This window comes from Polypterus senegalus, chromosome 14 (genome assembly GCF_016835505.1).
Source record: "Polypterus senegalus isolate Bchr_013 chromosome 14, ASM1683550v1, whole genome shotgun sequence".
Taxonomy (NCBI): Eukaryota; Metazoa; Chordata; class Cladistia; order Polypteriformes; family Polypteridae; genus Polypterus; species Polypterus senegalus.
In genome coordinates this window covers 141,264,441-141,400,104 of record NC_053167.1, presented here as the reverse complement: position 1 = coordinate 141,400,104, position 135,664 = coordinate 141,264,441, and the positions used below count along the sequence as shown (strand labels likewise).

At 45.2% G+C, this 135,664-nt stretch overlaps 2 protein-coding genes across 2 annotated transcripts; both read right to left on the bottom strand.

Moving 5' to 3' along the window:
• Positions 1-15,430: 15,430 nt before the first annotated feature.
• On the bottom strand, positions 15,431-48,989 carry LOC120514266 (cytochrome P450 2J2-like). Its single transcript, XM_039734556.1, has 10 exons — positions 48,927-48,989; positions 40,686-40,936; positions 26,911-27,073; positions 26,688-26,837; positions 23,846-24,006; positions 20,681-20,857; positions 20,438-20,579; positions 19,983-20,170; positions 17,969-18,110; positions 15,431-17,170 (listed from the first exon to the last, which is right to left on the bottom strand). The coding sequence occupies exons 2-10, from the start codon at positions 40,890-40,892 to the stop codon at positions 16,995-16,997; spliced, it is 1,506 nt and encodes a 501-aa protein (XP_039590490.1). The 5' UTR covers positions 40,893-40,936; positions 48,927-48,989; the 3' UTR covers positions 15,431-16,994.
• Positions 48,990-61,275: 12,286 nt separating this feature from the next.
• LOC120514265 (cytochrome P450 2J6-like) lies at positions 61,276-111,641 on the bottom strand. Its single transcript, XM_039734555.1, has 9 exons — positions 111,263-111,641; positions 74,385-74,547; positions 69,581-69,730; positions 69,333-69,493; positions 69,006-69,182; positions 66,697-66,838; positions 66,336-66,523; positions 66,099-66,240; positions 61,276-61,723 (listed from the first exon to the last, which is right to left on the bottom strand). The coding sequence occupies exons 1-9, from the start codon at positions 111,467-111,469 to the stop codon at positions 61,548-61,550; spliced, it is 1,506 nt and encodes a 501-aa protein (XP_039590489.1). The 5' UTR covers positions 111,470-111,641; the 3' UTR covers positions 61,276-61,547.
• Positions 111,642-135,664: the final 24,023 nt, after the last annotated feature.

Genomic DNA, 135,664 nt, shown 5'->3' with positions numbered 1-135,664 from the left:
TATTTCAGAGAGAGAATTGAAGATTTATCGGAAGAAATTACAATGTTGGCGGCCCTTTTAGAACTGAGTATTTGACCCTTGTTTTACGAGTAGAAAGTCAGTTGCATATTCGCAACTACTTTTTCAAACAACTGTACAGCTCTGATCAGTGGTAAAGTTGTTCAGTTCAAAATATTAGTTCCATGTCAAAGTACCTAAACTAATACAGCCGTTGCAGCTTACCGTATATCAAACTGGCTCATTCGCCTTGTGATCGCCTTCTCCTAAACATCATACAGATCTGCAATCTGTCGTACTTTTAAACCGCATAACAGAAGGTGTTCTATTGACTCAGCTGGAATGTCAAAGGATGGACGTCCAGAGCAGGGTACTGCATCACCTGAACTGGAGTGTAGTAGAGTCTGTTCCACATGTTGTTCGATAATTTCAAAAACAGTTTCATCTATATCGGAGTCTAAAAGGACCGCCAACATTGTAATTTCTTCCGATAAATCTTCAATTCTCTCTCTGAAATACGTAATATCTTCAGCAGAATCCATTTCATCGGCAGTAGTAAGCATTTTTCTAATTAACGCTTGTGCTATCGATTCACCAATCAGTAACTAGAGGGCGTGTTAGAGCCCACCCTCTCAACTTTGACGAGTGAAAGTGACAGTTTTATTTCAAGCCGTATTTCATGACGGTTTGCAGGAATGTTACGGACAAAATGAAATAAATAAATAAGCAACGAAAAACATATTTCATGACACATTTATTTATTTATGCTCTCATTTCACAGTACTTTTATTTATTTACGCATTTATTTATTTATTTCATTTTGCCCGAAATATTCCTCCATAAGAATGTGCTGCTCAACAAAACCTTTACCGTATGGACAGAAATATCACCAGGGAGTAACGTTTCAGTTCATTTCTCAGGTGTCTGCGTGTTGTTGACAATTATTCAGCTGCCACTTTGCACAGGAGAAATCCGTTCTGAAAATAAAACGGCGCTGATCGAGAGACTGGCGGTCATCATGCAGCGTATTGTGGCTGACCAATCAGTTCTGCTTTAAAAAAAGTCGTTTAACAACAAAGAAACACAAACCTCCTGAGCTGACAACGTCTCTACTGAACTGCAGGTAGGTAGGCGAAGAGAGGCTGCCAACTGGTGGAAAACCAAACCTACTAATGTGTTCTTCTATGGTTATTCATTTATCTTTTTTTGGTTTACATTGAAAGCTTAAAATACCTGATTTTGTGAAAATAATCCGGTAGCAGAATTATGTTTTAAAATATTTCTCCCCTTTGTTCAATTTTTGTCTCTCACTCTTTCAAAATAGATCATTGAAATATCATATTCTTTTTGTTCTTTACATCAGCCATCTCTCTCTTACATAAAAAAAAATATCCTGGGACGAGGCGAGACTTTTTCAGAGAGATAATTTCAAGTCCCGCGAGACGAGACTTTGTGCTAAGAGATTTAACCACACCCGAGGCTGGAAATAAAAGACAAAGAGTAACAGACAAAGTAGAAAGTTTTTAAAGAACTCGTAAACGTTGGTGTGATACACATGCAGAGCAGGTTAGAGATTATGAATGTACTAAAAGTCAAAGGTCTGAATAAAATGATAGTAAAGATCCCATTAGCACAAACAAACGGAAATTATTACTCGGTGAAATAACAGAACAGCGAAAATAGATTGAATATATTGTTCAGATTTAAACTTGAAGACGGACACTTGTAGATCATCTAATTCGTGTTCCCATCAGGGAAAAAAAAAAGTAGTGTTTCTTCTCAATGAAGACGCGTATCCGTGAGAATTAAAAGCAAGGCCTACAATAGCAGGCTTGAAGTGGTGGAGCAAAGAAGGAGGGAGCAGTGAGCACGAAGAACAGCTGAGGAAAGTAAGGAGGCGAGTGAGGAGGCACCTGAGCGTGGGATGTCGTTAATGTATACAGGCAGGGAGCCAACGGGTGCGCGGACAGGTAGGGGGACCGCGGGCGGCCCTTGTGTGTCTCTGCCATGAAATAAATCATCTGTTAAGGGAAATAAGGAATGAATCCGCCAAACGGAGAGGTCAGCTCCGATAGTTCCTTACAGCAAAATAGTGATAACCGCCAAAAAGAAGTCGTTACTTTTGAAAGTTCGTTACGGGACACTGGCGCGAAATGAAACTTACTTAACATTTGTAAGTACAAGTGTAAAGGATGAGCAAGGGAAATTTGGGCTTCCTACATATATTGGAAGTCGCAGAAATAGTCAGGAGGGGTTTCCCCCATCTATATATACAGTTTAGGGGGTACACCCGTTTCACCTCCTTGGGTGTTGCAATAGGACATGAAACATACCTGACTTTTGTAAGTACACTGCAAGGAATGAGCACGCGAAATTTCAGTGTCCCACCAATATGGAAAGTGGGAGAATTAGTGAGGAGTCAGGGAGAGCTTTGCCTTTTAAATGTAGAGATTAATAACTTAATGCACAGTTCACTGCGTTAGTAATTCACAGTTTCGGTGGCACCATCATCAGGCAAGTGCAATCAAATCCATGAAGATGTTTCGTATTCGGTCGGCTTACAGTTTACATAAATTTAAATTTGGGGAGTTCGGTGGCTCGGAGCCTAAATGGAGGCACAACACATCCATTCGCCTCACAGAGACGGGCACATTCCCATATCTGGAGACCTTTGACGTGGCATAGCGGACGTGAACGGAAGAAGTTTTGAAGGACGTGACATGAATAGTGTAAATCTCTTATGTATATATATATATATTTCTCAACTGGTTCGTCCTGCTTTCTCTTTAAACCTGGTCCCGCCCACACGCCATTTCTCGATTCCTATTCGTCCTCTTCCAAACCCTTTCCCATGCTGCCTGCGACCTCACATACGCCCCCACGGCGCTTTTCCTGATTCCTATTCCTCCTTTGGACTACTGCGTCCTCTCTCATGACCCCATTGGTGTCACGTCACCGCCCCATATCTAGCCTGACCGCGTGACCTTTCACTTCGGCCATGTGTAGCCTGCTACAGGAAGGTACTCTCTTGATCATTGGCATTGGTTTCGCTCCTTGCTATTTTCGTTATACTGAGACGGTTGTTTCCTAAGCCTTGGTTATAAAATGAACGACAGTATCTACTCTGTCGACAGGTTTTTGTATTACGTCATCTCTATTCTGGGATCCGGCAACTGCCTGTTCCTATCGGTGGGTCATTTCTTGACACAAATCGTCTCCAGCAAAACACCTATTCATTACTGCGTCTTTCAAGAAGTATTTCTTTCTTCTTGATTTCTGAATTCCTTTCTCGCCGTTTTCCGTTCCTATTCTTACACCGCCGTATGCTAGCATACATTATTATCATAAATAATTGTTACTTTTTGTATTTTGGTTTGATGTCAATGGTTTTTGAAATCCAAACTCGTAAATGTTATATCATAGTGATTCTATTGTTAAGTTATGGTCCCGTTAGTCAGCAAATAACGAACATTTGACGCATTTCATACTCTCGCCATTCAACACCATGTCAGCCAATAGCAGTGGATCCGGCAAACATTATAAGAGCGGCGCAGCTAAACGTAAGAAACGCCTGCAATGGGAATTAAAAAACGCTAAGCTGGTGAATCGTCACAACGGCCACAAGCAGGTCATGCAGACAGTGCAGCGAGTGAAATGGTGGCAGCTCTGGAAGTAACGATACAACGGCTTCAGATCAGGTGCTGTCTGCTCAAACTGTTACAGATGGAGAAACTGCTGAAGGCAAGCAAGCAATACACGGATTTGACAAAACCATTTCCTACCCACAAGGCGAATTTCTTGGAACCGTTGACACCTCACTTTATGACGTCCATTTTCTCAGAACTTGTGTAAAACGGGTCGATTGTGTCGTAGTATACTGTCAGCCAGTGCTGTCGCTTTCGTTTGTTACAAATTGAAATGGCTTTGTTTTACAGCACAGAACAGTTTCTGCTTTTTAGCTTACAGTACATTTTAATCTTCTTCGTTCACAAAGTTGTCTTGGAAAAGTAAGCAGGCCCACATCTCTCTATTATAAAAGAACATCTTGAGACGAGACAAGACTTTGGCCAAGTCCCGCCCTCCTCTCAAACCACGCCCTCTCTCGGTCCTCTCACCTCTCATTGGTGTGAATGCTTTTGTCAGACTCGGCTCCTGCGCTCTCAGCTCTTATAAATTGTAATGTTTTCCTCACTTTAAGTACCCAATAAAAGAAGACGGATTCTGTCCAACTCTTACTGAAGAATTTCATCCTGAAGGGTTATCAGGGGAGTAAATGCGAACATTAATTTTATTTTAATTCTTTTCATTTTTATTACTATTTAATTTAATATTGTTTCTTTGTATCAGTATACTGCTGCTGGATTATGTGAATTTCCCCTTGGGATTAATAAAGTATCTATCTATCAACACAAGAAATGAGTACACGGGCAATCCTAGCACGAGAAACGATGAAGTCAAACAAATTAATAATAAAATGTCGATTGGTTACACGGCAAATTGGTTTAAATGCGTATCACTAGACTCTGCTGAAACAGTTGATGGTGACGGTGAGGAAGATGAAAACATCAACTTACAATATCACGAAGAATATCTGCAACCTTAACACCGTCTGGTCCTCCACCGGCTGGATTACTGTTGAGAGGAGGACGTATCGTAATGTTACTGCGTAAGTTATGTCTGAGTGATCGGCTGGGCAGAGGGTGCAGACCTATAAATACCTGGGAGTGCAGCTGGATGATAAACTGGACTGGACTGCCAACACTGATGATCTGTGCAAGAGAGGACAGACACGACTATACTTCATTAGAAGACTGACATCCTTCAACATCTGCAATAAGATGCTGCAGATGTTCTATCAGACGGTTGTGGCGCCCTCTTCTACCCGGTGATGTGCTGGGGAGGGAGCATAAAGAAGAGGGACGCCTCATGCCTGGACAAACTGGTGAGTTAGGCAGGCTCTATTGTAGGCACGGAGCTGGACAGTTTGACATCCGTGGCAGAGCGACGGGCGCTGAGCAGACTCCTGTCAATCATGGAGAATCCACTGCATCCACTGAACAGGATCATCTCCAGACAGAGGAGCAGCTTCAGCGACAGACTGCTGTCACCATCCTGCTCCACTGACAGACTGAGGAGACCCCACACTATGCGACTCTTCAATTCAACCTGGGTGGTAAACGTTAACATTACACAATGATATTGTCTGTTATACCTGCATTGTTATCACTCTTTAATTTAATATTGTTCTTTATCAGTAAGCTGCTGCTGGAGTATGGAAATATCATCTTGGGGATTAAGAAAGTATCTATCTATCTATCTATAATTATATAGCATCTATCTATCTATCTATCTATTATATAGTACCTTTCACATCTATCTATCTATCTATCTATCTATCTATCTATCTATCTATCTATCTATCTATCTATCTATCTATCTAGTTGTGTTCACAATTGGTTTAACAATTCTGACCTGTAAAATGTTAACAGGCGATAAGGAAGGTCATGTAGTCCATCTTAACAATCCGACACCAAAGGAGATCTCGATATGCCATTTGTATTAAAACGTTTAAAGTTTCCCGTTAGAACAGCTTTTGCTATGACAATTAACAAATCACAGGGACAAACATTTGAAAAAGTCATTTTATTTATTAGAGAGAAAAGAAACGAAATTCACTCGCGGGCAGTTATACGTTGCGTCGTCACGATGAAAGTCCAAACACGGAATCAAAATTCATGTGATCTTAATGAAAAGTTAATTCCAAATATTATTCCAAAACCTGCAGCCACTGCGGCACTCCAGGCCAGGAGCTCGACACCGCTGATCTACGAAGAGCCGCCAATAACTTAGCAATATCAGGTAGTCAAGTGCACTGCAGCGGGCCGTTCGGCTTTATTTTTTGTTCCAACTGACTGCCAAAATGGAAGATTAAGATTTTCAAAACTAAAGGAAAATAAGGAGGACTTTTACAAGAAAGTGACGGAGATTTTCGTGGAGAAGGAGAGGCGCATGGACTTCATTGACAAATAAAGATAAGAACACAAATGGTTTTCAGTTTTATAAAAAAAATAGAATCGGACTAAGAAAAAAAATCCAAACTAAATTTTGACCTTAAATATAATATTGTTTTGTTTTTCTTGTTATCCTTTTGTTGAACAGTCTGTATTAAAATTGATTAAAGCTTTAGGATTAAAAGCTTTTAAGAACAATTAAATATTTTAATTAAGGTCAAAATTGAAATCCGTTTTAATTTTTGTACACCACTCTGTACTTTAATTTGTACTGAATGAGTAAGAATTGTGGAATTGCAACGGGAAATCAGAACACATGGAGGGGGAGGAGCAAATTCTCTCTCCTCCGTTCCTCTCTCTCTCTCTCTCTCTCTCTCTCACTCCGTTCTCTCTCTCTCTCTTTTCTCTCTCCATTCTCTCTCTCTCTCTTTTCTCTCCCCGTTCTCTCTCTCCGTTCTCTCTCTCTCTCTCTCTCTCTCTCCTCTCTCTCTCTCTCTCTCTCTCTCTTTTTCTCTCCCTTCTCGTTCTCTCTCTCTCTCTCTCTCCGTTCTCTCTCCCTCTCTTTTCTCTCTCTCTCTCTCTCTCCCTCTCTCCCTCTCTTTTCTCTCTCTCTCTCTCTCTCTTTTCTCTCTCTCTCTCTCTCTCTCTCTCTCTCTCTTTCTCTCTCTCGTCTCTCTCTCTCTCTCTCTCTCTCTCTCTCTCTTTTTCTCTCTCTCTCTCTCTCTCTCCGTTCTCTCTCTCTCTCTTTTCTCTCTTTCTCTCTTCTCTCTCTCTCTCTCCTCTCCTCGTTCTCTCTCTCTCTCTCTCTCTCTCTCTCCATTCTCTCTCTCCTCTCTCTCTCTCTCTCTTTTCTCTCTCTCTCTCTCTCTCTCTCTTCCTCTCTCTCTTCTCTCTCTCCTCTCTCTCTCTCTCTCTCTCTCTTTCTCTCTTCTCTCTCCGTTCTCTCTCTCTCTCTCACTCCGTTCTCTCTCTCTCTCTTTCTCTCTTTTCTCTCTCCGTTCTCTCTCTCTCACTCCGTTCTCTCTTTCTCTCTTTCTCACTCCGTTCTCTCTCTCTCTCTCTTTCTCTCTTTCTCACTCCGTTCTCTCTCTCTCCCCGTTCTCTCTCTCTCTCTCTTTCTCTCTCCCCGTTCTCTCTCTCTCTCTCTCTTTCTCTATCTCTCTCACTCCGTTCTCTCTCCCTCTCTTTTCTCTCTCCCTCTCTTTTCTCTCTCTCGCTCTCTCTCTCTGGTCTTTCTTAGCCACATATGCACCTCACCTTTGTGTGTCCAGAATGAAATATGAAACGTAACCAGTAGTCAATATGCCAACTGAATAGTCAATCAGCTCCTCTTTGGGTTTCCTATATTTGTAAATCGGACTCTGAAGGAGTCCGCGCCTCACCAGCTATGAACCCCACCACACCGCGTCTTGAATAGTCCTTGGCACGGTGCTGTAGTGCCCGGTGCTCATCTGAGAGGAACGCATTCAGAAAGGCAGCGTGAAACTCCGCCCAGTTATTGCGTTTGTGCCACTCAGCAAAGCGCCAACGCGAGCCGAGCCTCTGAGTGCCGTACTCAGCAATCGCCGCAGCTCCACGAACGGGTCGACCCCCTCCTGTCCCCAGTCGTTCCCCACCCCTGACTGCCTTAGTGGGCTGCGAGATGGGATGCCAGCTCTCCTGCACCGTCCTCCTGGTCTCGTCTCTCATACTCGTGTCCAGTCGCTGTTGTAAGAAAAGCCATCGTGGAGTCTCATGGACTTTGTCTTTGAATTCCATACGTTGTGCCTGAAGTGGCGATCTGACATGAGCGAGGAAGAGAGACTACGACGTGTCCATGATGCATGTGACCCTCGGGTGGCAGCTACTCTGATGGGGGTCGTGAAGTCGGCGGACAAATTGGTGAAGTGAACGTCCCATCTGGTTGGTGGGATCTTGGAAGGCCTCGAGAAGTCCCCTGTCCCAAACCAGGAGGGAAAGTCCCAGCAGACCCCCATGCCGATCTCACCATGGTGTAAGCCACCTTGCCCCCCTTAGTGGTGCCCATAAAAGATTGAGGGGTCACGGGAGAGGCCGTTGTTGGTACCAGTAGCCCTTGTAAATACACAAAGCTGTTTTTTATAAAAGTGCCTCATAAACAGTTAAGGGAAAGTGCAAAAGTAAAATTCTTTCTCGGGCGCATGGCACAAAGGGCAAGGCTCCTATGAGGCTCTGCTTGCATGAGACGCACTGCGAGAAAAAAAGCATTAAAACCAGAATCAGATATAAAAACGAGAAGGCAAACAAACAGGAAACACAAAAGACTTCTGTCCCGCTGTAGGCCTGGCCTCCTTTTAAATGTCACGCTGGCCTGCTTGTCCCCAGCAGTCCCTGCACCCTCAGCAGATGACCAATCAGAGCCACTGCAGAGACTTCTGGGAGTTGAAGTTTCTTTACCCAGTAGCGCCGCTACAACCTAGTGGACACTAAAGGGAAGTGCATTAAAAATGGATACCCTTCACGCATTGGGCCACTAGAATCTGGAAGAACATCGTAATAAACACAGAAAAAGAAAGACATATCGGCACTAGAGGCTTTGAAGAATGACTGCGTTTATTCACGGACTTCACCTGGAACAGCGGAGATGGCTTAGGGACAAGTCCAGGTCTTCAGGACCCTCAGTGGTGTTGAGCCGGCTGAGCTCTTCTACCTAAATAAAGAGCTGTATGCTTGAGGACATCTAGTGGACACTAAAAGGAAGTGCATGCAAGATGGAGACTCTTCACCACACTGCAAAAATGAGACCTGTCAGCACCTGAAGCTGTGAAAGGCAACCAAGTTCATCCACCACATTAAACTGGTACAGAGAAGACATCATGGTGACAAGTCCGGGAATTCACAGTCCCCAAGGTACTGAGCTGGCTGAGTATAGAGAATAGAGAATTAGAAACTTGAGGACACCTAGTGGCCAATACTGAAAATGCGGCCATAGTAGGAGGGTTGCTGGGATCTGAAATAAAATAAAAAAGACATAAGAGAAGGAGAAGTTGTGAAGAGTGACCAGGTTCATCCAGAGACTAAGGATGCGTCCAACTGGGACGGTGAGGATGATTTAAGGACCAAGCCGAGGTCTTCACTGTCCTCAGAGCCATTTGGTGCTTTTCCACTGCATAGTACGGCACGACACGGTTCAGTTCAGCTCACTTTTGGGGGGTTTTCCACTGGGAACAGTACCTGGTCCTTTTTTTAGTACCACCTCAGCCGAGGTTCCAAGCGCGCCGAACCGTTACCAAAACGTGACGTGAAAACTCTGCTGGTCACTGATAGGCCAGAGAAAATCGTCATTACTGCGTCACTGAACTTGCGACACGAGACACAACAGACCCGCTGGATTTTTAGCACAGCCAGCGAAGGGTCGGACGCACCATTTTTGTTTCGTGGTCTATTGAGGAAGTACAGACGTTCCTCTCGTTGGTAGCCGAGGAGCAGATCCAGCGAGAGCTGGATGGGGCGACGCGGAATGAAAACGTTTTTCAGGAGGTCGCTTGTGGCGCGTTTACGATGATGTCACGGCAGTAGAGGCGGCACAACTATAACGACACGTGAATAATCCCGCCCACTCTAAAGCGGTACTAAACTGCAGTCGAAACGCAAAACCGAGGCGAACTGAGCCGAACCAAGGTGAGCTGTACTGAACCGTGCTGTGCCGTACTATGCAGTGGAAAAGCGCCTGTTGGTACAGCTGAGCTGGTAGAGTCCTTGCATTTAATAGTCAATTTTATACTTGAGGGCCAAAAGTGGGCAGCAAGTGGAAGTGCAGCAAAGATGAAAGCCTGTCACATACAGTAAGAGGTCATTCGAATGTGGGGACACCACATTTAAAACACATCAAACAAGACGTATCGGCTGTGAAAAGTAACCAAGTTCACCCAGAGAGGAAGGTCATGTCCAACTGGGACGGCCACAACACCCCAAGGAGCAGCTCCACAACCAAGGTGGGCACAGCACAAGGTGGGCACAAGGTGAGCAAGTGAAGATTCCTACTGGGCAGGAAGTGGAAATGACTCCAAAATGGAAAAGTTTCCCACAATGGATCACTAGAAGGTGGAGCACCATATTAAAAAAAAAAAAAAAATCAGCACTTAATCAGCACTCGAAGCAATGCGGAGTGACCAAGTCCATTCACAGACTGAGGACACGTCCAACTCGAAACGGCTGAGATTGTGTGGGGCCAAGTTGAGGTCTTCAGAGTCCTCAGGGTGGCTGAGCTCTTCTCTCTAAGTAATGAATTGTAGACTTGAGGACGCCTAGAGGACACTAAAGGGAAGTGCATTGAAGATGGAGACCCCTTCACACAATGAATGGGGTCACCAGAAGGTGGAACGCCATCTTTACAACATAAAAAACAAGACCTGCCACACGCAAAGCCAACTCTTCGCTCCACAGCCTCCAAGTCCACCACGTTTGAGCGAAGTCATCTGTAATCTGTCACTGGAGACCAGGAGGTCTGCTGCCACCGCAGCCCACACCAAGAAAAGATGGGTGAGACCAGATAACTGAGGACACGTAGTGCCACCGCAGGGAATTCTCAACAGGCGCTTTCCCAACATAGGAACTTTTCAGGAAACCAGGGACTGTCTAGAAACTCAGGAACTTGAGCCACTTGTAGCTCCTCCTCCTCCAGGTTAGCTGGCATGGATTGGGTGCCGGTGATGAATTGTGCCAATATAGGGTGGTCCAGATCTAATTATGCAATTTTCATTACGCTATAACTAATTACGTTTATTACACAGAAAATCACACGAAAAATCTCGGACCATCGAGAAGTGTGTGAACTGGCGACATGAAGAATCGTCTTCGCGCCGAACTGGAATCGTCACCACATTCATCCAAGTCATCCAGACGATCTGGATCTGCATAATTAGGTCTGGACCCCCTTGTAGATTGAAATCAAGCACTGGCGCCATCTTACATATGTGTTAGTTGATTGGACTTTTTGGAGAGACATCGCACTTCACACCTCGTCGCTCTCCATCGCCTCCTCCCTGATGCGTATTTTCCATAAAGGATACACTCCCTCTTGTCTGATGGGAAGTCATCACAAACAGGGACCACAAGTGACCCCAAGCCCACATCCTGCAGGAACTCATTGGTTCCTGAAAGCAAAGTTGCTGTTTTGGGAAAACACCTTAGAGGCGGAGTTTGCTGAATTGATTGACGTAAGCAGTGAATGATTTGCTTGAGGACCCCTAGTGGACAATCAGACGTAGTGCACCCAAGACAGAACCCAAATGGTTGTGTTACCCTTATTGTCCATTAGGTGACCTCAAGTATATCATGGACTATTAAGTGAAGGCACTCGGCCCACTCAGTAGAATCTGGAAGGCCCTGTTAAAAAGTAATAAGACCGATCACCACTAGGGGGCCCTCGGGCAGCGACATGACTGATGACGTTTGTTTTTCACCTTGGCTAAATAATAAATGACACCCAGTGGACACTAAAGGAAGTGCCTTCTTGAAGAATCGAATAAGCGACTTTCCACACAAAGAGAGTCATGTCGTTTGAAGTGGAGACTTTAATGTTTTCAGATTTTTTTGCGAAGCTGACATACGTTTGAGGCATTGGCTCATTTGGCCACCCGCTCGTCAGGCGAGCTTACTGGACTGGACCGTCGCCTCTTCTTCATTGAGACGCCATCTCACCAGTCGGGCACTCAGACTTTACATTCAAAAGGCTCTTCATAACACAATGCAATAATTCAGGTGTCAATGCTAAATTAGAACTTTTATTTTATATAGCGCCTTTCACAGGACTCATTTAACAATGCAGTACTGAGTGAAAAGGAATAAGCAGAAGTCACAGCGAGGGGGTCTTCAACACAGAGGACTACCCAGTCCTACCTTCAAGGTGGTCTTCTTTCCCAGATTAGTGAGGTCCCGGCCATCGGCCCACACGTCACTGAGTGACTTGGGTTTCATTAAGGGAGTCCTCGCTAACTGGAGGTGTGGCGCCCCCTGTGGTCTCTTTATGAATTGCAGCACTTAAGAGGTTTGCCGCCTCAGATGCCAAATTCAGGAAGCGGGAAGTAAGGGGGCAAAAGCTGGTTAGTGAAAGAGACCCTCACTTAAAGTGACACCTGCCTGTGACACAAAATGGAACGGAGAGACAAAATGACAAATGGGAACTGTGATGCTGCCCAGCCGGATTAGCACTAATAATGCAAGGCGCTATATGGGGGGGAGAGATGAGCTGGCAAAGCAAAACGGAGAGGCAGAAGATCAGTCAGTTCTCCCAGCTGTACAAACCCTCTTCTAAGGACACGTCCAGCTAGGACAGCAAATGTGACTTGGGGACCAAATTGAGGTCCTCACTGTCCTGTCGAGCTGGCGGAGTTCATGAAATACTTGAGGGCATCTAGCGGACAGCAGGTGGAAGAAAATCCAAAATTGGGACCCTATCAATATAGTCTGTGGGCACCACATTAAAAAAAAAAAAAGAGAGACATACTGGCAGTAGAAGCTGTGAAGAGCAAGCAACTGGCATAGAGGAGACATCATGGGAAGCAGTTGTAGATCTTCACAGTCCTCAGAACTGTCGATAAAGCCAAGAAGGTTGAATTATTTCACTTAATGCCATACCATACCACTTTCTGTGCCTGCTTAATCCCGGGTAAAGCCTGCTTAGGGGGGGCTGGAGCCAATCCCAGCATGCATTGCGCACAAGACAGGGACAATCACCTGGGCAGGACTCACCTGGGGCCTCATGTATAACGCCGCGTGTAGAACTCGCACTATTACATGGCGTCAGCACAAAAGCCCAAATATGCTCCGTAAATCCCGATCAGCGTGAAAACTAACGCTCGTGCACGCGCATTATGTAACGCCTCAACTCCTCCCAGAATTACGCCTATTTGAATATGCAAATCAGTATAAATCGCCCTTAAGCGCAGCCTTCTGTGAAAAGACAATGGGAAAAGCACGGGGAAAATATACGAATTTCAGCGAATACCAAGTGGAGGCAAAGGAAAAACATACAATTTGTTCAAATAAACCGTGATATAATCAACAAAAGGAAGTTGATCGAGTGACATAGCGTGTTGGAGAAACTTGAAAGCTCACATTCACAAAATCGCACAGTGCCGGAAATAAAAAAGAAGTCACATATCAAAGTCGCCGTGAAAAGCCGAGTTGTAGCCCACTCCTCTGAGTGTCATATGAAAACTTATTAGGGTACAGAGAAAAAAGGCACACGGTGGGGAAAAAGCACGAAATGTCAACTTCAATCTCGACATTTCCACTTTAATCACGTAGTTTATTTTGTCATTTAGTAGAACATTATAAACTTCATCTTAAAATCGTTTAATTAACCAGTTTCTCAAATCACATCGTAATTAAAGTAGCACGTTAAATGCTTTGTTTTGTATTTGATCTTCTACTCGTATGTGATCTGTGTGTGTGAATCACTACTTGCTTCTTAAACTGGCTCTCTTCCTCCAACTGGACACAGAGTCCATTACATTTGTGATATTACAGCTCTCTGAATAACTAAAATACTGAGATGTATACGTGATGTCATTTTCATGATGATAGGAGCTAAAGCACGTTATTAAACATGTGTTTCATGAGCCTCGTGCTCATGACACAAGCATTTATTTTTTGTCGAAATTTGTAGCTGCGTTTTTAGCTGTGTTGTTATTTTCTCTTTCTGTTTTATATTCAATATATTTTGGCGTAGCCGTCACTGCAATCCTTGCTTTTCTTTCCCCAAGTAACCGATCGCCATACAATCAGCTCTGTAATAGACGTTAAGCCATCTGTAAGCTTAGCGCCGATTCTTCAAAACGTTTAAAGAACATTGAAATATCTTCGTAGTACATGTTTAATTATTCTATCCTTAACGACACTCCCAGTGAAGAATATAGATTATTTAAATGAAGTTAAAGTTTTATCTGTATAATTTAACAAACATATTTTGCTGCATTTCACCTTAAAAATGATATCGTCATCATATGTAAATACGCGCTTTATAAAGTGGCTCAGGTTGTGAGATATTATAACTGTAGTGCAAGTTTACAGTGAGGTGATTGTACTTATAAGTCCTAACAGTTCTACAAGGAGCAATTGATTGAGTGCATTTAAAGTTCTTGGGATTAAACTGTTTCTGAACCGCGAGGTCCGTACAGGAAAGGCTTTAAAACGTTTTGCAGTGGCTGAGACAGCGTGTCCTTAATGCCGTATACCGATAATTCTCTTACCGATCAGCTGCTGCTGTGATTCACACTCAGATACAGTGATATAAATACTCCGAGTCGTGCAGTGACAGTAATATGGAAAAAGATGATCCGCTGTGGCAACTCCTAACAGGAGGAGCTGAAAGAAGAAGAAGAAGAAGAAGAAGAAGAAGGTGCAGTGAGAGTAACAACGCTAAAGCAGTTCTGGTATTTGGAATACTATGGCTGTTCCCTGGACCATTATATTGTTACGAGTTAATTACAATCAGATGCATTACACTAATAAACAATATGCGGTTAGTTTCTGTGTATTTATAAAGCCGCGTCATATAAATAATGAGTAATCACACAAGAACAGTAGCACTGCTTTGACGCTGGGTGCCACCAGTCTGCAAAACCGAGCGGAGAACTTGCGTACGACAAGACATGAGGTACCGTGGAAAAGTGCGTGGCTTTACGCCAAGTGTAGGTTTTCTACATCGCGATTTGAACGTGGAAAAGTTCTTACGCAACATTTCTGTGTGTACGCACCGTTTATACATGAGGCCCCTGGTCTGGTCCAGTGAATTGTAAATGTGAGGACACCTAGTGGACAAGAAAGGGAATGGAGCCAAGATGGGTAACCTTCACACAAACAGTCCTGAGGGTCTGGAACACCACATTAGAAGCAGTAGAAGCTCTGAAGAGTGACCAGGGTCATCCACAGGCTAAGGACAGATCCAGTTGTGACAGTAAAGGTGACAAGAGGGTCAAGTCCAGGCCTTCACAGCCACTGATAACAGTTGAGCTGGCTGAGATATGTCACTTAATGGCAGGGTAGAGTGGGTGGAGTGATTTTTGACAGACGGGTATCAACAAGAGTGACAGTGAAGGTCTACAGGACGGTAGTGAGACCAGCTATGTTATATGGGCTGGAGACGGTGGCACAGGAGACAGAGCTGGAGGTGACAGAGTTAAAGATGCTAAGATGTGCATTGGGGGTGACGAGGATGGACAGGATTAGAAATGAGGACATTAGAGGGTCAGCTCAGGTGCGACAGTTGGGAGACAAAGTCAGAGAGACAAGATTGCATTGGTTTGGACATGTGCAGTGGAGAGATGCTGGGTATACTAGGAGAAGGATGCTAAGGATAGAGCTGCCAGGGAAGAGGAGAAGAGGAAGGCCTAAGAGAAGGTTTATGGATGTGGTGAGAGAGGACATGTAGGTGATGGGTGTCGCAGAACAAGATACAGAGGACAGAAAGATATTGAAGAAGATGATCCACTGTGGTGACTCCTAATGGAAGCTGCCAAAAGAAGAAGAATAAATGATGTATTTGACGACACCTAGTGAACGGCAAGTGGAAGAACATCCAAGATGGAAAGCCTTCATGTAGAAGACACTAGAATCTGGGAACACAGAACAGATTGACACTAAAAGCTGCAAGAAGCAACCCAATTCACCCAATGGTATAGAGAAGACATCATGGGGGCCAAGTCCAGGAATTCACTGTCCACAAAGCCCTTGATAAAGTGGAGTATGCAGAGTCTCCTCACTTAAGAGTGAATTATAAACTTGAGGACCCCTAGTGGACAGTAAAGAGAATGGAGCCAAGATGGGTAACCTTCACACTAAGGGTCACGAGGATCTGGAACACCAGCTCAGAAGAGAGACCAGGGTCATCCACAGGCTAAGGACATGGCCAGCTGTTCCAGCAAAGTTGACATTAGGACCACGTGCAGGTCCTCACAGTTCTTAAAGCCATTGGCACAGTTAAGCTTGGATGAGTTTTCTTACTTAATGAAATGTTTGAAGACAACTACTGGATAGCAAGTGGAAGAAAATCTAAGAAACGCTTTACCTAGAAGGTCACTACAATCTAGGGACACAAGACATAGTGACACCAGACCCTGTGAAAAGCAACCAGGTTCACCCACATGTCCATGTGGCACAGAGAAGACATCAGAGGAGCCAGTTCCAGATCTTCAGAATCCTCAAAGGCTGAGCCGGCCGAGTTCTCTCACTTAGTAGTCAATTAGAAATGTGAGGACACCTACTGGACAATTAAGGAAACGCAGCTAAGATGGTTAACCTTCACACAAAGGCTCACTAAGATCTGGGACAGCACAGTATAAAAAAACAAGAACTAGTAGAAGTAGAAGGTGTGAAGGGTGACCAACTGGAACAGCAAAGGTGACTTGGGGACCAACTGGAACAGCAAAGGTGACTTGGGGACCAACTGGAACAGCAAAGGTGACTTGGGGACCAAGTGCAGGTCTGCACAGCCCACTAAGCCATTGACAGCACTGAGGTGGCCAAGTTGTCTCACTGAGTAGGCAATGACCTACTTGAGGACATCTAGTGGACAGTAAGTGGAGGTTCATTCACATAGAAGGTCACTAGAATCAAGGGGCACCAAATTAAAAAAAAACCCTTGTCATTATCCTTGAGGGGCTCCGAGTGGATTTAACTTTTGGACAATGCTGTCCAGGTCCACACTGCCATGGAGTGTAAGGGGGACTGGAAGAGATGAAAGGGTAGGAACAGGGACAAAGGGTAAGGGGCGATGGCTCGTGGAATTATTTGGAAAGCGTGTTCCCAAGGTGTATTATGTGACGCTTGGGACGACAGAGTGATTTAGTGAAGCGGAGCCATTATGGGGGCCACTGGTGGCGAGTGGGTTCTGATGCCAGCCCCTCAGTAGGCAGGCAGGTGGCCATTTTAAAGCTTTCGGAAAGGACGGGGCAGCATGGAGTGCAGTGATTAGCCAAGCGATTTCTGGACCTCGGGATCATCTTGTGTCCGTCAGATGTAAGGCTAGCACACGCTGGCGCTGATCTGGAAGGGCAGTGGGGACAGCGTGAGTCCCACTTGAAAGCCAAAGCTGGGCTCTACGCCGGCTGGTGAGTGGAAGGTGAACTTCTGAAGGAGGGAAGTGAAGAACAGGAAGAGCTCCATCTTGGCCAGGTTCTCTCCAAGGCAAATCCTCTGACCTGAAGAAGGAAGACAGCAAGAGGTGACCTCACCCTAAGGGACAATGACACTGAACTTCATGTTTTGGACCTGCTGGTACTGCATGGGACTCAGAATCCATTTCCAGTACCATTGACATACCAGGACCCTCAACTCCATCCATCCATCCATTTTCCAACCCACTGATTCCGAACACAGGGTCATGGGGGTCTGCTGGAGCCAATCCCAGCCAACACAGGGCACAAGGCAGGAACCAATCCCTGGCAGGGCGCCAACCCACCGCAGGACCCTCAACTCGTGAGGTGCTATATAAAGGCAGATTACTGTACCTGCCATGGAGGTTCTTCATCCTGCCTTTAGCAGTTCCACACCAGATGGGCATCTGCGCTCGGGTGCTGCTCGACTATCATGAGCTCTGCAGCAGGCTGCCACCCTCAACAAAAGGATCCAGCAGCCGGATTTTCCGATTTTCATTATAATTGGCAATTCTACAGATCTCAGATGGATTTTCTATAAGGCTGTGCCATTACTGTCCTAAGTTTTCTAGTTTTGATAGACTAAACAGGTAAATTTTAGCCAAAACTGAAGCAAAAGCCCAAATGATGTAAAAAGGCACGGATTGGAGTATTGGAGTCTCCTCAAGAGCGCCCTCTAGTGGCAGACTCCGCTTTTACGGCACAAGAAGTGTTACCAGTTGCCGCTGTTTCTCGAGGCTACGAGCGCCTTCCTTGTGAAAAGGTGGTCGCCAGGGTTGGGGGTTCAGAGATTCAGGGTCAGTTAGTCGGGTGCCGGTGGTTCATTCAATGGGGCTTCATTACCTGCTGAAAATGGCATGAAAGCTTCCTTTCTGACAAACGCCCCGCTGGCATCCAGAAAGTGGCGTGGGTTGAACGAGTCGGGCGTTTCCCATTCATTCTTGTCAAATAACACGGAGGTCAGGTTTGGGATGATCTGCGTGCCCTGCAACAGAAACAAAGCAGACGGTTCTTATGTCGCTCCTGTCTGAAGAAGACACTTTGCAGGTAAGGTGTGTCCACCCTATGAGATAAGTTGGCATGTGACTCGCTGCAAGTGAGGTGGATCGTTCAGTTGTGTATAGCGCCTTTCACTAATATGCATTTTCAAAGTTCAGTGCAAGTATGTTTTTTTCTATATCTCAACACTGTGAACACCAGCATGAAAAGTGACCAACACGGGGGACAAAGAACGAATCGGTGGTCCGGACTGATCAGGTGGTCTTTCTTTCTTTCTTTCTTTCTTTCTTTCTTTCTTTCTTTCTTTCTTTCTTTCTGTGCTGTTAGCTCCTCTTATCGGGCTCCCGGAAGGACTCCAGAAGTCCAACGACCTTCTTCCGGCAGCACTTCCAAGGTGTGGCGGAAGTGCTGACACACATTGCTCAACAGTATCCTACAGCTCCCCCTAGCGGTGCCCAAAGATCCCAACAGGACTTCACCAAACTCCAACTCCCATTGAGCCATGTGGGGCTGCCATCTATCACTCTTGGGGGTGGGGGTTTACGACTCTGGATATGTTTTCTCCCCCAGTCCTTCCAGTATAGCGGTGTCCCGGCCTGGCAAAAAGTACAGTGCAACTCTTTCTATATTTCTACTATGTGAGCAGTGACATATCTTGGAGGGGCATGTTTTATATAGCGCCTCTCCATAAGTTCCACCATGTAAAGTAGCCCATTTGGGGACAGCATTTTAAAAATGATAATTTCATTATATACAGCACATCCAGGCACTGTGGTACATTCCACGCTTTTCAATGTTGCTACTGTGTGAGCTCCACCATGCAAAGTGACCCATTTGGGGACAGCAGTTTTATATAGCGCCTTATCGCAGTACAGTCCAGAAGAACTCTCTTTTCATAACGAACTTTCTAGACATTTTAGACATAGTTTTTCTATATTTCTACCAAATAAAAAAAATAAAAATTCCACCATGTGAGGACCACCATGTAAAATGACCCACTTGGTGGCACATTTTATATAGCGCCTTTTCATGGTACAGAACAGAAGAATGATTTCCCTTCATAAAGAACAACACTTCTAGGCCTTTCAGAAGTACATTGTAAGTTTACCAATATGTCCAATATGTGTGAGCTCCACTGTGCAAAGTGACCCATTTGGGGGCAGCATGTTGTATAGCGCCTTTTCAGTTTTTTATTTTTGTATTTGTATTGTGTTCGCATCACCCTGTAAAGTGATCCTTTAAATTGCGCCTTTTCATGGTACTGTTTCTATAATTCTACTAGCTGGTGAAGTGGCTCACCAGAGGTCACACTGGGATGCTGGCAGAAGTCCCATGTGACAATCCTGCTACTGGTGCAGTCATTTCATTAGAGTTCATTGTCTTCACCACTAGGGGGCCACGGTGCCCACACAGGTCAGCCAACACGCCACACACCCAGCCGGCCTGAACGTCTTAGTCAGCCTAATCAACTGTGCATTGTACCAGCTGATGATGAAAGGCGCTATATGCAGATTCATCTCCAGAACAGCACGGCCCTTGTGCTCACGGTGAGGGAGCTCAGGGTCTTTGGTGATTCACATGTTGGAGTAAATAAAAATGTAAGGATGTATGGTAGAGGTGGGCATCATTGTCACTTGGCCCTGGGGACATTGGGACAGAGAGGACTGGTGGCATTGCTGTGACTCTGTCAATCTCATGGTGTCACTTCGGCAAGTGCAGCGTGTCATGTTGTATTTCTGTGATCCTCTGCAGTACTCTTAGGGTCCACCAGCACTTGAACCGCAGCCCCACCAGTGAACGCTCTCAACTCTAAGGCACTATATTATATACAGTGATTGTGCAATTGATCTTTGGTCACCTCTGGAATGAAGTAGCCTCCGAGGGTCGTGTCTTTGGTGGTCAGTCTGGGCAGGTTCAAGGGGACGATGTTTGAGATCCTCTGCACTTCGTGAATGACGGCGTCAGTGTAGGGCATATTGGGACGATCGTCCATTGAAGGCTGGCGTGCCTGTCCAATCACCCGGTCTATCTCCTCGTGGACCTTCTCTGTAGAGACAGGAAGGGGCTTTAAGGTCAGTGCCACCCAGCCCACCACCACCCTAACACATCAGTATTAGCTGATTAGGAGGGCGGGGGCATAACTGATGTCCATCAATGTTTTAGACAACACAGAGGTCACCTATGGTGTTCTGTCCAGGAGCCACAGCTCTATGCCACCCCTTGAGGTTGAAGCTTCACCCTGGATTTGAGGTTTTGTTCCCCAATTAAGACCTCATACTGTATGTACAGAAATGGTGACCTTCATCCACTCACCCTGGACCTGCTGGTGCTTCATCATGTAGAGCAGCGCCCAGCGCAGGGTGGTCGAGGAGGTCTCTGTGCCAGCGATGATCAGGTCTAGAGTGCAGTAGCACAAGTTCTCATCATCAAACTGGGCCTCAGGGTCATCCTGGCGCTAGGGGATGGAAGAAGAAGAAGAAGAAGTAGTAAGAATTGGAAAGATGAAGATGATGGTGGAGAAGAGCTTCCTGCTTACTCAGGGCGGTGCATTTGTACCTTAATGATCTCGGCAAAGTAGCTGTCCATGTAGTCCCGTGGCTCTGATGGCTCCCAGTTGTCTCTGTGCGTCTGAATCTGCTGCCTCAGGAAGGCCACCACTTTCTTGTAGTTTCTGAAGATGTCGTTATGGCGCCCAGGCAGCCGCTTCATCACAGTGGGGAAGGCGTTGTAGAGCTGCAGAAATTGTTAATGGAAGAGAGTGAGAAATTAAAGTGGGGGTGTAAGGTCTACCTTGTGGTGGGTGCAGCAACACGCTGTACCAGTGCATGCTCCCCAACCTCACCTGACCAGAGGTCTGCAGAGCAATGTGGTGGGAGGACGGATGGCCAAATTGTCAAATCATGGAAAGATGGGTGACAAAGGTAGTAGGACATTCATCAAAGTGAACATGCAGGATGGGGAACAAGGGTAGCATGTGAAGATCTGCTTGGAGAGGGGGAAATGGATGAATCGGCCCATAAAAGTAACGACGTTCGGTCAGAGGAGGAGATTATGGAGCCTGTCTGAGACCCTGCCTGTTTAGAAGGCTGTGAGATCCTGCACTGTCCCCACTCTAGGCTGTCAGACATTCAGTCCTCTGATGGTGTCGCCACCTTGTGGTATCCAGTGAGAGTGTAGATGACGGCACTATTAAGTATGGCCAGCTATGAAGGTGAAGTTTAGAAAGTCTTTCGGGAATGGGCTCATGGGCATGCACCTCTCGAGCCACTTACTGGCATGTGCCACCTAACTCTACAGAAGTCCTGGTAGCATCACCCCCTGGTGGCTCCCAGTCTTAGTGCAGATGAAGTTGTTAATTCAGAAGATCCTTTTGGGTTGTTTTTTTAGAAGGACTTCTTGAAACGTTGGAGTTCCTGCTTTGCTTCAGTTACCAATCTACCACTGACTGCAGTTCTGCTTTTAGCCTTCTCAAAAGTTCACCATCTACAGGTGATTGTGCAGATGACATCGTTAATCCACCATGGTTGTCTATCTACCACTCTAACAGATGTTTCAGATCTTACTCGGTTTCTTTTATCTGCTGATAAACCTTGACAGGAGTCTGGTGCTGGGACTCCTCTTGTTGAACCAGTCAGTATAAAGTCTCGATAATCGTCACATCGTGCAGAGTCTCCAGCTGTTGGCTGCTATAATGCTGATGAAGTTGCCATGTCTGGGGAGCTCTTTAGAAGGACCTTTTAGGACACGGTGAGCTCCTGAACTACTTCTGCTGTGAGATGAACAGACCTTCTGCTGTGCTGATTACTGCACTGTCTCCTGACATTCCTCTTGTTGGTCACCTCATGTCACACTATTGACAGTGTCTCCATCTACAGGTGAGGGTACAGATGACATTATTAATCCACCATGGCTGCCTGTCTACTACTCTAGCAGATCTTTTTAGATCTTTCCAGGCTTGAGGCTTTTATCTCTACTGGACCCTGGTGCTGGGACTCCTCTTGTTGAACCAGTCAGCACAAAGTAGATGTGCCTCACATTGTGCAGCACCTCCAGCTGTTGGCTGATATGACGCTGATCAAGTTGTTACTTCACGGGCTCCTGAGAAGGACCTTTCAGGAAACGGTGAGCTCCTGCATTGCTTCAGTTGTAGGATGAGCAGACCTTAAGCTCTACCATTGACTGCACTGACTGGAATTCTCCTTTTGGTCACCTCAAAGGTTTTGCCATCTACAGGTGGCAGTGCAGATGACATTATAATCCATCATAGTTGTCCATCTACCACCCTACTGTAGAAGATGTTTCAGATCTTACCTTTTATACGCTGGTAAACCTGAAGCTCTAACCTGTACTGAAGCCTGGTGCTGGGGGTCCTCTTGTTGATCGAGTCAGTATAAAGTGTTGATGATCGTCACATGGTGCAGAACCTCCAGCTGTTGGCTGATATGACGCTGATGAAGTTGTTACTTCAGGGGCTCCTTAGCAGCACCTTTTAGGACACGGTGAGCTCCTGCATCGCTTCTGCTAACAGATGAGCAGACCTTCTGCTGTGCTGATTACTGCACTGTCTCCTGACATTCCTCTTGTTGGTCATCTCATGTCACACTATTGACAGTGTCTCTATCTACAGGTGACAGTGCAGATGACAGTTGTAAGCCCTCATGGCTGGTCGTCTACCACTCCAGTAGAATATTTAGATCTTTCTGTGCTTCTTCTACAGGTTTGCAGATTTACTTTTACTGGAGCCTTGTGCTGGGACTCCTCTTGTTGAACCAGTCAGTATAAAGTCTCGATAATCGTCACATCGTGCAGCGTCTCCAGCTATTGGCTGATATAACGCTGGTGAAGTCGGTACCTCAGGGGATCTTCTGAAGGACCTTTTAGGACACGGTGCGCTCCTGCATTGCTTCTGCTATCGGGTGAGCAGACCTTCAGCTCTACCAGTGACTGCACTCCTGACATTCCTCTTTTTGGTCACCTCATTTCACACTGTTGACACTGTCTCTATCTACAGATGACATTATTAATCCACCACGGCTGGCCTTCTACCATTTTAGCAGATTTCTTTTTTAGATCTCACCAGGTTCCTTTTGCGAGTTTGTTGTGGAGGCCCCTCCTGGGCCAGGGTTCCTCTTGTTGGACCATTCAGCACACGGCATTAAAAATCCTCATCTTGTACAGCATTTCAAAGTCTGATGAAGTCATCCCATCTTCAATTTCATTTTATCCTATCCAGATATTAATTATCTAGTGGGCTGTAAGTGTTGTAGGAAGCCCAGGGTGGGCTTACTGGTCATTTGACTTTGGAGCCCCTTTTGCTCCCCTCCCTGCCCTTGACCACAGCAGACAGACGTCTGTATGAGAAAGTGATTGTTGAGAACCTGCTGCTAGTGTAAAAGGCGAGGATTGGGGTTGGGGTCTCCATCTGCTGGCTTTTTGTGATATTTCCAGTGAACTCTCCACAGCTCTCCTTAAGATCAGAGATACTCTGTGGCCTAAAACACTTTGGGACCCGATTCTTCTCCCCTTAAGCCCCTCGGAGACTTCTGAGCATTAGTGGGAATAAAACCACCTGGAGCTCCATTTCAGACTTCAAAGTAAAAAGATGGCTGACGAGGAACGGGTGCCAGCCACAGGGGTCCGCTGTGGTGTGGAGGTGCAACAGCAGATATATCACATTCACACTTTCCCCCCCAAGAAGAATAAATGCTTTGTGCTGCCTACCTGACCCCACACGCTGCCATCCAGGTAGAGGGCTTCAAAGATCTCGTCCAGCAGCTTCTGGAATCGAGTGTCGCTGTACTCGAACCTCCGTCCGAATATCACCGAGCTGATTATGTTGGCGACGGCGTTGTTGAGCAGCAGGTGAGGATCGAAGGGCAGCCCTGAAAGTAAAGAAGATGAAGGGAAGAAGCAAAAGTAAACCACAGAGGAGACCAACAACAGTAGGTGAAGGTGAAGGTGGGGGGCCACCTTTGGGTTTGTGACCCTCAGCTGTCAAAATGTCAACTGCCATATCCATGGGCACTACTGCTATTGTTCAGCCAGGGACTGGAAACGTGGCAGGCCACTAGGACCAGGAGATGACAGTGTAGGACAGACTGGCACTACCCACTTTGCTTTGCATTGGTACACTTTTGTTTAAAGAGTGTCTGCCAGGTCCTCTTAACTTCAGGTGAAGTGTCCGTGTTCCTCATGGGGTGGTCTCTCTTTGGATTGCAGATTTTGGGTGTCATCTGATAGGACTGGCAAAGTGACACGCAGAGATGGATGTCTGCGTGATGCACCTTGTAAACATTTGGTCGGTGAACCAACGGCTGTAACTCAACAATTGGCACCTTTGATGGACAAAAACTCGTCACCCAAAAGGCAAAACACTAAACCACTAATGGCGAAAAATCCACTTCTCCCTTTTTAACCCATTGCTAGCTTTAGGTGTGCGTTCTCTTTATGTGCTCCATGGTCTCGGCCCGACCAGAACTTCTACCCAGCTGGACCCCTGTTACCTAGGATGTGGCCCCCGACAAAGGCTGGAGTGATCCCTTCTACTCTGAAGGGCAAACTGCTGGGAAGGTCATCTGTAATGGAGGATGACAAGAGGGCCACAAGTCCAAGCCTTGCTAAATTTAAAGAAGATTCACGAGAAAAACAGAGAGAAGAGCGTAGGTAACACCAAGCGTTCATCTAGCTAAAGATGGAGATGGCAGATCACCAACCCTTCAGCAGACCCTAACAAGGACCAGTGGGCGAGAAACCTTGGAAAAAGTGCAGTACTGCTTGGAGCCTAAGGATGGGACCAAAGAGGAAGAGGAGGAGGAGAAGAAGGAGAGGAAGAAGAACAAGAAGAGATCCTCAACAATGAAAAAGCAAGTGAGCTGAACATCCATCCTGACAATTAAAGGAATCAGGACAAAGCATCACCACCACAGCTGGGGCTCAACAAGAGCCAAACCATACGTGGTGTGGTGTAACTGAGCAGCTCCGGCTCTCGGTGTTTGAGTACTACTGACAGGGTCACAACGCCGCATCTCCAAGGTGACCTCGTGATGGTGTGAATTCTCCAAACAAACGCTTAAGTATACCTTAGCAAGCCCACTTTCAAAATGGTGAGGGTCTTCAAAATGATTGTCATGAATTTCTCAAAACGAGAGTGAGCTAACTTTATTAGTAGCAAAAGAATGGAGAAGCGTGAATTTAAAACCAAATTCTCCATATTTCAAAGGTCCCATGAAAATGTAATAAAGCCCAGCAAATGAGTTCATCACAGCAGTAAGGATGAAGAACCTCGGGGCTGGAGAGCCGTCAGGAGAGCGGAAGTCAAAAAACACTCCAGGCACGTGAAGCAGCTCCTGTTTAAAGGGTTTGAAATGAGGAAAAAGGAAGGAGCAGTCGAGAGGTGAGGTCAATAAACATTCGATCTTCACAGCCCAAAACACAAATCAAAAATTAAAGTTTAAAGACAAAAGCAGAAACCAAAAAATCTGTGAAACCAAACCAAACCAAACCAAAACAAAACAGGGGCTCCTCACCGGGTTCAGGCAGAGAGGACCCTGTTAGCTGGTGGACCCTCCAGGGTGAGGCTCACTTTTCACTTTCTCTCCCTTCATCATGTGACTGCAACTTAAATCAGTAGGAATGAGGTCATTAGCATAAGGTAGGAGGGGCTTGAAGGCATCAGCATTAATACTAGATTGGTATTTGGGGGCGGAGTTATCAGTAACGGGGCCTTGAAAGCATCAGCAAACCAGATGGGTGTTTCAGGGCGGAGTTATCAGTAGGAGGGGTTTGAAGGGACCAGCATGACTACCAGATGGGCATTTGGGGGGTGGGATTATCAATAGGATGGGCTTGAAAGTATCCACATGAATAAAAGATTAGCATTTAGGGTGGAGTTGTCAGTGGGAGGAGCATGGAAGCATTAGCATGAATACCAGATGGGCATTTGGGGGCGGAGTTATCAGGAGGAGGGTCTTGAAGGCATCAGTTAGGCAGGTAAACCAGGTGCCCCTCATTTCTTTGAGATCATCTCACCCTGTTATGCATTTGGCATTGTGAATTCTCATTTCTGTACACTTCTTGTGTTTATTTCCCTATATTCTACTTGTTTATAATTTCTATAATTATTTTTATTTATCTTTTCTGAGCTGCCATTTTAGGCGTTTGTAAATGGCAGTGACTATATTGCTCTTGGTGACGGTACTACTGTGTGATGGCATGAAAATGGTTATCACGTGACATCATCTCGGTGCCCACAAGTCGTCCTGAAGTATGAGATTTTGGATGTTGTGGGAAACGTTTAGACCCCTTGTTAATCGCTTGATGGCAATTGTTGTCCTTTTCCTTAAATCTCATTATGGTAGAAGCCACTCCATCCCACAAGGGAGTGCTCTTTCATATATGAAACCCCATGATGTTTTTCTAAGTCCACATGCCAACTGACAGCTGATCTTTAAATTGGTGGTTGCTGGCCCTGCACTGCAGTATGGTGGGCATCAGGCACCCCTGGAATCCTAGACTTCAGCAACACAGGACCACAGCTTAACCTTATCAGACATGAGATGCTCACCTTTCTTCTCCATGATGGCTTCTAGTAAACATCGGCTCTCCTCCTGGATGGTGGACTCCAAAGTCTTCTTCCCGACTCCAAAATTCCTGAACGTGGACATAGCAAACCTGCGCTGCTGCTTCCACATGTACCCGTTGCTCATGGACAGACCTGCATGCAATGGGCAGACGTGTCAGCAGATGAGCGCAGTTTGGTCTTCCCATCCCACAGCTCACCGACTCACCTTGGCCTCTGTTGATTCTTTCAAACACCGGTGTTAACGTCCGACCGGCGAAGATGTCTCCTTGGTTGACCAAGGCCTCCTTGACCATCTTGAACCCGTTGACGACCACGGCTTTGTCTCTCCCTAGGCGCAGGCTGAAGATATTTCCATAGCGCTCTGCCAACTGGACCAACGATAAAAGAGAGTGTGAGTCTGGGCAGAGATCATGGAGTCAAGGGGTACATATCACGCTAGAGCTCAACGGAGATGAGTTCAATGCCGCCATTTAGCAGCTGATTTCTGGACAATCAAAGCCCAGTTTTTCCTGTCAAATGTGAGCCTGGCAGAATGGGCATTAAAACGGATGAGGAGGCTGGCACCTTTCAAAAGACCTGAAAGTCCTGGTGGTGAGTGTGAAAGCATCACGTTTCAGGGGGCACGGTTTACTACTGAGCATTTCAAGCAGATGCCATTTTGTCACTTCCAACTTGTCCCTAACACTCATGTGACATCCTCTATGTGCACATTACAGTTAGGATGCCCCCCCCAAGCACTGAAAGCTCCATGAAGTTTCTCCAACCAAAAAATGTCATAAACGCTTAATCCTGTCTCGCTAATTTGTCTGTGGTCGGGGGTCTCTGTCTGGGGGTCAATGTCCGGGTCACGTACCCGACACCAAACCCCACTCTTAACCCCTTATTAGTTCATAAAGGAGGATGGACCAGCGGCGAGTCAGCAAGCAGGTTCAAATCATCTAAAAGTGCAAAGTGCATATTTATATAAGCCCACGGTGACAACTTAATAAATAATCCATAAATAAATATTCATAAAAAATGAAATGATAAATAAATCAAAGAGATGAAAAATGATAAATAGATGAAATCAGCTCAAACCCTTCAGTACCATCTCTGTGAATGTCCCCTCCAATGAAATGGACTTTGGCACCCAACGAGTACCATGAGTGCCGCTTCCTGCATCCTGGCGCGGTACCCTCAACAGCCACGCCCACTGCAGGTCTTCTCCCGGTGCGTCTCCTGCGTCTCCACTGATGCCCTGATGCCCTTCACCCTAAACTCATTCAATGCCAGGAACCTCCTACACTCTTGAGATCATTCGGACCGTCCTCGCCGTCTCCCTGTCTCCCAAATGGATATCCTCCGCCTTTCATTTGCCTGCTCTCTGTCACCTAAATGACGCAGGTGCCACCTCGATTAGCTCCTGGGGCAGATAATGAAAAGGGGCTAAGCTGATCTCTCAATTGCTTGTGCCTTTTGCCAGCCTATCCCCCCAGTCGGCTGCCCCATATTAGCCCATGATTTCAGTCGCATGGAGCCGGTCAATGCATGAGGTGATATAGGTGGCTGGCTAGGGACCCATCTTGTGAGGGGCGCCATTTATGAAAGTTAAGGGGTGTGCCCTCTGGACACCAAGGAGGATACAACTCAGCCCCCCAGCCCCAGGCATTGAACTCTGATGATACTGAGTGAGCTCTGTTACTCAGCACACTGCCCTGTTGGCTTTGGTTCTAGCGGGCAGCAGACAGCATGTAGCACTGCATGCCCTGCAATAAAGGGCACAGAGGGCAGCCTCACGGGTTACAAGCACATTAGACGACTTTCTTAAAGCTTGTTAAGAAAAGATAAAAACTGGAAGCTAACCTACAAGCTGTCCTCTGAGTATCTGGCTGTCCCCATCTCCTGACTTATGTACCACATACTGTATGTGGGTGTTGACTGAATTTAAGCCGAGTGCTCTGACCAACATAAATGAAATATGAGCATTTGGGGTGGAGCTATCAGTAGGAGGGGCATGGGAGCATCAGCCTGAATATCAGAAGGGCATTTAGGGGAGGGGTTATAAGGAGGAGGGGCTTAAAAGCAAGTCAAGTCAAGTTGGAGAGCATGCACTGGTATATCACGTTGCCGCACCCAATACACGATGAAACAACTCGGGATCCTGGTTGGCAACCCCCCAGGTAGACACACGGTCCAGTCCCACCCTCCGGAAATGACCCTCAATCTGCCACAGCCAGGTGTTACGTTGGCGACCGATCGGCCTGGTCCAGCCACTCGGGTCCCCAGCAATGAGGATCTTACGAGCTGATCACCCTCTGGGAAACGCGCCACATGGCTGTAGTGCCGTAACTGACGCTCCCTCACAATGCAGGTCACGTGCCTCATTCGGGACTCCATGAGCAACACAAAGTCAAACCAATGAGACCCGAGGATTTTCCGGAGAGACGTAACACCAAAGGAGTCCAGTCTTCATCTCAGATCACCGGATAGTGTCCATGTCTCACAACCATATAGCAAGACAGGAAGCAGCAGGACTCTACAGACTTGGATCTTCGTCCTTTGCAGATATCAGGAGCGCCACACACCCCTTACCAGTGACCTCGTGACCCCTCATGCTCTCCCAATCCATTTACTGACTTCACAGGAAGAGTCACCAGAGATATGAATGTCACTGCCAAGGTCCGTAAACCTTTTGACGAGGTCGACACTCTCTCTGCAGACAGACACACTGCTGATGGCCGTGCCCAAGAGGTCATTAAAGGCCTGGATCTTTGGTTTTTATCGGGACACTCGCAAGCCCAGACACTCAAGACTCCTCGCTCAGTCTCTTGAGAGCCCCGATCACAGCCTCCATTGACTCTGTGAAGATCACAGCATCGTCAGCAAAGTCAAGATCCGTGAATCTTTCTTCATCAACAGATGCCCCACAGCTCTGCCCATCACCCAGTCCATACAAACACTGAACAGAGTAGGAGCAGAACACACTGCTGACGAACCGCAGAATCAACTGGGACAAACACAGAGGTCCTGCCTCCACTCTGCACAGCACTCACAGTACCAGTGGACAGGCCAGCCATGATATCCAGCAACCTTGAAGGGAGCCCTCAGGATGTCCCACAGGGCAGCTCGATCAACTGAGTTGAACGCGTTGTGAAAATTGACAAAAGCTCCAAAGAAACTCTGCTGATATTCGTGTTTGTGCTCCATTAGAACCCTCAGTGCCAGGAAGTGGTCGATGGTCGACTTCTTAGGCATAAAACCAGACTGTTCTGGTCGCTGGTAGGTGAGCAAGTGATCACGGATCCTATTGAGGACGACCTTATCAAGGACCTTACCCGGCACCGAGGGCAGTGTTATCCCCCTGTAGTTGCTGCAATCCAGGCGATCACCGTTCCCTTTCCAGATAGGTACGACAAGTCCCGTTTTCCAGTCAGTTGGGATGATGCCAGTCTCCCAAATGGAAGTAAAGATTGCTTGCAATGCCAGGAGGACAGCCTTACCACCAGCCTGGAGAGGTTCACCCCGGATACCACAGATCCCTGCAGCCCCCCCAAAGCTGGTTCACCACCTGTGCCATCTCAGTGAGACTTAGGGGTTCACAGCTAATTGGAGGATCAGCCTCAAGAACCGTGGACCAGAGATATCCAACGTCCTAGATGGAGGATCAGCTTTGAACAACTGCTCAGAGTAGCCAGCCTAGCGGGTCACAACTGCAGTGTCATCCGTAAGGACCGTTCCATCAGTCGCCCTGACTGTGACTGTCCGAGGAACAGATTCAGATGTGCGTAATGCTAACATTAATTTTATTTTAATTTGTTTCATTTTTATTACTATTTAATTTAATATTGTTTCTTTGTATCAGTATACTGCTGCTGGATTATGTGAATTTCCCCTTGGGATTAATAAAGTATCTATCTATCTATCTATCTATCTATCTATCTATCTATCTATCTATCTATCTATCTATCTATTATATAGTGCCTTTCACGTCTATCTATCTATCTATCTATCTATCTATCTATTATATAGTGCCTTTCATATCTATCTATCTATCTATCTATCTATCTATCTATTATATAGTGCCTTTCACGTCTATCTATCTATCTATCTATCTATTATATAGTGCCTTTCACGTCTATCTATCTATCTATCTATTATATAGTGCCTTTCACATCTATCTATCTATCTATCTATCTATCTATCTATCTATCTATCTATCTATCTATTATATAGTGCCTTTCACGTCTATCTATCTATCTATCTATCTATCTATCTATCTATCTATCTATCTATCTGCTTCGAGTCCTCTGTAAGCAGGACGTTGGTCACTGGACCACAGATGGTGTGTCACCTGCTCACAGATTCCTCTAACAAACACCTCTTTGTCTTCCCTCAGAGCCCTCGCAGCCGTCCTTCTCAGTTCCTGGTACAGACCAGAGTTGCCATTGAGCCGTGCGCTGCGACTCCTCTCAATGATATCCAGGGTGCCCTGCAAGATGAAACACCTCCTTCTCGGAACACTGGTAACACCAACACAACCCTCAACAACCTTCAGGGTCTTGTCATGGAGGGTCTCCCACATCACATTAGGATCGGCAGTCGTACCCAAATCTGAAAGTTCTTTGCACAAACTGCGTGCAAACTCATTAGAAACAGCCTGGTCTTGGAATGTGGCCAAGTCCAGGCTCATTTTCCTAGTAGGTGGTGACCTTCTGGACCTCAGCTGGATCCTAAGAGCAGCAACAACAAGTCTGTGGTCAGAATTCACAAACTGGGCACTTATGTAGACCTTGGAGTTTTGCTAGAGCCTCCAGTGTCTGCCCATGAGGATGTGATCGATCTCCTTCACCGCACCACCAGTATTGAAGTACCAAGTCCAACGATGCGGTTCAGCATCAGCCTGAATATCAGATGGACATTTAGGGAGTGGGATTATCAATGGGGTGGGTTTGAAAGTATCAGCATGAATAAATGATTAGCATTTGAATTTAAAATAAGTGCTCTGGCCAGGCGCAGGTGTGTGGCTCCATTCAGTCAGTGCCCTCCTCATCACCCACCAACCCCACCACCCGGGGTACAAATGTCACATTTCTGTCTATTTTGTTCACTTGTAATATTAACAAGTCTTACATTTTTAGTTTCTATATTTCAGTGAATCTTCTTTTCTGTTCTGTGTGTTTTGTGGGCGGTCACCTAAGAGGCGGGGCCAGCTGCGCATCAACCCTGTAAAGGCCGAGGGGAACGCCCAGAGTCCCTTGCGGTTCATTGTGAATGCACTCGTGGTGTGGTGACTTATCCTGTGCCTATTGCTCTGTTTTGATTATTGGGTGACATTTTGCTCTGCCTTTTTGACTATTCCTTGACTTTCACTTTGGGACTTTGTTCCTGTTTGAAGTCACTGCCCTTCTGTGCTTGTTTTGTGCTCACAGAGTTGTGTCTTGATAGAGTCCGAGGTGACCCCGTTATCCTCCTTAATACTCATCATTAGGTAGACTTTCCCAGAATGCTTACAAACCCATACACGTATGCAGCTTAATAACTCAAGGTATTCACAGAAACTTGGTTTTTAAAATGCTTTGTAAATGTTACAATAAACGATCACGATAAAAAATTTAAGTAAATGAAGGTCACATTCAAAAAGAAGAATCATTGGTTCCATACATTTGCGAGTTCAAAATTTAGAGACGCTCTCAATTACAACAATAACCCTTTATACCCGTTAGAGAAGCTGGGTTATTGGTCTCTGAGGAACTCGGTTAACATACGCAGATTTCTCTGTGAGTGCCCTGATTTTGTGGCCACGTAAACCCTTAACTGGGTTACTGCTCAGGATCTGCGGTCTGCGTATGTCCGCTGCACTCCATTCACCTGTTTGGCGTGACACTCGCCTTTAGCAGTCACAGGCAGAAGCGTCCACAGGGTCAATTTCTTGAGGCTAAAGCTCAGGTCTTCACATTATTCCTTCATGTGGTTAAAATAACTGCGGTGGGTTGGTGTCCTGCCCGGGGTTTGTTTCCTGCCTTGTGCCCTGTGCTGGCTGGCATTGGCTCCAGCAGACCCCCGTGACCCTGTAGTTAGGATATAGCAGACTGGATAATGGATGGGTGGATGGATGGATAAAATTATTGTTAGAATATTTCAGAAATCACCAAACGTTTGTTAATGAGCTGAATGTTCAGTGCTAAGCTTGGCAGTACCATCTCATGGGCAGCATTGGGGGTCCTGCGTTCAAAGTAAATTTGTGTTATGTTGTCAAATTACCCTTCAAAGTACTGAGTAACCCAACACAATAATTCCTGCAGCACTGACTGTAATTCAAGAAGCACACGTTTCGGTATGCCAGCCTCTTGCAGGGCACAGCCAACCAGAAAAGAGTGAGCGGCCTGCAGTCCAGTAGCAGAAACCTGCACGTAAATAAAGGGTCAGCTTAGTTTTCATCCAGTCGTGTGCTATGGACACGTCGAGACTGTGTCACCGATCTGCTAACACGGCGGCCAGAGTTCACACCACGAGCCATCGGTGCCACAGGACCAGGATGTGCCCTCCAGCCCGAGGCCCTGGTCTGAGCAGCTCCGTCTGTAGCTGAGTGTTTGACTTCCTGACAGTCAGACCCCAGACAGTGAGGACTGGCAAAAATGAACTGAACTCGTCCACGCTGTTCACCAACATTGGCGTTTTACAAGGCTGTTCCCTCAGCCCACCTATTCACCTACGACTGTGTGGCAAAGCTTGAGGGCAACAGTGCCATGAGGTTCATGGACAACACCACTGTGACTGGCCTCGATGGTGACAATGACACCTACAGGAGGGAGCTAAAAGTCCTGACTGGATGGTGCCTGTGGTATAGCGGGTCTGTGGCTCCGAAAGAATCCATTGGCAGTGTCGGTCTCGGTGGGCGAATGAGGTAGCCAGATAGAGAGAGAGAGAGAGAGAGAGAGAGAAGGAGAACGAGAGAGAGTGAGAGAGAGGGAACGAGAGCAAGATAGCCAGCTAGAGAGAGAAAGAAAGATTGAGAGAGAAAGAGAGAGTGAGAGAGAGAGAGTGAGATAGCCAGCTGAGAGAGAGAGAAAATGAGAGCGAGAGAGAGAGAAAGAAAGAGAGAGAGAGAGAGAGAGAGAGAGAGAGAGAGAGAGAGAGCGAGAGTGAGATAGCCAGAGAGAAAGAAAGAAAGAGAGAGAGAGAGAGAGAGAGAGAGAGAGAGAGATAGAGCGAGAGAGAGAAAGAAAGAGAGAGAGAGAGAGAGAGAGAGAGAGAGAGAGAGAGAGCGAGAGAGAGAGAGCGAGAGTGAGATAGCCAGCTAGAGAGAGAAAGAAAGAGAGAGAGAGAGAGAGAGAGAGAGTGAGAGATAGAAAGATTGAGAGAGAGAGAGAGGAGAGAGAGAGTGAGAGAAAGAACGAGAGAGTGTGAGAGAGAGAGAAAATGAGATAGCCAGCTAGAGAGAGAAAGAAAGAGAAGAGAGGAGAGAGAGAGAGCGAAAGTGAGATAGCCAGCTAGAGAGAGAAAGAAAGAGAGAGAGAGAGAGTGAGAGAGAGAACGAGAGAGAGAGAGGGAGAGAACGAGATAGCCAGCTAGAGAGAGAGAGAGAGAGAGAGATTGAGAGAGAGTGAAGAGAGAGAGAGAGAGAGAGAACAAGAGCGAGATAGCCAGCTGGAGAGAGAGAGAATAGAGAGAGAGAGAGAGAGAAAGATTGAGGCAGTCGGCTAGAAAGAGAGAGTGAGAGAGAAAGAAAGAGAAGACGGCGATGTCAGAGGTCCTGCAATGGAGTGCTGTATCGGCGCTCCACAGACAGATCGTACACACTGATTGTGCTGAGTAGGTGCGATTGAGCTGGCGTCCCCTCCAGGTATCTGAGGAACGACTACGTGCGTGAGAAACATGATGAGAGGACAACCGACACCAAGCGGTCTGGCAGATGCCGACTGAGGCAGCCAACACGGGGAGTCTGGATTGAGTGGACCGCGGCTGCTGAAGTCTCCTCATCTGAACGAGTGATGGGTGACCAGGGGAAGACTTGGAAGGAGTTGGATTTGGCTCGTTTGACCCCGTGACTGATGGTTTTTATTCTCATTTTTAGCTTTATTTTAATTGCTTGAATTTTTTTTACTGTTTTTATGGATTATTTGTGGAACTATGGAGCACTGCACTTTCTTTAGGACATGAACTGTTTTGACTTTGCACCATCCCGTTGCTCGGAGTGTTTTGTTCTTTATCTGCCAGCTCATCTGGTTAAGTTATTGACGGTGTTGGGTTCAAGAGGCTCCCAAAACTGGAAAAGGGAACTTTGAGCTGGACCCGCACCTTCACAGTGCCAAATGACAACCTGTCCCTGAATGTCGCTAAAACCAAGGAGGTCATTGACATCAGAAAGACCAAAGGCAGACCTGCTCCACCTCACATTAACTGTCCAAATGGTCGCAACTTCAGGTCCCTGGGGGTCCAGATCACCGACTCCCTTTCATGGTCTGTCAACATCACCTGCATACCCAAAAAGGCTCAGCACAGGCTAATTTTTCCTTAAGGGGACTAAAGAGCTTTGGGGTGGGATCCATAACACTAGTGAAAGTATCCTGACTGGATGCATCGCAGTGTGGTTTGGTAATCTGACTTGCCAGGATCTCAAACTCCTCCAAGGGCCTGTCCACATACCTTCTAAAAATCATTGGGGCTGACCTTCCACTGACCTTCTACTCAACTAGATGTCTGAGGATCCATCACCTCAGATGACAGCCACCCAGCTCACCGCTGTCCTATCTCAGTTCCTCCCCTGTCTAGGGTTCAAATGCTCGTTTTGTGTCTTTGTTGTGCTTTTTTGATTTGTTTCCATGAGTTCCAATTTCTTTACGTGTTATGGATCTCTATCTAAGCCTGGCTTATATTCCAATTGCTTTGTGGGTGGTCCCCCAAGAGGCGGGGCCACCTGCCAGTCACCACCAAGAACTGCCCTATAAATCCAGAAGGCCTTCCACGGCTCCTGCTCGTTCTTTGACGGTCGGTGACTTTGTGTGTCTTCCGCTGTGCTTTCTGATTTTTCTGGGTTTTTCAGCCGTCTGTCTTTTGACTTCTCTATTAGAACCTGTATTGGAACTTTACCAGCAATTCCATTTTGCCTTGTGCTCCACAGAAGTTCATTGTTACTGGAGAACCATTTTTTTTGTAATGAATGAATCATTTATAAAGGGTCTACGCAGCCCTTTTTGTGTCTAGTCTGGGTTTTTTAACTGAATTTCCCCCTCTAGTGGGCTTTTGTTTGCAAGTGCATTGGAACTCCAAGTCTATGACAATCCCTTGTTTTCACTTCCGCCTTCTGTGAAGCATCACTGGCACCTCAGCAGTCGCTCCACCCACTTCAGGGACTGCTTCACGCCTCCCCTCGCCAGTCCATAATAATTCTTTACATTTATATAGCGCCTTTTCTCACTACTCAAAGTGCTACAGTGAGTGGAGAGCCACTTCAACCACCACTAGTGTGCAGCATCCACCTGGATGATGCGACGGCAGCCATTCTTGTGCCAGTACGCCCACCTCACATTAGATATTAGGTGGTGAAGAGTGAGAGTCGGCTAATTTGAAACGGGGGACGATTAAGGGGCCAGAACGACTAGGCAATGGTGGGCAATTTAGCTGGGACATTGGGATACAACCTGCTCTTTGTGAAGGATGTCCAGGGATCTTTTATGACCACAGAGAGTCAGTTTTCTGTCTCATCTGAAGGACGGCTCCATTTTTACATCACAGAGTCCCAGTCCGTGCGCTGGAACATTGAGATCCACAGGGAGACCCCAGAGTAAGCGCCCCCTACTGGCCTCACCAACACCTGGTGATAATGAACCTCTAGTAACCTGATCTAGATGTACCTGCCCTGCCCTGCCCTGTGTGCTGTACCCACCTGCTGGTTTATGTGTAATAGTACTGTACAATCTTATTTTAACTCTTATTTAATTAATCAACATTTTGGATTTTTGTATTCGTTTATCTTCTGGCACTCTTATTCAGAGGTGGGTAGTAACGAGTTACATTTACTTGAGTAACTTTTTAAAAGAATTGTACTTCTAACTTCTAATTGTACTTCTGAGAGTAGTTTTACTGCTCCATACTTTTTACTTTTACTTGAGTGCATTTGTGAAGAAGAAACGTTACTCTTACTCCGCCACATTGGACAACACTCGACTCGTTACTTTTTTCCATTAGATACTACGTTATATTTTTGCCAGAGAGAAGTCGCCAGTGGATCTACTGCATGACTGTTTCACCAATCAGACGTAGCAACAGTAATCACAAGACTCCGTTTCACCAATCAGACGTCGCCATGCAGTCACATGACCGCAAACACACACAGTGGCGGCATAGCGGCACAAACTCCTCACAGACAGCGGACAGGGAAAGAAAGAAAAATGAGAGCCAACTCCTGCTGAAGCGTAGCCATCACTTGAGTGAGTGAAGAACACGCAGGCGTTAAGCAAACAGACGCAGACAGTCGAGGTGAAGTGAGACCTCCTGGACGCGCACAGGGTGCCTTGTTCTGATGTGATTTTCTATCAGCTGTGCTATTTGGAGGGCGAGTGAGTCAGCAGATTTAGACTGTCAGCGTGCAGTCAGGAGATCTCGTCACTCTAAGTAGTCTGCACTGTTCAGACACACACGTTACCTACAGGGTGGTCCAGATCTAATTATGCCAATTTTGATTTCGCTGTAATTTATTACGTTTATTACTCAGAGCCTGTATCCAACTGAATGGAGGACAAGAGGGGCATTACGTGGAAAGTCAGTGAATTAATTCAAGGTAAGTCCGCTTTCGTTTATTGCAAGATATTTCAAACAATTCTTTTGTCTTGTATTGTTTTCCTGCGTTGCGTTAAAAGTTGCATAATTAGATCCGGACCACCCTGTACTGGAGGTATCGGCTTCAAAAGCGTTTGTGAAAAACGGAGATTTGGAACTTTGTGTTATTTGTGCATCTTTGTTTTGTAAAGATGTGATTTATTGTTACTTGTTTTTTATTTTGTTATTTGGAAATTGCAGAATTTGCACATTATTTTATATTTTTGTCTGTCTTATTACAACATTTCTAAAAAATAAATCATTTATTATGTTCAAACAGTTACTCAGTACTTGAGTAGTCTTTTCACCAAATACTTTATTACTCTTACTTGAGCCATTTTTTGGATGACTACTTTTTACTTCTACTCGAGTCATATTACAGTAGAACTTCGGGTCGTGAACGTCTCTGATCACGTACAAGTCGGTTTACGACCAAAAAGTTTGCCAAACTTTTGCATCTGTTCACGACCACACACTCGGTATACGAACAAGCCAGTCTCCCTGTCGGTTTGTGTGCGCCGATGATTTCCGCACATGCTCAATCTCTCCCTGTGCAGCGAGCGAGCAAGCGAGCGAGAGCGAGAGACACACACAGGTGTACGAGAGAGAGAGAGAGAGAGAGAGAGAGACACACACACACACACACACACAGAGGCACATAAGAGAGACACACACAGGTGTATGAGAGAGAGAGAGAGAGACAGGTGTACAAGAGAGAGACACACACAGGTGTATGAGAGAGAGACACACACCCGCGAGAGAGAGAGACACACACACACACACACACACACACACACACACAGACACACACAGAGGCACGTAAGAGAGACACACACACAGGCGTACGACAGAGACACACACACACACACAGAGGCGTGTAAGAGAGACACACACAGGTGTACGAGAGAGAGACAGAGAGAAGTGAGAGACACATAAGGTAGAGAAGGCACTTAAAGAATGCGCCGGGCTGGTTTTTGTCTTCACTTCTGTTTCCAGCGATCGCTTCGTAGTGTGCGTTGTTTCTATCTATCTATCTATCTATCTATCTATCTATCTATCTATCTATCTATCTATCTATCTATCTATCTATCTATCTATCTATCTATCTTGTTGCAATGTTACTTTTCTTGCTTGTTTATTAAATTACAGATTTTTCAAATGTTCATTTTTTTCCCTGTGCTGAAAACTCATTAATAAAAAGTGTTCACAGCGAGCGGGTCGTAAGGCTGTAGCGTGAACTCTTGCAATGTTCCTTTTCTCTGTTCAAGGTTTTCTCAGTGTTATTTCATGTTTTTAATTTTAGTTTACTATTACGCTGTGCATTCTATGGTCTAATTAAATATTTTGGTACTTAAAAACTTTAAAAAAAAAAATATTTACATACAGTACGTACGGTCTGGAATGGTTTAATTGTATTTACATACAATCCTATGGTGGAAATTACTTTGGTTTACGACCAAATCAGGTTACTACCAGAGTTTTGGACTGAATGACGGTCGTGAGCCGAGGTTCCACTGTGTTTTGAAGTAACGCTACTCTGACTTGAGTACAATTGTTGGCTACTCTACCCACCTCTGCTCTTATTTACTGTACGTATACGTTACTGCAGTTGTGCCCTGAGATTCTCACTCTGCTCTTGCAATGCATGTGACAATAAAGACCTCTAATCTCCAAGACGGGGTGGATGTCATTAACTTAACAGCACATGAAGGACTGACAGCATTTACTAAACCTGGGGTGTCGAACTCCCATCCTGGAGGGCCGCAGTGGCTGCAGGTTTTCATTCCAACCCTTTTCTTAATCAGTGACCAGTTTTCACTGCTAATTCACTCGTTTGTTTTAATAGCCCTGTTTTGGAGGATTCAGTCCTCTGAATTGATTTCTCTCCTCATTAAATGACAGCCAAATAGAAATGAGATGTGAAACGAGCCAACGGATGAACAGCTAAACTGGGATTTCAAACTCCAACCAATCTCTTAATGAGAAGCCCATTCTTGCTGTTAATTAAACCCGTTATTTAATTCCATGGCCCGTTGCTGCCCTCTTTCTGCCACAGCAGACGTTTCCAAAACTGTTGAATTTTCTATTTTTTCTAAGAACATCGTCAAGATGTTTGGGTGACCTCGGAGATCAACCTTACCGAGACCTTCACCTTTCTTTATTTTTAGATATTGTATGATGGGCACAGGTGAGCTGCTCATGTTTTGTGTTTCATTTTTGTTTGGCTGCTAATTAAAGGAAAAAAGAGACAACTAATGGACCTGAGTCAAATTAATTAAAACCAAGGCAAAAGACGTTAATTAGCAGCCAAAACTGGTCACTAATGAGGAAGAGGGTTAGAATGAAATCCTGCAGCCACTGCAGCCCTCCAGGACTGGAGTTCAACACCCGTGGACTAAACATAAGAAACTGGCCACTGAGCCTCTGCTTGCTTTTCTGATCCATGGCAGCCGATGGGGACGTTTCACTGTTTTGTTGTTTTGCTGTGCTGTTTATTGGCATTGAAGTCTTATGTTGAAGAAAATTCCTCCAAGCCGGTGTGCAGGAATGAGCAAAAGTTACCGGAAACATTTAGTTGTAGTTATTTGGGGGTCACAGCAGATACTGAAAGCAAAGGTTCACATACTTTTGCCACTCACAAATATGGAATATCATTTTCCTTAATAAATAAATGACCAAGTATAATATTTGTGTCTCATTTGTTTAACTGGTTTCTCTTTATCTCCTTTTAGGACTTGAGTGAAAATCTGATGATGTTTTAGGTCATCTTTATGCAGAAATCTAGAAAATTCTAAAGGGTTCACAAACTTTCAAGCACCACTGTCTATTCTTGACTCTTATAATTTAGGAGAAATAATATAAGTGACTCTTTTAACATAAGGCACACTGGGGGATCTAAAAAATCGACCATATCTGTCATTTGTTAGGTCATAAATGCAACATAAATCACAACACTTACAAAGTTAAAACTCCCAATCTCGCTGAATCACATGACGGGGTGCGGAGCCTATCGCTAATCGAGATAAGGCGTGGCGACAAACTGAGTCGCAATGATAGGACGCAGGATTCAGGATCCATGAAGAAACAACGCTAACCACTGCGCCACCTTCAATGCGCTGCCATCTTGTCCTTTAACCCGGGCACGATCAGGCCTCCATCCTCTTTTCGTACCCCAGAACTCACCTTACACATGTAGATGTGCGGCTTTAGAGGGTCGATGTTGAAAATGTTGCCGACAAAAGGGAGACTCCAGGGACCCGGTGGGAAATTTTTGGGCGCTCTGTTCTTGATGTAGTCTGCAGCCAATAAGAAGACCAGGAGGAAAATAAAAAGGCTTGTTGCATCCAGCCATTGGCTGAAGAAAGTGGGCAGGGCATTGAGAATCCCCATTGCAGGCGCTGCTTGCACCCGTGTCTGTCTTCAGATTGTCGAGCCTAAAAGTAAAAAGATGGCTTTTATTTGGCTGATTGTGATGTGGACTTTCATCTGAAAAGATAACCAAAGCCCACCCATGCAGTTTATAAAATCATCCTTTAACAGAGAGATTAATCATTAATGCCGCCCACATGATGGAATCGAGTAGAATGGAGCGGCCGCATTAACGAGAGGAGGACAACAAAGCAAATCCGGTTTGGGGAATGCTGAGCTTTGTGACAAAAGAGCGCCTCCTAAAAACAATCCCCTGACCTCATCTTTACACTACAAGGAGTGAAAAGCAGTCACTCAGACCTTAGTGTATATAGTGACCGTCACATCAAGTTCATCCATCCAAGCCATTCTCCAAATCCGCATACAGAAAGCAGAGTCGCTGGGGCAGCAGATGGCAGGGACAAGCCCAGGGCAGGACGAACACACACAGACAGGCACACAAACTCACATCAGGGGACAACTTAACGTCGCCAACCCTCCTAACCGCCGATGTCTTTGGACTGAGGAATGAGACCGGAGCACCCGGAGAAAGCCACATAGGGAGTGCCTGGGATGCAGGGAGAGCTACCACTGCGCCACCGTGCCACCAAAATCCACAGCTGGCTCCAGCATTTCTGCCACCTAAGGCGAGGTTATAAATAGCTCCTCCCCAACTCCTTTGCTTTGAATTGTCACTGAAGAGAGGAGTGGCGACAGTGACGTTCGGAGAGCGTGGATACTAAACAGCGCGTTTACAATTTGAGAACGTCGAGGAGGGCAGTTGATTACTTATAGCGACGTCTTTTTACAAGACTGCCTTAGAAAAATCCGCTCTTAAAGGGGTTCCACTTCCGAAAAGAAACAGGGATTGTGCTGTATTAGCGGCTTTTATTTATGTGTTGCATTTGAGATTTTTCTGTAAGTAATATTTTCTGCCTTGCGCCCTGTGTTGGCTGGGATTGGCTCTAGCGGACCCCGTGACCCTGTATTAGGCTACAGCGGGTTGGGTAATGACTGACTGACTAAATAATAACTATAGATACATAACTTAAAGTTTGGAGGTATAGGTCGTTATTTAAACCTTCAGACAATTATGTACCTTACAATGATGGTGACAGTCTAGTTTTTAATCAAAACAGCTCGGTAACATGCACGTCATTTAAATTATTTAAATAAATTGACAAACTTAATTATAAAATTCAATGAGACTGAAATATAACAATAATTTTTAAATAGAGATATTTATCCACAATTCATATTTATTGTATTCTTCATGCATGCAAATAAGGCAATATAACTATCCAATCAGTGCACAGCCTCACAGAGTTTTTCCAGTCAGAGGCGGACTCTGGAGACCACCGTTAGTGCGTTAAGAGCGAATGTCATAGATGGTGGTGAACAACGGAGAACGGTATGTGCCAAGTTGTAACACAAATCTGAATCTAAATCCGTTTGAGAGAGGACCATATTTGGAATTTAAAAAGTCTTTGTGTGCAGGAGCTGCGCTCCTGTGGTTATTGTTATTATTATTATAATTATTATTATTTCTGTCGTTGTCCGTGTTATTGTTGAATTGTGTAGATCGTCAGAGATTAAGACCAGACGTTGGCAGTAGGTGAAAATAATACAAAACATAGCAATTGAGCAGTTGGTCTGTATTTTTTAAAAATGCCGCCCCTCAAGTGTTGCCGCCTCGTTCGTTTAAGCTGAAGAGCCAGCCCTGTCCATATCAAATTAAAATCAAATTAGAGAAACTTTTTATTGCATATCTCACCAACACGCCGTACATTGACACTCTCATAAAATATCAATATATTATATAGCGCCTTTCAACCAGCCCGTGCGTTACAGCTGGGAAGAAGACACTGTCAATATATCAACGCTTTCTAACGGACCTCCTCGCCTCCTTAGTTAAGGATTTGCGAACGCTTTTTGCTTAACTTGTGCCATTTGAATTCGACGCAGGCAAGCCGTTCATCCAGCCAGTTCCCACCGACGTCGCGACGAATTGCAATGCCGCAGGAAGGTGGATGGTGAAAGCCCAGCAGCGGTCAACTGGTGTTGCTGCCATCTCTTAATGTGCGCATATTGGAAGAGAGTGGCGGCATGACGCATGCGCACTAAATCTGCCATCGCGCGCCGCCGAATCGATTTGTTTGTGCAAATGCCAAGATTCCCTGAAAAGAGAAGAAAGGAGTCACTGGGATGGCACTGAATGACGCTCTTTCTACGGTGGCTAACGTGCTGTTCTAAATGTTTCAAGCATAAGACGAATGAGGATTTTTTTTAAAAATCGGGTCATTAACTAAAATTAGGCAAGAAATACGCGACTGTACCGTGAAATACGAGATGTGTGTTAAGCGTATAAAGCAAAAAAAAAAAAACAAAACACCGCGGTGGGTGTGGGGCACACGGGCATGCACAACAAAGCACTGAAAGGGGCCAACCTAAAAACTTGCCCAATATGGAGCTCCCTCGGTAGTTGTTCAACACTACTAGATTAGATTTGTTTGTGTCCACGTCATCCCTACTGATCAAACACGGCACGTGTGAGTCAATCCTACTCTGCATGCAACTTGCCAGGAATTAGGAGTTCTCTGCCCCCCTACTACCACTGGATGCGTAAATTCTGAATTAAACAATGGCTATTTCTGGTGCAACATCAGGCTTCTCCATGGCTGCTCCAGACACTGAACCTTCTAATGTCACTCTGGGTCCTGGGACTGGAGGTGGAAGTGATGAAGGTCTGAAAGTTAGAAACAGAAGAGGCACTGATGTCCAGTGCCGTTAAACACCAATCATTTTTTTTCTTATTAGGTGTCTTTGTCTGCCTTTTTCTAGAATGCGTGTATACCATTCTTCTCTTATTAAATTTAGCTGCGATCTTTGCTGATCATTTGTAGAATGAGTGTCTCCAATAAACTGCATTAGGCTGACAAACTTAACAAGGCAAGTTTTAAAGTATAACATTTCCCAGTGGAGGGCGGCACAGTGGCGCAGTGGGTAGCGCTGCTGCCTCGAACATGCATGGAGTTTGCATGTTCTCCCCGTGTCTGTGTGGGCTGCCTCCCACAGACATGCAGGTTAGGCGACTGGCGATCCTAAATTGTCCCTAGTGTGTGTACGCGCCTTGCCCGGGGTTTGTTTCCTACCTTGCGACCTGTGTTGGCTGGGACTGGCTCCAGCAGACCCCCGTGTCCCTGTAGTTAGGATATAGCAGGATGGATTATTATTATTATTATTTTCCGTTTGTGCCCTTTGTTACTTTTCCTTTTGTTAATTATTTGGTTTATTTCCTATACTTCTTTTGTGGGTGGTTCACAAAGAGGCGGGGCCAACTGCCCATCACCAGAAGGGTCTGCCCTCAGCACCACATAGAAGGTAGGAACCCACAGTCCCTTGCCATCCATCCATGCATCCATTCTCTTCCGCTTATCCGAGGTCGGGTCGCGGGGCAGCAGCTTAAGCAGAGAGGCCCAGACTTCCCTCTCCCGGCCACTTCTTCCAGCTCTTCGGGAGAATCCCAAAGGCGTTCCCAGGCCAGCCGGGAGACATAGTCCCTCCAGCGTGTCCTGGGTCTTCCCCGGGCCTCCTCCCGGTTGGGCGTGCCCGAACACCTCACCAGGGGGCGTCCAGGAGGCATCCTGATCAGATGCCCGAGCCACCTCATCTGACTCCTCTCGATGCGGAGGAGCAGTGGCTCTACTCTGAGCTTCTCACCCTATCTTTAAGGGAAAGCCCAGACACCCTGCGGAGGAAACTCATTTCAGCCGCTTGTATTGCGATCTCGTTCTTTGGTCACTACCCATAGCTCATGACCATAGGTGAGGGTAGGAGGTAGATCGACTGGTAAATTGAGAGCTTTGCCTTACGGCTCAGCTCCTTTTTCACCACGACAGACCGATGCAGAGCCCTCATCACTGATGCCGCACCGATCCGCCTGTCGATCTCACGCTCCATTCTTCCCTCACTCGTGAACAAGACCCCAAGATACTTGAACTCCTCCACGTGGGGCAGGATCTCTCCCCAACCCTGAGAGGGCACTCCACCCTTTTCGGCTGAGGACCATGCTCTCGGATTTGGAGGTGCTGATTCTCATCCCAGCCGCTTCACACTCAGCTGCGAACCGATCCAGAGAGCTGAAGATCACGGCCTGATGAAGCAAACAGGACAACATCATCTGCAAAAGCAGTGACCCAATCCTGAGTCCACCAAACGGACCCCTTCAACACCCTGGCCTTGCCTAGAAATTCTGTCCATAAAAGTTATGAACAGAATCGGTGACAAAGGGCAGCCCTGGCGGAGTCCAACTCCCACTGGAAGCGGGCTCGACTTACTGCGGCAATGCGGACCAAGCTCTGACACGGTTGTACAGAGACCGAACAGCTCTTATCAGGGTGTCCGGTACCCCATACTCCCGGAGCACCCCCCACAGAATTCCCCGAGGGACACGGTCGAATGCCTTTTCCAAGTCCACAAAACACATGTAGACCGGTCGGGCAAACTCCCATGCACCCTCCAGGACTCTGCTAAGGGTGAAGAGCTGGTCCACTGTTCGCGACCAGGACTAAAACCACACTGTTCCTCCTGAATCCGAGGTTGACTACCCGACGGACCCTCCTCTCCAGAACCCACGAATAGACTTTTCCAGGGAGGCTGAGGAGTGTGATCCCTCTATAGTTGGAACACACCCTCCGGTCCCCTTTTAAAGAGGGGACCACCACCCCGGTCTGCCAATCCAGAGGCACTGTCCCGATGTCCATGCGATGTTGCAGAGGCGTGTCAACCAAGACAGTCCTACAACATCCAGAGCCTTAAGGAACTCGGGCGTATCTCATCCACCCCGGGCCCTGCCACCAAGGAGTTTTTGACCACCTCGGTGACTTCAGTCCCAGAGATGGGAGAGCCCACCTCAGAGTCCCCAGGCTCTGCTTCCTCATTGGAAGGCATGTTAGTGGGATTGAGGAGGTCTTGAAGTACTCCTCCCACCGACCCTAACGTCGAAGTGAGGTCAGCAGCACCATCCCCACCATATATGGTGTTGACACTGCACTGCTTCCCCTCCTGAGGCGCGGACGGTGGACCAGAATCTCCTCGAAGCCGTCCAAAGTCGTTCTCCATGGCCTCTCCAAACTCCTCCCATGCCCGAGTTTTGCCTCAGCAACAACGAAGCAGCGTTCGCTTGGCCTGCGGTACCTATCAGCTGCCTCCAGAGACCCACAGGACAAAAAGTCCTATAGGACTCCTTCTTCAGCTTGACGGCATCCCTCACCGCCGGTGTCCACCAACGGGTTGGGGATTGCCGCCACGACAGGCACCGACCACCTTGCGGCCACAGCTCCGGTCAGCCGCCTCAACAATAGAGGCACGGAACATGGCCCATTGGACTCAATGTCCCCACCTCCCTCGGGGCGTGGTTGAAGTTCTGCGGAGGTGGGAGTTGAAGCTACTTCTGACAGGGGACTCTGCCAGCCGTTCCCAGCAGACCCTCACAACACGTTTGGGCCTACCAGGTCTGACGGCATCTTCCCCCACCATCGAAGCCAACTCACCACCAGGTGGTGATCAGTTGACAGCTCCGCCCCTCTCTTCACCCGAGTGTCCAAGACATATGGCCGCAAGTCCACGACACGACCACAAAGTCGATCATCGACCTGAGGCCTAGGGTGTCCTGGTGCCAAGTGCACATATGAACACCCTTATGCTTGAACATGGTGTTCGTTATGGACAATCCGTGGCGAGCACAGAAGTCCAATAACAAAACACCGCCGGGTTCAGATCGGGGCCATTCCTCCCAATCACGCCCTTCCAGGTCTCACTGTCATTGCCCGTGAGCATTGAAGTCTCCCAGCAAAACGAGGGAATCCCCAGAAGGTATGCCCTCTAGCAACCCTCCAGAGACTCCAAAAGGGTGGATACTCCAAACTGCTGTTGGCGATACGCACAAACAACAGTCAGGACCCTTCCCCCCACCCGAAGGCGGAGGGAGGCCACCCTCTCGTCCACCGGGGTAAACCCCAATGCACAGGCTCCAAGTCGGGGGGCAATAAGTATGCCCACACCTGCTCGGCGCCTCTCACCGGGGGCAACTCCAGAGTGGTAGAGAGTCCAGCCCCTCTCAAGGAGATTGGTTCCAGAGTCCAAGCTGTGCGTCGAGGTGAGTCCGACTATATCTAGCCGAACCTCTCGACCTCGCGCACTAGCTCAGGCTCCTTCCCCTTCAGAGAGGTGACATTCCACGTCCCAAGAGCCAGTTTCTGTAGCCGAGGATCAGACCGCCAAGGTCCCCCCCGCCACCACCCAACTCACACTGCACCCAACCTCCTTGGCCCCTCCCATAGGTGGTGAGCCCATGGGGAGGAGGACCCATGTTACCTCTTTGGGCTGTGCCCGGCCGAGCCCCATGGGTGCAGGCCCGGCCACCAGGGCGCCATCGAGCCCCACCTCCAGGCCTGGCTCCAGAGGGGGGCCCCGGTGACCAGCGTCCGGGCAAGGGAAAACGTCGTCCAAGTTTTATTTTCATTGGAGGTTTATTGAACCCTCTTTGTCTCATCCCTCACCTAGGACCAGTTTGCCTTGGGTGGCCCTACCAGGGGCATAAAGCCCCGGACAACATAGCTCCTAGGATCATTGGGACACGCAAACCCCTCCACCACGATAAGGTGATGGTTCAAGGAGGAGACAGTCCCTTGCAGTTCATCTGAATGCACTTGGGATTTGATGAGTGTTACTTGTCATTTTATGGGATATTTGACTTGAGAAAATCTTTTAATCCTCCATGTAGCTCCCTTGGCTGTATTACTGCACATAATCAAGGTTGTCATTCCCCTCTTTGTCCAAAATGTTGCTTTTATGGGTCAGAGCTATACTGTAAATACACGCACGTTTCCCCATCAAGTGTTGTGTTGTGTGTTTTCTATCCCGATATTTGAGCAGAAAGTAGTGCACACACTTTTTTTTTTTTTTGCTTACCTAGACTTTACAAATGAGACCCCAGGTGTGCCAAGCTTATCATGTCAGACTCATAGAGCCTGAAATTCCTGACGCAACTAAGTGCCGAGTAAAGGGTTTGTAGTACTAGGGTGTTGTACAGTGTTAGCCATTATGGATATAATGAGAAGACTAGCAAATGACACGTTTTAATGGCTAACTAAAAGATTACAATTTTGCAAGCTTTTGAGTGAACTCGGGACAATACTTCAGGCAATGAATTGATTACTTGTCTGAAGGAGGGGCCTCGATAGCCTTGTTATTGTCATCTGTTCAGTTAGCCAATAAAAGTTGTCATTTTGCTTGACTTCTTATTGAGTAAAGGGTCTAAATTCCTGCGTCAATGCGATGTTTCAGTCAGTCATTTTCAATCCCAGCCAACACAGGGCGCAAGGCAGGAGCAAATCTCGGGCAGGGCGCCAGCCCACCGCAGGACACGCACGCACACAGCACAATTTAGGATCGCCAATGCACCTAACCTGCAAGTCTTTGGACTGTGGGAGGAAACCCACGCAGACACAGGGGAGAACAAGGGAAGCGAACCCAGGTCTCCTCACTGGTAGCGCTACCACTGCGCCACTGTGCCGCCCGATGTTTCGGTTTATCTTTTACAAAATTGCACAAAAGTCTGACTTTTATTTACAGTTTGTCATTCTGAGGTTAATGAGTGGTGCTTGGTGAGGGAGGGAAACTAATTTAAATAATTTTAGCAGAAGGCCTAAAAATAAGATGCGAACAAAGCGAAGTGTCTGATAACTTTATGAAACCAGTGCTGATCTGCGAAAACTGAAGGCGCAACGCGGCAGAGCGCAGGGCGCACGAAACATGGAGACGACAAGACGGACTAATCAATGCATTGGAGTTCACTGGTTCGTTCGATTATTCATTAATTTATCGAGCCCTAGTTTCGGGAACTTTTAGTCAACTGAGCAAATATGGAGAAGGGCAGAAACAACGTAAACAAACGAAGCAGCCCCCATTCCCTAACCCCCCAACAGTGCCGACGGATCCTGCGTTTTCGCTTACCCGTCTCGTCTCGCCTTTCTCGGAATTTGCCCTTCTTGCAAACGCTCGTCCACTGCGGAAAACCAAACTCTCCGAATGGCCCAAGTAGTGTAAGAAAACAAGCAAACTGCTCCTGCAGTTGGTGAGGAGCCGATCCCTGGGCCCCCCTCCAGCGTTATTCTGCCTCTTCAGTTCATTTTTATGTTTTCAGTTCTGTAACTTGTCTTTACTTCACAGTGGAAGTCGGTGTTTGACCCCATGTGACAATCGTTAACAGGGTAATGGACGATCATCCCCTCGACTTACTGTCCCCTGGTTCGATGTCTGTCCTTTGCCCCATTTGTATGAAGTCTGCGCGGTCCCGCCGTCCCCTCAAATAATAAAAAAATCTGCACGTTCGGTTCATTGTAAAAGGCGGTCATGAACCTATTAAAAAAAACTCCATACCTAACTAGTCCATCCAGTCAGTCAACTTCTAAACCGCTTAGTCCTGAACAGGGTCTCGGTCGGTTTGGGGGGTGTTCGCTGGAGCAAGGACAAGGCAGGAACAAACCCTGCAGTGCGGGCGTCAGTGTTTCGCAGCTAACCCACCCATTCATTTTCTATACCTGCTTATCCAGGTGTCCGACCGAGGGGGCTCCACGGCTCTCGTCCTCGACTGATGGGACAGGCTGCCGACTGTTGTCACCCTGAGCAGAACTATGTTGTGCTAAGTGATTAGATAAACGGGCGAATAGCACGTGGAAGGAGCGCAGCTAATTCAATTTCTGACGCGCTGTTTTATAGACAAGGACGTCTTTGAGAATGGTGTATGTCCTCCGTTCGAATGGCTTTACCCAGCAGTCTATAAATACAAGCCGAGCGAGCGAGCGAGCGAGCGAATGTGTTTGACCCGCATGCGCAGGATTGTCGTTCCGACCAGGTCTTGTCCTTGTTTAACAGCTGCGGGGCAACACAAAGACTGACAAAGTGTTCACAACAAGACATCGCGGGCTCCTGGCAGTGGCGTCGGAGGGGGCGGGGGATGATTTCTGGGGCTTTAGCCCCCGATCTACAAGAGCCCTGCAGCCCTTCTTACCGTTGCATGGTGTATTAATCACTCCGTTATACTTTAGTAATTTCACAAATAAAGCAAAACTTCAAACACCACTGGCCCAATGTGGATTTGCACATCCAGGCCCCGTTAGCTCCGAAACACTGGCGCAGTGTGGAAAAACGGACAGGACGCCGGGATTTGGTCATGGACACGACAAAGATTCATATTTAACTAATCCATCCATGATCTATACCCGTTTTGAGGGTAGGGTGGTTGGGCAGCTGGAGCCTACCCCAGCAAGAAATGGGCGCAGGCAGCAACAACCCCTGGACAGACAGAAAGACAGACGCGCGCACGCGCGCGCACAGACCAATTCAGCACCACCAGAGCTCCTGGAGGAAACCAACGTGAACACGGAAAACCTGCAAACTCCATAGGACATGGGAGGTTAACCCGGGCCTCTTACGGCCAGGCAGCAGCGTCACCACTGCACCATCCTTTACTGTTTCTTTCGTTGAAAGTTTTTTTCTTTGTGTTGTTTTGTCAAAGTGTTTGTGTAATTACGAAGATTTACAGTTTAGCGTGGCAAAACGGTCCGTTTTTGGTATTTGAAATTTCATTTTAGAAACAAAAACGAAAATGAAAAGAATTTCCAGATTTTTGATCAAAGAATAAAATGAGGGAAAATAAGGTATTTTTTAATTTTATGGTAAAAAAAATAGCAGTCATAAACTTACAATTACATATATTTTTCTGGATTTATTTGTGATTCAAATAATGAAAGTGTTGGCACCCTGCCCGGGATTGGTTCCTGCCTTGTGCCCTGTGTTGGCTGGGATTGGCTCCAGCAGACCCCCGTGACCCTGTGTTCGGATTCAGCGGGTTGGAAAATGGATGGATGGATTGATAATGAAAGTGTAATAGCTCAAAAGCAACAAAACAGAGGCATTTTCTTTTTCGGAAACCGTAAGTATTTCTTCTTCTACGCGATTTTTGACGACACGTGCGAACAGTCCTCCTCACAACACATCGATCGACGGCCTTGAAGTTACACCGCATGGCATCAGCAGAGGATGGACCATTCGGAACAGTAAAAGAGTGACGCTCCGGGACGAGGACATGACTGCAGAAAAACTGAGTTGCATCTTTCAGGCAAAAATACAAGCTTTTCAAACTTGTAACAGTGCGCACAAGTATAAAACGTTAGGAGAGTAAGTGAACGTGAACGTTTTCTTAACATGTGTTACACTTGTCAATTAGCAACCATTCACTCATTTACACACATTCAAAATGATAGCACTCTAAAATTTGCCAGACTTAGTGTTAGTAAATGAAATCACTAAATGTTAGCTGTTTCACAGTAAGACAATAACATTCATAAAAGAACTGTTACATCCATGAAACAAAGTCTGCAAAGCTTGTATTTTTACCTGAAAGATGCGACTCAGTTTTTCTGCAGTCATGTCCTCGTCCCGGAGTGTCGCTCTTTTACTGTTCCGAAAAACAACGTAATGGTCCATCCTCTGGTGATGCCATGTGGTGTAACTTGAAGGCCGTCGATCGATGTGTTGTGAGGAGGACTGTTCGCACGTGTCGTCAAAAATCGCGCAGAAGAAGAAATACTTACGGTTTCCGACAACGAAAATGCGTCTGTTTTGTTGTTTTTGAGCTGTTACACTTTCATTATCTGAATCACAAATAAATACAGAAAAATATATGTAAGTTTATGACTGCTGTTTGTTACCATAGAATTAAAAAAATACCTTATTTTTTCCTCATTTTATTCTTTAATCAAAAATCAAAATGTGAAAATTTCTTTCATTATCGTTTTTTTGTTTTTGCTTCTGAAATGAAATTTCAAATACCAAAAAGTACGCGGACCCAAAACGACGGCTGGTGCCGAAAGAGAAAATAAACGCCCTTCAATCAAAATGGATAAAACACATTGTTCTGTATCTTTTGTGTTTTCGCCTCTCACATTAGGAATATTTACATTTTTATTACTTTCTTTCTTTTTTTTGTTGAAATTTTATTAATTTTATTGCAATCATTCCATACAAATCAATCAATTTTTTTACAAAAAGTAGGATTGAGAAGGGGTATGGGGTCGACTTGTTCTCAATTTTCATTACTTTCTTCACTTCATTTTTTTACTTCCGGTAAAAATCCATTGTTTTTTGAAGTATCGCGTTGTCTTTCGGTACTTTTTTTTTCTTCTTCCTCCAGATGTTGTGCTCCCGACTTCTTTTTAGGACCCATTTTCTGTCTTGAATTGAATAGGAATAAGTATGATAGTTAAAAAATAGAAATCATTTGATTTTCTATTTTATTAAACGTCAGTTCAACATTCATTATTAGAATAAATAAAAACATTCGATCATACTTCCTTTTCAATTTTTAGCCAAATCTAAAAAAACGATATAAACTAATATACTACACTAAATTAACTGACCTTAACTAACGACAGAAACACACCGAGAGTGTAGAGATACGAGTAGACAGAGGATCACTATGAGAGCGTCATGACTGGTTGTGCGTCGCGGTTCCGACAGAAAAGCGCGCACCGCTCAGTTGTTCGTTTACATATTAGCGGCGGTTTGCAAGCAGTGCGTCATTCTCATTGTTATTAGAATTGCACTTTTACAATCACAGCCGAATTACTGGAAATAAAAGACAATATAAATACACTTCAAAGTTGTTTACAAAATCATAAAACGCAAAGGGAAATATCTTAAAAAGTTTTACTATTTTTCAGCGATATTTTGTTTCCCCTCCCCTTTTTAACCCGAAACAACCGCGTCGTCGAGCGGCGGCTATAGTGGGTGTACAGTAGATAGATAGATAGATAGATACTTTATTAATCCCAAGGGGAAATTCACATAATCCAGCAGCAGTATACTGATACAAAGAAACAATATTAAATTAAATAGTAATAAAAATGAAAAAATGAAAAAAATAAAATTAAAATTAGCATTTACTCCCCCGGGTGGAATTGAAGAGTCGCATAGTGTAGGGGAGGAACGATCTCCTCAGTCTGTCAATGGAGTACACATCATCCACTCTACGGCTCAGCAATTTATTAATAATAATTAAGCATAGGCGGCACGGTTCGCTTCCCGGGTCCTCCCTACGTGGAGTTTGCATGTTCTCCTCATGGGTTTCTCCCACAGTCCAAAGACAGGCAGTTTAGGTGCATTGGCGATCCTAAATTGTACTTGGTGTGTGTGTGTGTGTGTGTGTGTGTGCCCTGCGGTGGGCTGGCACCCTGCCCAGGGTTTGTTTCCTGCCGTGCGCCCTGTGTTGGCTTGGATTGGCTCCAGCAGACCCCTGTGACCCTGTGGTTAGGATATACACTGTGTGCACAAATATTAGGCAAGTTGTATTTTTGAGGATTAATTTTAATATGGAACAAACACAGTGCTATCAGTCAATCCAAAATGTTAATAAACCTAAAACCTGAATGTTTCACAACAGAAATGTGAGTGTGAACATCATCAGGGGAATACATATGTGCGCACAATTATTAGGCAACTATTAGTGTGCAGATTTATTATGCAACTAAAGGAAAAATGACCATTTTCCCAACTCACTTGTTTATTTTCATCTGTTATAGTGAGAATAATAAACAAACACCTCAACATTTACAAATAAACATCTCTGACATTTCAAAAAAAATCAATCAATCAATCAATGACCAATATAGCCACCCTTCTTTCCAATAACAGTCATAAGCCTTTCTTTCCATTCATGGAGTCTGTCAGTTTCTTGATCTGTTGACAATCAGCTTTTTGTGGAGCAGTGACTACAGCCTCCCAGACACTCTTCAGAGAGGTGGATTGTTTTTCTCCCCCGTAAATCTAGCATTTAAGAAGTGCCCACAAGTTCTCGATAGGGTTTAGGTCAGATGAGGAAGGGGGGCCATGTCATTATTCCTTCATCTTTAAGGCCTTTACTGGCTGGCCACGCAGTGGAGAACTTCGATGCAAGAGATGGAGCATTGGCCTGCATAAAAATCATGGTCTTCTTCCTGTATCACTGTTTGAAGAAAGTGTCTTCGAAAAACTGGCAGTAGGTTTGGGAGTTGATTTTGAGTTCATCTTCAATGCAAAAAGGTCCAACTAGCTCATCTTTAAAAATACCAGCTCATACCAGTACCCCACCTCCACGTTGGAGTGGAGCTCTGTGCCCATTACTGATCCACAGGTCCATCCATCTGGTCCATCAAGAGTCACTCTCATCTCATCGGTCCATAAAACCTTTGAAAAAAATCTGTCTTCAGACATTTCTTGGCCCAGTTTTGACGTTTCAACTTATTTTTCTTGTTCAGTGGTGGTTGGGTTTCAGCCCTCCTTACCTTGGCCATGTCTTTGAGCACTGAACACCTTGTACTTCTGGGCACTCCAGGTAGGTTGCAGCTCTGGAATATGAAAGTACTGGAGGATAATGGGTTCCTGGTAGCTTCACGTTTGATTCTTCTCAAATCTTTGGCAGCTAATTTGCGTCTTTTGTTCTCAACACGTTTCTTGCGACCCTGTTGACTATTTGCAACAAAATGTTTGATGGTTCTGTGATCACACACCAATATCTTAGCAATTCCAAAAGTGCTGCATCCCTCTGAAAGACTTTTTACAATTTTTGACTTTTCAGAGTCAGTTAAATCTCTTTTTTGGCCCGTTTTGCCCGAGGAAAACTAGCTGCCTAATAATTCTGCACACCTTGATATGGGGTGTTGATCTCCTTAGGCCACACCCTCCCTCATTACACAAATACACATCACCTGACGTGCTGAAATCCAATAAGCATTCAAGTTAATACAGCTTGGAGTTGGAATATACGCATTAAAAATGATGATATGGTCAAAATACTCACTTGCCTAATAATTGTGCACACAGTGTAGCGGGTTAGATAATAGATGGATGGGATAATTAAGCATATTATTGTTTAAATTATTCCTACAATGCCTGTGCATTTCCTGGTATAGCCCTGTTTATGGTTATTTTTATTCACAATAAAATTGATTCTTTTTGAAGCCATACAAATTATTTATACTTCTGCAGTCCAAATCTAAAACCCACTGAAACTACAAATACAAACTCTGCGAAAACCTTAAACTGGAAACTATGGGGTCGTGACGACAGCGTTCCCGAACCATCATTGGGTCAGTGAGGAACTTCTTGAACATGTGCTGCCGGCCATTTTGGGCCACTATAGGTGAACTTTGCTAAGGGGATCATTGTAGCAGCCCCCCACATTCGGCCAGTGTGGTATTTATTTCCCCCAGCACACACTCCCTGGGTTCTTCCCACAGGGGGCATCTGTGTGCAAGTTTGCTGGACAGGATAATAATTCTTTCAGAATTTTCCTCATTAATCAAAGTGTCTCCGAGAGTGTGGAGCCACTTCAGCCACCAGTGATGTGCAGCATCCACCTGGATGATGTGATGGAAGCCATTTTTGTGCCAGTACACTCATCAGCGGTTCTCAGGGGGCGGCATGAAGTAACAAAAAGGGGGGCACGAAGATGTGAAAAAAAGAAAACAAGAATCAAAAATATGAAAAATTCATCTATTGAAACCAAAACAAATTGACTTAAACTACATTCTGATACTAGAAAAATAAATAGAGTTAGATAAATGTCGATAAAAGTTAAGTAGGTATAATAAAACTTGTAGCGGTGTATTGGCAGCAAAAAATATAGGAATAAATTTTATTAGGGTTTCAAAAAAATGTTAGGGGGGGCTAAATTAAAACTGTTATGAAAACACGGGTCGCAAATACTTAAAGGTTGAGAAACGCTGATCTAGACCAAAAACACCGGAGTGGTGGAGTCCTGCTGACATGATTGCCTCTCCAGCAGGTTCTTTCTCCCATCTTACTGCTCTGTTCAAGTGACCATCTGGTTATCAAAACTCTTCTTCTGCAGTTACTCCGTTTAGCTGGATGGTCAACTTTAGGTTCCAAACTGCTTCCATTTCACAATTGCGGAGGTCACTGTGGTCCTGGGAACACTCAAATGCCTCAGACATGGTTTCTGCCCTGATCTAATTCATCCCAAAGGTGTTCTATCAGGTTGAGGTCAGGGCTCTCTCTGTGCAGGCCAGTCAAGTTCCTCCATTTCTTTATGCACCTTGCTTTGTGCACTGGTGTGTGTGTGCAGTCATGATGCCATCCCCAAACTGTTCCCAGAAAGTTGGGAGCATGGAATTGTCTAAAATGGTTTCGTATGCTGAAGAATTAAGAGTTCCTTTCATTGGAACTAAGGGGCCGAGCACAACCCCCCACCATAATCCCCCCTCCACCAAACTTTCCACTTGGCACAATGCAGTCAGGCGAGTCCATCGGTTGTGTGATTCGTCACTCCAGAGGACACGTCTGCATTGCTCTCGAGAGTCCAGTGGCGGGCGGTGGGCTTTTCACCACTGCATCCGAGGCATTGCATTGCACTTGGTGATGTCAGGCTTGGCGGCAGCTGCTCGGCCATGGAGGCCCATTCATCCCATGAAGCTCTCTCTCTAAGGCGCACTGTTCTTGAGCTTTTGGGGTTCTGTAGCTATCGACTCTGCAGACAGTTGGCAACTTCTACACACCTCAGTATGCGCCATCCCTGCTCTGTGATTTGACGTGGCCTACCACATCACGGCTGAGTTGCTGTTGTTCCCAATTGCTTCCACTTTGTAATAATACCACTGACAGTTGACCGTGGAATATTTAGTAGTGAGGAACTTTCACAAACGGACTCATTGCACAGGTGACATCCTATCACGGTGCCACACTTGAATTCACTGTGTTTCTCCTGAGAGCGGCCAATTCTGTCACAAATGTTAGTAGATGCAGCCTGCGTGCTGAGGTGCTCGATGTTATACACTTGTGGCCATGGAAGTGATCGGAACACCTCAGGGGTCCCAATACCTCCAGCGCCCTCCTCTAGCATGTCCCACTACAGCTGAACAGTGTTAGGCTTTCTTACATTTCTTGGATACCAAAACTGATCAAATCTATCAGAGTTTCCCCTCCACATCTCCATCACTCACTCATTCTTATCTGCCATCTCCATCATCAAGACTCACTTGTTTCTCACTGTCTCTGAACTTATTAATAAGTCTCATTCCTCCTCGTCCTGTCTGCTTGATCCTCTGCCCCCACTTCTCTGCTCATCCATAATTAGTATTCCTGCTGCCTCATTGATAAATGCGGGTTTCATTTCAGGTTCTGTCCCGACTGCCCTCAAAAGTGCTGCAGTTAACCCAATCCTTGAAAATACCTGACTTGGCTCCTTCTTCTTCTTGTTCTTGTTCTTCTTGTTCTTCTTGTTCTTTTCTTGTTCTTGTTCTTGTTCTTGTTCTTCTTCTTCTTCTTCTTCTTCTTCCAGTTACAGGCCTATCTCTAATCTCCCTTTTTTGGCTAAGATGATGGAACACGTGGTTGCTACACAACTCCATGCTTTTCTTCACGACTATTCACTCTATGAACCTTTTCAGTCTGGTTTTCGTACACAGCACAGCAATGAGAAGCCTCTTCTCTGTGTAGTTAATGATCTTCTCTGGTCTACAGATCGCGGTTCACTTCATATTCTTCTCCATCTTGACCAAAGTGCAGCCTTTGACATTGTTAATCATGAAATCTTCATCTCACATCTCTCCGCTGTAGGGATCTCTGGCTTAGCCTTTCAATGTTCACATCATATTTTTCTAATAGGCAACAGTTTGTCACACTCGGCCTTCACCTCACCTGTATGTCACGTGGTGTCCCTCAGAGTTCGGTTACTCATTATACTTTATATCTTTTGTGGTGGACAACCAGGGTCCATGCCCGGCCAGGATGCCCCTTCACTGTATATGCAATACAATATAATACAATTTATTTTTATATAGCCCAAAATCACACAAGATGTGCCGCGGTGGGCTTTAACAGGCCCTGCATCTTGACAGCCCCCCAGCCGTGACTCTCTAAGAAGACAAAGAAATGACTCCCAAAAAAACCCTTGTAGGAGAAAAATGGTAGAAACCTCAGGAAAGGCAGTTCAAAGAGAGACCCCTTTGCAAGTAGGTTGGGCGTGCAGTGGGTGTCAAAAACATGGGGGGCTCAATACAATACAATACAATACACAGAAAAGAACAAATCCTCAATACAGTATGAAAATTAACATTTTAGAAGTACGAAGTAGAATTTAACAGTAGATGATATCCCATAATATGATTTGGATTTTGTCCTGGAGACCTCGGCCATCAAGCTGCCTCCCCCAATTGGCCATTCCACAGCTGGAATAACGCTAATCCGATGAAAGGACCCCTCTTTGCCACGATTCCTGCGATCCTCCATCAGGGATGACTTTACCTTATACACCTTATATATTTAGGGGGAGCAGCCCTGGATGGTGCAATACTTCCCCTGGACGCTGGATGGCCGCCCCCCCTGGGCTGGAGCGGTGCCTCGGTGTCCCGCAGGGCTCCATGGGAATTGGAGTTGGGTGCAGCCCTGTTGGGTCCCGCAGGCGGCGCCAGGGGGTGCTGTAGCTGGGACTCCTGAGCCCGTCTGAGCAGCGTATTCGCCACACCCGGAAGTGCAGCCGGATTTCGGCAGTCAAGCACCTGGAGTATCCGGGTATCCAATAGGGGGAGCCAGCGGCCACCACTCGGTGGACAGAGTCGGGTGCAGGAGGACAAGGTTGCCTAGGAGGAGCGTGGCATGTTTGTGTTACACGTGGACCTGTGTTGTGTCTGTGGGGATTACGGGGAAGATGTGCCCCACAGGTGAAGAAAAATAAAAGTTTATTTATTTTATACGTGTGCCTCCGTGTCCATCTGTGTCGGGTCAGGCACCTATATAGCGCCTTTTGTTACACCTGCCTTTGGGTCAGATTATTCTCAGACATGGTCTTAACTTCCACTGCTGTGCAGATGATATTCAGTTATATCTTAATACAGAATCGCCTCCCAGCACACTCACTGACTGTATCACTGATCTTAAGCTATGGATGGAAAATGACTTTCTCAAACTTAATGCCAATTAAACTGAAGTGCTACTGGTAGGCCCAAACTCCCTACTCTCTATGGCATCCAACTTCTCTGTTTCTGTTAATGTCAGACCTGCTCCTGTTGTCAGAAATCTTGGTGTTTTGTTTGATTCATCACTTAATTGTGAGCTACACATTAGATCTCAGACCAAAATTTCATTCTATCATCTCCATCACGTTGCCTGCCTCCTTCCATTTCTGTCCTTTAATGATACTTAAACTCTGGTTCATTGTTTCATAACGTCTCATATTGATTACTGTAATTCCCTCTTTATCTGCCTCTCTGCAAAATTAACACAGAGGCTACAAAACATTCAGAGCGCCGCAGCCATACAAAGCGTTCTGCTCACATCTCCATTGATCTCCCCTGTACACCTTATGAGAAGGAGTTAATGAAGTCTAAGCTATCGACTTCCCGACATTGTGTTCAGAAGCCATTAAGAAGGCTAACAGAATGTCAGGTTATATAGCGCCTTGATGTGTGGAGTACAAGTCACAGGAGGTTCTGCTCAAGCTTTATAACACACTGGTGAGGCCTCATCTGGAGTCCTGGGTGCAGTTTTGGTCTCCATAAAGACAAAGAAGTGCTAGAAAACGCCCAGAGAAGAGCAACTAGGCTGAGTCTAAGGCTACAGAGGATGAGTTATGAAGATTAAAAGAGCTGAGATTAACTCTGGCATTAAGTTTAGGTCTTGTTAGGTCTGAATACACAATGGGAGGTCTGAAAATTGAAAGTCCACCTTATGAGAAGGACTATGGAGTCGTAGTGGACACGACATTATCAACTGCCAGACCGTGTTCAGAAGCCATTAAGAAGGCTAACAGAATTTCAGGTTATATAGCGCCTTGATGTGTGGAGTACAAGTCACAGGAGGTTCTGCTGAACCTTTATAATGCACTGGTGAGGCCTCATCTGGTGTCCTGGGTGCAGTTTTGGTCTCCAGGGTACAAAAAGGACATAGCAGCACAAGAGAATGTCCAGAGAAGAACGACTAGGCTGAGTCTGGGGCTACAGGTGATGAGTTATGAGGAAAGATTTAAAAAGCTGAGCCTTTACAGTTTAAGAAAAAGAAGATTAAGAGGTGACATGATTGAAGTGTTTAAAATTATGAAGGGAATTAGTCCAGTGAATCGAGATGGTGATTTTAAAATAAGTTCATCGTGATCACAGGGACACAGTTGGAATCTTAACAGTAAATTTCGCACAAACATTAGGAAGTTTTTCTTTACACAAAGAATGATAGACAGGAGGACTTTAGGGACTTTCTCAACTGGACTTGATGTTTTTTTGGATGAGCCGGTCCTGAAAGTAGAAAGATGAAAACTGCAGTATTGTATTTATACATATTGCTCATTGGCAAGGCACTGTGTAAAACCACACCAACATTTTCTACCTCTGAATAAAAGCTTAACTTGTGCAAATCACTTCAACTGCAAAGCTTACATTGTAGAGGCATGGAAACAAGCAAACTTTATGCATAAAGCACTTATGAAAGGCACTATATGAAATCCTTTTGATCACTTCCTCCAATGTCTTTGTGAGATCCGTTGCAAGTCTGTTCCAATGCCTGTACTCGAGATCATAGAAACATTGAAGTAATCCTACTATATGAATAAACCTCTTTTGGAAAGGCGCTATATAACATCACAGAAAACACTCCATTCTCCTGGTTTCTTGTGTAATGTCACTAAGTCACTGCACCTGCAATGGTGAGCTTGTAGAAATATGAAATCATTGACTGTATGCATAATGTACCTTTGGGTTGGGTATTTGCTAGGGCAAGGCGCTATATAACATCACTGAAAACTGTCATTATCACAGACTGTGTGTTCCCAGCGCCAAGTCACTTCACAGGTATGTGCTTATGATAGTAAAATATTAAAAACAATCCCATTGAATGTATTAAACACCTTGTGATGATACTATTTGACGCTACAGAATATGAAGTCTCTGATTGACTCGCCAGCTTTTTTTCTGCTGACCAAGTTGCCACCTTCTTGGCATGCCTTGTACAAATATCAAATGTAAATGCATACGGCTGGGATGCACCAGAGGTCCTGCTCATCACAGCATGGCACTATAAAGGTGCCTGGAATACCAGGGTCTGCCATGGCAACAACAACAGAGAGGTGCTGACAATGAGTGGGAATCTGGCAAGGGGTGGGTTGTTGGGTGCTTACGCTGCTAGTGGTACCCCACCTGCTGGAGGGTGAGGAGGACTTCAGGAAATGCCAACAACTGTCATGCGACATTTTATTTCTGAGGGTGTCTACATTCTGGTAAGCTGTTTGCTAACTGACAATGAAAAAGAAACCAGAGTGCAGGAAGAGTGGAGGACGTCACTTTAATTAAGAAAAGCAGCAATCACGCTACTCTAATATGTCATAAAGCGAAAGTGAGAGCGCCTGCCTATCAGATACCTTGCCAGTCTGCTTTTTGTCTTCTGGCTGAGCTTCGTAGCCCTGTCTTGAAAACAGGTAAAAATCTATGGATCCCTCAGACTGGTACAGTGGCATATAGGGCACCATCCTTATTGATCATATGCAAAATTGGAGGCTGTAATGCAGAACTCTCAACAGCAGAGGGGCGCACTTTAGCGCGGGATAGCACGGACTTTGAATGGAGCAGGCACCCGGGTGAGGCCCTGCTGGAAGTCGAGGGTTGGCTCAACTCCTTCACGGGACTGGAAGGTGAACTTCTGAAGAAGAGACGTGAAGAAGAGAAAGAGCTCCATGCGGGCCAATGGCTCCCCGAGGCAGGAACGCTTACCTGAGAAGACAAAAAAAAAAAAAAAAAAAGAAAGGAAGAAATGAAGAGTCAGAGTAGAATATAATCTGATTGGTGTGCCCACCCTGATGTCAATAGAGATCCAGCCATCCCATTTCATAATCCTACTATCCTGGACAGGGTCACAGGGAAGCTAGAGCCTGTACTAGCAATCAGTGAGTACAAGGCAGGAACAACACCTGGACTGGGTTCCAGGCCATCGCAAGAGTGAACATACAAAGCAACTTGGCATCGCCAATCCACCTAACCTGCATGTCTCTGGTCCGTAGCAGAAAACTGGAGCACCTGGGGAAACCCACGTGGACTCGAGATAACACATAAATCGCAGTCTCCTTACGGTAAGGCAGTAATGCTGTCTCTGCAGCAGGATGCCACCTGTATGGAGGACTATCTGTGCCAAATGCAATGCAATCCAACATATAAAATAAAGAAACTGTGGCACGAGTTCTTTGTGTGAAAATCAGAGGGGTTTCTGCTCTTCATCTCTTTTAGTGTTATGCTTTCGCCTTGGAAAAATGAGCCAAAAATGCGGAATTTTTGTCAACAAAGGAAAAACAGCAACACGTCAATATCAAAACTCCAGCATAAATACAGTAGTAAAGGTGTGTCGAGTGTCTACTGCTGTGCTCCTGCAGATTCAGTACGCGTCCCTCACCCGACATGGTTTGTGACCAACACCAAATCACAGCTTGACGTCACGAACAGGACAGTACAAGTGTGCTGCTTTATGCCCTTTTCTTATATCTTTTTCTTTTACTTGTGCAGGAGAGGTTATCCAAACAATTGATGTGCATAATAATTTCCACATTTCCCCAGACACAAACATGGACAGTTGCATTGCAGACAGTGCTTAGGGGCCTGACGTTTTGCTCGTCTTTCCGTTAGATTGCAAACCTTTTTGCCACATGGCTGCTGCACCCAGCTAACACAGCCCACGACCGAATTCACCTGGCATATCATGGCGGTTCAGTACCCCGTGTATGTCTGAGGCCACCAGCCGATGAAGCCAACAGGTCCACATCATCTGCAAAAATTCAGAGATGCCATCCTGAGGTCACCAAACTCCCTCCCTTTGCACCCTTTGGCCACACCTGGAAATCTTGCTGATTAAAAATTATGAACAGAACTGGCAAAGGGTGTCCCATACCCACTGCAAGTGAGTCTGATTTACTGCCGGCAATGTGAGCAAAGCTCTTGCTCCTGTTGTGCGAGAAGCGAATGGTCCATAACAGCAGGCCTGATACGCCACATTCCCAACTGGACACCTTGAGAGATGCAGCCATATGCCTTTTCCATGTCCACGAAACACATCTAGACTGGTTGGACATACTCTCATGAAACCCCTCCAGAATTCCCATGATGTAAAGATCATGCCTGGTTTTCCGTGACCCACATTATTCCTCCTGAATCTGAGGTTCGAACACCTGCTGGACCTTCCTTTCTCGCACCTTGACATAGATCTTCCCTGGGTGGATAAACAGTGTGATGAACCTAAAGTTGGAGCACACCCAATCTTATAAACAGGGAAACCAGTTTGCCAATCCAAAGACACTGTCACATACTTCTACACAAAGTTGAAAAGGCAATTTCAACAAGGACGACCCGACAACTTCCAGAGCCTTCAGTAAGTCCAAGCAAATGTCATCCACTCCTAGAGTCTGGCCATCGAGGAGAACTTCCAGTAATAAGTGGAGGAGGGGATTGGGAGGATGCACTGATAGCACCCACCACACAACAAACCACCCGGATTGGCACCTGAGTGCAGTGGGTGACACCTCAGCACCACACTGGGTGCCCTCCTAAGCCCCTCTGAGAAAGGTGTGCCAGTGGAGTTCAGGAGGTCCAAGAAGTGTTCCTTCCACCACTCGACTATATCATATCCCTATCAGAGGTCATCACCACTCCATTCCTGCCACACACAACATGGCAGAACCACTGGTTTCCTCTACAGAGTGTCCTGAATAGTTCTGAGGCAGCACTTATGTGGACATTTGTACCGGTCAGGCACAGCTCTTGATTACCGGTTGATCTAAGTTCTTACTCTCACCTATGGCCATGAGCTGTGAGTAGTGACCTAAAGAATAGATTGAGAATATAAGTGGCAGAAATGAACTTCCTTTGTAGGGTGTGTGGCCTCATCGGCCTTTGAGATGTTCTTTGAGACATTTGGGAAGATCCTTGCGTGGAGTTTGCACGTTCTCCCCGTGTCTGCGTGGGTTTCCTCCCACAGTCCAAACTCATGCAGGTTAGGTGCACTGGCGATCATAAAATTACCCCTAGTGTGTGCTTGGTGTGTGGGTGTGTGTGTGCCCTGCGGTGGGCTGGCGCCCTGCTGAGGGTTTATTCCTGCCTTGCACCCTAAGTTGGCTGGGATTGGCGCCAGCAGTCCCCCGTGACCCTGCGTTAGGACATAGCGGGTTGGATACTGACTGACTGACTGACATTTGGGAAGAGCTCAACGTAGAGCTGCTGCTCCTCCACATCAAAAGCACTGTAAGAGGTTATGTCCTGGTGGGTTTCCATGGATAAATTTATGAGATTTTAATGGGTCTTACAGCACTGCCAACGTGCTGGCCTCGCTTGTGTTATTAGCAATTGAGTTTCTGTTTCCCTCAGAGGTGGAGTCCTTACCCCAACTTCACCTCTCACTTCCAGGCCGGATAGACCCACACACTTCCACGCTTAGACGTTTATATATAAGATACCTTATAAACCACAGAACGTCTGTGAGATTTGAGGCATTCTGACAAAGATTACACATTTAAAGAATACAAAAGGGAAAGCAGAGTCATAGGGAGCTCCACCAAGACAAGACAGTGACTCTGACTGATGGCGGGAGCTGCTGATTGCATGGTGGTTCCACGTCCCCATTATAAAATTGGGGAAGTGCGAGGAGAAAAAGAAAAGAAGGAATAGAAAGAACAGAGGTTAGTGGAGAGAAAAAGAAGAAGAAGAAGAAGAAGGAGGAAAGAGCCGGGGCGGGGGGCTTGTGAGAGAGAAGGCAGGCAGCTGGGAGGTGAGCCCCTGCAGATGAGTGTATAGCCGACACTCAGGGGCAGATGAAATGGGTTGATCCGGCTGAGCAGTAGAAGTGACCGTGTAAGACCGGGATGGCAGCGAGGGTCGATGAGGCTTAGGGGGAGAGCCCCAATGTGAATGCCTTGGCACCATTCCACTGACCTCCCTCTCATTCACACACATGTATTCTGTCCTGGTGGTCCTACTGACCTTCATTCCTCTCCTCTCTAGAGCAGATCTCCACCTCCCTGTTCACCATGTTTTAATTGGATTATTTATTTGTTTGGCAGTTTTACGCACTGCACTTTTGAACACTTGTTTTTAACAAAAGCACTGATCACTTTTGCACCTTCCCCTTGCTTCATGCGGTGTCCTCATCTGTACGGCTCATCCCCATCCTGACTATCGATGGTGTCGGGTTCAAGGGGCTCCCAAAATGAGAAGAGGGAGCGTGGAGCAGGACCCGCACTGTCGCAGACCTGTCTCCTTTCTCCTTGCCAGGGCTGAGGAGATACCCAATGAGAGAAATTTAAACCAACGACGCTCCGCCCCTCCAAGCCCAGACGGTAGAAGACGTGATGTCCCTGGAAAGTGGTGTCGTATTTTGAGCAGCCAGGGGTATGGAGCTCTGCCAGAAGCCTGACCCAAGACCGCTGAAGCCATAAGGAGGCGTTCCCCCGGGCCACTGCCTGTTCCTCTTGTTTTGGAACTCGCCACAGAGCGCTCGTTTCATTTTTTTCTGTCTTTTCATCTGCATTAAACGGTGCATCCCAGCTGTCACCCCAACATTCTAATGGCCTCATTCTGTTTGTCATTCAACCCCACTGTATAAATAAAGTTCAGTAATAAAAGAATTGCAAAGGGCAAAATACAAAAGATTGCCTGAAAAGACAAAACTAAAAATGAACCAAAGCTAGAATTCCAAGAACGATATCTTTCACAAGAGCAGTTAAGTCCACAGATCAAAGAGTCCAATGTGAAATTCTAAATCCAGAGAAGATAAAAGGAATCCAAAGAAAGGAGCCAAATAACACGAGCAGGGGAGCAAATGTCTCGGCGCAGAGCCGAGGCCAACGGAGCGTGTCAATGGAGCCCCTTAGGTCACACGTGAAGACCCCGTTAGATTAACAGCAGGAAAAGGCAACAAGATAGAATTCCAAAAAATACAAAAGACGTTAATAGGGAACAGAGAAGGGGGGGTGTGTGTGTGCGTGTGGGGTTAAAGAAAAATAAAACAAAATACGCCACAATCCCAACATCTCCCTTTCTGGTGCCTGAGTTGTTTCCCATATTGCAGGGCTTCGTCTCTACGTAAGAGAAAAACAGGAAAACGCTTTACCAGCTGAGAAAACAAAGAAGGCGTCATTTTTCTCGAACTTTCCATTGGCATCAAGAAAGCGCTCGGGTTTAAACGTGTACGGGTCGTCCCACTCCTCCTCGTCGAAGAGCACCGAGTTCAGGTTCACAAGCACTGTGGTGTGCTGGAGGGGGGACAGAGAGGGAGAGAGAGAGTTATGGTTCCCTTCAAACGCCACTCGCTGAACTCTTAGGTGCCACCACCTTGTGTTCATCTCACCTTTGGAATGATGCATCCACCCAAGGAGAACTCCTCGTCAGCTTTGCGGGCCATGTTGATTGGGATAATGTCAGCCATTCTCTGGATCTCATGAATCACGGCGTCAGTGTAGGGCAGGTTGTTCCGGTCCTGCATTGACGGAGGCTGGTCTCTACCGAGTACGGCATCAATCTCCTTTTGGACTTTTTCTACCGGGAGTGAGAGTGGGAGCGACAGTTAGTCTTATGCAACACAAAGATATCATCCTCCTCCTCCCCACCAAAAAGGACTGAGGCTTTCACACAGTAATCCTCATTTCTGAGCCTCCATGAATATCGACTTTTACACTCGCTGCATGATATCGCAAATGGCCAGATCTTACCCTGAACATCTCGATATTTCATCATGTAGAGCAGCGCCCATCGTAGAGTCGTGGACGTCGTCTCCGTTCCCGCCACAAAGAGGTCCAGAAGGGTATAGCTCAGGTTTTCCTCATGGAATTCTGCCTCTACATCCTTTTTACGCTGTTGGAAACCATAAAATAAAAATTAAATCCCACCGCTGACTCCCTGATCTATACCTATAAAAGCCAAATACCACTGACTCACTCATCACGAAATCTCCCGAACCACGAGGACTTGGGGCTTGACATTTGAAATGTAGGTTACCCTTGACTCATAGGTGCTCGCTAAGAAACGGTTTAAAGAATTTCGTGGTCCAAGCGCAAAATTTCTTATAGTTTTTTAGACCCATTTGTATGTTTGTCCGCTTTTCACGAGAGAACTACTTAATGGAGTTAGATCAGGTTTTATTCTAGAATTTGCTTGAACATTCCGTTGATTTTGCGACTTCTCTCATTGCACTAAGTATCATAGTTCGCTTGCAGTATCGATTTATTAGCGCAGATCCGAGAGAGAGTCATCGGGCTGCGGGGCCCTCATCACTCACGCGTCTGCAGACAGGGCGTAACCTTAAGTCCACTTAGTTAGCGAACGAGAGAACTACTTAACGGATTTAGATCTTTTCTTTTCTAGAATTTGCTTGAACATTTCGGTTGATTTTGTGACTTCTGTCATTGCGCTAAGAATCAGAGTTTGCTTGCGGTAGCGATATATTCACGCTAATCTGAGAGAGAGGCTGTTCTCCAACGGGAAGGGAAAGAGTGACGTCAGGACTACAGAGCTTGGTGAGGCCGTCCTCGCTGTCCTGTTTCACTAATACACGGGCGAAGCCGCGGGGGATGGCTAGTCATTTATAGCTCTAAGATTACACATCTTTATCTACCTCAAAAAACTGTTTGTTTGTTTTATAAATGATAAACCTGAGATGCACATTTTTGCCTACTTAATGAAATCTGAGATTGCAACTTGTTGATGACCAAATGAGCATCAATTGGCTAGACTGTGGCCCTTCTCTAATGGTGGACAGAGCCTCAAATTCCAAAAACTGCGACAGAATACTGAAATACTCAGCCTATTGAACAGAAGAGTATTTGACGCATGAACTTCTCTAGGTGAGCACAGAGAAGATGAAAGTCAGAATTGGATTTTTTGTACTGTAGAGACCCACCATGGGGAAGGACACCCAACTTCATTGACCTTCAGTGGTGGTAACACAATTATGAAAGGCCAGAAAAACTGAATTATGGGAGACATCCACTAGAGGGCAACACTCTATCAACAGTTAGGTTTCATGGGACTTTTCCAGGCTGAACAAATGTAACTTGTGGTTCCTGGCCATCTTTGGAGGGGGAGATGCAATTAAAGACAAAGCCATCAGGGGGGCAGTAGCTTTGAACACTTCAAGGGTGACCTGTGAACCAATTGTCCCTCACCTGTCATAGCCTGTGGAAGGTCGGGCTTATACATTTTTTATTTTCTCGTATACAAAGTATAGGGAAAATATTGTAATCGTCCAAAGATTTGATGTCGAGATTTTGATGAATCTTGATGTTTTAGACCTCCCTGACTTTCTCGTATACGAAGTTTAGGGAGAGTATTGGAATCCTCCAAAAATTCAATTTCGAGATTTTGACGAATCTTGATGTTTTAGACCTCCCTGACTTTCTCGTATACAAATTATAGGGAGATTATTGGAATCCTCCAAAAATTCCACTTTCGAAACTTTGATGAATCTCGACGTTTAAGACATCCCCAAGGCCAAAAATACCATTTTTGTAAGTAAGTCTGTGCGTCTGTCTAAACGTGTGTGTGTAAACACGATAACTTGAGTTCACTTTCACTTGGCTCAACCAAATTTTACATACAAACATTCGGTACAAAACGTAGATTTCTATTAACTTTTGGGCTATTTCCGCTAACTAGAAGTGGTACTTAACCTTTTATTCATGCCGCCGCAGAGTCCGATTTATTCAACTTTACTTTTAGAATAATTGTTCAATATATTATTAATTTGATTTGATTTGTTGTTGATGGTTCTTTAATGTACATGATATAAAAATATCATCATTGTCTTGTGGTTTACTCCTCAAATATCCATCCCCATATCTGAATATACGAGAAAGTCGAGGGGAGACCATTCCCGATATTTTTTTTTAGTGCGAATGCCACATGGGTTTCATGTTACCCCACATATTTATCAAAACTGTTGTTTCCGACTTTTACTTGGGCTCTGCTAAAGACTTCAGTAAAAGCTGGCATGACTTTGGCGTCATTGTCCTCAATACGTTACCATCTCAATTTCCTCCAAGTAGCAGTCGATGAAGTCGCGCGGTGCTGCGGGGTCCCAGTCCTTCTTGTGCTCTTCAATCTCTGACCTCAAAAACTCGACCACCTTGTCGTAGTCTGAAAACATGACATGGTGGCGCCCTGGTAGGACCTTCATTATCGTGGGGAAGGCATTGTAGAGCTGGAAGAGAAGTACCATCAGAAGCTTTTTAAAATGTGGCAGTGAAACCAGAGGCATTCCAGAAAGCCTCTCCATGTGTTTCAAGGCTTCAGGAGGTTTGGAGCCCAAGGACCAAGTTACACATCAATCACCTTGACACAGTAGCCTTACCTGAGCCCAAATGGTCCCTTCCAGAAACAGAGCCTCAAAGATGAGATGCAGCAGCTCCTGGAACCTTTGGTCACTGTACTCGAAGCGGCGGCCAAAAACGATTGAGCAGATGATGTTGGCGACGGCATTGTTAATGAGGAAGTGAGGCTCGAAAGGTCTACCTGTAGGTGATGAAGGGGACATGAAGGTACGGCAGGACTCACACCCATATCACGATACCAGGCTGCCCATGGTGCCATGCTACTTACTCTGCTCTTCTTGAATGGCCTGGTGAAAATACCCAAGCTCCTCGACGATGGTGGACTCCAGGCTCTTCTTGCCAACGCCAAAGTTTCGCAGAGTTGTCAGCATGAATCTCCGGTGTTGTTTCCAGCGGTACCCGCTGCTGAGCACCACGCCTGGCCGGGTAAAAGGGGGCACATTTGAGGTTAGACATCCCACTCTCCATGCTCACAAAGCTTTGGACTGGGAGCAGGTGGACCTTCTAACTAGAAGAGCAGCTGTCGTCCAGTTCAGAAACTACCATTGTTAAGGCTCAGGGACAAACTATGGCCAGCAGGTTTTGAATTCACTGCTACACATCTGCGGAGACGGACAAAGAGCGCGTCCTATTTGAACTTCTTTTTTGGATATGCCCTGCAGTGCGGGACAAGGGTTCAAATCTCAGTTCTGCACAGCCTTGTGAGACCCACTGTGCCAGTTTGTGCTTCAGTCAAAGAGAATGTCAGTTATATAGAGCTGCTCTTTGGGATGAGGTGCACCATGAAAGGCGCTATAATAAAATAAAAATTGCACGTGATTATCCATTACAAATAGTGGCATCAAGAGAGGGTGTGCTTTAGGCAGATGTTCATCTTGAAAGGCACTATATAAAGATTGCAGGTAACTATTTTAATTTCCTGGCCACAACTAAAACTACAATCAAAGACAATGCGTACTCATGTCAGATATTTACTTTCAAAGGCGCTATATTAAGATGTCTGGTAATTGATTTTATTTCTTGTCCATTACAATCACTGATATTGATAAGAATGTATACTTTTTGTAGCAGTGCTATATATAAAGAAAATTGCACGTGATTGTTTTTAATTCCTGTCCATTACAAATAGTGGTATAAACAGAATGTGTGCTTTAGGCAGATGTTCATCTTGAAAGGCGCTATATAATCATTGCAGGTAGTTAATTTAATTCCTGTCCATTATAATTCTTGATATTGATCAGAATGTGTGCTTTTGTGAACTATTCATAATGAAAGGCGCTATATAATCATTGCAGGTAATTTTTGTTATCTGCCCATAACAAAAACTATCATTGAAGACAAAATGTACTTTTGGCAGAAGCTCATCTTCAAAGATGCTCAATAAAGATTGAAGGAAATTGTTTTTCATTTCTTGTCCATTACAATCATTGATATTGAGCAAAATGTGTAATTTTTGCTGGCTATTCATAAATAAAGGTGCTATATAATCATTGCAGGTAGCTGTTTATAATTCCTGTCCATTACAACCTCTGATTTTGAGGACAAAATTTATTTTTGCTGGATGTTCACCTTGAAAGGCGCTATATAATCATTGCAGGTAATTGTTTTTAATTCATGTCCATTACCGTCACAGACAGTAATAAGAATGAGCACTTTTGGTGGAGGTCCATCTTGAAAGGCGCTATATACAGGTTGCAGATAATTGTTTTTATTTCTTGTCTCTTATCAAAACTAGTATTGACAATCTGGACTTGGTAGGTGAAATGCAGGGAAGTGCATTACAATCACTGGCACTGATTAAGTTGTATAGTTTTAATAAACCTTTTTTAATACTGTTAAAAAATAGTTCTGAAAGACAGCACTTCTACTCTATATAGTGACATACTTTAATTAAAGCGATTCCAGTTAAGGCCCATTATAGTTGCGGGGGGTATGGGATAATACTTAATATACAGTATTATGGCTGAGGAGGATTCATTCTGGTGATTCTATATAGCGCCTTTCATAGAAAACGCCATAAAAGATGCTTCCCAGGTGTATAGCACAGTTGTGTTTCAATGTTTACAATGTGGACTCTGACGGGTGAACTGACTGGGTCTCTGTGACAATGCGACTCCCTTCACGACAGTTTCGTTTTCTGTGTGCCCTCACTGGCTTTCTGCCGGACCGTGCAGTTTCTCCCCGTGGCGTCCTGCTGAATATAATTAACTCTGCGATCAGAGGAATGGCAAGTGCCTGCACTCACGTGGTCAAGAAGGCGTGTACGATGATGTCAGCAGTGAAAGGATGACGCACGTCATTGGAGGATTTTTGCATAGACATAGAATAACTAAACGCCTCATGACCAGCAGAATCGTACGTCAACGTCGCCGCCATTTTGCGAGTGGCACTGCTGAGGAGTGAAGTAATGGATAAGATGCCTCACGCATGCGCTGCTTGGGATTTTACAAACCGCTGTACGCTCCAAACCAGATCCCGAGGGATTACATTTCATCGGTAAGGCTGAACAATTGTTTTGGTTATATTTGACCATTAGGAAATCCCGTTTTATAATCTTAGCTTTAGCTAGGCCAGGCTACGCTAGCAAAGCTATACATTAATGTGCTCAAAACACCATTTTGGCTAAATGTATTTAGTCACTAACAATGTAGATTGTTGTTAACTGTTAACATTTCTCAAACCTGATGATGTTTTTTCTCAACGAGCACATTGAGAATAGACAGTTTGAAATTGACAACCATCATTTCATGCTCATGTCTTTAGCTGTGTCTGTCTTTCACAAACTAAGGCTGCACCATATTGCCACACTGAATCCTCTCAAATTACAGGATCTGAGTGAGCGAGAGGAGTGCAGGAGATCAGTGTGAGCCTGTGGAGCGCTTTAAACGTTAAGAGCTTTATTTTGTATTGTATTCTGCAGTAAACAGGGAGCCAGTGAAGTTGAGAAAGGATCGGTGTGATATGTTCAGTGGATTTAGAACAGCAGGTTATTATCCTGGCAGCAGAATTTTGAAGAAGTTGTAAGCGATGGATACGTTTTTGTGGGATGCCAGATAGAATAACATTACAGTAATCTATACGTGAGTTGACTCGGGCATTAACCAATACTGCAGTACTGTGTTACGTAAGAACAGGACCAAGTCTAGAAATGTGTCGGAGATGGAAGAAGGCAGCCTGAGGAATGTTACTTATACGGGAGGAATTATTTAATCATAATAATAATAATAATAATAATAATAATAATAATAATAATAATAATTACCATTATTAGTGTATAATTGGATATAAATAATTGCATTTAAACGATTCGCCAAAATCTGTTGTATGTAAACGATACTGTTGTAAACGTTGTTTTCTCATCAGAAAACCCAGTTTCCACGTCTACCTGTATGAGTTTAATTGGCACTTTTGCCACTCGCAGTAAGGCTCACGCGCTGACTTATCGTGTCGACTGGGCAACACAGTGAATGCGGCGTCTATCTACATACAGTATGTCTATAGGATTTTGGACGGCGTTGTTGTCGTCACTCCTCGAAGGGCCCTATTGGCCGCCGCCGCCGCCTGTCCGTTTCTTTTGGAGTCGCTTACTTTACTGTCTCTGGTTTGTAAGCGGCAAGCCTGGACAGTCCAGTAAAGTTTTAAAAACACAATCACTTGTGGCTTTGTTGTCGGCTTCAGAGGAGCGTTTCATCTGCAGGAGTCAGGAGGTGTAGGTGAGCGCGCAGGTGCGCGAGCACGCACGCACGTACGCGCTGTCAGTTCACAGGTTTAAAGAGGCGCCGGACGCGTGACAGAGGAATGGGTGACCAGGTCCCTTGTCAGCTGATGGCGGGCGAAGCTTATAAAAGCCTGAAGTGAATGCAGAAGAAATACAGAAAAAAAAAAGAGCTGAGAGAATCGGAGATCGTTCAGGATGACTTAAGGATTTTTATCATGAAAGGCGCTATATAAACATTATAGGTAATTGGTTTTTGTGAGGAGATGAGCTGGAATTCTGTTGTGATGGAAAGCTTAGTGACCACCATGAGCTTTAGTGAGAGGGAAGATAAAACATAATTATAGGCTGAATTAAAGAAAAGCTCATTGGGACTAAATGTGCTTGGAGGTGAAGTGCCCAGATAGGAAGGTAAACTGAAGGAGTGCAATTTTCACATTTTTTTTGAAAAATTCATTGTTCGTTTTTATAGCGTGTTTTAACAATTTTGATTAATTTTTTTGGATACTATTGGAAAGTGCACTTTCTGATTTGTTTGTATGTATTTATTGCACAATAAATTGCACCTCTGTGTCCATCTCTCATACTGTTGCACTGGTCTCTGTCCCACTGTCAAGGTCCTGGGGTCTGCCAGATTTACCGGTTAGGGACCGGAGGGCCTGACAGCCTTGTTATGTAAAAATCGATCAATGGAGCCTCAGGGCACAACACAAGGGCACCTCTCAGACCAAACACCATCTCAAGTGTTTTGTTGATTGAATTATTAAACTGGTAGAATGCCATCCATCTCTTGACTATGTGCGCTACCCTTGTTAATGTAATTCTTTACTTTGAGTAACATTGGGTGAAACAACATGCTTGTGATCACAAAACGAGGTATTGGTGGGGAGGTAATGTTACCTTTTTATATAGTGCCTTGCACAATGGTCAGCAAACTATGCTGCATTAATTGACACAATCTGCAATGTGCACACTTGACTCACAGGGCATGAACAGAAGTGGAGCTGCTGTTCAGGGCAGTCACCACTAGAGGGCGAACTGATACACTGGATGTCTCCTAATCTGACCACAGGCCCTCATTCCACCTTTCCATTTGTAAATCCTGGCAGGCACAGTCACAAAGCCTGTAGGGGGCACCATTCTACTGACTTGGCATGCTGCCACACAGCCGAGGATGGTGTGCAGTCACTCATTAACCTGGCAGCATCATTTTCAACTGAAGTCCTGAGAGGAAACTCTTTGGCTGATCACAGGGAGAACCTGCCAGCATCACACAGAGACCACTCCAGCCCACAACTGTCCTGAGCCCACGTGCTTTGATGCTTTACCACTCACAACTGAATTATAAAGAATTTACCGTATAACTTGTTGATCCTTTCAAACAAGGGGTCTGAGGGTCGGCTTGGCACAGCATCTGGTTGATTGACCAACGCCTCCTTGGCCATCTTATAGCCGTTGACAACCACAACGCGAGATCTTCCCAAGCGCAGGCTGAAGATGTTGCCATACTTTTGAGCAAGCTGGAGGAAGAGATGAGGGCTGGTTAACGGTGTGTCAGTGAAAGGCGCTATATATGTTATTCATACTGCAGGACCCTTAGGCGATTTATTATAATTCAACAAGGAGGTTCAATTGGGCTTTAAATGTGTGGCTGTCCAACAGCCGCTCCTAATATCAAAATGGATCCCCAGAACAAGTTACTAAAATGTCCTAAGAGTCTCACCGTCAATCGCTCTGAATTTAAAACAAACTACCAAAACATGGAGATGAAGCACAAACCTTAGCAACCTTTAAGAAGTATCTGGATGACATGATGGGTCACCTGGTAGCTAAACAAAGAAGCCTGATGAACTCAATTGTCTCCTCTTTCTGATGTTCACACTTCCAGCGTCTGTGGCCTTTCATTCAGAGCCGATATCCTCAGATGGTGCCTGAACCTTCCCCAGGTGTTCTGACCAGTAGCATAGCCACGGGTGGGCATAGGTGTGCAATAGCCCATCCACTCAGGGCCCCCGACACCCAATCAATTTTCAATTTGCCCTCATTGGGCTGCTGATGGTCAAGTCCTATAAACCATCACATCTGGAAGAAATTTTATTTGCTCACCTAGTTTCCTATATGCCCACCCACCAACAAATTTCTGGCTACACTACAGGTTTTAACCTCTAACTGTGACACCATCTGGTTAGTGGGTTGGTAGTGGTGGCCAAGTGACTGTCCATCAAGCGCCTGACCTCCAGTCCCTTTTTCACTATAATTAGTAGGAGGCTCCATCTTCTTCTTCTCCAATCCTATGACATAAATCAAGTGACTGGAGTGTCCTCTTCATCATTTTCCACTTCTGCGTGGGCTCAATGTGCTTGATCAACCTTCTCCAAACAGCCAGGTCCTGCACCTCTTTGCTGGTCAAGCCCTTCTCCTTCAGGTTTTTCCTTTACTTTATCCATCCACCTCCGCTTTAACCTCCCTTGCTTTCTTTTCCCCTGGACTACCATTCCCATCACTCTTTTGCCCACATATTCATGGTCTCTCCTTATCACACTTTCATCTCCTTTCCTGTCCTTTCTCAGATGTCTCTCCTACTTTTGTCTCATTTCTTGTTCTGTCCTTAATTGTAACTCCACATCTCAACATTCCCATTCCTGCCACATGCAACTTCTTCTCCTGTTCTCCCCTTACTGCCCATATCTCAGCTCCGTACATTACCACTGTCTTAAAAGCCTGACCTTTAACCTTCACCATAATCACACAATCCCCCTGATACCTTCTTCCAATTATTCTATCCACACTGCACTCTGTGGGTTATCTCTTCTATTTTTCTGTCTTGTACTACCGCTCTTTGTAATAGCTCCTCCTGCAGGCCAACTTCTGCAACATCATTAAAGCTCTTCTTCCCATTTATCTTCAGTTCTCTGGCTTCCAAAGCCCTTCTCCGGTCCTCCAACTTCTTGTCCACTTCCTCCTTCCTGGTGTTACACAACACAATGTCATCAGCACAAAGCCTACACCAGGGGGGATTGGACTTTTGTCTCACGTGTTAACACATCCATAGCCAGATCAAAGAGGTGAGCACTTCAAGAAGACCTCTGGTGCAGACCTCCTCTAACTGAGATCTTTCTCTGTTACCAGAACACTGCTTTTAAACTGAGTCCTCACTCCACTCATACATACCATGGACAATCCTCACACACTTCTCTGGTCCTCCTTTCTCTCTCAATGTGAGGTTTGAAAACACAATGGGAGGTGTGAAAATTGAAAGTCCACCTTTTAGGAGTCATAGTGGACACAACATTATCAACTGCCAGACAGTGTTATGGAGCCAATAAGAAGGCTACCAGAATGTCAGGTTATATAGCGCCTTGACGTGTGGAGTACAAGTCACAGGAGGTTCTGCTCAAGCTTTATAACACAATGGAATTCTGGGTGCAGTTTGGGTCTCCAGGCTACAAAAAGGACATAGCAGCACAAGTACAGAGGATGAGTAATGAGGAAAGATTAGAAGAGCTGAGATTAATACTTGTATTAAGTTTAGGTCTTGTTAGGTCTGAATACACGATGGGAGTTCTGAAAATCAAGGGTCCACCTCATGAGAAGGATTTAGGAGTCGTAGTGGACTTGACGCTATCAACTGCCAGACAGTGTTCAGAAGCCATTAAGAAGGCTAGCAGCACGTCAAGTTTGACAAGGAAAATACTCCAGACATTATAAAGGTTTGGGGAAACAACCTGTATATTATATCCTGGCAGCAAAAGTTTGAAAATAATTGAACAGAGATGTTCACAAGACTGAGTCCAAAATGGAACTGCCAGGCTGAAGGTAAGATGGCAGCTTTAAAGGCCTGGAGAGGAAGTGACATCATCAGGACCAGAGCCGGAAGTGACATCACCATCATGACCGGAAGTGACGTCATCAAATGCACCAGAATCAGAGGTGACATCATTAAAGGCACCAGAAACCTGGTGGGATTTCTTGGGAATGGTTTGCAAGGAAATGAGAAAGAAAGTTAGCACACCCTGCCACCTCCTGGTCTGATATGGCATTACCATTACTCAAGCCCCTTAGCTGCCTCCTACTCGCACGTGTGTGACACAGATTATATAGCGTCTTGATGTGTGGAGCACAAGTCACAGGAGGTTTTGCTCAAGCTTTATAACACACTGGTGAGACCTCATCTGGAGTCCTGGGTGCAGTTTATGACTCCATAAGGACATAGCAGCACAAGAGAAGGTCCAGAGAAGAGCAATGAGGCTGATTCAGAGGCTACAGGGAATGAATGATGATGAAAGATAAAATGAGCTGAGCCTAACGCTTGCATTAAGTTTACATCCTGTTAGGTCTGAATACACAAAGGGAGCTGGGAAAAACAAAAGTCCACCTTATGAAAAGAATTTAGGAGTCGTAGTAAACTTGACACTATCACCTGCCAGACAGTGTTCAGAAGCCATTAAGAAGGCTAACAGAATGTCAGGTTATATAGCGCCCTGATGTGTGGTGCACAAGTCACAGGAGGTTCTGCTCAAGCTTTATAACACACTGGTGAGACCTCATCTGGAGTCCTGGGTGCAGTTTAGGACTCCATAAGGACATAGCAGCACAAGAGAAGTTCCAGAGAAGAGCAATGAGGCTGATTCAGGGCTACAGAGAATGAGTTATGAGGAAAGATTAAAAGAGCTGAGATTAATGCTTGTATTAAGTTTAGGTCTTGTTAGGTCTGAGTGCACAATAGGAGGTCTGAAAATTGAAAGTCCACTCATGAGAAGAATTTAGGAGTTGTAGTGGACTCTAAGCTATTGACTGCTAGACAGTGTTCAGAAGCCATTAAGAAGGCTAACAGAATGTCAGGTTATATAGCGCCTTGATGTGTGGTGCACAAGTCACAGGAGATTCTGCTCAAGTTTTATAAAACTCTCTATCAGCCTCTCTGAAATTCTCATTGTGTTTATCCTGAACTTCACCCTTTCTCCTTATAAACGGGTACAATCCTTCTGCTCCTCCACTTCTCTGGCATTCTCTCCTGCTCATGGATCTTCTACATTGGATCCCACCACAGCTCTACTCCCTCTTCTCCAAAACCCTTCCACACTTCTGCTGATATTTTATCCCATTCCTGATGCCTTTCCATTTCAGAGCCATTATACTTTTGGCTTTTGTGAAAGTGTTCTTTTTGGTTTTATTTTTCCATGTCCTGATCGCTTCTCTGATGATGATGATGAGATGAAGCAGCCATTAAACAAACAAGGATGGGCTTTTATGTGGGGACATATGTGCTACACAAGTGTCCCAGTTCGGTCCATCAGAATGCCACGTCCACCTGATATCCATAATGGGCACTCGCTGTAATTAAGTTTGCCTCTCACAAAAACAACAACAACAACATTTATTTCTATAGCACATTTTCATACAAATAATGGAGCTCAAAGTGCTTTACATGATGAAGAAAAGAGAAGTAAAAAACAAAGTAAGAATTGGAATAAGACAGCACTAATTAACATAGAATAAAAGTAAGGCCCGATGGCCAGGGAGGACAGAAAAAACAAAAAAAAACTCCAGACGGCTGGAGAATAAAAATAAAATCTGCAGGGGCTCCAGACCACGAGACCACCCAGCCCCCTCTGAGCATTCTACCTCACATAAAGGAAACAGTCCTCATTGTATTTAGGGTTCTCTTGAAAGGACTTGATGATGAGGGTCATGTAGACTTCTGGCTTTTAATCCATCAATGTAGGACATCACGGCGCTTTGATTAGGTGGTGATGGCGCAGGTCACCACCACAGAAAACCGGGCGAAGAAACAGAAGAGAGAGTAGGGGTCAGTACGGATTTTAAAGCCACAATGAATAGTTATTATGATGAATTGAATATACAGAGTATCAGGATTAAATGAAGGTGAAGTTATCAGAAAGCCATGTTAAACTTATGTCAGTTTTTCCCTAACATTTGTCGTAACTGAGTGGCTCTGCAAGTCCCATTTCATGGAAATGATAAGAGTCAGACCCACTCAAGACAAAAAGGAATTCGTTTTTTTTAATTAATGTTTTATCTTTTAATTTTATTGATCCATCCATCCATCCATCCTCTTCCACTTTTCCAAGATCAGGTCGCGGGGGCAGCAGCTTGAGCAGAGATTCTCAGACTTCCTTCTCATCTGCCACTTCTTCCAGCTCTTCCGGGAGAATCCCAAGGCGTTCCCAGGCAGGCCGGGAGACATAGTCCCTCCAGCATGTCCTGGGTCTTCCTCGGGGCCTCCTCCCGGTTGGACGTGCCCGGAACACCTCACCAGGGAGGCGTCCAGGAGGCATCCTGATCAGATGCCCAAGCTACCTCGTCTGACTCGTCTCGATGCGGAGGAGCAGCGGCTCTACTCTGAGCTTCTCACCCTGTCTTTAAGGGAAAGCCCAGACACCCTGCGGAGGAAACTCCTTTCAGCCGCTTGTATTCACGATCTCGTTCTTTCGGTCACTACCCACGGCTCCTGACCATAGGTGAGGGTAGGAACGTAGATGGACTGGTAAATTGAGAGCTTTGCCTTACGGCTCAGCTCCTTTTTCACCACGACAGACCGATCCACCTGTCGATCTCACGCTCCATTCTTCCCTCACTCGTGAACAAGACCCCGAGATACTTGAACTCTTCCACTTAGGGCAGGATCTCGCTACCAACCCTGAGAGGGCACTCCACCCTTGGTCTCGGATTTTATTTTATTAATTTTATTTATGTTATGTTAATTGGCATTTTTATACTGTCACAGTGTACGAGTGTGGGGTGTGTGTTTGAGTGTGTGTGCGTGTGGTCCCTGCGATGGACTCGAGTCCTGTCCACTCCTTTTGCCCAACCTGGCGAGAGTGCGACCTTTGGACCCTACAACCCTCAAATGGATTGAGAAGGTTCCAGAACTCACCTACAGATCTCAGTCTGCTGAGGCCTACAGAGCCTGCACAGCCCATGGGCACACCTCAGTGTTTCGCCAGACGTACATCTTCTAACTTGTTGTGTTCTTAATCCCCTCGGGGGTCCCTGGTCTTTATCCTGTTCATGTTTGCTTTTGATATTTTTCGTTTTCTCCTGATAAGCCCTCGACTGTTTGTACAGTACAGTAGCCTCAAGGACTGTCTGGTGCTGCTTAAGCTGAGGGTCTCTTTCAACTTGCCCCTCATGCGGCCACCACGGGCTCTCTGCTGTGCCACTGCCCCCTTTACTGTACCCCCAATGCTTTGTTTAACGTTACAGTTACAGTTTTGTGTTGTTGACTTCTGGTTTAATAAGTGACCCCTGTTTGTTTGTTTTGTTTTTCTGCTTTTGGACTTTGGATGAGTTATTTCTGGTTGTTTATCTGTGGATTACTAATTTTTAATGTTTGATGAACTTGTCTGGCAACCATTCCTTGGCTCTGTTATCGTTACGATTTAGATTTTCACTTTTTTCTGCATTTTTCTCACTGGTACATTACTTTTTAACCTTTTTAAATCCAACTACAGTATCTATAAAGTAATTAGTTACTTGGTCATTTCAGTCTTCTTCTTGTTTTTAATGTTTTATGCTTTTTGCCATCATGTTTGGGGGAAAAAAAAATCAAAACCCAAGGGCTGCCAGCCAGTAACACTATAGAAGGACAGAGCAGGGTCTTTGTAGTTTAGTGGCCTCCACCATGAAAGAACATCAGCACCCCATTGTCTGAGAGCCCTGTGGCTGGCAGTTTTAGGCATAAAAACGAAGAACAATGACAAACGTACATCCATCCATCCATTTTCTAACCCGCTGAATCCGAATACAGGGTCACAGGGGTCTGCCGGAGCCAATCCCAGCCAACACAGGGCAGGAACCAATCCTGGGCAGGGTTCCAACCCACCGCAGGACACACACAAACACGGGCCAATTTAGAATCGCCAATCCACCTAACCTGCATGTCTTTGGATTGTGGGAGGAAACCGGAGCGCCCGGAGGAAACCCACGCAGACACGGGGAGAACGTGCAAACTCCACGCAGGGAGGACCCAGGAAGCAAACCCGGATCGCCTAACTGCGAGGCAGCAGCGCTACCACTGCGCCACCGTGCCGCGGACAAACGTACAGTCGTGGCCAAAAGTGTGGAGAATGACTCAAGTTTTGGATTTCTCCAAGTTTGCTACTTCAGTGTCTTGAGATCTTTTTGTCAGATGTTTCTATGGTAGACTGAAGTACAATTGCAATCATTTCAGAAGTTCCAAAGGCTTTTATTGACGATGACATGACGTTTATGCAGAGAGTCAATATTTGCAGTGTTGGACTTCTTTCTTTTTCAAGACCCCTGCAATTCACCCTGGCAGGCTGGCAATCAACTTCTGGGCCAAATCCTGACTGATGGCAGCTGCCCATTCTTGCAGAAGCAGTGCTTGGAGTTTATCAGAATTGGTGGGTTTGTGTTTGAGGATTGACCACAAGTTCTCAATGGGATTAAAGGTCTGGGGAGTTTCCTGGTCATGGACCCCAAATTAGTTCCACCGAGCCAGTTAGTTCCCACTTTTGCCTTATGGCCCGGTGCTCCGGCATGTTGGTCACCAAACTGTTGTTGGACGGTTGGGAGAAGTTGCTCTCGGGTGATGTTTTGGTCCCATTCTTTATTCATGGCTATGTTCTTAGGCCAAATTGTGAGCGAGCCCTGCGCTGCCCTGGCTGACACGAATGGTCTCAGGATGCTTTACTGTTGGCCTGACACAGAGCTGATGGTAACGCCGCTCACCTTTTTTTTTTTTCCAGATGCCCCAAACAATTTGAAAGGGGATTCATGAGAGATAATGACTTTCCCCCAGCAGTCCAATCCCTGTACTTTTGCTGAATATCAGTCTGTCCCTGATGTTTTTCTTGGCTACTTTGCTGCCCTTCTTGACACCCGCCAGGCCATCCTCTAAATGTCTTCGCCTCACTCACACCCGCCTGCTGCCATTCCTGAGCAAGCTCTGAACTGGTGGTGCCCGCAGCTGAATTATCTTTGGGAGACGCTCCTGGCGCTTGCTGGACTCCCCAGCTAATCCTGACAATATGCCAGTGTACCCATTCTTCGGATGGCATGCTATGCTCAGATCCTATTTGTGTAACCTTCTGACTCTTTTCATGGTAATTTGCCACCTGTGCTTCCCGGCCAGGTACAGGAAGGGAGTTCATACCAGCGTCCCTGCTTGACACCCATTGCATTAAGGACAGATTCATTAGTCTCTTTACTTGTGGAAGTCAATTTTGTAAACATGTCCTGTAAGACTTTTTCCTACACAGTCCCCTGACTGATGCTTCTTTGATTCAGTTGACCTCTTTGTAAGTCACTTTGGATTAAAGCGTCTGCTAAGTGAACGAGTGAAAAATGTAAATGCAGAGCATCCCACACCTTATGGCCGACTTTATTATCTATCCGTCTACAATGCGTTACTTTCTTCTCTGAGCCTTGAGTCTCAGGTCATGAAACATGTCATTGAGGTCAACACACCAGGTTTTCTGCTCGTGTTCCTCATAGCGCATCCAAAATAACAGACAAACTTTGTTTGGGGTAACAGCTGGGGGCAGCGTTATACCAAGGGGGGATTGTGTTGAGCAGAATATTAAATTAGTAGAGCACCGTCTGTCTATGGATTATGCACAATGTGCCATCTCAACGTGGCTCCTTCATGCAGGTCATCACACGGAGAAAATGGCTTCTCTGCACCCAGTCAGTCCAGGTGTATTTTACACAAAGCCTCTCATGGCTTTACGTTATAATCACACAGACTACATGACCAAATATTTGTGGACACCTAACCATCACACCTGTCTGAGCTTGTTGGACATCCCATTCAAAACCATGGGCATTAATAAGGAATTGGACCCCCAACAACAGCCCCCACTGATTGTGTGAGTGTGTCGGTTGCAATCGGTGCCCATTCCATCAGAAATGAATTTGTGAGGCCAGGTATGGATGTGGGATGAGAACATAATTGGTGTTCCAATTCATCCCAAAGGTTCAGTTGGGTTGAAGGTCAGGTCAAATCGAGGTCCTCCATGCCTTCAGGCACCTGGGGTGCAGTGAAAGGTCTTCCCCAAAGTGTCACCACAAGGTCATCTCGGATGTTTTTGTATGGCGTAGCGTTAACAGCAACCTTCACTGGAACCAAGGGGCCAAGCCCAAACCCAACCGTTATCCTTTCTTCACCAAACTTTGCAGTAGGCATTATGTAGACCAGAGGGTCGCGTCTTCCTGGCATCCAGATTCGTCCCTCGGACTTCCAGATTGTGAAGCATCATACATTCATCACCCCAGAGAACACATTGCCACTGTTCCAGAGTCCAGTGGTGGCGTGCTTTAAACCACTCCAGCCAACACTTGGAATTGCACATGGTGATCTTGGTTCACCGACAAAAGTGCGATAGACATATGCGCCCCGACAAAACCGCGACCAACAAATGAGCGCCGACAAACCTGCTAACTGGTTTTCGACAAATGCCCGCCGACAAAATTGTGAGAGAGGCCAAGATAGTGGAATGCCCTTGCTGCAATTCTTCCTACATATGCAGGGCGTGATCTTAAGGACTATCTGCGTGCCATGCTGACAGCATGCCGCGTCTCATAACATTATTATATAATCCATTTTCTAACCCGCTGAATCCGAATACAGGGTCACGGGGGTCTGCTGGAGCCAATCCCAGCCAACACAGGAACCAATCCTGGGCAGGGTGCCAACCCACCGCAGGACACACACAAACACACCCACACACCAAGCACACACTAGGGCCAATTTAGAATCGCCAATCCACCTAACCTGCATGTCTTTGGATTGTGGGAGGAAACCCAAGGAGACACTGGGAGAACATGCAAACTCCACGCAGGGAGGACCCGGGAAGTGAACCCGGGTCTCCTAACTGTGAGGCAGCAGCGCTACCACTGCGCCACCGTGCCGCCCCTATATAAACTAATTCATATTTAATGAAACTTTTGCGATTTTGTCGGCGCATTTTAATCGGCACTATTCTGTCAGCGAGTATATGTCTATCGCGCAAATGTCGGGTCACAGTGATCTTAGCATTGGCCATGGAAAGCCATTTCATGAAGCTTCCAATAAACAGTTCTTGCGCAGAAGTTGCCTCAGAGGCAGATTGGGATGCCACAGAGGACAGGCCATTTTTAATGCAATCCTGGAATCAGCATTGTTGCTTTTCTTTGGGCATTTCCTAGTGCACCAATGTCTTTATGGAGTCCAAAACTGCACGCTAGACTCCAGATGAGGCCTCACCAGTGCGTTACAAAGCTTCAGCATCACCTCCTGTGACTTGTACTCCACACGTCAAGGCGCTATATAACCTGACATTCTGTTAGCCATCGTAATGGCTTCTGAACACTGTCTAGCAGTCAATAGCTTAGAGTCCACTACGACTCCTAAATTCTTCTCATGAGTGGACTTTCAATTTTCAGACCTCCTATAGTGCACTCTGACCTAACAAGACCTAAACTTAATACAAGCATTAATCTCAGCTCTTTTAATCCTCATAACTCATCCCCTGTAGCCCCCCATAATCAGCCTCATTGTTCTTCTCTGGACCTTCTCTTGTGCTGTTATGTCCGTTTTGTAGCCAGGAGACCCAAAATGCACCCATGACTCCAGATGAGGCCTCACCAGTGTGTTATAAAGCTTGAGCAGAACCTCCTGTGACTTGTACTGCACACATCAAGGCGCTATATAACCTGACATTCTGTTAGCTTTCTTAATGGCCTCTGAACACGGTCTGACAGTTGATAGTGTTGAGTCCACTACCACTCCTTAGTCCTTCTCATAAGGTGGACTTTCGATTTTCAGACCTCCCTTTGTGTAATAAGACCTAACAAGACTTAAACTTAATACAAGAATTAGGCTCAGCTATTTTAATCTTTCATCATAACTTGTTCCTTGTAGTCCTTGAATCCTTGAATAGGCCTGGCCGCACTTCTCTGCACCCTTACTAGTGCTGCTATGCCCTTTTTGTGGCCTGGAGACCAAAACTGCACCCAGTACTCCAGATGAGGCCCCACTAGTGTGTTATAAAGCTTGAGCGTCACCTCCTGTGACCTGTACTCCACACATCAAGGCGCTATATAACCCGACAGTCTGTTAGCCTTCTTAATGACTTCTGAAGCTGTCTGGCAGTAGATAGTATTGAGTCCACTACATCTCCCTAGTCCTTCTCATAAGGTGGACTCTCGATTTTCAGACCTCCCTTTGTGACTTGTACTCCACCCATCAAGGCGCTATATAACCTGACATTCTATTGGCCTTCTTAATGGCTTCTGAACACAGTCTGGCAGTAGACAGTGACAAGTCCACTATGGCTCCCAGATCCCTTTCATTGCAGCACTCCTTCCATATTCCTAACCCATTTAGACCAGCACTGAATCATAAGGAATTGCTGCTAATTCAGAGCAGTTATGATAAACGATGAAGATGCAGATGTGTGCTGTGGCTCGAGAGTCCACTTCATTTAATCTGCCTGCTCTTCTTGTGCAGCTCGCAATTCGCCTGAGTGCACAAAACTTATCAGAGGTCAGCTGGTCTTGTCAGAACATGTACGCATTTCCAAAAGACCCCTCATCTTGTGCGTTTGAGTTTTTGGACTTTTGTAACATTGATACCATCCCTTCAGCTCATATGAAGACAGACCTGCAGGGGTAACTGGCACTACCTGGGATGGAATAAAGTGCAGGTGTGGTCATTCAAATCCACCAGGATGGAAAAATCTGGCCCTAAACCACATTACCACTTATTAAACCCACCACTGGGAGCAACTCTTCATACTTGTGCCCAATGCCAAAAATGCCTCTCCCCTAATAAAATGAATGTGTGGTCACAAAACCTAAAGGAAACAGTGTGTTTCGTTCCAAGATATCCAAAAGTGACTTACCAATGCCCTCAGCATCCTCTCAGAGTATTTACATTAAATGGCTCCTTAATGCCAACCCAGGGAAGACACAGGTCTGGACCTTCCATCTTAACAATAGACAAGCAAACACAACTCAAGAGGTCCTGTTTACTTAGGCACCACTCTGGACAGGACACTCTCTTTTAAAGAAAATATTTTTAATCTCAAAAAGAAGATTTCCAGCAGGAATAATCTCCTTAGCAAACTAGCAAACACCTCCTGGGGAGCTGACCCTAAGACCCTGCGATCAACGGCCATGGCACTCTGTTATTCAACAGCAGAGTACTGCGCACCAGTGTGGGCGAGGTCAACCCATGCCAACAAGGTTGATGCTGAGCTAAATAGGGCATGGCGAATCATCACCGGCACATTGCTTTATACAGGCTGGCTGGGATCGCACCTCCCCATATACGACGAGAAAGTAGTTCAAGAGTAGAAAGGTTCAAGCAACTGATGAACTCCAGACTCCCACTTCACCATCACCAGGAGGTAAATCGCTGACTACCTTCTCGTCGGAGCTTCACCACAGTGGAACCCATCAATCCAAAGCAGTCCACAAAACATAGTCTCGAGAGGTGGCGAGAGACTGACTATAGCCCTCCCAATGAAGCTCTGCTTACACCTAAAGAACATCTACCAAATGGAACATCCCTCTCTAGGAAAGACTGGGTCGCGTTTAACCCAGCTAGCTACAACCAGAGTGGAGCAGATGATGTTATCTATTGTGGACGCTGGCCCGGACACACACAGACGGACATCGTAAGTTCACCCAACACACGTTTATTAACAATATATTTACAGTTTTCGTGCACTCACAAAACCCCAGTGCCTCCAGCACCGATTCCCCCAATGTCCAGGCCACACAGTTCCAGTGCCTTTCTCCTGGCCGCCTCTAGTCCTCCCTCCAGCTCCGTCCTCTTCCACCCGACTTCTGCCAATGACTGGAGGGAGGCGGGCCCCTTAAATGGGAACCCGGATGGGCTCCAGCTGCTTCCCGGCAATCCTCCATAGCCACACCCCAGTTTGGCGGAAGTGCCGGCTGCGCACCCGGAATCCGTCCGGGTGTCCCCTGTCGTCTTCCCCAGCACTTCCTGGTGTGGCGGAAGTGCTGGGCTCCCGGGATATTCAGGCACTGGGGCGCCGCCTGGCGGTGGCCACGGGTCCCTACAGGGCTGGGCTTCCAAGCCCTTTACCCGAGGCCCCCAACATAACCAGGGCGGACGCCCCCTTGCTGTCTGGAGGAGGCACAAGCCCTTCTCCGATCCTCTGAGCCCGGCCGGGGACCACACTATCTGGACTTTCAGAAAGCATTTGATAAGGTGCCACATTAGAGGTTGGGCATCAAATTAAAAGAAGTAGCAGTTCAGGGTGATGTTATTAGATGGGTGCAGAATTGGCTCAGACACAGGAAGCAGAGGGTGATGGTGCGAGGAACCTCATCAGAATTGGCCGATGTTAAGAGTGGTGACCAGCAGGGGGCAGTGTGGGGGCCATTGCTATTTGTAATATATATATATAAATGATTAATATAGGAATATAATAATTAATAATAATTCTTTGCATTTATATAGCGTTTTTCTCACTACTCAAAATGCTCAGCAATTGCAGGTTAAGGGCCGCCTTGCTCAAGGGCCCAACAGAGCAGAGTCTCTTTTGGCATTTACGGGATTCGAACCGGCAACCTTCTGATTGCAAGTGCAGATCCCTAGCAGCAGAGTAACAAGCTGGTTAAGTTTGCAGATGATACCAAGATAGGTGGATCAGCAGATAATTTGGAATCCGTTATATCATCACAGAAGGACTTGGATAGCATACAGAATTGGGCAGATTTGTGGCAGATGAAATTTTATGTCAGTAAATGTAAAGAAAATGTTAGGTCTGAATACACAATGGGCGGTCGGAAAAATCAAAAGTCCTCCTTATGAGAAGGATTTAGGAGTCATAGTGGACTTCCAGACAGTGATAAGAAGCCATTAAGAAGGCTAACAGAATGTCAGGTTATATAGCACGATGTGTGTCGTACAAGTCCAAGGAGGTGACACTCAACCTTTATATCACACTGGTGAGGCCTCATCTTGAGTCCCGTGTGCAGTTTTGGAAGACACACATTGAAGAAGAGTAAGAGGTGACATGATTGAAGTGTTTAATATTATGAATGGAATTAGTCCAGTGGACTGCGGTGGGCTGGCGCCCTGCCCAGGGTTTGTTTCCTGCTTTGTGCCCTGTGTTGGCTGGGATTGGCTCCAGCAGACCCCGTAACCCTGTGGTTAGGATATAGCGGGTTGGATAATGGATGGATGGATGGATGGATGGATGGATGGATAGTCCAGTGGATCGAGACTCTTATTCTAAATTGAGTTCATTGATAACACAGGGACACAGTTGGAAGCTTGTTAAGGGTACATTTTGCACAAACATTAGGAAGTTTTTCTTTATACAAAGAATGATAGACACTCGGAATAAGAGACCAAGTAGTGTGGTAGACAGTAAGATGTTAGGGAATTTCAAAACTCGACTTGATGTGTTTTTGGAAGAAATAAGTGGATAGGACTGGCAAGCTTTGCTGGGCTGAATGGCCTGTTCTCGTCCAGAGTGTTCTAATGTTCTAAAGGTCAATGGTGGGCAAAACATGGGACAACCTATGTAGATGGGGCCTCACAACAAGCACTGAATGTCCCTGTGGTGAGCCCACCCAAACAATGGACCACATTCTCCATGAATGTTCCTGATGAATATCTTAAGGATGCTAATGACGCCGCTCTTACCTGGATAAGATATGACGATGACTAAATTTAAAGTTTCCCATAAGGAAAGATTTTGCCTCCAAAACAAAACCAACCACTGAAAGAAACCTGTGCCACTTTGCCCAAGGGGAAATATTTCAGAACAAAAAAAAAAAAATGAAAATAAAAAAGAGCCAGTGGTCTTCACCCACAGAAATGGGGATTTCTTTGGAAAATATGGTGGAGGTATACTTCAGTGGGTTTGCATACCAGTGAAACCCACCTTCAACTTTACATACCATCACTGAGCCAATGATAAGGAAGGCCTGTAGACCTGCATATCCACACAGTTATCTCATCAGCCAATCACGTGGCAGCAGCACAAAGTCTTAAATCCTGCAGAGACACTTCAGGAGCTTCACTTGGGAGAGAAATGGGATGTCAATGATTGTTGGTGCCTGATGGGTTGGTTTGAGTTTTTCTATTCTTTAACTGCTGATCTCCAGGGATTTCATGCCCAGCAGCCTGTTGAGTTTACTCAGAATGGTGCAAGAAAACAAATAACATCTGGTGGGTGGCAGTTCTATGGAGGAGAGGAGAATGGCCAGACTGGTTCAAGCTGACAGAAAGGGTACGGTAACTCGTAAAATCCAAAGCATACAACTGTAAGGAGCAGAAGATCATCTCAGAATACACACCACGTCGAACATTGAGGCGGATGGGCTACAACAGCAGAAGACCACGTTGGGTTCCACTCCTGTCAGCCAAGAACAGAAAGTCGAGGCTGCAGTGGGAACCAAACGTGGACAGTTGAAGACTGGAAAAATCATAGCCTGGTGTGACAAATCTCACACAGATGGTAGGTGCTAACAGCTTGAATCCATGCAGCCTTGTTTTCCACCATTCCCTGCTGCTGGTGTTGGTGTAATAGTGTAGGGAATGTTTTCTTGGCACAATTTGAGCCTGTTAGTATCAATCAGTCATTGTTTGACCGCCATGGCCTATTTGAGTATTGTTACTGACCAAGAGCATCCTGTCATGGCCACAAATGACCCATCTTCAGATGGTTACTCTCATGCACCAGGTCACAAAGCAAATGGGATCAAGGGACACGACAAGGAGTTCAGTGTTCTTCAGCAGCCGTATCTGAATTTAGTAGAACACCTTCGAGATGTGGTAGAACTGGAGATTCACAGAAATGGCAGACATTTTGTCAACGTGGACCAGAATCTGATCGGAATGTCTGAGACATCTTGTGGAAACAAAGCCACAAATACCTGAGGTAGTCTTGGGATCAAAAGGAGGCCCTTCTCAGTAATTAGTAGAGCAGTCCTACGAATTTGCTCAGTACGTGTACATCTTAGACCTGATCACAACCAATGATGGGATGGGTTACAGAGAAGAATTTTGCCTCCTGACACAGTGGTGCCAAGACAACAGTCTCTCCAAACCAAACGAGTGGTCACAGACTTCAAGGAAATGAAGGCAGACTACACTCACGTCTACATCCGAGAGGATCAGCAACCGGAAGTCAGATCTCCTGAATTGGGCACCACTATATCTTGGCTATTCTTTACTTCCTCAGATGTCTGAAGAACACCCAGATGTCTCATCTATGATCACCAACTTCCGCAGCTGCACAGTGGAGTCCATTCTTACCATCTTCATCATATTCCTGGTATGGCACCTGCTCAGCCCAGGGCTGATGGGCCTTACAGAAGGTGGTTATGTCTGGTTTCATGAACATCACAGTGAGTTCAGAGTTCTTCAGTGGCCTTCCCAGTCCCCATATTGGAACCGATAGAACAAATATGGGATGTGGGAGAACCAGAGATTCATAACATGAACGGGCAGCTGACAAATCTGCTGAAACTGTGTGATGTCATCAGGTCAACATGGACCTGAATCTCAGAGGAATATTTCCATCATCCTGTAGAATTCGTGTCATGAAGAACTGTGGCTATTTAAGAGCAAAACGAGGTCCTACCCATCGAGTAGTGTAATGGTACAAAGAATTCGCTCAGTGAGTGTATATTAGAAATATATGGTGCTTTTCCTATTGTGATCATTTTTTAATAAATATTTAGTAATAAGTGCACCCCTGATTAAAATCTACACTGTACACGTTACTTAGTGTGAATGGCTGGGACAATTTGGGCACAGTGGTATGTAGTTAAAGTGCCCATGTTAAATGATCTGTCACAGTGTTATAGAAATGTGCAAAGGGGCACCACAGGGTAATAAAACAAGTGAGAAGATAATCACAGGGGGCCGCCTGGGGGGATATTCTCATCTCACTGTTATTCCTGAAACTTCACGTTTTCCTGCCATGTGGAGCAGATCTGCAGGTTATGGAGTTCATATTTCTATTCATTTACTAAACAAGTAAAGCTGATCTGAACAAACTCAACAAGGCCATCGTTACATAAGAATGTTACGTGACATCTCAAGTGTAAACAGGATTAGATTAACCCAAAGCTGATGCCCCTGGGCAATGACACCTCTGTGCTCCATATATATTCATGGCATTCGTAGTCTGAATCACAATCTGATTGTATGGGTGGTTACCTACCAGGTAACGCTTGTGGTTGGTCTGTGAGCCTGCAAACATCTGCCACGGTGCCTTCTTTCAGTTGTGAGAAGCAGATCATAGAATGGTTGAATAGTTTTTACTGTCAAATAATGCAAAGAGTACACAACACGTGTTTCACCCTAATTCTGGGCTCATCAGGCATACACACTCACTGCACCCCCTCTCAGGGAATCGAACGTCGGACGTCAGCGCTAGAAGCTATATAACAATGGATAGCATGTAGGGAATGGCATCTCTGCCAGGATCGACTTCCTTCTCTTACCTGGCCAAAAGGTCCAAGTGGAAAATGGGCAAAAAAAAAAAAACAAAAAACAGTGGCAGAGCATTTTCTGACTAAGCAAGGACAGTGGCCCAAGATGCCAGTGCAGAAGTGGGCAAGCTGGCATCCCAGCAGGATTGGACAGAACAACAACACCCGGCTTGGAGGCCACAGCGATGAAAAGACAGGAGGATGGAATCCTGTAAGTTCAGGCGGGGTCACCCAAAACACTAGGTCAGGAATCCCACATGGACACCCACAGGGCATGCTAGGACCTGTAGTCCTGTGGGGGGCCAACAGGGGAAGCTGATGGGATTAGTGATCCCATTTTATGGGACATCCGACTGATCCAGAAGTACTTCCATCAGGCTCTGCCCTGGCACCGGAAATACTCATGGATCCAACATAAAAGAAGCTGCTTGACCTCATCCAAGTGAGTTGGAGTCGGGTGTGGAGGACGGACAAAGCTCACCTGGGAGCTGTGGAGCAGAAGAAAGGAGAGGCAGAAGAAGAAGAAGAAGAATTGTGATGTGTTGTGTTTATGCCACTTTTGGGTGTCTTTGTGCAAAGTTTTGTGTTAATAAACCTTTTATATAAATCAGGACTGTGTCTGTATACAGTGGTGCTTGAAAGTTTGTGAACCCTTTAGAATTTTCTATATTTCTGTATAAATATAATCAGATTTTCACTCAAATCCTAAAAGTAGATAAAGAGAAACCAGTTAAACAAATGAGACTAAAATATTATACTGTACTTGGTCATTTATTTATTAAGGAAAATGATCGAATATTACATATTAGTGAGTGGCAAAAGTATGTTTACCTCACGGATGATCAGTTAGTTTGAAGGTGAAATTCGAGTCAATGGGATGCCAATCAGGTGTGAGTGGGCACCCTGTGTTATTTAAAGAACAGGATCTATCAAAGTCTGCTCTTCACCACACATGTTTATTGAAGTGTATCATGGCACAAACAAAGGAGATTTCTGAGGACCTCACAAAAAGAGTTGTTGATGCTCATCAGGCTGGAAAAGGTTACAAAACCATCTCTAAAGAGTTTGGACTCCACAAATCCACAGTCAGACAGATTGTGTACAAATGGAGGACATTCAAGACCATTGTGACCCTCCCCAGGAGTGGGCAACCAACAAAGATCACTCCAAGAGCAAGGCACACGTGTAATAGTCGGCGAGGTCACAAAGGACGACAGGGTAACTTCTAAGCAACTGAAGGCCTCTCTCACATTGGCTAATGTTCATGTTCATGAGTCCACCATCAGGAGAACACTGAACAACAATGGTGTGCATGGCAGGGTTGGAAGGAGAAAGCCACTGCTCTCCAAATAAAGAATTGCTGCTCGTCTGCAGTTTGCTAAGATCACGTGGACAAACCTGAAGGCTATTTGAAGAATGTTTTGTGGACGGATGAGACCAAAATAGAACTTTTTGGTTTAAATGAAAAGCGTGATGTTTGGAGAAAGGAAAACACTGCATTCCATTATAAGGACCTTATCCCAACTGTGAAACATGGTGGTGGTAGTATCAGGGTTTGGGCCTGTTTAGCTGCATCTGGGCCAGGACGGCTTGTCTTCATTGATGGAACAATGAATTCTGTATTGGAGAATTCTAATGGAAAATGTCAGGCCATCTGTCCATGAACTGAATCTCAAGAGAAGGTGGGTCATGTAGCAAGACAACGACCCTAAGCACACAAGTCGTTCTACGAAAGAATGGTTAAAGAAGAATAAAGTGAATGTTTAGAATGGCCAAGTCAAAGTCCTGACCTTAATCCAATCGAAATGTTGTGAAGGACCTGAAGCGAGCAGTTCATGTGAGGAAACCCACCAACATCTCAGAGTTGAAGCTGTTCTGTACAGAGGAATGGGCGAAAATTACCGGGAACGTCTAGTTGCAGTTATTGGAGGGTCACACCAGATATTGAAAGCAAAGGTTCACATACTTTTGCCTCTCACAAATATATAATATTCAATCATTTTCCTCAATAAATAAATGACCAAGTATAATATTTTTGTCTCATTTGTTTAACTGGTTTCTCTTTATCTCCTTTTAGGACTTGAGTGAAAATCGGATGATGTTTACCCTGTAGTTAGGATATAGTGGGTTGGATAATGGCTTGATGGATGGATGTTTCAGGTCGTATTTATGCAGAAATATAGAAAATTCTAAAGGGTTCACAAACTTTCAAGCACAACTTTAGATGAGTCTAAGGCTTTGGGTGCTGCAATGCCCTCTAGTGGTGAGAATACATAATGCAAAGTTGACACACTCACTCATTATTTGGCAGAACAAAATCTCAAAAATGCTTTGACTGATTTAATTGAAATTTGGTGACATTATAGAAAAAAGAAAATTAGTCAAACTATGCCTTTTTTAAATACATTTTTATTTGTCTATTTTTATTACTATTATTCTGATGCACATGGGTGGCACAGTGGCGAAGTGGTAGCACTGCTGCCTCACAGTAAGGAGACCCAGGTTCGTTTGCATGTTCTCCCCGTGTCTGCGTGGATTTCCTCCCACAGTCCAAAGACATGCATGGTAGGTGCATTGGCGATCCTAAATTGTCCCTAGTGTGTGTGTGCCCTATGGTGGGCTGGCACCCTGCCCGGGATTTGCTTCTGCCTTGTGCCTTGTGTTGGCTGGGAATGGCTCCAGCAGACCCCGTCACCCTGTGTTAGGATATAGCAGGTTGGAAAATGACTGACTGACTGACTAATGTACATGGTCTGTGCTGACAAGTGGTCTTTATGCAAATGAAGGACAAAGCAGAAACGATTGACAGCCAATAGGATAGACAGATAACTGAAGAGTGGGTGGTGTCCTGGGCAGAAAAAAAAAAAAAAGAGACCTGATGACGTTTGGTGCCTACAGTCAGGTATGAAATGAAGAAAGTTCAGGAAATCTCAAGGAATATGTGAAGCTCAACGGTTAGCAAAAGCTTATTAATTAATTAATTTATCCCTACCGAAATAAACACAACATGAAATTCGGCTTGAATTTAAAACTGTCACTTTCGTACGTCAACGATGAGAGGGCGGGGTCTAGCCAGTGCTGTCTTTTGATTGGTGAATTCTCCACAGAGCGAACAATTGAATAGTGCCTTCGGTTAATCGGATGTAGTCTACCTAGCAGGACACTAAAAGATTAAAAAATCTAGGATTTAGATTGTGTTCTGTATGCAGCAATAGTCCTTTTAAAATCATGAGCCATTGCTGTTTCACAAATCTGTTACCATCTACTGATGCTCATTTACTGTATGGGGCCTGTTACTGATCTAAATAAATAAATGGATGTTTCTGGAAATGCCATATGGACAGACCTTTTTTTTCTGGACCAAAAATGCTTCACCCATGGCATCGCTCTAAAAATCCACTTCTTCGCCTGGATTTTTTAAGAGTGTATAATCCCTCCTTGCTGTCATCTGGCACCGTTTCCGAATCGGCATCACACTAAAGGTGTATCGATGTCTTGAGCGCTCATTCTTACATCCGGGGCTCGTGAGAGCGACCATAACTAAACGCTTGCTGTTTCCAGTGGCGTTTGAGTGTGTCATGAAAACTGATCCAATATGGTGTGTGCTTTGCCAATTCTAGCAGAGATCAATTTGAAAAGAAGCCCGTGGATTCAGCGATGTTATTATGAAACAGCACTACTATTTGCCGGTGCACCCCCACTGTCAAAAATGGCTGTTAATTTCACAGTTTAAAACTGTTAAATTGCGAAGGTAAAAACTGTTTCAGTAGCACCGAAACACTAAAATGAAACCTGCAGACCAATATAATATTTTTTACATTGTTAACCAGTAAAATAAATATTCTTTTTCTATGAAAAATGGTAACCAAGGCACCGAAAAAGCGAGATAATGCCATTAGAAAGGAACTCGTATTCGACCTTCCGTTTAACTGCACCAAGCTGTTTAAAAAAGCTGCCGATTGTTGACCGTGCTCGGTTTGCGCTAAACCGTCACGTGGTCACCAAGAATGTCGATTCTGTAACTTTGAAAAGCTACCTTTCATTAATTTAACACAAAATGATCAGATGTGTTTGTTTTAGGTAGCGGTTTCTTTAATTTCACTTTTGATTAATGTGCACCTGAGGCAAAATAAGTTGGTGTGATTGCCACCACTGAGAGTAGGATGCAACTTTTCAGAACTTCAACTTTTACCTCTTGGCACCGATTTCTAAATTTGCATCCAGTTACGATATTTGCATATGGAAACGCCCCCTTTTGCCTTAGGTGAACCGCACACCTTTGCATAGTGCATGGGAAGAAAAACTGAGATTTTATGAGCCCATGGAAGTTGATTTATGATGGGTTGCTTTTGATAACCTGACAAACCTGCAGGATGCCATACACCACAAAAGCAAAGTGTTGTTCTCCAACAGACAGCATGCCATTCTTGTGTTTTGAAAGTATAATATTAAATATCACACAATACCTGGTCTTGATTTTTGTTATTTTACAGCTGCAAGCTTTGTATGGGTCTCTGTCTCCGACAGCATTTATTGATGATTTAATGATGGGAATGTTTATTACAGTGTGTGCATTACAGCTTATGGTTGAACGTTCATTTCTATTGTAATGAACAGTAAACAAACAAACAAAAAAAAACAGTTATTTACTGTATAACACACAGCGTCAAAAAATTTTATTCCTCAGACCTAAAATATCGTCACCTTATTATTTACAGTAAAATTGTAGCAACCACAGCTGACAGTTTTTACCGTAAATTTAGCTTTTTTTTTGCATTTGACTCACTAAATTGTGCTCTCAAAATACTTTCCCTTCACAATTGCCACCTTCTCATCTTTATCCAGATGGTGAATAATGGGTTTGCCGAAGTAAAGTCAGCCTGCATACTTTAGTTGAAGTTTGTCATTCACACCTCCAAATGTCTGCTGCTTCCAATAAAAGACGTGTTCATGTCAGTCACGTGGTAAAGTCGTACAATACGCGGTATACACGATACAACGGCACGTTTCGCAAAATTGGAGAGAATTTTGTATCGCCTCATTCAATACGACACATTTTTGTCTCATGCCTAATAAAGAAACCCAATAAGTTCATAGCTTTAAAAAAGACTCTCATTGCATAGAAAAATACAATATATATACACACACAGTATATATATATATAAAGTGGTGTGAAAAACTATTTGCCCCCTTCCTGATTTCTTATTCTTTTGCATGTTTGTCACACAAAATGTTTCTGATCATCAAACACATTTAACCATTAGTCAAATATAACACAAGTAAATACAAAATGCAGTTTTTAAATGATGGTTTTTATTATTTAGGGAGAAAAAAAATCCAAACCTACATGGCCCTGTGTGAAAAAGTAATTGCCCCCTTGTTAAAAAATCACCTACCTGTGGTGTATCACACCTGAGTTCAATTTCCTGATTACTGCCACACCTGTTTCAATCAAGAAATCACTTCAATAGGAGCTGCCTGACACAGAGAAGTAGACCAAAAGCACCTCAAAAGCTAGACATCATGCCAAGATCCAAAGAAATTTAGGAACAAATGAGAACAGAAGTAATTGAGATCTATCAGTCTGGTAAAGGTTATAAAGCCATTTCTAAAGCTTTGGGACTCCAGCGAACCACAGTGAGAGCCATTATCCACAAATGGCAAAAACATGGAACAGTGGTGAACCTTCCCAGGAGTGGCCGGCCGACCAAAATTACTCCAAGAGCGCAGAGACGACTCATCCGAGAGGTCACAAAAGACCCCAGGACAACGTCTAAAGAACTGCAGGCCTCACTTGCCTCAATTAAGGTCAGTGTTCACGACTCCACCATAAGAAAGAGACTGGCCTGCAAAAACGGCCTGCATGGCAGATTTCCAAGACGCAAACCACTGTTAAGCAAAAGAACATTAGGGCTCGTCTCAATTTTGCTAAGAAACATCTCAATGATTGCCAAGACTTTTGGGAAAATACCTTGTGGACTGATGAGACAAAAGTTGAACTTTTTGGAAGACAAATGTCCCGTTACATCTGGCGTAAAAGGAACACAGCATTTCAGAAAAAGAACATCATACCAAAAGTAAAATATGGCGGTGGTAGTGTGATGGTCTGGGGTTGTTTTGCTGCTTCAGGACCTGGAAGGCTTGCTGTGATAGATGGAACCATGAATTCTACTGTCTACCAAAAACTCCTGAAGGAGAATGTCCGGCCATCTGTTCGTCAACTCAAGCTGAAGCGATCTTGGGTGCTGCAACAGGACAATGACCCAAAACACACCAGCAAATCCACCTCTGAATGGCTGAAGAAAACAAAATGAAGACTTTGGAGTGGCCTAGTCAAAGTCCTGACCTGAATCCAATTGAGATGCTATGGCATGACCTTAAAAAGGCGCTTCATGCTAGAAAACCCTCAAATAAAGCTGAATGACAACAATTCTGCAAAGATGAGTGGGCCAAAATTCCTCCAGAGCGCCGTAAAAGACTCATTGCAAGTTATCGCAAACGCTTTATTGCAGTTATTGCTGCTAAGGGTGGCCCAAGCAGTTATTAGGTTCAGGGGGCAATTACTTTTTCACACAGGGCCATGTAGCTTTGGATTTTTTTTTCTCCCTAAATAATAAAAACCATCATTTAAAAACTGCATTTTGTGTTTACTTGTGTTATATTTGACTAATGGTTAAATGTGTTTGATGATCAGAAACATTTTGTGTGACAAACATGCAAAAGAATAAGAAATCAGGAAGGGGGCAAATAGTTTTTCACACCACTATATATATAATATATATGTGGGTGGCACGGTGGCGCAGAGGGTGGCACTGCTGCCTCGCAGTTAGGAGACCCAGGTTTGCTTCCCGGGTCCTCCCTGCATGGAGTTTGCATGTTCTCCCCGTGTCTTTGTGGGTTTTCTCCCACAGTCCAAAGACATGCAGGTTAGGTGGATTGGCGATTCTAAACTAACCCATGCGTGTGTGCCCTGCGGTGGGCTGGCGCCCTGCCCAGGGTTTGTTTCCTGCCTTGCACCCTGTGTTGGCTGGGATTGGCTCCAGTGGACCCCCTGACCCTGTATTTAGGATATAGCGGGTTGGATAATGGATGGAGATATATATTAATGTGTTGTTTCTCTTTAATTAGCTATAGTGCACATTGAATTTTTTTACTCATTATGACTGGTCTGGTCTGAGTTGAAAGTTGGCCAAACAGAGTGCTCCACTTTGAACCACGGAGTTTAGTTTGGTGGCGTCTCAGCAGTCCAGTAAATGTTTCAGTAGTTAAATGTGAAAGTTTGCGTAACTATATATAAAGTAAGTGTAATGTAATTGTCTGTCCCTTATTGTTTATTAGAACATTAGAACTCTCTGGATGAGAACAGGCCATTCAGCCCAACAAAGCTCGCCAGTCGTGTCCACTTATTTCTTCCAAAAACACATCAAGTCGAGTTTTGAAAGTCCCTAAAGTCTTACTGTCCACCACACTACTTGGTCTCTTATTCCAAGTGGTCTATCGTTCTTTGTGTAAAGAAAAACTTCCTAATGTTTGTGTGAAATTTACTCTTAACAAGTTTCCAACTGTGTCCCCGTGTTCTTGATGAGCTCATTTTAAATCCACTACACTAAATACCTTCATAACTATAAAACACTTCACTCAGGTCTCCTCTTAATCTTCTTTTGTTTTAACTGTAAAGGCTCAGTTCTTTTAATCTTTCCTCATAACTCATCCCCTGTAGCCCTGAATCAGCCTAGTCGCTCCTCTCAGGACCTTCTCTTGTGCTGTTATGTCCTTTTTGTAGCTGGAGACCCAAACTTCACCTCAGTACTCCAGATGAGGCCTCACCAGTGAGTTATAAAGCTGAGCAGAACCTCCTGTGACTTGTACTCCGCACATCAAGGCGCTATATAACCTGACATTCTGTTAGCCTTCTTAGTGTCTTCTGAACACTGTTTGAAAGTCGATAGCTTAGAGTTCACTACGACTCCTAAATCCTTCTCATAAGGTGGACTCTCAATTTTCAGACCGCCATTAGGTATTCAAACCCAGGGCCAGATTTAGAAGAAAAGAGGCCCTAGGCGATTCCACTTATGAGGCCCTTTCACCTCCCATTTTTAAGTTTGTAAATTACATGAGAGATAATAAAATACATCATTACTGTGTTATATATCAATATGTTAAATGAAACATGTTGTGATTGGTTCTAACCATTATAAAAAATGTGGCACGGATAATAAATAAAAAAAAGTCGAGAACACTTATTTGGACATTTATTCTCAGCACCATATATAGTACTTGTAACGATAACTAATCAAACATAACACACAACATTTACAAAGAAACAAAATTCCATCCATCCATCCATTTTCTAACCCGCTGAATCCGAACACAGGGTCACGGGGGCTGCTGGAGCCAATCCCAGCCAACGAAGGGCACAAGGCAGGAACCAATCCTGGGCAGGGTGCCAACCCACCGCAGGACACACACAAACACACCCACACACCAAGCACACACTAGGGCCAATTTAGAATCGCCAATCCATCTAACCTGCATGTCTTTGGATCGTGGGAGGAAACCGGAGCGCCCGGAGGAAACCCACGCAGACACGGGGAGAACATGCAAACTCCATGCAGGGAGGACCCGGGAAGCGAATCCAGGTCTCCTAACTGCAAGGCAGCAGCACTAGTACTGCGCCACCGTGCCGCCCAGAAACAAAATTCAAATAATGAAAATCTTTGACTACAAAAATATAATACGCAATAAAAATGATCACATTTTCTATCAAATTAAATTAGAATTCCGCGAAATGAAGATATTGTCACAGAAATTTTTTCAATAGTCTATAAACACTTCACTAAAGTATTGAACCTACTGAACTCAAAAGGCGAGAATCAAATGATCGTGTATGCAATCCTAAAATAAGAATCTTTTCTAATAACATTAACACGTGTTTCATATTATCGAAGTAACATGAATATAACTGAATGTCGATAGGTCTGCTCGTTTGTCTGTTCCAATCTGCACTTTATTTATGCAAGAACAAACCAGAGCTTAGTAGCATAAGGCACGTCAATATTTGCCATAGCAATCAGTGAACGTATGAACTATACTTTGGTGCAATCTAATGAACAGACCCAATGAGCCGAACACGTTGATCTTAACCAATACATTTTTATGTTTGTTTATTAGTCACATGCGTAGAATTTCTCCTTATTTTCGGTTCAGTGTTTTAGTGTTAACTGTTTTTAGAATAGTGTCATTTTAATTTTGCTAACAATTTGAATGTAGGCCCCTCTTGATCTTGAGGCCCAAGCCTATAAAAAAATCCGTCCCTGTTCAAACCTCACATTTTTACTTCCTATGTGTAATTCTTTACATTTACTGGCATTAAATTTCATCATCCACAAATCTGCCCAAGCCTGTCTGCTGTCCAAGTCCTTCTGTGATGATATAATGGATTCCAAATTATCTGCTAATCCACCTATCTTGGTATCATCTGCAAACTTGACCAGCTTATTACCGATATTCCTATCTAAATCATTTATAGATATTAAAAATAGCAGCGGCCCCAGCCCTGACCCCTGCTGGTCACCACTCTTAACATCGGCCAGTTCTGATGAGGTTCCTTACACCATCACCCTCTGCTTTCTGTGTTTGAGCCAATTCTGCACCCATCTAAAAACATCACCCTGAACTCCCACTTCTTTTAATTTGATGCCCACCCTCTCATGTGGCACCTCATCAAATGCTTCCTGAAAGTCCACATCGATCATCTCATCTGCTCCACTTTGGTTGTCTCCTTTTGTTGCCTCCTCATAGAATTCCAGCCTGTTAGTAAAACATGACCTCCCTCTTCTGAGCCCACACTGACTGGTCAGAATAACTCCGGTCCTTGCCATGTGTTGCTCAATCTTATCCTTAATAATTCCTTCCATTAATTTTCCTGTGATATTTCATGTTAAGCTATATAGTTGCTCTGATCTGCCCTGTCACCCTTTTTATATAATGGGATTTTATTTGCCATTTCCCAGTCCTTCAGAATCTCTCCAGTGCACAGTGACTTCCTAAAAATATGTCTCAAGGGTTTATATCTGTACTCACTAGCCTCCTTGAGAACTCGAGGATAAATATTATCTGCTCCTGGTGATTTGTTTGAGTTCAGCTTATTTAATCTCAGCAGCTCTTCTCCGTCTACAACTTCCAAATCCCTCAGTACCTCCTTAGTAGTCCCTGTTACTGCTCTGAGGCTATCCACTTGTGAACACCTCAAAAAGATGTAAATATGTAATAAAGTTCATATATTTGGAATGCCAAAGTTCAGCCCCCCTTCCTTAAAATGTCTGTTACTGTGAATAATTTAGTGAGCAGAAGATGAACTGGCCACCATAAAGTTAAAGACGTCACATTTCTTTTCATCATTTTATGTAAGATTAGTGTATTGTTTTTGTTTTGTACAATTGTACAGTGAAAAAAGGAAAGGAGCGCCATGCGAAAGTTTGGGCACCCCGAGATGTTTGAGGTCTCAGATGACTTTTCCCAAGGTGGTCTCAGACCTTCATTGGCTCATCAGGACTTTGGCTTTTTTCATAAGCAGCGTTAAGGTGATGCAGATGGCAAAGCTGTATAAATTCCCAGACCCATCCCAGCTTGTCCTAATAATCAGCAGCCATGGGCTCCCCTAAGCAGCAGCTGCCTCATACTCTGACAAAAATCAAAGAATTGACGCTCACAAAACAGGAGAAGGTGACAAGAAGATAGCAAAGTGTTTTCAGGTTGCTGTTTCCTCAGGTTGTCATGTTACTAAGAAATGGCAGTTAACAGCAATGGTGGAGGTCAAGTTGACTGGACTGGAAGACCAAGAAAACGTTCTGAAAGAACTCCTCACTGGATTACTGGAAAGGAAAATAAAACCCTAGTTTGACTGGGGTGCTTTCAATCATGCGGTAGGCTGGCGCCCTGCCCGGGGTTTGTTTCCTGCCTTGCACCACGTGTTGGCTGGGATTGGCTCCAGCAGACCCCCGTGACCCTGTAGTTAGGATATAGCGGGTTAAATAATGGATGGAAGTTTTCAAGCAATGGGATGACAATCAGGTGTAAGTTGGCACCCAGTGTTATTTAAAGAACAGGAATCTATCATAGTCTGCTCTTCACAACACATGCTTTGTGGAAGTGTATCATGGAACGAACAAAAGAGATTTCTGAGGACCTCACAAAAAGAGTTGTTATATTGAAACTTCTAAAGAGTTCACAAACTTTCAAGCACAACTATAGGTGGTTTGAGTCGCACCATTTAACAAAGTCCTTGATTAGGTTCCTGTACTCCTCGTCCTGCCCACTCCTGATGCAGCCCACCATAGCAGTGTCGTCAGTGAACTTTTGCACATGGCAGGACTCTGAGTTGTATTGGAAGTCTGATGTATGTTGGCTGAACAGGACTGGAGAAAGTCCAGTCCCCTGTGGCGCTCCTGTGCTGCTGACCACAATGTCAGACCTGCAGCTCCTGAGACGCACATACTGAGGTCTGTCTGTAAGATAGTCCACTGATGCCACCAGGTATGACTCTACTCCCATCTCTGTCAGCTTGTCTCTAAGGAGCAGAGGTTGGATGGTGTTGAAGGCGCTAGAGAAGTCCAGAGACATAATTCTTACAGCACCACTGCCTCTGTCCAAGTAGGAGAGGGATCGGTGTAGCATGTAGATGATGGCATCCTCCGCTCCCACCTTCTCTTGGTATGAGAACGGTTTGATTTTTCAAATTCAGTTTTCCAGTGATTCAGATCTAATATGACTCCATCCCAAATTTGCAGAATTCATAAAAATGAATTCCTCAGACAGATGCGACCTCATAGACAACTACGAATCCCAGTTGTACGCCGACGGCTGACTTTCAATTGTTTACATGGCAGGAGGTCTGGGAATTCATCGGCTCAGGATGGCAGGTGTTCAGAGTTGCTTCGAGTGGAATCGGCGCTGCCAGATCCGTACACAGAGCTGTCAAAAACACACCCAAGGGAGGAGCTGGGACTGGCGGTGGGTTTGACGATGCGAGTTCACTCCATGCTCCCGTCTCACTTCTGGGAGCCCTTGAACCCGGCACCGTCGGTAATGTCACCGATGAGATTGTCAGTGAGGCACAACGAAGCAAGGGGATGGTGCAGAAAGTGCAAAGTGCTTTTATTTAAAATCAACAGACAACAAGGTGTGCAAATAAATAGTGCGGTGCTTCAAAAAATATGTCATAAATAAATCATCCATTAAAATGAGTGAAGTAGTGGAGGTTAAAATCCATTAGAAAAAAAAAAATACAACTTTTATCTCATATCCATCCATTATCCAACCCATTATATTCCAACCACAGGGTCACCTGGAGCCAATCCCAGCCAACACAGGGTGCAAAGCAGGAAACAAACCCTGGGCAGGGTGCCAGCCCACCACAGGGCACACACCCACACACTAGGGACAATTTAGGATTTAGGAGGCTCACTGCCTCACGACTCTGACTTGACTTAAGCAAGGCTGCGGGCTCTCTTTGAAAGTTGAAACTGCTGCCAGTCTCCTGTCCAGGTCGTGTGGCACCCAGAGCAATCCTCTCCAAAGACCCCGACAGGGCTGCATTTCCAGACTCCAACTCCCATGCCACCCTGCGGGTGTCTTAATTTGGTCCAGGTTCGAGGAACACTGCCACCTGTAGTGTTGGGGAATGAACTGCTCCTGGTAAGCCTGTTCACCCAGTCCATCCATTATGGCCTCCTGGCCGGGTTTTAATCCTTCCTTTATCCCGGTGATGATGGCTGTCTTTCCTTCCAGGGACATACAAGATAAATGTTTAGAGATAAATATTGTGATTATATTAGGTTGGTCACTTTATTTCAGGGACATCATATTTATACTGTGAGAGATTTATTGTGTGATTGTACTGTCACCGCCATTGTAAGTTATCTGTTGAGCTCATGGGTTTAGATACATCCAACCAACCATTATCCAACCCACTATATCCTAACTACAGAGCCAATCCCAGTCAACATAGGGCGCAAGGCAGGAAACAAACCCTGGGCAGGGTGCCAGCCTACCACAGGGCACACACACACCCACACACTAGGGACAATTTAGGATCACCAGTGCACCTAACCTGCATGTCTTAGGACTGTGGGAGGAAACCCACACAAACAAACTCCTTGCAGGGAGAACCCGGGTCTCCTAACTGCAAGGCAGCAGCGCTACCCACTGTGCCACCGTGCTGCCCCTTTTAAAAAACAGTGGCTGGAAGCTGTCCCTTTAACACAAAGCCTGATGCCTTCCTACAGCTGGTGACTCCCCTGTTTCTCCCGTCCAGGCTATGCAACCAGGGGAGCCACCCTACCTGCAGCTGACTTTCTCTCGGTCTTCTCCTGCTAGTTTGTTCACCTCACCGATCCCTGGCTCCGCGACTTGGGCTCCCAAGTGACCAGGGCACTCACGCTGGGGAATACACGTCCCAAGTCCCGACTCCCGCTGCCTTCTCGGCCTTACACGGCGAGCAGTCCTTCTTCCAGTCACTCCCGCTCTTCGCAATAAACTCAGCCGGAGCGGCCACATGGACTGTTTTATCAGGTGCCGGCCAAACACCCAGGCTCTCTGCTCAGCTGCCTTCTTAGCTCACTCACACACCGGCTTTCCACTCCCTGCTTCCTGCCTTCTACTTCTCCTGCAACCTCTGTTTCTTTCTTTTCTTTTTTTTTCTTCCAATTTCCCCTTCTAGCTGCCTCGCGCTTCTATTTATCACAGGGACGTGGATCAGCTGGGGCGATCAGCAGCTCCCGAGAACAATTACGGATGCGGACGACCCTTCACCTGCACACTTAAGTGAGAACTGCCGGCATCACGAATTCACCCAGGAAACACTCGGCCACACGCAAACACACACACCCCCACCACGCCCCCTCACGAGTGCGGGCGATTATTTATTTTAAAAAGTGGCCTTTTGACATGAACTGTGGACCCGCTACACCACTGTAGGATCAACACGCGGAGGGGTCCGATGAAAAACAGCAGTTTGACAAGTTAACGATGTCCAGGGGGCATTTGATAACGGCAACATCCGCACGCGAGACTCGGCGATATGCACACTTGGAAGAGTCACATTCAGCGGGGCTGGACTGGCAGGTTTGTTTTGGTTTTTTGCACTTCACGTGTCTCTGTGAAGATTCAGTTTGTGTCACATGAATAGAAAAAGAGACTTTTTGGTGGTTAATGATAAAGTAGCATTGTTGGCGATCCTGAATTGTCCCCAGTGTGTGCTTGGTGTGTGGGTGTGTGGGTGTGCCCTGTGGTGGACTGGCACCCTGCCCGGGGTTTGTTTCCTGCCTTGCGCCCTGGGTTTGGCTCTGTAGTTAGGATATAGTGGGTTGGATAATGGTTGGTAGGATGTATTTAAATCCATGAGCTCAACAGATAACTTACAGTGGCGGTGACAGTACAATCATACAATAAATCTCTCAATGTATAAATAAACTGACCAACCTAATATAATCACAATATTGTTCTCTAAATTTTTATGTTTTATGTCCCTGGGAGGAGAGACAGGCATCCTCACCGGGATAAAGGAAGGATTCAAACCCGGCCAGGAGACCATAATGAATGGACCGGGTGAACAGGCTTACCAGGAGCAGTTCATTCCCCAGCACTACAGGTGGCAGTGTTCCTCAAGCCTGGACCAAATTAAGACACCCGCAGGGTGGCATGGGAGTTGGAGTCTGGAAATGCAGCCCTGTCGGGGTCTTTGGAAACTGCCAGAGGGCACTGCCGTGGAAGGATTGCTCTGGGTGCCACACGACCTGGACAGGAGACTGGCAGCAGTTCCCAGGTCAACTTTCCAAGAGAGCCCGCTGCCTCACGTAAGTCAAGTCAGAGTCGGGATGCAGTGGGCAGCGCTCTCTTGGAGGACGAAGAATTGTGTATGGTGTTACTGGTGTCTGTCACAACGCACCAGTAACTGCAGGTGTGCTGCTTGTAGTTGGGACCCTAGTTGAAAAAGAAAAACAAAAAAAAACATACAAAAATGCCAAGATGTTAAAACTAAAGAAGTTGCAGTTTATCACATGCAATCCTTTTCAATTGCTCTTAGGAGGCAATCGTACATACAGTGAAAAAAATAAAAAATATAAAGGCCAAAAAAATATATAGGTTCTGCTGCTGCCCAACTTCTAAACAAAAATAATAAGATGCCCTTACGGGGTCAATGCTGGCTTACTGACGTTGTCATTTTTTGACGTATACCCAGAACCCGCCAGCCACTGAGCCACACAATCTCTCTCTACTGTGCTCTCAGCTTTTCAACACTCTCGACTACCACGTCTCTGGCACCAAGGGTGGACTGGCATGCTTATCTGAAATTCCTGGTTCCTGTGTTGTGCCCAGTACTGCCAGAATAGGCTCAGTTTTGACATTATTTTAGTGTAGGGGTGGCATGTTGGCACAGTGGTTAGCCCAGCTGCCTCACTGCTCCAGCATTCTTGATTCAAATGCCAGTCCAGTTGTTGCCTGCGTGGGGTCTGCATGGACTTTCTACTTCCAAGCCCAAGACACCAGCTCATGTCCGAGGGCCCTGTGAGGGTCTTGGTCTGACCGGTATGCCATCTGAGATTCCTGGTTCCTGTGTTGTGCCCAGTACTGCCAGGATAGGCTCCGTTTTGACATTATTTTAGTGTTGGGGTGGCATGTTGGCACAGTGGTTAGCCCAGCTGCCTCACTGCTCCAGCATTCTTGATTCAAATGCCAGTCCAGTTGTTGCCTGCGTGGGGTCTGCATGGGCTTTGTACTTCCATGCCCAAGACACCAGCTCATGTCCGAGGGTCCTGTGAGTGACTTGGTCCGATTCCTACCTTGTGCTTGATGCTGCCAGCTAAGTCTCCTGCCACTTGATGCCCACTTGGATTGGACGGGTTTCAGAATGTGTAGTTTTGTGTTTCATTTATCTGCCCAAACTTTTTAATCTGTGAGCCCCACGTGGAACCCAGAGGGTCTTCTGTAGGTGCTGCCCCTGTGTGTGGCCGTTTCCACCCCTCCTCCTGTCTATTTAGCCTTAAATAACCTAAAACCAGCGCATCTAATGATACGTGGGGGGGGGGGTTGGCCGAAATCCAACCAGTAATAAAATGCTTTGCATTTGTCATTCCAACAGATGGCACATCGCAAACTTTTTTGTAATATAATGCATCACATTTGTCATTCCAACAGAAGGCGCACCACAAAAACAATTTTAGTAATAAAATGCTTTGCATTTGTTATTTCAACAGATGGGGCATCACCAACACTTTTTGTAATAAATTGCCTTGCATTTGTCTTTCTAACAGATGGCACATCACAAACATTTTATTAATATAATGCATCACATTTGTCATTCCAACAGATGGCACACCACAAACATCCATTCATCCATTATCCAACCTGCTATATCCTAACTACAGGGTCACGGGGGTCTGCTGGAGCCAATCCCAGCCAACAAAGTGTGCAAGGCAGGAATAAAACCTCGGGCTACCCACTGTACCACTGTGCCGCCCCACCACAAGCATCTTTAGTAATAAAAAGCCTTGCATTTGTCATTCTTACAGATTTATATTTACATTTTTTTTTTTGTACATTTATTTGCTTGGAAGACGCTTTTAACCAAAGTGACTTACAAAAGAGGTAAACATAATTGAGTAACATTAGACGAGGGCCTGCTTGTTCATCGAGTGTAGTAGGACAAGTAAAATAACTTGCATTTGTTTACCAACAGGTAGCGCATTACATACATTAACACTGCTTTCACAAATCCCATACTACATGGCACATAACAGAGACATATACATTGCATGGTGCACTGCAAACGTTGACACTTCGTCCATTACTTAGACTTCAACCTGTCTTAGATGAGCAGTACAGCTAATCAGTTAATAAAACAGCACAGCTTAGAATTTTATCCAAGACAGATGTTATTTTCAGTCCAGCTTTTTGAGTATTTTGTGAATGACACACAAAGGGTCTGTTTAATGGAGTCCCTTTTTCTTTACAGTGTCAAAAGCTGACTGTTTGGTAAAGTGGTTACTGTAAACTGCCCCCAGTGTGGGTGCGAAAATGATCGGGTTACTGAGATAGACTGGCACTTCGTCCATAACTGGGTTCCTGCCACAGCAAGCCCTGAATTGAATTAATTGCTGTGCCAACCCTAACCCTACCCCAACCCTTTCCATACTTAGAGTAGCAGAAACATTCCTTAGCGAACCCTGCGTGCTTGAAGTTTCATGGGACAACACCCCTCACCCCCCCTTAACGCCCCAACTGTTCTTGTATCTTATGCTGCCCAAGCCTCACCCCTTTATCCAAATGTTACTAAATTGCAATAAACAGAGTAGCGCCAGTAATTCGGTTCTGCTTCAAGCACGGATTAATTGAATTTGTGAATGTTAGTTAGGAACGCTATGTCTAGTTCTGGGAACAATGAAAACAGGATAATATGAAGATACACATCAGTTATTCATTAAATGTTCCTTCCTCAGGGTTTGCCCACATCCGCTAACATTAACTGCTTCATAGTGAAAGATACATCCGGGATATTTTAACTTTACTAAGTTTTAACCAGGGAGGCGCAGCAGTATCACTGCTGACTTGCAATAAGGAGGCCAAGGTTTGCATCTCGGGTGTTTCCTGCATGTGGTGTTTGCATGTTCTCTCCGTGTCTGCGTCTGGGTTTTCTCCAACAGACTTGCAGGTTATGTGGAATGACGACGCTAAATCGGCCCTCCTGAATTGTGTGGGTCCGTGTGTTCATCCGGTGATGGACTGACGTCCCGTCCAGTTGTCGCTCCTGGCTTTTGCCTTTATGCCTGCTGGGATAGGCTCCCTGACCCTGCTCATGCACTGGATTTTCAACCTACTATCCCATCCTTTCCCTATGTCTTTAAACGGGTTCGGGAGCTGCTCGTTAATGAACTGGACAAATGGGTTCGTAATGGACTGGGGAGCATCCTGTAAACGTAAAGCCGAGACGTTTAGTTTTGTACTTTGTGGCAACCCTTCGTAGTTTGAATGGTAATCATTTTTAACTTTATTTATTGTCATTCGCAGCCCCAACCATAAACAGGATCGGCAAACGGCCCGAGGCGCCCCTTATAAAACGTAAAGCTGAAACGTTCGTTCAGTTTTCTGGGGTCTTTAGACTCGAGGTGTGAGTCGCTTTGCCCCCACGGGCGCACACAAAGCTTCACCTCTAGCAAGTATTATAACCCAATTCAGATGTAATTGAACTCCCAAAATGAATCTTTTAGGAACATAAGAAAAAATTTAGTCGAGATCAGGCTGTTGGCTAACCGGAGCTCTTCAAGTCATGTCTGCTCTAATTCAGTTAGTCGGTACGGGCGTCGCTCCTTCTTGAACTGGATAAACGGAGTCAGCAAATGGACCGAGTGGCCCATTCCAGAAGTAAAGCTGGGAAACGTTTGCTCCTTGTAGGTTCACGGACTTGAGGATCGCTCTGCCGCTTTACGTGCTGGCAAAGTTTCACTATAAACTGGAAGAGACCGGAGTGGGCAGCGTGCCAGTCCTGCTATTGCCGCTTTTGTTGTTGGTATCTTCGCAGCAATCGCCGACGTTCAAGTTCTAATATGCGGCTGTCAGACTCCACCAGCGAAAGGGTCTGCCAGTCTTTCAGTTGATTGCAAAGTGGCGTTTAATGGCCAATTAAAAATATTATTTCTGTTTGCTATATAACTATCAAACAGCATCAGTGCCATCAAATAATTTTATTAACTATTTTTTTAGTTTGACAAAGTACCCTTTCTGAGGCTGGTTGATCAAGACAGGCTCAAACAGTGGACGAGTTTCGGAAAGGGCTACCAAAACGGCGCATGCGCGAACAATGCGGGCCCGGTCCTTCGTCGCTCAAACATTTCCAAAGACTTTTAAAGTGCCACCTATCTTCAACATGTCGTCTTCATGTTTAGTTTTTTCTTTCCCAAACCCGCTGTAGCTTTTTTTTTTATTTATTATTTTTAATTCCCTTTTCTATCTCTGCGGTGCACTCCTAAAAATAAAGGGTGCCAAATTGTTCTTCAGAACGACGTCCGAGGAGGAACATTTTTTGGTTCGAAAAAGAACCATCTATGTGAGGTTCCAGAAAGAGCATGATTTTTTTTTTATCTTGATTCATTATGCGAAGAAATAGAAATTAATAAAGTATCATTACATCAAATTTTTAAAGTTAGTTCAATTAATAGCTGTACAAAATGACAGATTGCGAAAAACACAACGGGCTCCTGATTTTTAAAGGAATCTGACTGAGTACAACAAACGGGCTAAATTGAGGTTTTCTTGATCAGTTCGCATGCTGTCTGGTCTCCTAGCATACATTAAATATTTTTGCTTTATTCGCATATTAGGAATTTCCTCAATGCCCGAGAAAGCATTCACAAAATTAAATGATGGGTTGTCAAGCAAGGATCCGACGACGACCCACACAGCCCCGCAGTTATCACCAGTATTTTTAAGACATGTCGTGCTTGTCTTGGTTTGTACAGCAAGTTCTTCCAGTTCTGGTCCCCTGCTTCACCATGAAGTGTCACATTATTAAAATATCCAGACGTGTATGCGTTTGCATAATTAGGCGTGCGTTGAGGATGTCACCGTCCTCAGAGACGTCCAGACTTCTTGTCACCTGTGCAAAATAACGCGAGTAGTCGGAACAGTGTGACGTTGTGGTAACCTCAACACTTTAAGGCACTAAATAAGAGAATAGAATAATCCGTTCTGGCACTTAAAAGACGAAGCCATGCAAGCGACACTCACCTTTTTCATGTTAATATGCGGCTGCTTAGGGTCCAAGTGAAAGACATTCCCAACGAAGGGCAGTCCCGGTGGACTCGGTGGAAAGTTCTTCGGAGATCTGTTCTTGACATAATCGGTGACCAAGAGGAAGACGGCGACGAACACCAAAAGATACTGGAGCTCCAGGCGCTCCCACAGAGGAGCGGGCAGCAGATGCGTAAGCGACATTGCGGATCGGAGTTTGTCGCGCGCTGTGCGCACTTGGGGAAGATTCACACGCGAGCGCCTTGGCAGCTGAACGCCCACACACCGTGCGGGAGCAACGCGATCAGCGACTGGCAGCAGGGTGCAGACTCGCACCTGGGAGAAAGGAGCCTCGCAGATGAGCACAGAAAGAGGGCGTGGTCACTTGAGGAGCTCTCGGTCGCCACGGCGACTTCCCTAATCCCTCGTCAGGTCGGCCCCTCCTCCGGAGCGCACATGTTGGTTTTGTTTCACTTTGAACATTCCGTTTCTTTCTCGGTTCAAGCTTAAATCGCCAGTCTGTCGTCTCCAGGGTGGCTTCTTGTCTTTCCATGTCGTATTAAATAAGCCCATCCGTCCATTTTCTGCACTCACCTCTCACGCTGGAGAACTGAGATTTATTTATTTTTTGTCCTGCGCTTCTCCTTTGTGGGCATTATATACATAACGAGGGAAGAGTCGTTAAGAGCGGCAAAGACCTTAATATCCAGACCTTCAAATCAATCAATAAATGTTCATTCTCAAATCTGCGTAATCCAAATACAAAATCAGGTCTGCCCATTGTGCCAGTCATTTACAGGGTCTCACACATGCCTGTCCAGGGTACCAGTTTATTACAGAGCTAACCTCATATTTGGCTATGGAGGTTGCCAGTCCATTACAGGGCTCACACTCACCTGCCCAGGATGTCAGTTCACTAGAGGGCTGACCCCCACACTCATCTGATAAGAGTGCCAGGGCTCGCACCTATAATCGGCTGTTCAGGATGCCAATCCATTACAAGGCTCACACTTGCACATGTCTGTCAAGGATGGCAGTCCAATACAGGACTCACACTCACATGTGCAGAATGCCAGTTCACTACAGGACTGACCCCCACATTTGCCTACCCAGGGTGCCAGCACATTATAAGGATGACCCCCACACTCGCCTGCTCGCTAGTCCATCACAAGGCTCACACCACATTTGCCTGCCCAGAATGCCAGTCCATTACAGGGCTCAAACTCACACATGTCTCCCAAGGATGCCAGTCCAATACAGGACTTATACTTACATGCCCAGGATGCCAGTTCACTACAGGGTTGACCCCCACACTCACCTGCCCAGGCTGCTAGTCCATCACATGGCTCACACCTACAGTCGGCTCCCTAGGATGCCAATCCATTACAAAGCTCACAACCACATTTGCCTGCCCAGAGGGCCAGCACATTATAAGAATGACCCCCACACTTGCCTGCCCAGGGTTCCAGTCCATCACATGGCTCACACCTACAGTCGGCTGCCTAGGATGCCATTCCATTTCAAAGTTCACAACCACATTTACCTGCCCAGGGTGTCAATCTATTACAGGGCTCACACATGTCTGCCGAGGATGCCAGTCCAACATAGTACTCACACTCAACTGCCTAGGACACCAGTTCACTATGGGGCTGACCCCCACACTCGTCTGCCCAGGGTACCAGTCCATCACAGGGCTCACACCTACAGTCGGCTGCCTAAAATGCCCATCTATTACAAAGCTCACAACCCATTTGCCTGCCCAGGATGCAAGTCCATTAAAAATTTTACAATACAGTTGGCTGCCCAAGGTGCCAGTCCATTAAAGGGCTCACACCTACACAAGCATTTTAGCTAATGCAAGTTCTAAATTACACCTTATACATGCATTGGGATGTGTCATCAGTGATGTTCCAGGGGGTCTTTCTTTTTTTTTTTTTTTTTTTATTTTATTAATTTTATTACAATCAATACATAGCAATCACATTTTTACAAAGAAAAAAAAAGAATTATGCTAAGAACAGATCGATCCCCACCCTTGAGAGAGAGCAAGCCAAACGGTGTAAAATTTAAGGCTTTTAAAAAAATACCTAAATCAACAAATTCTCTGTGCTTTATAAACTTATTTCAAAATATTACTGATTAGATCCTGCCATGTTTTGAAAAAAGTCTGCACAGATCCTCTAACTGAGTATTTGATTTTTCCAATTTTAAATAATATAACACATCAGTTTCCCACTGACTTAAAAGAGGAGAGTTTGGGTTCTTCCAGTTTATCAGAATAAGTCTGCGTGCCAAAAGTGTAGTGAATGCAATCACAATTTGTTTGTCTTTCTCCACTTTAAGACCCTCTGGAAGAACCTCCAGGGGGTCTTTCAACTTCATAGATCCTCACCCAAGGTGATGTCCTGTCTTGCATTCCCAGCAGCAACCTCCCATTGATCCATAACCACCTAGTGGTTTAACTCTGGTCATGGCGCTTATGGCCCTCCTTACACCTTATACATGCATTGGGATGCGTCATCAGTGATGTTCCAGGGGGTCTTCAGGTTTTTTTCTGTCTTTCAACTTCATAGATCCTCACCCAAGGTGATGTCCTGCCTTGCATTCCCAGCAGCAACGTCCCATTGATCCATAACCACCTAGTGGTTTAACTCTGGTCATGGCGCTTATGGCCCTCCTTACACCTTATACATGCATTGGGATGCGTCATCAGTGATGTTCCAGGGGGTCTTCAGGTGTTTTGTGTCTTTCAACTTCATAGATCCTCACCCAAGGTGATGTCCTGCCTTGCATTCCCAGCAGCAACGTCCCATTGATCCATAACCACCTAGTGGTTTAACTCTGGTCATGGCGCTTATGGCCCTCCTTTTTGCAAGCCTCCATTATCCCCAGTCAAGAAAATGTCCTGCAAATCTCAGACAGCCAACTTGATCAGCTGACAAAAAGTCCACCAACCACTAATCCTGTAGTTCTCCATAAGCTCCTGGCATTTTACTTTCTTTCTCTCATTTGCCTCCTCCATATGTTCTTCCCAGTGCACCGTGATTTATGATCAACTGCTTGGTGGCCTCTGAAAGGATGGCCATGTTTGGAAACCAGGGAGTTATTTGTGTGATGTGGTCTTGACACTTAAACTGCTTGTTCAGATCTATGCCTATCTGCCAGTCAGAGGCTGTGGTGAGGAGACCACTCCTAGATTTTGGCTGAATGTGGGGTTTCACTCCTGCTTTGATTAAGGAGATGACCTTCTATGGTGACAATGGGGGCTGCTGCTGTTGATTACAATACTTATGCTGATGGTGACTGCTTTTAGCACCTGGTCATTGTGCCAAATTGTTAACAGCCTTCTCCAAGTGCCCTTGGGTACCTCCTAAGGTGGTGTTCCACCAACCCATACCCAGCACAATGATGGCAAGCAGATGATCTTCCAGATATGGAAGTTTGGAGGACTTGGGACAAGGAACTGACTGTGATGGATGTCTATCTGTCAGATGTTCTCCCAAGATATACTGGAGTGCACCCTCCCACCTTGTCCATGCTCACTGCTGCTTAAGTCCCACCACCCTGCTTGCTCAAAGGTCCTCCTGAAGAAGATAGTGTCTTTCCTTACCTTGAGCCATCTCTTTGAGGGTCTTAGGGAAGAGGTCTAAGTTGGTTCTCTTCCCTGCCAACATTCCCACTAGAATTTTCTGCATTAAGTGGGTTCTGCCATCTCCACCAATTCTTCTTCTATCCATTTCCTATCTCTTCATACTTCTGCTCCAGTTACCTTTGAGCCAGCTCTCTTTACTGAAGAACATCCCTTCTTCATGTAACCTTAAATTGTTCAGTGAGACCACTAAAGGGTCGATACAGAGCTGCACTGCTAAGGCTACTGGAGAAACCCAAACACTCCTTGGTAGAGCAGTTGATCTTCTCTTTGGGGTCTCCATTGCACATACTGGGTGTAAATATACGTCAACAGGGGCCACACAATGCAGGACAAGATGGCATGTTGGTCAATCCAGGCTTTAAAACTACCGGGCAGACTTGACTTAGCCATCTTGGTAAGCCAGTCCTTGAGCTCCTTATTGGTCTTCTGAATGGTCGATGCAGAGTTTAACCAAATAACTGGTAAATTGTTGCAAGATGTTAGGGAAAAAGGAGAAGAACTAAAACAGATTTGGGGAGAACATGCAGAGTCCACACTAATTAGGAATTCAAAACCCAGGGTGCTGGATTCTGGGAAGAGGAAGCTCCAACCTCTGTGCCGCTATGCCACCCCGTCTATCCACACTCATTTCACGTAGTGCCTTGCATAAAGCAGACCATCACAAGGCACTTCATAAAGCAAGCGAGAATAAAATGAGGAGATCTTTGGGAAGAGTTTTGAGAGCTCGGAAAATCACATACTGTCATGTGAAAAAGTAAGTACACCCCGTGGACATTGCTGACTTTTTTTTTTTTTTAACATGCAGTATTTGAACAGTAGACCTTCATGCAGACAATGCCTACAGATAAAGGTTATAAACTTGAACAAATGACGCATCAAACTGACACGGCATATTTCCTCTCATGAACAAAGATAAGGATTTGTCACCTGGGGAAAGTAAGTCCACCCCTACACTTATCACCACATCAGATTAGAATCAGGAGTTTCAGATGAGGTGACAATGATCAGGACCTCCTTAGGGAGTCTGCAGGTGGGCCCGACCATCTTATTTACGTCTGGTGTTTCCTTTGTTATTGACGGGTGTGGCGTCATCATGCCAAGATGAAGAGAGGCCCTCAGAAAGAAGGTTATGGATTGTCTAGGAGTCTGGCAGGGGACCACCAAATGATCTGAAATCAATCATTCCAGGTCTAGTCAGGTCAGGTTGGGGAGCATCCAGGGGTACAGCGCGTTTCTGCACTCACCACATGATGTAACAGCTCGGGATCCCGGTTGGTAAAAGGCGGACACGCGGTCCTGTATCACCCCCCCATCTCCCACACCCCCAAAAATGACCATCTATCAGTGATGTGCAGTGATGTTCATGGCTGGTAAGGCACGGACTCCTTCAGAGTCAGTCAGTCATTTTCCAACCCACTATATCCTAACACAGGGTCACGGGGGTCTGCTGGAGCCAATCCCTGCCAACACAGGGCGCAAGGCAGGAACAAACAGCAGGCAGGGCTTCAGCCCACTGCAGGGCACACACACACACACACACACTATGGACAATGTAAGATCGCCAATGGACCTAACCTGCATGACTTTGGACTGTGGGAGGAAACCGGAGCACCCGGAGGAAACCCACGCAGACACGGGGAGAACATGCAAACTTCACGCAGGTCTCCTTACTGCGAGGCAGCAGCGCTACCACTGTGCCACCCGTTGTGATCAGTGCATACGTTTAATATGTCACTGTGCTCGGTGCAAATCTATTTTAGAAATCTGCCTTTTTCTACTCACATGCACAGTTGACACAGAGCCAGATTTAGCACAGGGGTTCACCATATAAGAACTGCTAGGCAGGCATTAAAAGACAAGGAAGATAGAGACAACTGGGCAGTCAGACTGATGACCACTGTATACTATTTTTTGTGTCAAAGTCAGCATGAAATTCTATCCTCTTTTGCCTTGTTTGGAATTGCATGATTCACCTAAGTGGGGGTCTGCACGTGAACAAAGAGTATAAAGCCTTGGAACTTTGCCCGGCACACCCTTGAGGCCGAAGGGAGATAACGTCATCCGATCCTGAAACTACTTCAACTGAAAGGTGAAAATGGCAGACTCTACACATCGGGCCCCAACTCCAAAACTGGGTTCTTGCCATTGGGCTTCCTTCATCTGTTATGCAGCGTAAGCTGTCATTGAAGTTCCATCCATCCATCCATTATCCAACCCGCTATATCCTAACTACAGGGTCACAGGGGTCTGCTGGAGCCAATCCCAACCAACACAGGGCACAAGACAGGAAACAAACCCCGGGCAGGGCACGCACACCCATACACCAAGCACACACTAGGGACAATTTAGGATCACCAATGCACCTAACCTGCATGTCTTTGGACTGTGGGAGGAAACCCACGCAGAGAACATGCAAACTCCACGCAGGGTGGACCCGGGAAGCGAACCCAAGTCTCCTTACTGCGAGGCAGCAGCTCTACGCTCTATGCACTGCGCCACCATGCCATTCCTCTTAAAAACAACGAGGCTAAAACAATGGCTGGAAGCTGTCCCTTTAAAACAAAGCCCAGTGCCTTTCTACTGCTGGTGACTCCCCAGCTTCTCTCGTCCAGGCTATGCACCGGGGAGCCACCCTAATGGTGTAGTTGGCAGGATTGTGGCTAAATTATTCACTGGATGTTCAAATTGTTCTTTTTACAGCCTCCAATTAATCCAAAATGCTGCTGCAAGAATTATTACAAGAACAAGAGAAAAAAGCAAAGCAAAATGTCCCCTATTATCGGCTCACTAAAAGGATTACAATGTGCAAGCTTTCAAGGCAACTCAGGCTCCTTCTTCAGGCGAGATGGAATACAGAAACTGGAGTTCCCTGGGTTTATATCGACCCTCCAGGACAAGAAACAACATTGGTAAATCTTTAAATGAGAAATCCTAAATGTAAAAAATTAATAGATTCATTAAGGCTGGGGTTAATTTAACAAGAGAGAGAAGAACAATGTATGGTCAAGATCTTTGGATAAGATAACTGTCCAACAAAGTCTTTTGAAGTTTCTAATGAGTTTTTCAAAACAATTTGGGTCCGTAATCAGGCTGTCTGTGTCACATAACTCCAGTTCTTAAATCCTTACACTGAGCTCCCAGTTAAGTTTCGGGGCAGAATTCAAAATCCTCCTTTTAATATCTATAGCTTTAAATTGCCAATGTCCGGCTTACTTGTCTGAACTTATCATGACTTACAAACCTGAGTGCACATTAAGATCTCAAGATGCCGGTCTGCCTAGGATTCCAAGAAAAACTAAAATAACAGTCGAAGGGAACGGCACGGTGGCACAGTGGCGCAGTGGGTAGCGCTGCTGCCTCGCAGTTAGGAGACCAGGGTTTGCTTCCCGAGTCCTCCCTGCATGGAGTTTGCATGTTCTCGCCATGTCTGCGTGGTTTCCTCCCACAGTCCAATGACATGCAGGTTAGGTGCATTGGCGATCCTAAATTGTGCTTAGTGTGTGCTTAGTGTGTGTGCGCACTGCGGTGGGCTGGCGCCCTGCCTAGGGTGTGTTCCTGCCTTGCGCCCTGTGCTGGCTGGGATTGGCTCCAGCAGACCTCTGTGACTCTGTGTTAGTATATAGCAGGTTGGACACTGACTGACGGGCCCCAAAACTTTAGAATGGTCTGCCTGCACACCCTGACTAGAGCTGCTGATCAACTGTTCATACTGTGTCTCTGTTGTCAGTCATTAGCACTAAAACATAAGTAACGTGACAGTTAGAATTTGAAACTAACCCTCACCTATTCTGTTTCTCTTCCCGGTAATAAAATGTGGCACTTGGTGCCCACAGCCCACCTGCCAAGTTGTTTTGCCTGCCTAAGGTAAAGTCATCTCTGATGGAGGATCGCAGGAATCGTAGGGTTGAGGGGTCCTTTCATCGGATTGGCTGTTTCATCTGTGGAATGGCCAATTGGGGGAGGCAGCTTGATGGCCGAGGTCTCCAGGACTCTGAACAAATCTAAATCCTATTATGGGATATCATCTACAGTTGAATTCTGCTGCATACTTGTAATATTTGTAGTTTTATATTGAATTGAGGATTACTTGTGTGCTGTTCTGTGTATTGTATTGTATTTAAAACATAAGTAACGTGACAGTTAGAATTTGATACTAACCCTCACCTATTCAGTTTCTCTTCTCGGTACTCACATGTGGCACTTGGTGCCCACAGCCCACCTGCCAAGTTGTTGTGCCTGCCTAAGGTAAAGTCATCCCTGATGAAGGATCGCAGGAATCGTGGGAAAGAGGGGTCCTTTCATCGGATTGGCTAGCCCAGCGATGTTTCAGCCGTGGAATGGCCAAATGGGGGAGGCCTCCAGGACTCTAAACCAGCGGTTCTCAACCTTTCTAGCGCCGCGACCCTTTAATACAATTTCCCATGCTGTGGCGACCCCAACCATAAAATTATTTTCGTTGCTACTTCATAACCTTAATTTTGCTACTGTTATGAATCGTAATGTAAATATCTGATATGCAGGATGTATTTTCATTGTTACAAATTGAACATAATTAAAGCGTAGGGATTAATAACAAAAACAATATGTAATTATATATTGTGTAATATTTATTTCTAATTACAAGTAAATGAAAATTTGTCATTATGACTTACGTTTATTTGTTTTTCTTCATTGTGTATTGAACTGTATTCACTGTTGTTGTTTACTTATATCTAAATGTGAAAAGCATGGCGTAGCGTGTGTAACAGTCTTAATATCACAACAGTAAACTACACTGCTACAAAATTATTGCGACAGTACGCGTAAAAAGCCAACGTCAGTGCGAAGGTTGAGGCTGCTTCTTTCTCACCAGATCAGAAATTCTCGGGGCAGTCTTTGCCAGAGCACAACGAAGATCATCTTCTGCAACAAATCTACTTCTGTATTTAGACTTCATAAGCACCAAGCTGGAAAACCCGGTTTCACAAAGATATGTTGTTGGAAATGGAAGAAGAAGTGCGTAGATCCCTGCAACAGCGTGACATTACGTAATGTCACGCCGTTCGATGTACAGTAAACAGTTAAAAATAATAAAGTTCCGACAATTAAAATGTTTGAAATTATTCTGATTCAATTGTCTGCAACATCTGTCCTCCAATGACAATTATAGTAAAAAACGAGTAACTACCAATGGAAACAATTTGTACAATAAGAAGTTTTACACACTAGAATAGACAAACCCCATATTTGCAATGGTCTTAGGCGACCCCTGGCAAATCGGCATTCGACCCCCAGGTTGAGAACCGCCACTCTAAACAAATTCAAATCCTATTATGGGATGTCATCTACTGTTAAATTCTGCTCGGTACGTCTAATATTTTTATTTGTATACTGTATTGAGGATTTGTTCTGTTCTGTGTATTGTGTTGTATTGTATTGACCCCCCTTTTCTTTTTGACATGCCCAACCTACCTGGAAAGGGGTCTCCCTCTGAACTGCCTTTCCCAAATTTTCTTCCATTTTTTTTTTTTTACCCTGGGGAGTTTTTTCTTGTCTCCTTAGAGAGTCAAGGCTGGGGGGCTGTCAAGAGGCAGGGTCTGTTAAAACCCATTGCGGCACTCCTTGTGTGAATTTGGGCAATACAAAAATAAACTGTATTGTAAATTACTAACTGTATCATATTTATAATGCATCATATATATAAAATACAGGGTCTCTGTCAGATACTGAGGATACCGGGATGGTGGCGCGCCCAGTCATGGACTCCCGTGACCGAGTTACTTAATACATATACTGCTCCAATAGCTTGGCCTGACCTGGAAGGGGACATTAATCCCGTGAAAGTGCAAGAGGTGGTCTTGGTACGCAGGGCCAAGAAGGAACAGATAGCTGCCGGTGAATTAGGGTGTCTTCTGCTAATCGCATTACGTGGCGGGGACTTAAAAGTCTAAAGTATAACTCTAAAATGTGGACAACTTAAACAGAAAATAGACAACTTACAAGAGAAAGAAATTATCTTTTGAGAGGCCGTGGAAAATGCCACATCCCAAGCGGACCTTTCAGCAGGCTAATGATTCAAAGTGCATTGGCAAATCTGCCACAGGATGGCTCGAAAAGAAGAAATAAAAATAATAATAATGCATTTTATTGATATGGTGCCTTTCCCAGGCTCATGGATGGAGGGTTATGGACTGGCCTAGTCAAAGCCCTGCTGAGAATCCCGTTGAAATAGTAGAGGGGTATTTGAAACACACACACACAGACATCTTGCAACGGAAGGAAATGTGCATAGAGGAATGGGGCAAAAGTGAGCATCAGGTCGATACGGGAGTCTGGTGGGCAGTTGTGCTAAATGCCCACAAGAAGTCATTTTTGGCTTCTGAGGCCAAGAGTGGACTGAGGTTTTCTGCCGTGAACCTTTACAGTTTTTTATATTTCTTTAAATGAATGAGTGAGGAGGCAAATGTTCCAAATACAGTGCATCCGGAAAGTATTCACAGCGCTTCATCACTTTTTCTACATTGTGTTATGTTACAGCCTGATTCCAAAATGGATTAAATTAATTTTTTTCCTTAGAATTTTACACACAACACCCCATAATGACAACGTGAAAAAAGTATACTTGAGATTTTTGCAAATTAATTAAAAATAAAAAATTGAGAAATCACATGTACATAAGTATTCACAGCCTTTGTCATGAAGCTCCAAATTGAGCTCAGGTGCCTCCCGTTTCTCCTGATCATCCTTGAGATGTTTAATTGGAGTCCACCTGTGGTCAATTCAGTTGACTGGACCTGATTTGAAAAGCACACACCTGTCTATAGAAGGTCCCACAGTTGACAGTTCATGTCAGAGCACAAACCAAGCATGAAGTCAAAGGAATTGTCTGTAGACCTCTGACAGGATTGTCTCAAGGCACAAATCTGGGGAAGGTTACAGAAAAATGTCTGCTGCTTTGAAGGTCCCAATGAGCACAGTGGCCTCCATCATCTGTAAGTGGGAGAAGTTCAAAACCACCAGGACTCTTCCTAGAGCTGGCAGGCCATCTAAACTGAGCGGTCGGGGAGAAGGGCCTTAGTCAGGGAGGTGACCAAGAACCCGATGGTCACCCTGTCAGAGCTCCAGAGGTCCTCTGTGGAGAGGAGAACCTTCCAGAAGGACAACCATCTCTGCAGCAATCCACCAATCAGGCCTGTATGGTAGAGTGGCCAGACAGAAGCCACTCCTTAGTAAAAGGCACATGGCAGCCCGCCTGGAGTTTGCCAAAAGGTACCTGAAGGACTCTCAGACCATGAGAAACAAAATCCTCTGGTCTGATGAGACAAAGATTGAACTCTTTGGTGTGAATGCCAGGAGTCAGGATTGGAGGAAACCAGGCACTGCTCATCACCAGGCCAATACCATCCCTACAGTGAAGCATGGTGGTGGCAGCATCATGCTGTGGGGGGCAGGAACTGGGAGACTAGTCAGGATAAAGGGAAAGATGACTGCAGCAACGTACAGAGACATCCTGGATGAAAACCTGCTCCAGAGCGCTCTTGACCTCAGACTGGGGCGACGGTTCATTTTTCAGCAGGACAACGACCCTAAGGACACAGCCAAGATATCAAAGGAGTGGCATCAGGACAACTCTGTGAATGTCCTTGAGTGGCCAGACTTGAATCCGATTGAACTTCTCTGGAGAGATCTTAAAATGGCTGAGCACCGTCGCTTCCCATCCAACCTGATGGAGCTTGAGAGGTGCTGCCAAGAGGAATGGGCGAAACTGGCCAAGGATAGGTGTGCCAAGCTTGTGGCATCATATTCAGAAAGACTTGAGGCTGGAATTGCTGCCAAACATGCATCGACAAAGTATTGAGCAAAGGCTGTGAGTACTTATGTACATGGGATTTCTCAGTTTTTTTATTTTTAATAAATTTGCAAAAACCTCAAGTAAACTTTTTTCACGTTGTCATTATGGGATGTTGTGTGTAGAATTCTGGGGAAAAAAATGAATTGAATCCATTTTGGAATAAGGCAGTAACATCACAAAATGTGGATAAAGAGATGAAGCGCTGTGAATACTTTCCAGATGCACTGTATATCACCTTTACCTGTAGTTCCGTGCGCCTGTTCAAATATGTCAAAAACGTCACCAAGGTACACAGGATTGTACCAGAGAACTACAAAATATGGGAAGATCTTTGAATCTACCAAGCAGACCTGGCTTGCCCACCTTGGTAAGCCCGTCCTCGAGGCCCTCTTTGGTCTTCTCAGTGGCCTCACTTGCATGTGGCCAATGCAGAGTTTAACCAGATAAGCGGCTAATTGACACACGTCTCTGGAGAAATGGCAGCAAAACCAACACGGATTGGGGAGAACATGCTGAGGCCACACAGACCGTGTGACTGACCATGGAATTCAAAACCAGGGTGATGAGTTCTGTGAAGCAGGAGCCCCAAACGCTGTGCCCGAATGCCACTCCATCTCTCCGTATTCATTTCATATTTTACTTTGTACAATGCAGACCATCACAAAGCACTTTAGAAAGCCAGTAAGAGTTTTTTTCAGAGTAACCGGATAAAAGGTTCGATCTTCGGGAAGAATTCTGAGAATGCAGGAAAACCACAATGAGGCAATGTGACACTGCACACAGCCATTGAACCCAAGTCCTTGGTGGAGTGAAGCCAATGTGCAAACCCAGTGCCACAATGTACTTTTTATTTCTTTTCTTGTATTTATTCTAGCAATTCAGATGTGAATGAATAAAAACATTTAGTCGAGATCAGGCAGTTAGCCAAGCGGAGCTCTTCAAGTTCTGTCTACTCTAATTCAGTGAGCCGCCACGGGCGTCGCTCATTCCTGCACTGGATAAACGGAGTCAGCAAATGGACCAAGTGGCCCATTCATGGCGTAAAGCTGGGAAATGTTTGCCCCTTTTCTGGGTTCACTGACCCCAGGTGTGACTCGCTTTGCCCCTTTAAGTGCTCAGAAAGTTTCACTATAAGCAGGTGGACACCCATGTGGGCAGTGTGCCAGTCCTGCGATCTTCATAATTGTTGTCGGCCTTTTTCAAACAATCAATGAAGACCAAGTTTTAATATATGCCACATAGACTCCCCCCCAGCCCTGATTAGAAGGGTCTAATGTTTGTTTGTTTGACTACAAAGTGGCATTAAACCCCCAGTAAAAATACGTAATCTTTTGTACTGTACTTATGTGTATTAAGGTTACGGAGGACATATCCATCTGTTTAGTTTATTAATAAACTGGCATTTCAGGATTGACAAGCGATGTTTGCTGGTTTTGTGTTACCTTGAATATTCTCTTCCATGGTTCGTGCAAAAAGCCGCAGCTTGTTGTCTCCAGGGTGGCTACTTGTCATTCCATGGCGTGTTAAAGGCACCCATCTGCTCATCTGTTCATTTTCTGAACTCACTTTTACACAGGAGACCTACACTCTACTTATTCTGCACTGGCATTATTACGTTAGTTCATTAGTGTTCAAACCCACACTTGCATACCCATGGTGCCACTCCATTACAGAGCTGACACCCAACCTCACCCTGCCCAGGGTGCCAATCCTTAACAGGGCTTACACCCACACACAACTGCCTATGGCGCCAGTCCTTTACAGGGCCCACATCCACAATGATCTGCCCAGGATGCCAGTTCATTATAGTGTTCACACCTACACTCACATACTCAGGGTGCCACTTCATTAAAGAGCTGAAACCCACACTCGTCCAGCCCAGGATGCCAATTCTTTATAGAGCTGACACCCACACCTGCCCTGCCCAGGGTGCCAATCTTTTACAGGGCACATGCCCACACTCACCTGCCCAGTATGCCAGTTCATTATAGTGTTCACACCTACACTCACATACCCAGGGTGCCACTTCATTACAGAGCTGAAACCCACACGCGTCCAGCCCAGGATGCCAATTCTTTATAGAGCTGACACCCACACCTGCCCTGCCCAGGGTGCCAATCTTTTACAAGGCTCATGGCCACACACACTCGCACAAGTATGCTAGTTCATTATAGTGTTCACACCCACACTCGAATACCCAGGGTGCCACTCCATTACAGAGCTGACACCCACACTTGCTATGCCTAGGTTGCTAATCATTTGCAGGGCTCATGCCCACATTCACCTGCCCAGGATGCCAGCTCATTAAAGTGTTCGCATCCATACTTGCATACCCAGGGTGCCACTCCATTACAGAGCTGACACCCACACTTGCCCTGCCCAGGATGACAATTCTTTACAGGGCTCACACCCACAGGAAAACCAAGGCAGACTTGTTGGGCAGGGGCAGAGTCCACACATACTACAAGCTGCCATTATATTCCAATCCAGAATGCCGATTTTCTGAAGCAGCAGCTCCAACTGCTGTGCCTCCTTGCTGCCCCCTATACCCATAATTATTCCATTTAGCACCTTCACAAAGCAGATCATCACAAATCACCTTACAAAGCAATATATTTTAGACTAGCGGGATAAAATGGGGAGACCTTAGTGAAGAATTCTGCGAATGCAGAAAAACCACAATGAGGTTATGTGAAAAAGTAAATACACGCTGCTCTGCGATCTACTGTTTATAAGTGTGGGTGGCAGAATCTCCACTTAAAAAGAGAGTATTGGCACTTAATGCATTTCCACTTCAGACACCTTTCTAGCAGAGGAGACTGTTCATCCAGGTCTTCAAAATTCTCAAAGGTGTTGATTAGGTAGATCCAGCAGAATTCTTCCAAATTAACAATGAGTCACATAGTCAAGGACATCAGTGGAAATTAAGAGGAAGTGAACTTAGGGCTGAAGCCAGGGAGCAATTCTTTATGCAAAGAGTGACGGGAATCAAACAAAATACTGAGACATGGAGTTGAAGCACAAACCTTGACAACCTTTAAAAAGGATCTGGATGAGATGTGGGGATAGCTTAGCTACTAGCTAATCAAACGAGCGACAAATAGACTGAGTGGTCTACACTTATGAATAAAATAATAAGTTGTCTAGTGCTATATCCCTGTCATTACAACAGATGAAGCATCGCAGACATTTGTTGAAATAAAATTCATTGCATTTCTCATTCCAACAGATGGCACATGTGAGCGCTGAAGTCGAAAACAACGGAAGAACTTAAACCCAATTAAAGTAAAAATAATTTCTTTATTCTTAATTCTTGGTGAGTAGAAAAAATGTGAGACTGCCTCTTTCCAACTCAGTCGACTGATTTGGGTTTTAGCAGAATCCCTAAAGTAAAAACGTTCTCTCTTTTATATCCTAGAAAAGAAAAAAAAAAACCCTAGCAGTTCATTCTGAGGTTATACATAAATCTTCATTTATGGCATACTGGAATGTCCTAAAACATGAAATAAACAGCCATTTGCATTCCTAAGGAATACACCCCTGTATTTGCACCCACTTAGAATCAATTTAAACATTCTTATAGTCCATAAAGATCTTACATTCTTCAGGGTCTTCTGATAGTAGCAGAGGTCAGCCCTTCCTCATAAAGGAATGCAAGTTAATGGTTTAAGTTTTTCTTTCTCAGTTCCCCCCTTTTGCACATAAATATGTGCACATGTGAATGATCAGACCCAATCATCTGGAATAATATCATCATATTCAGAAGAGGGAGAAAGTTCCGAAAGCAAAGGGTTGTAATCAGGGTTTTGGGAACTGTCAGCATAAAGAAAATAGGCTTTTGTGAGAGAGGTGTCAATAAGCCTCTGAAGAAGGCCACGAATACAGGGGATGAGGCAGCAACCACAAATAACCATGATTGCAAGGGAAATGAGGACAGTGGTGAAAATAGTTTTACACCATCCGCCCAAATTCCGAACCACCGTTCAAATAGTTCATCAAGGGGATTGGAGATACCAGAATTTTCTGCAAGTTCTACAGAAAGGGCAGTAAGACCAGCAAGTGCACGAGATACTGAGCCATCAGGAGCAGTGTTATTAGGGATGAAGGTACAGCAATTGTCCCCAAACATGGCACATACACCGCCTTTCTCAGCTAAAAGCATATCAAGTGCTATCCGGTTTTGCCAGGTCATGAGAGAAGTTTTGTCTAGTTGTTCATGGATGCCCTCGATGGCTTCACGAGTAAAATTTAGAAATCGCTGTTGATTGTAATAAAGATAATTTATCCAATCTACATTTTTATTTATTGTTGACCACCAGAATATAATTGATTCAAATCCAGCAGCCACTTGATCACGTGCTTTGTATTGGTTTGGAACTCCTCTGGGGACTCCAATACCATCTATATATACATTAGAATCAAACATTTCAAGGGTAGAACGACGTTTCCGGGATTTACCTGGGACCTGACTCAGAAGGGTGCAGAGGTAAGAGGTAGAAACGCATAAGTAATTGGATTAGGGCACAACGGCCACTCCAGTCAGGGGGAAGGATTGAGAGTAACATGTTCTTTTACACATCCACCATATATCGCACGTGGGGAATTATGGGAGGAAAACCAGGAATGAGAAAGATTTTCATGAGTGCTTGAGCCGAGGGAGACATTATAGGTCTGATGACACCATTCAGGTGGTAGTTTACCAACGAAGTTCAAGGAATCAGGGTCGTTTCGCAAAAACAAGTATAATTGGCCTTGTATGAACGGTACATTGGCGGGGTCATAGGGGGAAAAGGAGGGAATAGATGGTGTAGAGATGTACATAAGGGGTCCTTAGGGGGAGTCGGGGAGGAAAATAGCTGCAACACACAACAGAGACCTGCAGGGTGCAATAGGTCTGTTAAGGGGAAAGGGGTAGTGGCCAGATGTGGTCGGGCCATAGCACAGGCATAACAATTTGATTGGTTCACCTGTTTAGCAGAGTAAATTACCCACTGAAGCCATCGGTTCTGGTCCCCATATCCAGTCTCAACTGCGAAAGTAGAGGACAAGGAGGTAATATTTAAATACTGCACAGGGTGCGATGGAGAGTCATCAGGAAGGACAGTGGTAGGGAAGGTTAAAGAGGTAGGGGTGACAGAATCGGTGTTGGTGCTGTGACTCGAATAACAATTTTCCAAGAGGATCTTTTCCAGAGACATCTGCCCCTAATATGTAAATACCCCCATCATAAGGTGACGGATCTTTTAAAGTGATAATTAACGGATTACAATTATCATGTAAACATGTTCTGCTAGTATGTCCCTTAATGATAGAGAACCTTGTCTTGAGATCATGTTGCTGAGCCTTCCAGGGCTGATAACCCCAGTCATAGGTACCTGTATTGGCAAATACCCACTGCCATTTTCACAATTACTACCATAATGAGTGGAGTCAGTAGTCACACACACATATTTTTCAGCCTAGTCCATTGTTCATGGCTGCCGGTTCCACAAGGAGCAACAGTACAAAAGTCAATCTGGAGTGAGGTAGTCTTCCCTACTTGGAAAGTTAGTGTGGGAAGGTCCCCATAAGTTCGCTGTCCCATGTTCAAGGGGACAAAAGAAGTTATTAATAATAGAACTAAGAATGCCATTCTTTGCAATGTGAGATGTGGATCCAGGCAGGAAGTCCTTCGACTTTAACAGCGTGAGGTGTAGATAATAGCACCTGGAATGGTCCCCTCCAGCGAGGTTGATGCCAATGTTTCCTTCGGGTGTCTCTGACCAGTATCCAGGTTCCAAGGGGATCTTGAACTCCGTTGGTGGGGACCGTCCGCCAAGCCTTGTTAACTTGTTCGTGGACTTCTTCAGGGAGGCTCGGAGACCTGCAAGACTAGAGAAGATCATTGTCCACAGTATGCAGAGTAACATTTCGATAACCATGCCAACGGGCATGGGCGTCAGTTAAAATTTCAAATGGTGATAGTCCCAACTGCCGATGTGTTCTTCCTCTCAACCCCATCAAGGCCAAGGGTAGAGCATCTGGCCAGGTTAAGTTTGTCTGCTCACAGATTTTTGCCAATTTTGATTTTAGGGTACCATTGCATCTTTCTACAATACCTCCACTTTGGGGATGGTATTTGCAGTAATGATGCACATTTATCTGGAGCCAAGTAGTCAGCTCATTTATTACAGAATTCACAAAATGGGTTCCATTATCGGTCTGCAGTTTCTGTGGTATTCCCCATCTTGGAATAATTTCTTTTATTAGAGCTTTAGCCACAGTTTTGGCATCTGCATGTTTAGAAGGGAAAGCTTCCACCCATCGGAGAACACATCAACAATTACCAAGCAATAACGGTAGCCTTTAGACGGTGTTAACTCAATGAAATCCATTTGGAGGTGTTCAAAGGGACCCATTGGGTTAGAAGTGACGGCGGGGCTTACCTGAGTACCTTTACCTACATTAAACCTTTGGCATAGTGCACATCGTCGGCAGAATTGTTCAGCATATGTAGAAAACCCTGTGGTTTCCCAATGCGCTCGACATCCTGAGTCATAGTGTCTTTCCCTGCATGATCCAGGCCGTGCGATTTTTGCCATTCCTGGAAAAGAAGCTTTTGGGAGGAAAGGTTTGTTAGTTTGCTTATGGATCCAGACCCCAGCAGAGAGGATCCTTCTGGGACCACTTTATTCTTTCTCGGTCAGTGGCAGCTCTGTAAAGAAATAATTTGATTATCAGGGTCTTTGTCATCTTCCTGTTGGAATAAAGAGACTGGTGTAATATTATAAGCGGCCTGTTTAGCAAAATGGTCAGCCAATTCATTTCCTTGGCTGACTGGGTTTTGTTTCCCAGTATGGGCTTGGCATTTAACTATTGCTAGTTTTGATGGTTCTGTTATAGCTTCGAGAAGGGATTCCACTAATTTCTGGTGTTGTATGGGCTTACCAGTACTGGTTTTGAATCCCATAATTTCCATAATGCCCCATGATCATGGCAAACTCCAAAGGCATATCTGGAATCCGTGTAAATAGTTATGACCTTCCCTTTGGACAACTGACAAGCTCGGGTGAGAGCTATTAACTCAGCTGCTTGTGCACTTAAGTTTGAAGAGATTCGATTTGCTTCAAGTAAGTGATCTCCTTTGACCACTGCATAACTGGTGGAGAGTGTCCCATCGTCCAATCTCAAGGAACAACCGTCCACATAAAGTACTTCTCCTGTTTCTAGTGGAGTTTCCTGGAGATCTGGCCTGGGTTTCAGGACCTTTGTGATTTCTTTATGGCAGTTGTGTGGTTCCCCTCTCCCTCAGTGGGAAGTAGGGTAGCGGATTCAGAGTTGAGCATCTTTCAATAGTAACATTTGACAGGGTACAGAGTACATTTTGATAATGGATTGCCCTTGCAGTAGTGAGGTGTGAGGTTTTGGCCTGGACTAAAATGGAGTGAACAGCGTGAGGCACTTTCACTGTCAGGGGACTCATGAGCACAATATCCGTGCTTGCCAGCACAGCCTCCGTTGTTGCTGCAACTGCTCTAAGACAAGTCGGAAGTCCTGTAGCCACTGGATCTAGTTTTTTTGAAAAATAAGCTACTGGCCTCTGTTTTTCTCCATGGAGCTGTGTTAATACTGCATTCATATATCCCCCCTTTTCGTCCACGAAGAGAGTGAATGGACGAGAATAGTCAGGAGTCCTAAAGCAGGCGAGAAAATAATGCACTTTTTAAATCACACAGAGCCTTCTCAGCCTGCTCATTCCACTGTACACGACCTGTAAGAGGAAGGTCGACAGTGTTAGCTAGAATTTGTAAGGGCTGTGCTCTTTCGGAAAAATTTAGGATCCAATGTCGACAATAACCAAGAATGCCCAATATAGACATTACCTGTTGCTTTGTGACCGGTCTGGGAAGATTTTGGATGGTAGTTATGCGGTCTTTCGACAGAGCTCTGGTACCACAAGTGATGTCATGCCCCAAGTACTTGACAGTGGTTTTAATTAGCTGCAGCTTTGCTTTAGAGACTTTGTGGCCATTTTCCGCAAGATATCTTAATAATAATTCCGTATCTTGCACGCATGCTTCCTCTGTTTCACTACAGAGCAATAAGTCATCAACGTACTGTATTAATACACTTCCCTGTTAGGCCAGAAGCCTTCCAGGTTTTGAGCAAGCGCCTGTCCGTATATACAAGGAGCTTCCGTATAACCTTGTGGCATAACGGTCCAGGTCCAGCGGCGATTTTGAAAAGTAAAAGCAAACCAGAATTGCGAATCAGCGTGTACAGGAATAGAAAAGAAAGCATTTGCAAGGTCAATAACGGAGAAATAACATGCAGAAGGAGGGATAGTAGACAGAATAGTGGAAGGATTAGGTACGATCGGTGCTCTAGGAAAGATAGCAGAATTGACTTGTCTAAGGTCTTGGACGAAGCGCCAAGATCCATCCGCTTTCTTTATTGGCAGAATGGGAGAGTTAACAGGAGAATACTGAATAGGAATTATAGCTCCCCGTTCAACTAAGTCTTTGTGTACAGCAGCAATTCCAAGTTCAGCCTCGGGAGAAAGAGGATATTGTGCACGAGGCGGAAGGATGACTTTGGGAAGACCACTAAAGGTTCACAATTTGCGATTCTGCCAAAATCGTTTTTCCCTGAGACCACAGAATGTCAGGAATTGTAGATAGCCAAGGAAAAGAGTCTCTTTGCAAGGAATACAGAGAAGGAGACGGGTGACACAGGGAACGAACAACTGGCAGGTCGATTTGGATTATCACCTTAGTAACCAGGTGATCAAGGGTGACAAAAATTCCTGGTGCAATGTATGTCCAATCAGTCCTATTTTGACATTGTTCAACCCAGTCCCCAATTTCTACCCAACGAGCAGTGTTAGATTTTGCCAGGGAAACATGGGGGACTGCACCTTCTAAATAGAAAGTGTTTTGTAAGTGTGTAAGGTGAACTGAAGCAGCAGCTTTAGTGGGAGAGATGAAAATACAAGGGATGTGAAGACTCTCTGGACAAGGGGCTGAGGAGAGAAAAGATTCAAACCAAGGGATATCAACTTCAGTGTGGAAATATTGGGCAGTACAGTGAAGAGTGTCAGGGACTTGGAGGTGGGGAAAATTACAGGACGGGAAAGCATGGAGGGCATTAAGAAGGAGTTTTGTGGGGAAATGTTTAGGGTCCAGGCAGCAAAAGAAGGTCGAGAGGGTTGGAGAGTTTGGCACAGGAGCTTAGGAATGGAGCAATAGAATCCTTGTTCAGATAAGGAGATTGAAACAGACAGTTTAGTCATGAGATCTCTTCCCAATAAGTTAACTGGACACAGATGATTTAACAGGAATCGATGTGTCAAAATTGAACTATCAGTGGACAGTTGAACTTGAAGAGGCTTGGATACTGATAAAGTATGAGGTTGTCCTGAGGCAGTGAGGACCTTCACAGTGTCTTTCGAGGCAGGGACCTCCAACAACGATAAAGTTGAGCGGTAGCTCCAGTGTCCACAAGGAAAACAGTTTCCTTACCATTTACTATCAAAGTTAGTAAAGGGTCTGCATCAGCATGATGAGTGAGCAAGGGAAACTGGAAAAAATGGCTGGGGTCCCTGCTAATTCCTATGACCAGGGAATATCACTGGGTTCCTGGAGTGGAAGTGGTGGAGGTGAACGCTTGTTTGGGCAATTACGTCTGAAATGGCCAGCTTCACCGCAGTTGTAGCAGGTGTAAGGTGTGTGAAATTGTTCTGATGATTTAGGTATCTGGGTGAACTGGTCAGTAGGCATGGAGGGTTGGAGTCTTCTTCCCTTTCCACTTCCTCTCCATCTGAAGGAGTTGCCACGACCACGACCTTGAAATCCTCTGCCCCTACCCGTTCCCCCGGTGTAATATTGAAGCTGTGCCGCTATCAATTTAGTTTGCGTATCATATTCTTTTGTTTGATTGTCCCTCAGCATGCTCAGCATGGCGTTTCACTTCCTCAAAAGTAGCACTTTCCCAGCCTATGCAAGACGTTCTGACTTTATTCTGTATGTCACTTCTTAAACCCGAAACAAAAGGGGGAACGGTAGCGGTTTCGATCTTCGTTATCTCGCAAACCAGAATGATTAGCCATCAGGTCTTGAATCCTTTGGGCCCATTCATCAACCGTCTCATCTTTCCGCTGCTTGGCAGCTGATATAAGTGACCAATCTGTTCCTTTTTGTATTTTCCTGCAATTGCAGTCTTTAATAATTCCCATTGTTCTAAAAATTGGGGCTCCTGATTATCACGATTCAAGGACTCATCCCATCTCCAAGCATTTCCATCCCTCTGGTTCCATGATTTACTGTTGCCCAGGTGGTGCCTAGCTTTCGGCGCAGCACCTCGTCCACTCCGCAGCATTTGGTTTATACATGTCATCCAGCTGCTGAAGTGATTCAACAAATTTTAAGCCGCCGACCCTTTGGATCTGGCAGTTCTGACACCACATCTTTTAATTCTTGGATGTCCCAATTTCGATGTATCATAACAGTGGTGGGATTATTAGCTCCTGGGTTGATTGGGGTTGTGCCTGGGATTTGGGACTTGTATTAAGGGACATGAAAATTGGCTCCAGAATTCTGCGGCTTTAGGGAAGTAAAGCTGCATCCCAATTGGGGTTTTGGTGTGATTGTAATGTTCGGCTTCTTGTATGACTAGAAATAGGGATTGGAGTGAAGCATGTGGCTGGGATTTAGTATTATCTCCAAGCGGGCCTCGGTCTTCGTCATCCGGGTCTGAATGAGAAGACGAGTCATAGTGAAACTGTGAATCTGCTCCGGGTAAATCATCGGCTACAAGAGGAGCCGGTGGGGCATTTGGAGCAGGAGGAAGAGGTGGTAGGGGTTGATAAGGAGGTGGGGTGTGAATGATTGGGTAAAGAGGATTCTTTTATCCGATTTCTTTCGCCTATTTTCTGGCTCTGTCTCTGTCTTATTCTTTTGTAATGCTAGTAACATCTCCTCTTTTTCTTTTCGGTCTTAATTTCCAGAAAGCGTCTCATTTCGCTTCGCATCGCCTCAATTGCTCGATCTTTAATTACTAGTTCCCATCTATCAAACATATCCATCCTATAGGGACCCATTTTCCAGCAGCTTTGCATGTTTCTACAGAGGATTTTTCTAATTTCTTGTATTTCGAAAATATCCCCAGTTCCCTCAACTGGCCATCTACCACTGCTTTGTTTATTCCATTTCTTACACGCTTTTTTAAAGTCTAGCCCTGTTGTCTTTTCCACTAATTTTCTAGGTGATCCTCCCTTCGGACTCATACTGGGGTGTGGTAAGTCTTCCGAAAACAATCCTTCCAACAAAGACTTTTGAATTCCTAAAGGGATCTTGACTGGTTTACTATTTGTTTTTCCCATTTTTGGATAGCGCTAATACTACAAAGTATAAGGTTACAGCCCCTGCGGTTTTCTGCCTCCAGTCCCTTCCGTTTCCCGGATCACTATCTGCTGCTTCGTGGTTTTAGCGGACTAACAGTTTTATTGACCACTGAGTCTGGGGTTTTGACAGTTCAGTGCCAACCCCCTTTCCAGTCGTCTAACAACTAGTTAGCGCTTATGGTGTCCACAACAGATTAACCCGTTGGAGCAGGAATATGACCAGACTATAGAGGCAAAAGAGTCTCGCCCTCCGCACCAGTGCTTTGTTGTCCCGCCCGTGAGGTGTTTTCCCTTTTATCTATTCTTCCTACTCCCTGCCTTTTATTTATTTTTCCGAGCGGTATAAGACTCCGTCCCGTTTCAGGAAGCGTACTAACTAAGCCTTCTCAACACCTCACTTATTCGGCCCAGATCAAAAGGTGCTCCTTTCTAGTTTTCTGTTCTTCCACCCTCCTTTCCTTTAATAATTCTTTCAATTCCAAGGCGTACTCACTAACTATTCTGGCACTTTTTATTTCCTTCCGAAGCGCCTTAATCCGCTAAATCTATCTTTCCCAGTTAAGAAAACCCCAGGTACTCACCAAGAATTTTCCTCCCGTCTGGAAGTTCCCAGTTCACTCGACTTCAGCAAAATCAGAGGAGGACAAGGGCTCTTCAAGCGGGACTCGGCAGAGGCAGGCCAGTCCTAACTTTTTGCGGATCTGGTCCTACCGACCCGGCCGAATCGGTCCTTCACGGTCCTCTGGACGATCGCTCAAGGAGTCACTTGGCCGTCTCTGCCCCACGCCAAAACTGTGAGCGCTGAAGTCGAAAACAACGAAAGAACTTAAACCCAATTAAAGTAAAAATAATTTCTTTATTCTTAATTCTTGGTGAGTAGAAAAAATGTGAGACTGCCTCTTTCCAACTCAGTCGACTGATTTGGGTTTTAGCAGAATCCCTAAAGTAAAAACATTCTCTCTTTTATATCCTAGAAAAGAAAAAAAACCCCTAGCAGTTCATTCTGAGGTTATACATAAATCTTCATTTATGGCATACTGGAATGTCCTAAAACATGAAATAAACAGCCATTTGCATTCCTAAGGAATACACCCCTGTATTTGCACCCACTTAGAATCAATTTAAACATTCTTATAGTCCATAAAGATCTTACATTCTTCAGGGGTCTTCTGATAGTAGCAGAGGTCAGCCCTTCCTCATAAAGGAATGCAAGTTAATGGTTTAAGTTTTTTCTTTCTCACACATCAATCATTTATAAAAAAAAATTTGCATTTCTCATTCTAACAGATAGCACATCACAAACATTTGAGGTAAAAAATGATTTGCATTTCTCATTCCAACAGATGGTACACCGCACTTCTCATTCCAACAGATGGCACAACACAATCATTTGTAGAATTAAAATGCTTTGCATTTCTCATTCCAACAGATGGCACATCACTAACATTTGTAGTAAAATGTTTGTCATTTCTTATTTGAACGGATGGAATATTACAGGCATTTGAAGTAATAAAATTCATTGCATTTCTCAATACA

Excerpts from the sequence above, each read along its gene's own strand:
- LOC120514266 (XM_039734556.1), bottom strand. The coding sequence starts at position 40,892 with ATGGGGATTCTCAATGCCCTGCCCACTTTCTTCAGCCAATGGCTGGAT. Across the intron at positions 20,171-20,437 it reads GAAGCACCAGCAGGTCCAGG|AGAAGGTCCACGAGGAGATA; the intron begins GTGAGTGGATGA and ends CTGTCTCTACAG. Across the intron at positions 18,111-19,982 it reads GAGGCTACTTCATTCCAGAG|GGCACGCAGATCATCCCAAA; the intron begins GTGACCAAAGAT and ends TTTCTGTTGCAG.
- LOC120514265 (XM_039734555.1), bottom strand. The coding sequence starts at position 111,469 with ATGTCGCTTACGCATCTGCTGCCCGCTCCTCTGTGGGAGCGCCTGGAG. Across the intron at positions 69,494-69,580 it reads GGCCATTCAAGAAGAGCAGA|GTAGACCTTTCGAGCCTCAC; the intron begins GTAAGTAGCATG and ends CATCACCTACAG. Across the intron at positions 61,724-66,098 it reads CTTCTTTGTTTTCTCAGCTG|GTAAGCGTTCCTGCCTCGGG; the intron begins GTAAAGCGTTTT and ends TTGTCTTCTCAG.